This window comes from Mastigoproctus giganteus, chromosome 6, assembly GCF_048544385.1.
Source record: "Mastigoproctus giganteus isolate SK-2022 chromosome 6, ASM4854438v1, whole genome shotgun sequence".
In the NCBI taxonomy this organism is placed as follows: domain Eukaryota; kingdom Metazoa; phylum Arthropoda; class Arachnida; order Uropygi; family Thelyphonidae; genus Mastigoproctus; species Mastigoproctus giganteus.
In genome coordinates this window covers 221,488,660-221,610,555 of record NC_143580.1, presented here as the reverse complement: position 1 = coordinate 221,610,555, position 121,896 = coordinate 221,488,660, and the positions used below count along the sequence as shown (strand labels likewise).

Here is a 121,896-nt window from a genome sequence, read left to right as displayed (position 1 = left end):
ATTCCAGGGAAAATAATTCCATTATTTTCATGGGAATACAAATGAACTAAACGTCTATAATTACTCAATGTACAGTTTGATCTCCCTTTGTAAAGTAGGGAAATATTTTAACATTTCTAGTACATAGGGGCTTTTCTTGAATCCAAGGGGTGTCGTCATAATTATGGCTAAAAGCTGCCATGATTGGATCGGGGTCGATGTACACCAATTGCACAGCGTGTATATTACATTTATTGCATTAAAATATAAATTTAATTCCCCCACCTTAAAAATTAGTATTTTCCGTACTAGAATTTTTTTGAGACATTTATTTTTTTTCTATAAAATAGGATACAAGACACAGAATGAACAAACTTATAATTGCAGGAGCATATATAACTGTCCAATCGGGAGGAAGTTGTTTCTAGGGGATTCTTCCAATCAGATTTGCGAGTAGTGCTGTTTTATTGGTTTTTTGTTTCGTTGCTAGGCAACAGATTCTTGCCCGATCATGGCTTTTGTAACGTTAGGTTTAGAGATTACTTAGGTAATCTAAAATTAATATTTGTGTGATGTAGATGTTTGAAATGGCTACTTTTCCCTGGTCACCTGGGTAGTACTCCCTTCTTTTGAGTTAGTATGAAACCTTATAAAAAATATTTTAATGGACGCATGATTTGTAACTTGAATCACGTGCACATAAAGTAATTCATCTTTCGCCCACATGAAAAAAAGAAAATAGGTAAGAGAAAAATTTTCTCGCGTGTATTATTATTATTAGCCATAAGGTGCAAGGAAGCCTGAGGCTTATGCCGCACTGACAAAAAAAAAAAAAAAAAAAAATTCTGAGTTACCCAGAGAGAGAAGTAGAAAGGAATCACCAAGAAAGAGAAGAATGATGATATCCAGCTCAGGACCCTGGGTGTGCCAAGCCCATACTCACCAAATGTGAGCCCCTGGTGCTAATATGCCGTCCTTCCATCTATATCATTCTTGAATTAACAACTTAGTCGATTAGTCTGCTTTTTTTTTGTATTTAGAAATTTTCATTTATGCTTTTTTTTTAAATTTTTATCGTTATTATTTTTTTTAACAGGGTTATACAAATTCTTTCTTGTTGCAAAAAATGCATTAAAGGATGCAGTAGTCCGTTTAAAAATAAAACAAAAAAAGAATTAATATAAGATGTGATGATCAAGATCGAATCCAAATAAACTTAGCAGTTTATTTTCTTATCATCATCATCACCCATTTTCAATCCGCTGCAGGATGAAGGCCTCTCCAGCAACTTTCCAGTTCATTCTGTTTTGTGCAGTGGCCATCCATTTACTACCCACAAACTCAAGAATTTCATCTGACCATCCCTCTCGTTGTCTTCCAGGTTTTCTTCTAGCTCCTCTTTGGTACCATTCTGTTATTTTCTTAGTCCATCTGTCAATATTTCTTCGAGCTATGTGTCCCACCCAAGACCATTTTAGTTCTTTAGTTTTGATAAGAATGTCCTTTACTTGAGTTTGCTGCCTACTCCATGTGTTTGTCTTCTTATCTAACAGTCTGATTCCTAATATAATTCGCTCCATTCTTCACTGTGTCGTTCTCAGCTTCTCTTCCATTCTTTTTGGAGTGCTCAGGTTTCACTTCCATAAGTCATGGTGGGGAGTATACATTGGTTCATTATTTTACGTTTCAGACAAATTGGGATATTACTCCTCAGTATGCGACTATATTTCCTGAATGCTATCCATCCAAAATTTATTCTTCTCTTGACTTCCAGCCATTTATCATTAATACAGCCAATGACTTGTCCTAGATAAGTATATGACTCCACCTTTTCAATTACTGCTCCTGCAATCATTATATTCCTTTCTGTGGCATACTTGTTCATCATTACTTTTGTTTTAGCCAAATTCATCTTTAGTCCAAAATCCTTACTAACTCTGCATAACTGACTAAGGTTTTCCTCTAATTCTCTGGGATTGTGACTTATGACCAAAATGTCATCTGCAAATTGTAAATGGTTTAGGTACTCTCCATTCACATTGACTCCTTTCTGTGATCAGTCTAATCTTCTGAAAGCTTCAAGGGCAGCAGTAAACAATTTTGGAAATATTTTCTCCTAGCCGAACTCCTTTCTCAATTTTAAATTTCCTACTGTTTTTCTAGTCTAATAAAGGAGGTAGTGTTCTCATATATTTTCTTCAAAATCATAATATATGTGCCTTGTCTTTTCATAATCCAAAATGCCAAGCATAATGGTGTTTTATATTAATTTGCTTTCTCCGTTAGCTGTGATATTACGTGGAAGTGATCCACAGTTGAGAATCCTGTCCTAAAGCCAGTTTGCTCTTTCAGTTGATTCTCATCAAGTATTCTTTCTAATCTGTTAGTAATGACCCTTGTGAACAACTTGTAAATGTGGGATAACAAGCTAATTGGTCTATAATTTCCAATTTCTGATTATCTCCTTATTTATGCAGCAAAGTTGTTCTACCTCATTAGGAAGGATATCAGGTATGTCATATGTGTTACTAATTTGTGATCCATCTTCCCCATTGCTGGCATCATTCCCTCGCTCCTTGTATAATTCTCTGTAGTAGTCTTCTGCTATTTGAATTATGCTTTCTCTGCTATTTATAAGTACACCATCGCTATTCTTCAGTTTCAGTATCATTCATCTTTCTGTATTACTGCTCATGGCTTTTGATTTAAGTCCTTTGTTTTCCCTTAATGCTTGTTCTACTTCTCTTGTGTTAAATCTTCTTATGTCCTCTCTGATTCTCTTTCTAATGGCTTTACATAACTCAGTATACTCAATTTTCTCCCTGTCAGTGTTTATCTTGCTCTTCATTTGTCGTCTTCGGTTAATCGTGACAAGTGTTTCTTGACTAATTTTTTCTTCTTTGGATTTCTTTTTACCTATAGGTTTCTTGGGCTTTATCACTTTCAGAAAGTTGTAATATTCCTCGTTGATATCTTGGTCCTGAGCAGTCTGGAGAAGCTCGAACTTGTTCTTAAGTTCCAGTACATACTGCTTTTTCTCTTCTTCTGTTATCTCAAAGACCTTCATTTTATTTACTTGAGTCAGTTTTTTCTTTCTTTTCTTATATCTATATCAAGTGTGCAACTTACCATTCTGTGATCACTTCCAGTATTTACCTTGTTCAGGACGGTAACATCATTCACGATATATCTTCTGTTAGTGAGGATGAAGTCAATTTCATTAGTTATTAATCCATTTGGCTCTTCCATGTCCAATTTCTGTTCACCCTTTTCTTGAAAAATATGTTCATTACTAACAATCGTCGAGATTCTGCAAATTCCACAAGTCTTTCACCTCTTTCATTTAGCATTAGCATTAGTAGAGGCATTTGATGGAAAAAAGCAAGCTTATGCAGCATCAGCCAAAAAAAATAAATAAATAAAAATAAAAAAAAATAAATAAAAAATAACCACTTCCACTTCACCCCACTGTTGGTTCGAAATACCTGTCCAGCTGAGCCTTAAACTTATTTAGGCTATCAACTTCCACGACAAGGGATAGAAGTCTATTCCACCAACCAACCACCCGCTGGCTAAAGGCAAATTTCCTTCACCAATTCCAAAATTTCCTATAGTTCCCCTTTCTGCACTGTTTTGTCTCTTTCCAACCTTAGCATTGAAGTCCCCCATAATGATAGTGTAGTGGCACTAGCGTAGCTATCTTTTTTGGGCCCAGAGGCAAATAACATGTTCTGGCATGTTATTTCATTAACATGTTAATGAAAGTTGCAAAAACAGGAGACAGCCAAACAGGCCGGGGCCCCCCAAAGGGCTCGGGCCTGGAGGCAATTGCCTTGCCTGCCTGTAGTGGGCTTTCTGCTTGTCTAGAAGACTCAATTTTTGTGAACATTTCTTCAACCTCTTCATCATTGTGGCTTGATGTTGGTGCATAAACCGTTATAACCTTTAGTTTTAATTTTTTAGTTTGTACTTTTAGAAATCCTGAGCAGTAGTCTTGACACACTTGGTGATGTACTTTTGAATTCCAAAATGTGGAGTTGGCTTTCTGGTCCATACAGTTATAAAAAACACCAAAATGTGTTTTTCATAACTGTATGGACCAGAAAGCCAACTCCACCTTCACTCCTTTCACTGTTTCCATTGGTGTACAACAGATTTCCACTTGATAAACTTATAAGTGATTCATTTCTTTTTCTTGTTTCAGCCAAACTGATGATATTCCAATTCACATTTTCTAATTCCTTTTCTAGCTCTAATATCCTATCTTTACCGATGAGCGATCTTACGTTGTAACAGGCCAAGTTCAGTTTCCTTGCATGGCAGCCTGGTCATATCCAGAGATTCTTAGCACCCTCTGCTTCCACTCTGATCATCTTGCTGCCATAAGAGGGGGAGTGAAAGCCGCTGGGGACTGAGGGCCATTTGTTTCATCATTTTGTCATGTGCTGGAGGGTTTGGTCTTTTGCTCTTTGCGCTGACCAGGCATCTTGAAGAGAACCACTCTACACGTTTGTTGCCACCTAAGTGATGTAACAAGGTTTACCATCGAGAAGGTGTGCATGAGTGGATTTTAGGGAGGCAGGCCAACTGGACTTCTCCTCAATCCTCTGAAATAGAAAGATATTGGCTCCATCAGTGTTTTAGACTGAGTGTCTGATAACACCAGAATGCCTGTTCCCTTCTTAGTCCTTTCATTTCCTCACGTCTTGGCAAATAGGAAACGTTGGTATGTTTAAGTGATCATTAAATTCTCCCCTTCCACACCGATTTTAACACGCGGTTCCTAGGAAAATATGTGGCTATAAAGCATTATTATTGAACACTACAATATGGCTAGTCTAGTTATAAAAATTAATAAAATCTTGTAATACGAGTGGGTCAGTAAATCAGATTGTTTTATAATGTGGGATTTTAATTTCTCAGATATAGACTGGAACTTGCGGTTGGTCACTTGCACATTAGCAAGACTTTTGTGGATTTATTGGAGGATTGTTTTCTACAGCAGCATGTTTGAGGGACAACAAGTGAAGTGGGAGTAATACTCTTGATTTGATTATCAGCAATAATTATTCGTACATTAAGAATCTGCAGATAAAGGAACCACTAGGTGGTAGTGATCACAGCTTACTGATGTGGGATTTACTTAAAGACGTAACTACCATCAGGGATACAGGGAAGGGTGTTTCTTTTGTAGAGGTGACTATAATGGTCTCAGACAGTTTTTAAATTCTATACAGCGGAACCAAGTGATCATGATACCAACAGCAAATTCTAAATGGGAAGCATTCGAAGAAGTAATCTTGGAAGCTGCTAGACTTTTTTGTTCTAACCAAGAAATACTGTTCAAGGTTTAGGCCTAAAGGGATATCGGATGAAGTAATGAGACTTGTGGCAGAGAAGAAAAATCCGTAGGATTTTTGTTCTCTGCCACAGGAGACACAGAAGCCTATGGTAGATATTAGCTAGTCTGTAATCAAGTCACAAAGGAGGTTAGGCAAGTGAAGGCAGATTATGGGAAATCTTTGGCAATGGATGCAAAGAAAAACAGCAAAGAGTTCTTTACTTATGTAGAAGTAAGGGGGGTGAATCAGATTGGTCCACTTGATATTGATGGTAGGATTATTGATGACTCTGATCAGATAGCTGACAAACTGAATGAGTATTTTGCATCTACATTCACACATGAGGAATTCTGTAGGGAAGCGGAGGCCAGAAGCTTATTAAACTCTAAGAGGGTGCTAAATGATTTTTAAAACTGAGAACAAAGTGGAGGAGAAATTGTTAAAATTAAACATAAGAAAGGCACCCGGGGTGGATGGGATCTATCCAGTTATATTAAAGGAGGCAGCAAAGGAAGTAAGCAAACCCTAATTGCACATCTCCAATCTGTGGGGGGGGGGGATCCCCACGGATTGGAGATGTGCAAATGTATCCCCAATTCACAAAGGGTGATACGAGTAATTACAGGCTTGTTAGTTTAACTTCTGTTCCGGGAAAAATAATGGAGTTAGTGGTTAAAGAAGCACTGAAGGATCATCAAGACAAGACTGCAGTTTAGTTCAGACACAAAATGGGTTTGTTAAGTGGAAGTCTTGTCTGACCAATTTGATTGGATACTACAATGTCATCACAAAGGAACTGAATGCAAAAAATAATTTTTATATCATATACTTGGATTTCAGGAAAGCTTTTGATACTGTTGCTCATGGATGACTACTGTACAAATTGGAGCAGTACGCATTAAGGGCAAGTCGCTGCTATGGATAAAGGGATAGTTGAGTGGGAGAAGACAGAGAGTTGTAATCAATGGACACTGCTCTTTGTGGACTAATGTTATTAGTGGAGTCCTCCAGGGTTTGGTGTTGGGCCTTTTTTGTTTTGTATATTTATTAATGATATTGATAAAGGTCTATCAGGCTTAATGTAAAAGTTTGCAGATAATACAAAGGTTGGCAGGGTTTTTAACGACAGTATGCTACTGCAACAAGATCTAGAAAAGTTTGGTGGGCTGAAAAGTGGCACTGAAGTTTAACATTGACAAATACAAAGTACTGTATATGGGTAGAAATAAACCCAGAATCACATACCAACTGTTCAGTACGACACTCAGGATAGTGGAGAATGAAAAAGACCTGGTGTTAATTGTGCAGTCAGATATGAAGTTTTCTGAGCACTGGAGACAGGCTGAAGAGTAGCTCATGGGGGTCTTGTCAATCATATAAAGGAATTTTGTTAGCAGGGATAAGGAGTTGATCATCCCCTTGCATATAGCAGTGGTCAGGCCACACCTGGAGTACTGCATACAGGTTTGGAGGCCTCATATTAGGAAGGATGTAGACTGCTAGAATGAGGACAAACAAGGGCAATGAGATTGGTGAGTGTAACAAAGTGTTGCTCTTACTGAAAAGGCTTAAGTTCTGCAAATTGCAGCATCTGGAGATAAGGCACCTGCGAGGTGATCTGATTGAGGTATAAAATGAGTGATATTACTGAGCAGAAAATTTTTATCAAATTTTGTTTCAAATTAGGGAAAAAAGTCAACAGGATCCATGAAATGTTAAAAGCAGCTTTCAGAGAAGACTCTGTTGTTCAAACTCCTTTCAGTGGTTTGCAAAGTTTAAAGAGGACCTCTTGTCTATCAAAGATGATCCCTGCTCCGGCTACCCTTTACCTTCAAAAACTAATGATTTAATCACTTGTGTTTGTAATATTTATTATCAGGAGTGATTGGCATTTAATTATCCATGAATTTGGTAGTAAAATATTATTTCTTACGGGACATGTCAATTAATTTTAACAGGTTTTGGAATGTGATGTGGTGTCAGAAAATGTTTTGCCTTGCATCCTCACTGATGATTGCAGAGAGCAGCGAGTCCTTGCATGTTAGAATCTTCATCAGTGTGATGCTACTACTGCCTATATTACTTCCATAATTTTTGGTGATGAATCATGGGTGTATGGCTGTGAATGAAAAAAAGCATAGTCCCCTCAGTGGAAGACGCCATCTTCTCCAAGGCCCACAGAAGCAAGACATAATCATGCTTCTGTGGGCAAGATTACATCTTGCCTACAGAAGGCCCTAAAAACTTATTTAACCAAATCCCATCCTGTCTTATTTCGCACGCAAAAATGGTGCTGCTGCGATTCTCTTCTTCAGCAACATGTGGGTTTCTAGATGTTATGATATATTGTTACTGACTGATTTCTAAACTTTCATGGCATAAGCATGTTACAAATATTGCTTCCACTGTATCAAAAACACTAGATTTTAGGTTTTTTCCTTTACTTTTAGCATTACTCTTCTGCTAAATAGCTATTGTCTCTGTATAAATTACAAATTTGCCCTGCTATGGAATATTATACTCACATGAGGGGTATCATCGCAGATGTGAGTGGCACATTATAACGTTCAACATTTTTGCACCAATAAAATCAAATGAAAAAAATGAACCAGATGTGAGACTATTACTCTCTTAAATCTAGATACTGTCTAAAGGGGTGGTCAGGTTAATTAATGACTCATCACATACCAACTCACTCCACTCCCAATCAAACAGAACTGTTCATTGTTTCTGCTGCATACAGAAATTTGCCTTTAGTCAGCAGGTGGTTGATTGCTGGAACAAACTTCCATCAATCATTGTGGAAGTTGATAGCTTAAATAAATTCAAGGCAGAACTGGACAAACTCGTGGAATGAATGGATGGGTGAAATGGGAAAGTTTTTTTTTTTTTTTTTGGCAGATTCTGTATAAGCTTGCTTTCTTGCGTCATATCCCTCTACTAATGCTAATGCCTTTTCTACAGATATTTCCATGATCACTGTTTTTTCTGAATTACAGCAGTAATTCTACATCATTACACTCACAGTTTGACTCTACGCTCACTTTCCTCCTTTTCCTCATTGATTCGTCTTCCTACTTTTCTTTGGAACTACCTTTCATTATATTCATTTCCTGAAAATTGCAAGCTTCAGAAATTGAATTCCACCATCAATTATCTTCTGAACCTTGAACCCACTACACATTGTACTAGAATACTACAGGTTCCATACCTTTCCTGTGTGGGATCACCATAAATAATTAAAAAAAAAAAAAAACTGCAAAGAGACCATTCTTAAATTGTTCTTAATCAATTTCATATGATTACTTGACATTCCACTTAAGCCAAAAAGGCTATTATGGCTAATGTTCACGAAGTTATTCAGTCTGTTTATGAACATCAGGTTCCAAATATATGAGTTGCTTGCTTAGATGGTGTTGTGAATGGAAGTTTAATTTTTAATTTTCTTCAAAATATTAAGTTAACTCATCATATGTTGCAGAAACTGTATATCGACTCACAGTCAGCTACTACTTTGATCTATAGCAGAAGTGGAAAACTTATGGCCTTCAAATGTTTGCTTGAAGTTAATATGTGGTTAATTTTAACACTATTGGACTAAGTTCCATATCTGATGTCATGCATGTATTTGTTCATTGGGTTCAAAACACCAGGCTGGGCAATAGCTGAAGTGCCCAAAAAATGTTCATTGCCGATTTTTAATTATACAGTTTTTGAGGTGGATTTCTTAAAAATTATTTTATATTAAGACTGTGCAATAGCAGATTCCTCAGCTGGTATTGCAGTGAGATAATTTCACAAATCAGTATATGAAGAATAATGCATTTTACCACTTTCAAGAAATTTAGGATGAGAGATTGGGTAAGTTATCCAGGCTGTGTACCAAAACATCATCACTGCAAAACAAACATCAAAAGTGTTTGGAACTGTTCTAGAACTTAGTTAAGCTCAATTCTAAAACCACTTGATCTAGGCAACCCCAACCACAAGATCAGAATCTGTTGTTTTGCATTTTCTAATTGCTTTGCTATCACCCTTTACTACACACAATCCTTCATACCACTGAAGGAATTATTTCAGCTGATGATGAATAATGAATGAACATTTGATTCCAACTGAATCTTGGAATCAAAGACAAACTTTAGTCTTTAAAACTAAACAGTGCAGATAACATCCCATTAACTGTTTTGAAGAAAAACTACTACCTGAGTCCAACATGCCTTTCTGTTAATATTCAACCTACCATTATTATCTGTCAATGCATCTTCAAAATGGGAAGGAAACATTTAATTTTAGCAGTTTGGTTTGTTTTGGATTTTATTGGTGCATTGGCAACTATGGCTATAATGCACCATTTAATTAGCAGTATAGTCAATTATTCTTCTGAAAGTATTGATGAAATAGATTCACAGTAGCTTCTCTCAGAAAAACCATTTTATCTTTTTTCATAATTCACTCACTGCCTCCTAGCAGCACTGTTCCCTGGCTCCTCTGTTGGACCCCTCCTCTTGAATATATTCACAAATGACCTTCCCCTTATTAACACTGTGAAGAGGGCTGGACTAAAGTATTGATCTAGGCAACCCCAACCACAAGATCAGAATCTGTTGTTTTGCATTTTCTAATTGCTTTGCTATCACCCTTTACTACACACAATCCTTCATACCACTGAAGGAATTATTTCAGCTGATGATGAATAATGAATGAACATTTGATTCCAACTGAATCTTGGAATCAAAGACAAACTTTAGTCTTTAAAACTAAACAGTGCAGATAACATCCCATTAACTGTTTTGAAGAAAAACTACTACCTGAGTCCAACATGCCTTTCTGTTAATATTCAACCTACCATTATTATCTGTCAATGCATCTTCAAAATGGGAAGGAAACATTTAATTTTAGCAGTTTGGTTTGTTTTGGATTTTATTGGTGCATTGGCAACTATGGCTATAATGCACCATTTAATTAGCAGTATAGTCAATTATTCTTCTGAAAGTATTGATGAAATAGATTCACAGTAGCTTCTCTCAGAAAAACCATTTTATCTTTTTTCATAATTCACTCACTGCCTCCTAGCAGCACTGTTCCCTGGCTCCTCTGTTGGACCCCTCCTCTTGAATATATTCACAAATGACCTTCCCCTTATTAACACTGTGAAGAGGGCTGGACTAAAGTATTCTCAGTCCCCGGGCAGAACGGTTATTCTGGTGCCCCTTTGCATATCCTAGAAATCTGCATAAGGATTTGTAAAAAAATTTTTCCCTTGCTCTTCATCTTCTGGCATGCCAGTAAGAATGGTGCTCCAGGTGGCTGCTCTGTTAGCCTGTGCCTTAATCCAGCACTGACTCTGAAAGCATTTAAGATTACTGTTTGTTGATGATCTCAAACTGTTCTCTATCATCTGTAATCATGTTGCTCATTCAGGTATCTCTAAATAATTTCTTACATAGAATTATATTAATGAAAAGCAAAAGTAAATTTTTGATACTTGGCTGTAGATAAAGTTACATCACTGAATTTAATTCTAATTGATTTGGTTCGGAGAAATGCCAAGCATGTGCTAAAGAGTATTAACATCGGTCTCTATTAGATATGAGTAACGAAAGTCAGACACGAGGATATGTTAAAATGCTTAGTATTAAAAATTCTAACTATTCAAAATGCCAACAGCTTTTATTACCAAACAATTAGATTATGTAAATTTTTTATGTAAAATGTGTCTGTTGTTAATAATATAAATAAAATTTATGATGGTAAGTTTTTTGATGAATTTCAGATTTTACCACCTTATTGTAGATCAAGGTTTTTGTGATGAAAACTTGGCTGTATTTCCAACTGATTATTATCATATGGGTCCCAAGAAAATTTTGTAACCTATTTTTTTTTATGGAATCAACCGGTTTTGGTTGTACATCCATCTTCATCATGATTCCCAGTCACAGGGTGCCTCCGTAGCCAGGAGCAGCAGTGTGTAGCACACGCTTCTTGATTAGACCGGGGTTCGAGCCCATGACCACCAAATACAGAGGATGCGGAAAGGTCAGGGAATGACCACCACATATCCCCGGAGCAATATGGCCTTAGTTGCTAATGCTCCTAAAAATCAAATAACAAACAAACCCAGTCACAGTGTGCCTTTCTGCTGCAGCTGCTGTGGGGGGGGGGTTTCTGGACTTCTGGAAAGGATTTATCAAGTGGCTGTCATAATGAGCTTGGATCCTGATGCAAGCAAATTTTTTTTTAATGTAATTTTCTCAGTTTTCTATTTTTCATTTTGCATCCCTCCAAACTCATGGCTGTGGTACAACATGGCTATAGGATAATATGCCACTAGATTTATCCAAAATTTGAGAGTACCTAAAAGATTTCTTTTGACCAATTGGTTGACATTTTAACCTGTGGCATTCCAACTAATTGGTGTTTTGATCAGTTGGAATTTGTACTAGCCAGCAATTTTGAGTTTGTTGAATGGGATAAATTGGCAATTTGAAGTGTCCTCATATTGCTACTTTCAGTTTTTTGACGGTGTTAGCAGTTTAAAGTTAGCATTTTGAATGTTTTGAGGTGTCGATGTTTTGACTTGTTCAGCATTTGTAGTGGTGGCATTCTAATGTATTGGTATTTTGACTTATTTGGTGTTGGGCATTATGACCTTCGGCAGATTAAAATATTAATGCATATGAGTTAGCACAAGCCTCATTTCTGTACATGGCTAAGAGTAAACTAAGTTTATTGTAAGATACATTAAAGTACTGTATTTTATAAACCTTGTAAAATGTTTTGGCCATGCAGAGTTTAAACTTAAATTTATTTATTTATTAAATATTTTGTCCCTTTTGTATGTTTGATGCTTCTATTTGAAATTTACTCATGTGGAATATTTCATCCATAGGTTGTCTGCTCCTGTAAGGGTGTTACTTTCCTGCCCACTGTTGAAGAGACAAACTCTGAAACAGTCTAAATAATGGCATGTAAAATAATTTCACACCTAGAGAAATAAGACAATTGTTTAGGGCTTATGATTAATCCTGTGCCCAGGTTATTCAGTTGCATTAATTAGATTATCTTTTGAAATTAAATTCATGTAAATGGTTGCTTTACACCTCAGTGAGACATGATATTTCAAGTATCATTGTTTCAAATAATGGTACTTGTTGTTTCAAGTATCATTATTTGAAAATTTTTTCCTCAGATCCCCTCTGTCAAGGCAGTTTATATGAATAGTTTGTCTAGGTTTGAAAAGTTGTGTGTTCATAGTGGGATACATCATAAATAAATAACAGACCACTCCTAAGGGATTAGTGTTGTTTGTTTGAATACCAGTTCAGGACCAAGGCAATTTGTCATTTTTTATTTTCATGAAAACGAAAAATGATATCAAATGAAAAAACAATTCCTGATCACAGATGCATGAATGGTCTGCAGTGTGTCTGTTTACCTTAGCATTCTCAGTAGCTTATAGAAAAGTTCAAGTACATTGCATGCACACCAGTGGCCTTACTGCAGTGTACCGTAGTGTATTGCTCACCTACACTTCAATGTGGATGAGCTCCTTTTAGCCGTTGATATTTCTCATGAGCCATTCTGAGTTTGGCACTCTCCGGTTTATAGTCTCTAATCATTCAACTGACTGTGATAGGCTCTTTCTATTTCTAGAGCTTTTTTTTTTTTTTTTTTTTAGGTGTATCTCTCAGAAATGCAGTATTGCCTATTAGCTTTGCCACATTTATCTGTCCATCTCCTTACATACATATAATAGCACTGCTCTGGCAGAATGAATTTTGATTAAACTTGATATTGGATGCTCAATAAAATTCATGTATTCATTTGTGACATTGGAGTTCACATTTACATTCTTGTTTATGATATAAGTAGATTATAGTATAATTTTTTTTGAGAAACTAAATTCTGTGTAATTTAATTTGCTACCTTTCCTTTTTCATCACTTTAAGTTTAAAAATTTTGCTTTACTTTTTCGTTTGTTATTAATTATAATTTTTGAAAATCAAAGTTTCTACTATATTTATATTACTATTTCTTTTTACCAATTCCTGTATTAAAATCATAATAAGCTCTATATGTAAGTAGGATGCCAGGTGATCTCATCATAAAATTGTACAACTTCCAGTTTAATTTATTTGTGATTTCCAGTTTTGCTTATTCTTGTCAATTACTTCAAAGTAAATTTTCAAAGCATAAAGTAATATCAGTTTTAATAAAGTGCTAATTTTTTTAACTTCTATTGCTAACAAGTGTCTGATAGGTGTCATATTTTAAAATTTTTCTGTTATTTTTTAAAATTTGTAAATGATATGATATGAAATTCTCTCATGTACCTTTGCTCACCAATAATTTGTAACTGGTTATACAGTATTTTCTGTTTTCGTTTGGATATACTCTGAACTTTGAGACATTAAATTGTTTGGCATTTAACATGCCAGGTGAACAAAAGCTACTTCTAGGCAACTTCCATTTCTGCATGGTGTGTGAGATGCCAGCAAAAAATGTCTAGCCTTGCCATAAAGCTTTGATTTCACTGACTAAACATAAACAGCTAACAAAAGCACAGACAATACCACACAAGTCTGTCTTGGGTTTTGAGCTGTGGGATCAGTTACTTTGAAAATTCTAAAAAATATGATGAAAACTTTCTTATTATTATTGGTTTCTCTTGTTTATTTTAATTTAGTTTAGCAAATCATAATTAATTGATCAATATTTTTATTTCAGTAAAAAATCTAAAAATTAATTTTTTTATAATCAAAACAAAAAAGAAGATTACACAGATACCACATAAGTGTCCTTGTTAAAATTGAGGGTGTGAATAATAGAAGGTTAATAGGGTTGAATTGTTTGGTGTTTTGCACTGAGTGTACACGTTTATTCTTATAGTTTTATTCTGATAAAAATGCTGATGTTAAAAGTTTGCCAATAGTAATGAAATAATTTTTTGCCAAGTACATTGTACTGTATTTTCTATTTGTTATGCTCACATTCACTTATTTGTGAAACTCAATGTTGTTGAATATATTGAAGATGGGACTACATCCAGGCTTCAAGTCTCAAGGACAGCAAAATGAGCACTGAAACCATTCCATGTTTGGAAAGAGGTGCAGTATTTTCTTATTTCCATCCATTTCCTAAAAAAAGTAATGTGGCCTTAGACTTCGGATAGTAACAACAGAAGAATTAACTCACTTGTAAGTTTATTAGTATGCTGTAAGTCAGTTAGAGCACTGCAATGGATGTGTTTGATCTGATATTTTTATCTTATATAATGGCAAGGTTAAGTGTGGAAGTCAGAGGGTCAGCATAACTCCAAACAAAGTAAAAGAGGAGAGAAAGGATATGCCTTCAAAAAACTAAGAATGGACAATTGAAAACCAGACCCTTGGAAGCTCAAAGTGTAGCTATTTCTCATATTTTTTTACTTATATGGTTGTTAATTTTTTTCACTTATATGGTTGTTAATTTTTTTCAGAGGAAATCCCTTTGTTAATTTAACTTATCTCCTGCTTAAGAGTTATCTGAAGAGCATTTCAAATAGACAATATCTTTTATTTTTTTACTAGTACTGACCTTGAACATGGATAAATAATTCATGTTAAGAATACAAAGATTAATCCAGGTTTAGAGAATTTCTTATTTATTGAAACAATAATAATGAGGAACTGAAAATGTTCCTCATTCTATTGTTTTCCATTCTTAGACATTCAAACTTCATAGCCATTTTTTAAAATTGAAAAAGCCTAAGCTCTGTAACTGTCCAGAATTGAACACATTTCTTTGCTTGATGTTTTCTTATTTTGAATTCCAGATTACATACCAAAATTTACTTAAAGGGATTGACTTAAAGATGTAACTACCATCAAGGTAAAGGGAGGGGTTTTTTCTTTTGTAAAGGTGACTACAGTGGTCCCAGATAGTTTTTAAATTCTATTCAGTGGGACCAGCTGATTATGTTAAAACCAGCAAATTCTAAACGGGAAGCATTCAAGGAATTAATCATAGAAGATACCAGGCTTTTCATACCAACCAAGAAATACTCTTCGAGGTATAGGCCTAAATGGATGTCTGATGAAACTTGTGGCAGAGAAGAAAAGTGAATGGAATGTATATAAATTTTTGGGCCACACAGAAGCCTCGTAATATAAACTAGTCTGTAATAAGTCACAAGGGGCTAAGGCAGATTACAAGAAATCTTTGGCAAGGGATGCAAAGAAAAACAGCAAAGACTTCTTTACTTATGTAAACTCTAGAAGGAAGGAAATTAATCAGATTTGTCTAATTCATATTGATGTTCAACTGTTGATGATCCTGATCAGAATGCTGACAAACTGAATGAGGATTCTGCACCTACATTCACACATGAGGAATTATTTAGGGAAGGGTATGTCAGAAGTTTATAAAGCTCTAACAGGGAGCTAAATGATTTTGTAATAACTGAGAGGAAAGTGGAAGAGAAATTATTGAAATTAAACATAAGAAAGGCACTTGGAATAGATGGGATCTATCCATAATTATGAACGTATCCTTGGAGTCAAGGGAGATCCCTGTAGACTGGAGATGTGCAAATGTGTCCCCAATGCACAAAGGGGATCAAAGGTTGACACGAGTAATCGCAAACCTATTAGTTTAACTTCTGTTCCAGGGAAAATAATTGACTATTATTAAAAGAAGTAATGCAGGATCATCTAGACAAAGCTGCAATTATATTTCAAACATGGATTTTTTAAGGGGAAATCTTGTTTGCCCAATTTGATTGGTTACTATGATGTGGTCACAAAGGAACTGGATGTAAAAAATAATTTTAATGTCATACTCGGATTTCAGGAAAGCTTTTGATACTGTTGCACTTAAAAGACTACTGTACAAATTGGAGCAGTGCAGCATTAAGGGCAAGTTGCTGCTATGTATAAAGGAATGGTTGAGTGGGAGAAGACAAGAGTGGCAATCAATGGGCATGGCTCTTGATGGACTAATGTTATTAGTGGAATCCCCCGGGGTTTGGTGTTCTATATTTATCAGTGATATTGATGAAGGCATATCAGGCTTAATGTCCAAGTTTGCAGATGATACAAAGGCTGGCAGGGTGGTTAATGGCAGGAATGATGGTATGTGCTATTGCAACAAGACCTACAAAAGTTAAGCAGGTGGAATGAGAAATTTCAACTGAAGTTTAATACAGACAAATGCAAAGTACTGCATATGGGTATCTAACAGTAACCCCAAAGTAATGTGCCAACTGTGTGGTACTACCTTCAGGGTAGTGGACAATGAAAAAGATCTGGGGATAATTGTTCAGTTGGATATGACATTCTCTGAGCAATGCAGACAGGCTCAGGACAGCTCATGGGGTTTTTGTCGATGATATACAGGAATTTTGCTAGCAGGGATATGAAGGCAGTGGTCAGGCCACATCTTGAGTTCTGCATATAGGTCTGGAGGCTTCATTTTAGGATGTGAAGCTACTGGAATGAGTACAGAGAAGGGCAATGAGATTGCTGATTGGAACAAATGGGTGCTCTTATGAAGAAAGGCTTCAGTTCTGAAAATTGCAGTGTCTGGAGACTAGGCACCTGCGAGGTGATGTGATTGAGGTATTTAAGGCATTGAATGGATTGAGCAGGCTCTGTGCTGATGGTGTTCTTACTCTTGCTCAGATCACACACGAGGGGACACTAATTCAAATCGAGGAAGGATGGATGCAGAATAGATGCAGAAGTTTGTCTTTAGCCAATGGGCAGTTGATTGTTGTAACAAATTTCCATCTGTTGTTGTGGAAACCGAAAACTTAAATAAATTCAAGGAAAAACTAGGCAAACTATCCGATGGAATGAATTTGTGAAATGGGGGGGGGTTTTTTTTTTTGCTTGTCCTATGTATAAGCTTGCTTTCTTGCACCATTTGCCACTCCTAATGCTAATTCTAATTTCTGTGACACAATTTTCACATACTTATTACATAATTTTGGTGATTATTTTCTCATATTATGATGCAGAACTAATTAATTTTCTTAATATTAAATTTAATAATAATGGAACTGAATTTTTTTTTTTTTGTTTTTTCACAGAATTGTCATGTGTGCTTCTCATTCAGGAGGATTACATCCGTCTTCTTCTTCATTATCACCCTTTACAAGTTTTATTTTGCAGACTTTAGCTACCCAACAAGATTTTGTTAGTTGCTATGGGAAGAACTGGAATGCCTTTACATATCTTACATCCTGTGATACACAGCAGGTTAGTTTAACAAAGTAATTTAATTATTACGTATATTTAATTCTTATTAATAAAATTTTTTTTTACCATTTTTGAATTATAGCAAATATCTAATTAAAAAAAAAAAAGTGTGAAGGATTGTTAATTATTCTGCCATGATAACAATGACAGTTTAGCAAATTTTGTTGCCTAAAGAGGAAAACCAGTGAGAAGAGGAACTTTTCCTTACCCCACGAACATATGTATTGTAAGTTATTAATCTTATAGATTTTTTTTATGTATTGGATGGGTTTGGTAGGAATTTGAAACAGTAGGATTGGGTAAATGGCTTGTTTATTGGGAATCTTTTGCGGGATCTTTGTTTGATGTAAAGCTGTTAATAAGAGTGTAAGGGAACAGAGGGTAGGCATTTTAGAAGTAAGCAAACTAATTATGGAATGATCATCGGATAGCTAGTTGCACTGCCAGATGAAGTTTGAGCCTTCTAGAGAAATGATAAAGGTCGGTAGTATAGGGTTGGAGAGGAAGAAAGAGACCAATCTTTTATGAATCATAAAATATAGATGCAAAAACTTCTACTCCACTGTTAGATGGTGAGAAACAAGAAGATATCAGTGGACATTAGAATTGAACCTTTGTTTCAGTGAATGTGAAGAAACAGACGTGGTGCGTCAAAATGATTGCTAAAGTTGGGGTTGCCAACCAGATCAGCTCAGCAGGCAGTAGTATAGTGGAAAACACCTGATACTTCCTTTTTTTGGTGGGAAATACTTGATTAGACAGAGTAAGACCTGTAACAAAAGAAAGATTATGAGTAAATGAAGGGAAAGAGTGAGAAATAAAAATGTACCATTGGTTGAAAGGCAGTGATGAGGGAGGAGTTTTGGGAATATTAGTGAAAAAAAAATGAACAGAGCAGCAGGAGAGAGAGAGAGAGAGAGAGAGGGAGAATGAAGTGGGTGTTGATGTCAGAGTGGTGGTTTTCTTTGGGGTGGGGAATAGTAATGAAAAATAGAGATAAATAGTGAGTGAGTACTCAGTACAGATGTCATGAAGAAGCAGGGCTTACAGTTAAGGAAGAGGTAAAAATTAGTGAAGAACTTGAATTTGGCAAATGTATAGAGAATACTGTGCGACATTGTGCAACATCTGAATAGGAAGGAAGTTTGGATGCTACCAGAAGACTACATGGTACTCCCAGGGAAGGAGAGAAATGTGTTTGATAATAATAACCACTAGGGATGTAATGATATTGGAGGAATCAACAGTGTGTGGAGAAACAGATGCCAGGCCGATTCTGACACAAGGCGTGTTTGAGGGTAAGAAGGACAACAACACTAAACCAAATTTGCCTCTACAGCCAGAGACATTTCAAAGAAGGGTGAAGGAGGAAGTATGATAACAGGCAGGGGCCATGAAGCCCCTCTGCAACACGAAAGTAAGTCCCAAGGATAATTATTATTCAGATTGTTATAGTTAATGTTAAATAGGACTGGTAGAATAAGACTGTGTAACTATAGGAAGGATTAAGAATGAGAGTTAGGGTCAGTGAAAATAGCACATAAGAAATGTAAGGGTGTTAAAACTGTAAAAGAATGAATGAGAAAAATACACTGTCTAGTTAACAGGGGCAATAATAGGGATAGGTGAATGAGAGTGGATAACAAAACAGAATAAAAACAAAGAGAGAGATATTTCTGTGATGCATATGTAAAAGTAATGATTTATAATGTCGAAGGTACTAGTTATAAACCTATTATGTACCAGGAAGTGCTAAGTAAAAAAAAAATAATAATAAGTGAGCATTTGTAACGTTATGTGATAGTAGCCATAAGGCAATATTCAAGGAAAGCTAAGAATTGTAAATTTCTGGTAATTATTGATGGGTAAGCTCAATTGTTATTTGTATATGGGGGAAGGGCTTAGGCTGAGAAAGGGTTTAATATTAAGTTGCACTTAAAGAGTAATTTTGGAAGTTTTTTTTTTTTTACTTATGTAAACCCCAAACACGAGAGGTATTACAACCTATAGTACTTATTACCATGCTTGGGGTGGAGGTTGAGAAGACAAAAGAAGATATTTGTTGACATTAGACTTGAACTTCTGTAGACTGTAATTTTCAGGAAATATGTACAATGGAAGGTTGTTCCAGAAAACGGCAGTTGAATGAATAAACTAGGAAGATGAAAAGTTGGTTCTGTGAGTTTGAAGTTGGACAGTGAATGGATGTTGGCTGGTGGCGGCACATGTTCGGACTGTTTTGAAAGAGAGAACGGGAATTATAGAAGCCAATTCAGAAGAACAGTGCCCATGGAAGTATCTGTAGAAGAGGCATACAGCAGAAACAGTACGTCTATGAGACTGCGAGTGGAGACACTCTGTTAGAGATGAATCATTAATCAACCTAACTGCCCTCTTCTGAACAGAATCAAGAAGCCTGAGAGAGGTTTTGGGGGCACCACCCCAGATGTGGGAACAATATTCCATGGTATGGCGGATTTGCGATTTGTAAAGAGTGAACAGCTGTTTGGAAGAAAAGTAACACTGAGAACGAAACAGAAAACCAAGTTTTTTTAGATGCAGAGGAAGCAATATTTTTAATGTGCTTGTTCCAAGAGAGATTAGAAGTCAGAGTAATCCCCAAAAGAGATATATCATTTTGCCTAGAAATCGGAGTGTCACCAAAGATAAGCATAGGAGCAGAAGAATCCTTTTTGCGAGATATAAGATAAGACTGAGTTTTAGAAGGATTAAAATCAACTAAGTTGTCTTTGCCCCACTGGAGAATTACCTGGAGATCGGCATTTAAGGAATTGGTAGCAGATTTTCGAGAAGTTGAAGCTGATTGAGCAGGGCAAGGTTTCTCAAAATGGAAAGTGGAATGCAATATGCTATCATCGGCAAAACTATGAATAGGAATTCCAGTCAATCGAAGAATGTCATTAATATACAAGAGGAAAAGAGTGGGGGAAAGAACTGAACCTTGGGGAACACCGGCATTAGTGGAGAAGTTAGAAGACAGAGAGCCATCTACCATCATCCTCAGTGAGCGATCAGAGAGAAAACTGGATAACCAATTACTAAAAACAGTAATTGGTTATCCAGTAAGATGGAAGCTTGTTTAAAAGACCTTTATGCCAAACACGATCAAAAGCCTTTGAGATGTCAAGAGCAGCTGCTGGTGTTTCACCGAACTTTTCCATTGAATTAGTCTGTAAATGAGTAACAGAAGCCAGAATATCGCCAGTGGATCGACACAGACGGAATCCATACTGGTGATCGTTGATCAGACAGAAGGTTTCTAGATAGTTTAAGAGTTGGTGGGTAATTTAGAAAGAGTAGAAGTAATTGCAATGGGATAATAATTGGATGGGAAGGATTTGTCACCCTTTTTAGGAACTGCCTGGATATGAGCAAATTTCCAAGCAGAAGGAAAAACACATTTGGAATAAGAAAGTGAAAAAAGGTGGCAAAGAACAGGAGTAAGTTCAGGAGCACAGGTTTTGAGAACAAGTGAAGAAATGCCATCAGGACCTGGAGCTTTCTTCGCATCAAGATTCGTCAAAATCCTTCTGACATCCTTTTGATGGAAGACCACAGGAGGCATTGAATGGAGCGTGTTGGGAATGGTGGCATGTGTTTTACCAATATCATTAATAAAGGAGTTGGAAGAAAACTGGGATGCCAGAGGGTCAGCTTAATTCTTGGCTGAAGTGACAACAAAACCATCTGGTTTGGACAGAGGTGGGAGCAGAGATGGGCAAAAGTTGTGGCCAATAGCTTTGGCAAGAGACCAGAAAGCAAGTTTTCTACTCTTAGCCCGTTCAAACTCTAGTTTGGACTGATTAATAACTGCTTTACAATTGTTGCGAGCTTTGGTGTAGGCAGAAATTGAAATTGAAGAATTAGAAACAAGTCAATTATGATATGCAACATTCTTCTCTTGAGCAGCCTTAGCACATTTATTGGAAAAAATGAGGTTTAGATAAAGGACGAGATTTTAAAGTGGAGTGTGGGATAAAGGATTCCATTCCTGCAAGAATGGAATCCGAGCAAACGTTGACATCAGAAGTTTTGAAACAGTAATCCAACCAAGGAAAAGAAGAAAAGAAATCTCACAGGTCATCCCATTTTGCATTCTTGTAATGCCAAACAATACGAGGTTGGGAATATCCATGAGATAAAGGCTCCACTGGAGAAGAGACAGTCATCAAGTTGTGATCTGAGGTGCCTAACGGACCTCTCAGTTCGACCGTGTACTTAGAAGGATTGCTTGTAAGAAAACGATCAAGTGGGTTGGCTGTATGGTTAGGATTGTCTGGCATTCTTGTAGGTAAATGAACAGTCTGTGCAAGGTCATTAGTAATTGCAAAAGCCTCAGCATCTCGACCAGCTGGGTTGGTGTGACTAGAAAACGGAAGCCAGCTGGAGTTGTGAACGTTAAAATCCCCAAGGAAAATTACCTCACTGTTAGGAAAGTTGGGCTGGAGAAAGTCAAGTTGCAAAGAGAGGAAGTCAATGAGCTCCAAGTGATTAGTGGAGTTGGGAGAACGGTAGAGACAACAGATGAATTTGACACAATGAGGTAGAGAGATTTTAAGCCAGAGAAGATTGAAAAGGTGATTCCAAATTACCAAGTCTCTGACAGGGAATATAGGAATGGACATATGCACAAGTACCACATTTGAGGCGAAAGGAATCATACAGCAATTAATTTGGGCAACTGAGATGAGCAGTAGTTGAATCAAACGATAACTGAGATTCTGTCGGAAAAGTACATGGGGTTTGGCAGACTGCAAGTGGAAATGGACATCATTGAGATTAGAATTGAGACCACGTATATTTGGGAAATGAATTAGGAAGTGTTTAGGAGGTTTAGATCTTTTCTCAGATAAGCTTACTATTGAATTCATGGTGTATTCAATAGTAAGAAAAAGTGGATGGGGCATGCTATATGAAATAATGAAATTTTTGGATATGGCGTATACATGGTAAGAATATACCCAGATCCTTGACATAACGTGGCTTCGACAATGCCCCCGCATACACACTACTCGGACTCCCACCAGTCACTATCTGGCAGAGTAGAGGTAGCAAGATCTCCGGAAGCCTCCTAGAGAGTTACCAATAGGTTCGGTCCGGTGTACTAACTAGATGCCGACCTGCGAATACCGTTTTAGAGCTGTGCCCTCGAAATATAAGGAATATTGGATCTCGCCACGTTGTTCATCATAACCTCAAAAGTCATCAATCATACTGCATGATGGAAGAGATGGGGAGGGTAGAGTTGAAGTTAATTAAGAGTGAGACCATGAGCATATATATTTTGTGTAGGACAAGGAAGAGATTAATTGTATAACTCATAAATAATCTGTGTGTATTAAATGTTGTGTTATATAAAATTGTGTCATTATTCATTCACTTCCACTCTAGAACGTCATACTATTTAATCCTGGTGGAAAATAATCATCCTTACTTGAGGAAGTCTAAAATTATTATTTTATTGTTATTATTATTAGCCGTATGGTGCAAGGAAGCCTGAGAGTTATGCTGCATCAGCCAAAAAAAATTCCCAAGTTACCCTGAGAGAGAGAGAGAGAGAGAGAGAGAAAAAGGAAACACCAAAAAAAAAAAGAGAAGAATGATGATATCCAGCTCAGGCCCCTGTGTTTCCCAAGCCCATACTCACTAGATGTGAGCCCCTGGGGTTATAGTTAGCATTAGTAAAGGCACATGATGCAAGAAAGCAAGCTTATGTAGCATCAGCCAAAAAAAAAAAAAAAAAAAATCAAATTTCACCCATCCACTTACTCCAAATATTTGTCTAGCTCTGCCTTGAATCTATTTAAGCTATCAACTTCTACAACGACAGATGAAAGTTTGTTCCAGCAATCAACCACGCATTGGCTAAAGGCAAACTTCCACACATCTATCCTACAACTGTCTTTCCTCAATTTGAATTTATGCCCTCTCAGGCGATTATTCTGAGAAAGAGGAAGAGTCCCATTAGCATTGAGCATGCTCAAACCATTCAAGGCTTTATACAGCTCCATCAGATCACCTCGCAGATGCCTAGTCTCCAGACACTGTAATTTGCAAAACTTAAGCCTTTCTTCGTAAGAGCAACCCATTGTTCCATTCATTAATCTTGTTGCCCTTCTCTGCACTTGCTCCAGCAGCTCTACATCCTTCCTAAAATGGGGCCTCCAGACCTGTATACAGTACTCAAGGTGTGGCCTCACCATTGCCTTATACAAGAGTATAATCACCTCCTTATCCTTGCTAGAAAAATTCCTATATATCATTGACAAGACACCATGAGCTACTCTTGCAGACCATCTGCACTGCTTAGAAAACTTCATATCTGCCTGCACAATTACCCCCAGGTCCTTTTCACTGTCAGTGTAGTACTACACAGTTTGTCAATGTTAAACTTCAGTTGCCACCTCTCAGCCCATCTGCTCAACTTTTCTAGATCCTGTTGCAGAAGTGTCCTGTTATTAATGTCATTAAAAACCCTGCCAACCTTCGTATCGTCTGCAAACTTAGACATGAAGTCTGATATACCATCATCAATATCGTTAATAAATACAGAAAAAACAACAGTGGACTTAACACTGAACCCTGAGGGACTTCACTAATAACATTAGTCCACGATGGGCAGTGTCCATTGATTACCACTCTGTCTTCTCCCACTCAACCATCCCTTTGTCCATAGCAGCAATTTGCTTTCAATTCCACACTGCTCCAATTTGTGCAGCAGTCTTCCATGTGCAACAGTATCAAAATTCTTTCTAAGATCCAAATATATGATATCAAAGTCATTCCCTGCATCCAGTTCTTTTGAGACAACATCATAGTATCCAATCAAATTGGTCAGACAAGACTTCCACTTAACAAAACCATGTATAGGCCCATAACAACGCTGAGTTGTCGCCTGATTTCCTCACACTCCTTACATCATGCACACACAAAGAAATTCCCCTTGGCAATATTATTGCAGCCTCAGATGATGTAGTGAAACCTTGGAAGAATGAGGAACCTGTTATTTTGCAATTTTACAACTGCTGTATAGTGGTTCCATAGTGATTCCAAAAACATTATAAATAAAATAATATAAATAAAAAACATACCCGCAGTAACAAAATTTGGCAAAGGTCCACTGTATTTGACAGTCCGGAATTAGAATCTCTCAGTATATTTGCCTCGACCGGTGGTGGTGTGCACAGAACTCCAGTTGGTTATCCTCATGCCCAACTGTTATTTACTGAATAGTTGACAAGTGAGCACTATTGCGATAATGATAATTTTTTGTGTTCCTGTCAAGAAAATGAATTTGTTTGATATGATATTTGTTACTACAAGTAGTGGGTTTTGAATTATTTATAAGAAACTCAAGATCTATAATCAGAAAAGATTTAGAATGCATGCGTTGTAGTTGGGGGAGGAAAAAAAAAATTGAAATTCCTTGTATTGTTATAAAAAATGTAAGTTGCTTCTTGTACATAGCTGCTTTAGTATGTGTGTGGGGGGGGGCGAAGAGGAATAACTGGTTAGAGTTCTGTGTACACTGTCACTAGTCAAGAAGAGTGCACTTCTAGATGCCCATCCCAGCTATTATATCAATTAAAATGATAGTAATAGATTACTATCATTTTAATTAAACTGAATAGTTTATTTCAGATAACTTAGTGTACTGATACATGAATTATGTTACTTGAACATGGTGTAATTTCATAATTAAAGTAATTGTATTTAATAATTAACCTAAATATGCTTAAAATTTAGCTATTTAAAATTGGTTAGAGTAACTTTTATGGAAAGTAACATTAGACACTTGGAAAAATAAATACAAGGACTACTTTAGACTAAGAATAAGCATAAATAGTATGAGATCATTTTTACCAGTGGAGAGCTCTCAGTTTTTTAATAGGGAAACCAAGGGAAACACTTTCTTGAAGGAAACTGTGAGTTGCAATTGGATTGATGAACAGGACAGTTGAAGAGAATAATAAAAAAAAAAGACTCTGGAGGATCAAAACGATCCCACATTACATTATGAAATAGTACTGAGAATTATTCACTAAACATGTTTACGTGTTTAGCGAATCATTACCTCATTCTAATGCTTCATTTATCAATTGTGAAAATCAGAAACTCTTAAGTAATCCATTACCTAATTATCAGTAAGATGATAATCTTGTTTACAAATAGAAATTAGGCAATTTGCCTATAAGAAATTTCACAATATTCTTAGAGTGCAGTAAAACCTTTTTTTGAGGTGAAATCTTAATCTTGCAATATCAGCTGTAATGCCTTCTTACCAAATGATCAGTCCAAGAATTATATTTGCCTATTCTTGGGTGGTTGTTCCAGATTCACCTTAGCTTATGAAAATCATAGCACAGATGTTCCTAAAGTGTGGGGCATGCCCCCCCCCATGCACTTGGTGGTTTTTTGGGAGGGGCTTGTTGTTTTGATAAAGGTTTTTTAATGAAATATGGACAAACTATCCCAATAATCCAGGTATGAAGTTTTTTATGTATATATTATTTTTATTTATTTGTATTTTATTTCTTCGAGATTAAATGTATTGAAGTATATGTTAATTTATAAAAGTATGTACTGTATACAGTGTTCATAGCTAAATTTTATGTCATGTCACATCTGTTTATTTACACTTGTTCTGGAACTTTGGGGAAATTTATGAAACATTTTAAGGGGACTCGAGGTATAAAAGTTTGGGAACCTTGGCCATAGCTGGATGATAGTGGTGCCAGATAATGGATTATTATGTATGTTCGGGGTCTGACGGCACCTGGGATTTCTCCCATCTCTGCGTATGTTCTCTGTATCGGACAAGCCAGAGATTTAAAAGCCAGATAATGGATTGTGGGATTTGGGAGGTTATACTATATCATCCTTCAGTTTACACGCTTTCTTACATTCTGTGTTCTTACTAATTATTATATGGATGGCCAAAAGATTCCGATGGATGGCCAAACAGCATTTGCATTATATTAATGAAGTAATGACCACCAGAAGATATATAAAAAACACAGTATACTCTTCGCTTCTATATACTGCAGAAGTATGGGCATCTGCCGCCCCCAGCACAATTCGACCACTCTTTTCTACTGAGTTTTGGCTCTTAAAATGGGCCATAAACAAACATAAACTTCCTCCACAGTTAAGGACAACTGAAATGGCCAGTTTGATAAAAATTCACAAGCTTCCCATGCTGATTAGGGTGAAATGCCTTACCACAACTGTAAAAATGATCACTAGCAAGATTTTGGCACCATCATTCTGAGACCTGTGCTCTTGGAGAGTCCCTCAGCCTTCCCTCAGAGCGACCCCAACTCTGTGCCCACATCTCAGCCATCTCCACCTATTCGATAGGTTTCTGCCATTTCAACTACTTTCATGTGCCCAGTCTTTGGATGCTGACCTTAATAAGTTTTCTTGTGATAGGGAGTACAGATGCCGCATCCTTAAATTGTACTTCCCTGTTCCTGATCCTTCTCCTTGAAGCTCACCTTAATGCCGCAAGCCGGCAATATGACATGAAGATGGCTTACCAACCAACCTTGCAGTTTTCCACCTATATATTCTTTGTACACTGTGATGTTTATAATTGTATTATACTTTGAATGTTGAGCTGTATTTACTTTTATCTGTTCACATATGCATTTTTTATATTTAATTTATTAATTTATTTTTCTTACATATTGTACTATTACTGTTAACCCCTGGCCTTGTGGCCATGAAGGGATACATTGCAATGTATCCATTGTATTATTATTGTAATAAAGATTTCTATATACTGAGCTAATATCTGTTATTTCACCACTAACATTTATAGATTTCTTTTTTTTTTGGTACTCTAATACAGTCAGTCCTCGTATAACACGTGTTTACACTACACGAATTCGATCATACACGATTTATAAATAGGGGAACAATATCTTATATAACACGAACCGAATTCGCTTATGCACGATTCGCCTTTGTGTTTACAAGAAATGGCAGTCGAACGCAGAATCACCCCCAACCGAACGCAACACGATAGGAATGAAGAGAAGATTCTGAAAATGTATTTGTTTTTTATATCAGTGAAGGGGAAACACATTTCACCATAATAACGTAAAATTCCAGCTATCGGTATTATCGCAAATGCAATTAGATCGAGTTTCCTACCAGTTTATAACAGATTCCACTAGCAGAAATGCAACTGGAAATTGTTTTTATTGTTTTATGGTAGTAACCCCTAGAAATGTGCTTTAATAAAATGTGAGGTGTTAATAGTGTATCTCTGCCTTTACGGTGTTGTTTATTCAGTTTCTACACGCGCGCAGCTTTGTTTATGTGTATCAAGCGTGCCTCCTCGTTTTGTAATTGTGCTTTATTCCCTAAAAATGAGTAAAATACTTAAAAGGTGTAAAAAGAAAGCGTCCTGGTGAAGACACTGCAGATTCACAGAGAAAAAGAAAAGCAATATCGATAAACAGAGGCGGACTGGATCAAAAATTCCTACCCGGGAAAATTTATAGTGGCCTCATACTATGGCTTATGGCCAAAATCACACCGGCCTCCGGCCCACCGGGGTTTCCCCGGTAAGGCTTATGGCCAGTCCGCCTCTGTTGATAGAGAAAAAATATGAAATTGTGAAACGCTTTGAGAGAAATGAAAGACCATGTGATATTGCACGTGCTACAGACCTAAATGAGGCAACGCCGAGAATTACAAAGAATGCAGAGAAAATAAAAACAACTTTCATAGCAGGAACAACTCAAAGTGTAATTAAAATCCATTAGATTAAGACACAAGGAATTGGAAGAGATGGAACGGCTGTCATCTGTTTGGATCGAAAATCAAATAAACAAGTTTGCTTACGATAGAAGCAAAAGCATTAGCAATATTTTATTACGTAATAGTCGTAATAAAACATGTAAGTATTTTATTACGATTATTTATTGTGTTTGGTAATGTTTTGGTTACAAATGTGTTGACACCTAACCCCATTTTTCCCATAGGGCCTGTTGTTTATATTGCACGATTTTGCATTGCACTAGGGTTTCTCGGAACGCAACTATCGTGCTATACGAGGACTGACTGTATTTGTATATTTGACAATTTTTGTGAAATGTAGTAGGAATAAATTTTATATGATTCAGGTTTTAAGTTTAACTTTCAACAATAAAAATTTGCTACCGTGATGAAAACTGTACTACCTGCAGTATGTGACTGCTAACTGGATGTATAGATTTGCCAATGTGTAATGCAATTTGGGTTAAGAACTTTCACTCTGCCCAAACTTGATGAGTCACAATTACATGCCAAAAACAGGCCCAACATAAATTATTATAGAAAATTTGCTGAAACTGCTTTCATGTTGGACATTCTGTATGTGTGTATATATTAAAATTGACAAGAGTTGCCCATAAAAGTCATATCCAACATTAAAAAAAAAAAAAAAAAAAAAACAGGTGAAAGGTTAAGGTGTTGCAAACATTAATTTTCCTACTTCCTGTAGTTTCCAAACATTTATTGCAGATCTTGCAAGAGCAGCCATCAAATTTCTTTTGGAAAAATGAAGGTGGCACTTTAACCCACTTTTTAAAATTTATTTTCTCTTATTTTTTCAAATTTGGAAATAAAATCATATCCATCTGTGTATTTTTTCCCACCAGTATTCTCTAAATGATTATACAGTATTTTCTGTTTTCATTTTGATATGCTATGAATTATGAGAAATCATTTTTTTTGTTTGGCATTTAACAGATGCCAGGCAAGTGATAGCATTTTTGTTTCGTGTACTCAACTCCATAATCACTTGGCACCTGTGAGGCACAGGTGAGAGCTGTCTAATCTTACCATAAGAGCTTTGGTTTAACCACCTTTGCAAAAACAAACTTCAAACAGCTGACAAAAACACAGGTATTCATATGATGTCTGCCAGATGCCATGTGAGCATCTATGTTTTTGTGTCTGAAATTTTATTAAATATACTTTAAAAACTTTTTTGTTTGTTTTCTTGAACTTTTTTTAAAGGTGAACATTGTGTTGTAATCATATGAATTAAAGTTTAAATAAATGGTTCTTTACAGTGAAATTTTATTGATAGTTTTTATTTGTATAATTTTATACTGACTCACAGTCAACAAAAGGTTGGGAATTGCACTAAGGAGTGCTTTTTCCTGAAACTGGTATTTTTTCCATGAATTTTCTTTAATTTAATTAATAAAAGTTGTTGAGACAGGCACTGTTCCTGTTAAAGAAGAACAAGGCTTAATCTATTATATGTACACTAACATACAGAACTATTCTTTGAAATATACATGTTTGTGGCATATTCATAAAAAAAGGGTGTCACTTAAATTACTTTGCCAACAGTGAATCATTAAGAGCTTTTACTAGACAGCCAGCTTCCAATATAAAAGACATATTTTTACAGCAATATTCCAAGCATTCTTCAACAAGTGGTTTTACCTGAAGGAATTCTACTGAAACATGTATAACATATTTTTAATCTAAAATGGAGAAATAAAGTTACAGTTTCTGTGTAGTTGATTTTTAAAAAAAAATATAAGCTGTCCATAAATAACTGTACCTTACATAACAAAATAGTGAATAATTTTATAAATATTATATTTCACTATATGAGGTGTGATCAAAAAATAAGCCACAATTTCCAGATACTTAGTATCTTGAAATTGTAACATTACAGTGAATTGTGACTTGTTGCAACATGTTTGGTGACTCAAGTGGACAGGGCTGTGCAAAGGTACTTGAGGCTCAGATGCAAAGGGGGTTAAGGGGCCTTGCTTATTTATGTTGAGACTTTGATGGCTCCCTTGATTGAGCCGTCTAGATCGGGGGCCCTGGTGCGGCACATCCAATGCACCTGCCCATTTGCATGGCCCTGCAAGTAGACAAAGTAACACATGAATCACCCATTTATCTGCATCCAGTCTGAATTACTGTGTGTTGAATATGAGGTGTTTTATATGTTTTATCAATTTTAAAATGAATTTGCATCAATTTTGTTTCAAATTAGAGAAAATTCAAAAAAAAATATTAAATGCACAGGGGTTAAAAGTGGCCTTGTTTATTTATGTTTAACTTGAAATGTTTAACACGCAGTTTTTGTAGAAGGCACTTGTCAAAATCAACATTTAACTATCCACGAACTTGCTAGTGAAATTGATATTTATGGGAACATCAATCAATTTTAATGCAAGATTTGAGAATATAATGCATTTCAGCTAGTTTGTGCCTCACATCTTCACTGATAGTTGCAGATAGTGGCAAGTTCCCACTGTGTTCTTTGTTATTAATTGCTTATCATTTTTACTGTTTTAAATAATACAACCAAAAAAAAAAAAAAAAATCAGTGACCAGAAATATCAATTAGTATGTACATATTACAGTATGTATTAATTAAGCTATGTATGTAAGTGTAAATTTATTTTTATTTTGCTAACTGAAAAATATTCTTCCAATTTTCATGTATCATTTAAAGCAGGGGTCCACTGTATTTTGTTGGGAGATCCCTGGGCTAGATTCTGTTTGCTATTGAACTTGTGCTTGTTTGAGACCATTAAAAATTGTGACTTCGAAGAGTGCAATTCATGACTTTTAAAGAGAGCAGAAGATACACGAAATCTAGATGCTGCAGAAGAGATTGTGCTTAGCAGTGATGAAGAGGAGGAAAATTAAATGAAAGTACATTATCTGACATATAAGTATCACAGTTTGAAAGGTAAGATGTTTATTCAGTTATTACTATTTAAGTTACATGTAATACTATTATAAAAATTAAGTTTCCCGATAGTTAAATGGTGTATTCTTGTTAGCTTTTGGAATGTAACTCCCCTTTTTGTACTGGTTCTTAGTCCAGTATAACACGCTTTCGCATTATATGAGATTTTGTAGGAACCGAAGTACTGTGTTATATGAGGGTTACCTGTACTATAAAACAGTTTTGTGCAATGCTGTTTGAAAATAGTGGCCAGAAAAGTGGGCTTTAGGGAATTATGCTTGCATTACGACAGTGCCTCTGCACATTCAGTGCTTTCCATTCAAGAATTTCTTGCAAAGCACTCCATCACTGTGGTCTCTTCCACCCTCTACCACCATCCTCACTGGAGTCTCTCTCAAATTTCTCCCCTCCTCCCCCAAGCTTAAAGCCTTCTTGAAAAATCACAGATATGCAGTGACCAAGGAAATTATTCAGAACAGAATATGACACAGGAACTATTAGCAATTCCAAAAGGAAGACTGGCCTTTCAGAAATGCTTCTAGAAGTTCAGAAGCATGGTAATCAGGGTATACAGTGTCAGGAAAACTACTTTGAAGATCCATCTGGATGCTACTAAAAATATAAGGATAAAAGGAAGATTCTTCTTTAATTATATATTTTAGTAGTTTTGGCAATTTATGCAGTTTGTGCAATTTTCATGTGTGGACTTTGTGGAATATGCACTTATATATACACATATATCATGTGGGAAATATATATATCTATATGCCATTTTATTATGGTATGTATTTACTGTGGTATGTACTTGTTTTGAAGGCTGTTTCAAATAATATATCTGTTTGAAATGGACACATTAATTTTTTTGGGTAACCCTCATATATATATATATATATATATATATATATTGACAGCAGTAAAAATATGGATAACAATTGCATTTTTATTCTTTTAATGTTTCAGTGTAAAGATGAATTTGAATGGATAAAAGTAACATCTGTCCAAGCAAGTTTTGCTGTCCAGTCTGCAAATAATGCCTCAAATATAGCTTCTGGGATTTCCAAACAAAATAAGGCTTTAATCACATCATTAAAGGATAAACAATCAAAGAAAAAATCTAGTAGCAAAGTTAGTCATGCCTCACAGAAAGGTATGTAGTATCCAGTGAGAAAAATCCATTGGATTAGTTTAAAGAATTTTTTTTTTTTTTTTTTTTAGATAAAGGGATTTCAGCTTGGTTTAAGTTTTCAAGCCTTTCATATTTCACTAGGCTCCATAAGCAACAGTAGCAAACTATTATCAAGGGTCTTCTTTAGGGCCAGGGGGCTGATTCCACTCTAAAGAAACATTTTCAGCCTGTGCTTTATGAGATGTTGTTGCATAATTGCATACAGGAGCTGAAAAGTTTACAAGCTTGAGCCAAGTTACATCCCTTAGCACAGAGAGCTGAATTTTTTTTTTTTTTTTCAGCATTACAGTAAAAATATTTTGAAAATTTTGTAGAACATCTAAGAAAAATTAATTTGTAATTTGTGTTAGCTTATTAAAAATTTTCACATTTAATCAAATAATTTATTTGTATCAAGCATATATAATTCATTACAACTTTCTTACAATAATAAATAAATATTAAATTAATTAATTCACTAATCGATAATAATGATTAATATTAATCATTTATTCCAGAGACATCAGGTGATTCTTCTGGAAATATTATTACCATATCTCTTATTTTTTGCCTAATATTCTGCACTGTACAGCATAGCTGGTCTCACTGCTCATCAATTGTGTTTAAGTGCACTGGTATCCTTTTATCACAAGCTATTAGTCTCTATCTATTTCATCCATCCAAATCCAATTCTGTTATATCTTTCTAAACTTTGTCAATATTGGTAGCTTTTATGAGCATCAGCATGTGACAGTACAGTTACATTATATTAAAAAAAAAAAAAAAAAAAAAAAACATTCATAATTGGCATTCATAATTTATATTCATAGAGATTTAGTCCCCTGCATTTTACAGCAACAGAAATATTCTTATCTGAAGTTTATAAACTTCTTTACCTTCTGCTTTATTTTCTAGATGCAACCTGTATTTACCTTCCTAACCTTTTAGGGTATTAACCAGCCAACTCAGAACTCATGTTTCAAGTTGGCCTCTTGGAAGTTTCTGGAGTTTCTCCTTTTCCTCTCCTTTGTGTACTATGGAAAGGGATCTCTTGTGTGCTTCTCACATTGACTGGTTGCTTGCATTGCCTCCAAGGAGCACTCCTTGGAGGCAGTACAATCAATAACATTCCCAAAAACAAAAGATATTGGCACATACAATATTTAGTACCAGGTGTGCATTGAAGGGTGAGAAGAGAGAAGATTCTTGTTGATATTAGACTTGAATTTCTGTAGATTTTAATTTTCAGGAAATAAGGAAGGTCGTTCCAGAAAAGAGAAGTTGAAGGGATAAATGAGGAAGAAGAAAAGTTGATTCCGCGAGCTTGCAGTTGGACAGTAAAAGGATGCTGACTGGTTATGGCACATGTTCAGCTTGGTTTGGAAGAGAGAGGGAGATTATAGAATCCAATTCAGAAGAACAGTGCCCATGGAAGTATCTATAGAAAAGGTATGCAGCAGAAACAGAACATCTGTGAGACAGGTCATTAATTGCCGACCGGGCTAGCCAGGTGGGTAAAGTGCCTGCCTGGCAGCCCAAGGGTCATGGGTTCGAATCACGCCTTGGGCTTGGATCAGAGTAAAATGCAAAAACTTTGGGGGGTGTGCATTATGCCCACAGAAGCTGATGCACCAACAACTAACAAAAAAAAATAATAAAAAAAGTCATTAATTAACCTAATTGTCCTCTTTTGAATGGAGTGTAGAATGGGTGCACCACCCACCCCAGATGTGGGAACAATATTCCATGGTAGGGTGAGTTTCAGATTTGTACAGAATGAGTAGCTGTTTAGAAGAAAAGTAACATCATGAGCAAAAAGATGCAGAGGAAGCAATATTTGCGATATACTTATGCTGAGAGAGATTAGAAGTCAGTGTAATCCTTAATAGAGATATGTGATCTTGTCTAGAAATCTGAGTGTCATCGAAGATGAGTATAGGAGCAGAAGAATTCTTTTTGCAAGATCAGGCAACTACAGATTGGGCCACGCCCCTAGCCATCTCAACAGCACTGCCCGTACCCTATTCTCCCTTGCTTGGAGCCATTCCAGCTCAGATGAAGCTAGGCACACCAAGATTTCCATTGTGAGAAGGGACTTGGTCAATTGTGACTATCCAACCCACGTATTAGACAAGTGCTTATTGCAAGAGCTCAAAATCCACCCGAGACTGTCATCGACGCATGACAATATGCCTACCACCTACTTTCTGGGCATGTCAGGCAAGATTTCAAAAATCCTCTGGGAATACTGCATAAAATGCGCGAAACTATCCAGTAGGAGCTTGCTTTCTCTAGTTTCTAACGTGAAGACTCCGGTCGCCCCTCTTTTGCGTAGTGGTGTGGTATACCACATAACTTGCAAAGATTGTGGCAGCTGCTAAATAGGAGAGAGCTCGAGATGCCTTCAAGACCGCCTTGCAGAGCATGACATATCAATTCGCCTTGGTGAGACTGACCAATCCGCAATCGCAGAACACTTCTAGATGACCCACCATGACCTTAACCCCAGGCGCCTCCGTGGCCAGGTGGGAAGGAGCAGCAGTGCGTCGCACACGCTTCTTGATTAAACCAGGGTTCGAGCCCATGACCACCAAATATGGAGGATGCGGAGAGGTCCAGGAATGACCACCGCATACCCCTGAGCAATATGGCCTTAGTTGCTAATGCTCCTAAAAAAAAAAAAACCAAAAAAAAAAAACCTTAACCTCAAGCGTGAATACAAAGTGATTTACCAATCCCGATACTTTCGCCATTACCTCTGGCTAGAGTCGCTTAACATTTTGTGCAGTTCAAGAACTATGAATTGCTGCAAGGGCATGACGCTACACCCTATATTGGAGGCAACTATCTTGAAACTGGATAAACGTTGGCAGCAAAAATCCACACATGTCCATGCAACAACAATGATCAGCAGTAGTTAAATGTTTAATCACATGTCCATGCAAGCATCACTGCGGGCACAATTCTGTATCTGTTAAAATTTTGTCTCTAATGTCTTTATCCTGTTAGAATTTAGAATTTGCCGAAGAAGGGGCCCCCATTTAACCCTGAAAGCTTCATGTCATTTATTATTAAAACTTTTCTGGATTGTACAGAATTCATCACTATCGTTAAATGAGTTTTAGATGGATTGAAATTAAGTTATCTTTGTCCTATTGGAGAATTACCTGGAGATCAGTATTTAAGGAATAGGTGGTGGATATTGGAGAAGAAGCTGTTCTTGCAAGATGCAGGCTTTCTTTAACTGGAAAGTGGAATGCAATGTGCAATCATCTGAAAAACTATGGATGGGATTTCTAGTCAGTGAAAGAAAATCATTAATATACAAGAGGAAAAGAGTGAGAGAAAGAACCATCATCAGCATTAGTGGAAAAGTTAGAAGACATAAATCCATTTACCATCACCCACCGTGAGCAGTCAGAGAGAAGACTAGATGACCAATTGCAAAAAGCAGTTGGCAGTCCACAAATGAGAAGCTTCTTAAGAAGACTTTTATGCCAAACATGATCTAAAGCCTTAGAAATGTCAAGAGCAACTTAAGTTTCACTAAACTTTTCCATTGAATTTTTCCATTGATGGATAATGTAAGCCAGCATATCACCAGTGGATTGAAGCTGACGGAATCCATACTGGTGATCATTGATCATTTGGAAGATTATGAGATACTTTATTAGTTGGCAGTTAACAGATTTCTCCATTACTTTAGAAAGAGTAGAGGGAGGGAGGGAGGGAAAAACTATGATGGGAGGCCATCATAAAATCTGACTTTAAATTTGCATGTTATGTTGAAAATAATTCTGATGTATATATATATACTAGACACAGTAGTTTCAATTACATTTATGTCTTAATGTTTATTTGATTATATCAAAGGTATATAATTACAGATTAATACTTATTCCAGAAAGTCAGTTGCAGGAGGATAGTGTCATTATTAACTGTACTAAATCTCAGGAGAGGAAAGAAAGTTCAGGTGCATCAGAAAGGTAAGATAAATTACATAGTTTTAGCTGTATTTAATTGAAATCATTGTATATAACAGTCCTGGACAAATTTATTAAAATTTTAGGAGTCAGGCATTAAATTGTTAAAAATTCACTTTACTTTCTCATTGCAGTCCAATTCACTTTATTGATTTTGCATAATATTTTGAATTTCTATTTATGTGAGTCACTGCACTGCTGCATTTTATATTCATAATTGATTTCAGATATTGCTATTGGCATTAGTAGTGGCATATGATGTAAGAAAGCAAGCTCATACGGCATCAGACAAGGGGGGGGGGATTCCCATTTCACTCATCCATTCACTCCAGATGTTTGTCCAGTTATTCCTTGAATTTATTTAAGCTATCAATTTCAACAATGACTGATGGAAGTTTGTTCCAGCAATCAACCACCCGCTGGCTAAAGGCAAATTTCTGCACATCTATTTTACAACCGTCTTACCTCAATTTGAATTTATGCCCCCTCAGGCACATAATCTGAGCAAGAGGAAGAATCCCATCATCATTGAGCCTGGTCAAACCATTCAAGACCTTATGCACCTCAATCAGATCACCTCGCAGTTGCCTAGCCTGTAGATGCTAAAATTTTCAGAACTTAAGCCTTTTTTGGTGAGAAGTAACCCTTTGTTCATCTTACCAATCTCACCGCCTTCTCTGTATTCGTTCCAGCATCTCTACATCCTTCCTAAAATGAGGCCTCCAGACCTGTATAGAGTACTCAAGGTGTGGCCTGATCATTGCCTTATGCAAGGGATAATCACCTCTTTATCTCTGCTAGTAAAATTCCTGTGTATCATTGACAAGGCCCCGTGAACTGCTCTGGTAACATGTTCTTTTTCGTTCTCCACATTGGCACCTCTGTAGCCAGATGGGAAGGAGCAGCAGTGCGTAGCACACGCTTCTTGATTAGACCGGAGTTTGAGCCCGTCACCACCAAATACGGAGAATGCGAAAAGGTCAGGGAATGACCACCGCATATCCTGGAGAAATATGGCCTTAGTTGCTAATGCTCCTAAAAAAACCAAATAACAACAATAACAATAACGTTCTCCACTAGTTCAGAGTTAATACTACCCATATGCAGTACTTTGACAAATGCAATGTTAAACTTCAGTTGCCACCTCTCAGCCAAACTGCACAACTTTTCTAGATTCTGTTGCAGTAGCATATTGTCATTAACAACCCTGCCAACCTTTGTATCATCTGCAACCTTCAACATTAAGCCTGATATGCAATAAGCCCAACACCGAACCCTGGGAGACTCCACTAATAACATTAGTCCACAAAGAGCAGTGTCCATTGATTACCACTCTCTGTCTTCTCCCACTCAACCATCCTTTTATCCATGGCAGCAACTTGCCTCCAATGCCACACTGCTCCAATTTGTGCAGCAGTATATACCACTCCTGTAGGATCAGTCTCTTCTGTTAATAAGCACAGATCATGCTGTGAAAAATTATATTCCACGAGCCTCGAACAATCTCTCTAGCATTTCTCTTTCACAATATTTCCATAGCCAGGTGGGCTTGAGCAGTAGTTCGTAGCACACGCTTCTTGATTAGACCGGGATTCTAGCCCGTGACCACCAAATATGGAGGATGCGGAAAGGTCAGGGAATGACCACCACATATCCCCGGATCAATATGGTCCTAGTTGCTAATGCTCCAAAAACCAAATAACAACAACAACAACAACAACAACACAATATTTCACATCATTTGGAAATTCCAATGTTTTTCAAATCGCACCAGATTTAAATCTGACATACTGTTTTCTTGCAACATTACTCTTTATTTTGAGGCTTAAGCCCTAATGCATTAGAGTCATTACTGTTCCCAAATTTTAATTTCTTTATTATACTTTCAACCTTGTCTTCAACATAGAAAATGGTTGTATTTGAATCTTTTAATGATTAAGTTCATTTAATCTTGTAATGATTAAGTTCATTTATTTTTGAAAAGGTATCTGCTAAATATACTAATTCTTGTAGCCATGTGTTATCTGTTGTACATCCACTAAGGCAAAAAAGATGATCAGTGAAGAAAACTAACTCTTGCCTCAACTTGAGTATACAAGTAATTACTTTGCCACGGGATAGCCATCTAACATTTGTGTGTGTTAAAAGTGTAACATGCTTTCTGCCTATTTCTTTACATAAAGTAGTAAATTGTCAGGAGTTAATTGGTCTTGATTTTATAAAATTTACTCTTTTTGACAAAACTATTAACTATAAAATTAACTATTTTGAGCATTATCTAACACACTTTTCAGTTGTAGTTGAATTTGCAGGAAGATTTTTTTGCTTCTTATTAAAGTGTGTTTCACTATCGTTTTTCCTTGTAGTAGTAGTAGTAGTAGTAGTAGTGGCATGTGATGCAAGAAAGCAAATGTATGAGCTTATGCAGCATCAGCCAAAAAAAAAAAATAATAAAAAATAAAAAAATAATAATAATCACACCATTCCCTCCAAATGCCTGTCCAGTTCCTCCTTAAATTTATTCAACCTATCAACTTCCACAACGACAGATGGAAGTTTGTTCCAGCAATTAACCACCCGCTGGCTAAAGGCAAATTTCCGCACATCTATTCTACATCTGTCCTTTCTTAATTCGAATTTATGTCCCCTTAGGTTCGTAATCTGAACAAGTGGAAGGATCCCATCAGAATTCAGCGTGCTGAACCCATTCAAGGCCTTATACACCTCACTCAGATCACCGCGCAGGTGCCTAGTCTCCAGCCACTGCAATTTGCAGAACTTAAGCCTCTCTTGATAAGAGGATCCCGTCATTCCCCTCACCAATCTTATTGCCCTTCTCTGTACATGCTCAAGTAAATCTACATCCTTCCTAAAATGAGGCCTCCAGACCTGTACGCAGTACTCAAGGTGTGGCCTGACCATTGCCTTATACAGAGGGATAATATCCTCCTTTTCCCTGCTAGCAAAATTCCTATATATCATTGACAAAACCCCATGACCTGCTCTGGCAGCCTGTCTGCATTGCTCAGAAAACTTCATATCTGCCTGCACAATTACTCCCAGGTCTTTTTCATTTTCTACGACCTTAAGTGTAGTACCACACAGTTGGTACGTTTCTCTGGAGTTACTTCTACCCATATGCAGTACTTTGCATTTGTCAAGGTTAAAAGAAAGGATAAGAAAGCATAAGAAAGGATAAGAATGCATAAGAAAGGAGATAAATCAGAAATTGGAAATTATAGACCAATTAGCTTGTTATCCCATATCTACAAGTTGTTCACAAGGGTCATTACTAACAGATTAGAAAGAATACTTGATGAGAAAATCGAAAACCGAAAGAGCAAGCTGGCTTTAGGACAGGATTCTCAACTATGGATCACCTTCACATAATATCACAGCTAATGGAGAAAACAAATGAATATAAAACACCATTATGCCTGGCATTTGTGGATTATGAAAAGGCATTTGACTCCATACAGCATAAGGCAATGTTTCAGGCACTGGAAAGACAAGGCATAGATACTCCATATATTATGATTTTGAAGAAAATATAAGAGAGTGCTACATCCTTTATTAGACTAGACAAAGACAGTAGCAAATTTAAAATCAAGAAAGGAGTTCGACAAGGAGACACAATATCTCCGAAGCTGTTTACTGCTGCCCTTGAGGAAGCTTTCAGAAGATTAGACTGGTCGCAGAAAGGAGTCAATGTGAACGGAGAGTACCTAAACCATTTACGATTTGCAGATGACATTGTGGTCATAAGCCACGATCCCAAAGAATTAGAGGAAAATCTTAATCAGTTATGCACAGTTAGTAAGGATTTTGGACTAAAGATGAATATGGCTAAAACAAAAGTAATGATGAACAAGTATGCCACGGAAAGGGAAATAATGATTGAAGGAGCAGTAATTGAAAAGGTGGAGTCATATACTTATCTGGGACAAGTTATTAGCTGTAATAATGATAAATGGCTGGAAGTCAAGAGAAGAAGAAATTTTGGATGGATAGCATTCAGGAAATAGTCACATACTGAAGAGCAATATCCCAGTTTGTCTGAAACGTAAAATAATGAACCAATGTATACTCCCCACCATGACTTATGGAAGTGAAACTTGGGCACTCACCAAAAGAATGGAAGAGAAGCTAAGAACTACACAGCGAAGAATGGATGACAGATGGACTAAGAAAATAGCAGAATGGTACCCAAGAGGAGCTAGAAGAAAACCTGGAAGACAAAGGCGGAGATGGATAGATGAAATTCATGAGTCTTTGAGTAGTAAATGGATGGCCAGTGCTCAAAACAGAAGGAACTGGAAAGTTGCTGGAGAGGCCTTCATCCTGCAGTGGATTGAAAATGGCTGATGATGATGATGCCACTTCTTAGCCCATATGCCCAAATTATCTAGATCCTGTTGCAGTAGCACACTGCCATTACTGTCATTAACAACCCTGCCAACCTTTGTATCATCTGCAAACTTCGACACTAAGCCTGATATACCTTCATCAGTATCATTGATAAATATACAAAACAACAGTGGACCCAACACCGAACCCTGTGGGACTCCACTAATAACATTAGTCCAAGAAGAGCAGCACCCAAGAAGAGCAGCACCCAGTCTTCCATGCGTAACAGTGTCAAAAGCTTTCCTGAAATCCAAATATATGATATAAAAATTATTTTTTGCATCCAGTTCTTTTGTAACCACATCATAATATCCTATCAAATTTGTCAGACAAGACTTTCCCTTAACAAACCCATGCTGTGTCTGAATTATTGCTGCAGTCTTGTCTAGATGATCCTGCAATGCATCTTTAACCAGCGACTCCATTATTTTACCCGGAACAGAAGTTAAACTAACTGGTCTGTAATTACTCCTATCACCCTTCGATCCCCCTTTGTGAATTGGGGATACATTTGCACATCTCCAGTCGGTGGGAACCTCCCCTGAGTCCAAGGATGCTCTCATAATTATGGCTAAGGGTTTGCTTAGTTGCTTTGCCACCTCCTTTAATATAACTGGATAGATCCCATCCACCCCAGGTGCCATTCTTATGTTTAACTTCAACAATTTCTCCTCCACTTTGCTCTCAGTTATTACAAAATCATTAAGTATCTTGCTACAATTTGATAACCTTCTGCCATTTTCAAACCTTAATAATTCCTCATGTGTGAATGTAGATGCAAAATACTCATTCAGTTTGTTTGCTATCTGAGCAGGATCATCAACAGTCGAACCATCGATGTCAAGTGGACCAATCAGATTCATCCCCTTCCTTTTAGAGCTTATATAAGTAAAGAAATCCTTGCTGTTTTTCTTAGCATCTTTTGCCAAGGATTTTTCATAATCTGCCTTCGCCTGCCGAACTTCCTTTGTGACCTGATTACAGATTAACTTATATCTGCCATAGGCTTCTGAGTCACTTGATAATTTATATACATCCCATGCATTTTTCTTCTCTGTTACGAGTCTCATTAGTTCATTTGATAACCATTTAGGCCTAAACTTTGAACAATATTTCTTAATAGGTATGAAACTTTTAGTAGCATCCGCGATTAATTCCTTGAATGCTTCCCATTTAGAATTTACTGTTGGTAACATCGTCAGTTGATCCCACTGTACAGAATTTAAAAACTGTCAGAGACCACTGTACTCGCCTTTACGGAAGCAAAAACCCTTTTCTTTACCCCTGATGGTAATTAAATCTTTAAGTAAATCCCACGTCAGTACACTGTGATCACTGCCACCTAGTGGTTCTTTTATCTGCAAATTCCTAATACATAAATGATCACTGCTGATAACCAGATCAAGAGTATTACTTTCTCTGGTTGCCTCTCGAACATGCTGCTGCAGAAAACAATCATCCAGTAAATCCACAAAAGTCTGACTAGTGTGTGAGTGCCCAACTCACAAGTTCCAGTCAATATCTGGGAAGTTAAAATCCCCCATTATAAGACATTCCAATTTACTAGCCCACTCTATTTCTCTGTACAATTGTTCATTGTACTCATTCGAGTCATTAGGCCTATAATACACTCCTACTCTTATTTTTACTTTCGCAGTGCTTATGTCACACCAAACTGACTCAACAGTGCACTGTTCATCTATATCAACTGGATGCACTTCTTTTGATTTTATGTTTTTCTTAATTAACAGCATAACACCTCCTCCCTTCCTATCCTGTCTATCCTTTCTGTACACATTGTACTCCCCAAATTCCAGTTCTGCATTCCTTATATCAGTGTGACACCATGTCTCTGATATCCCAACAATATCCGCCTTTGATGTCTTGACCAACACTTCAAATTCATCAAATTTATTTACTATACTTCTAGCATTGGTATACATGCAAGTATACATGCTCCTATTCCTAGTTACTCTAACACATCCCATATACCCACCTGTTTCACGATGACTGCCACCCGTCCCTGAAACCCCCAACACCCCTTGCTCCAGGTCGCTACTTATTCTAATAGAAGTTGTGCAAGAATCACCTTCACCTCTGCCTACGGCTACTGTTAAACTATTAGTCCTTGTATCCCCCCAAGCTATCAGTTTTCCGACCCACCCAACACTGCCTCGATAGCATCAGCAAATATTCTTGCACCCTTTCTATTTAAGTGTATCCCATCCCTGTAGAAGCAGTCTCTCCTGTTAACAAGTACAGTCCAGGCTGAAAAAAATGCTGAAAAAAATCCAGGCTGAAAAAAATTCCGTTTCCCTGACAATAGAGTCACCACCAACTACTAGTTCCTGTGGGACCAGCGCATTCTGCCCTGGGGGCTGCCTCTGTGTTGCAAGATGACCAAGTGCAAGCTCTGGCATTGATGTGGGCAGCTGAGAGCCTGATGGGCCCCTCAATTTAGATCTTTCGAGGGCATCCATGTCCTTCAAACTCTCATATAGGCCCATAACAATGCTGAGTTGTCGCCTGATTTCCTTACGCTCCTTACATCGCGCACACACAAAGACATCCCCCATGGCAATATCATGTTCCGTTCCAGATAGTTCGGCAAACATTTCACAAGTTGCACATTTTTTTAGGCTGTGATGCGTTGGAGAATCGCCCCCCTCAGTTCTCCCCCGAGTCACAGCACTCCTGCCACTTTGTGCCCGTTGTTTTGCTGCTCTAGTTTGGGGCATGATACTTTAAATTAATAAAATCAATAAATTAAATGTCAATACTATGCTATCTAATAGAAACAGTGAAGCGTATTACTGTTTCTATAATTATATTACTGTTTCTATAATTATACGTTAGAGCTACCTAGCTACCTCAATTAAAAATTTGAATTCCCTATCACTATATACAAAAACAATGTCTGCAATATTTGAATGAAATAACAGTTTTATAAAGTATTACGTATATCTACGAAAACTGTTTATATAAATTAAAATAAAAATAACCAGCGTAATTAGAACTATAAGACTACGTATTAAGTACAATATAAAATAACAATTACGTAAATAAAAAGCAAACACTTATCGTTTTTTTCGGAGCCTGTAACTCGCAGCTGTATTTTCTAAAGAGAGTCAGTGCCCCCTACCAGTCTTCAATCAACGATCCATTATAGTTATTATAATTTGAAAATATTTATGTTATATAAAATTTATTTCTATAAAACTTGTGATTAGAGTTAGCAAAAGCTTAAAATGCTGAAGTTCACGACAGGGAATATGTACTTAGTCAAAGCTTAATAAAAAATACGGCACTCACCTCAATAATCCGTTATGGTTACATGAATTATGAAACAGTGGTGTGGGAAATCTTTGATTGAAACTAAAATCGGAAGTTAAGCATTGTGATTAAGAAAGCATAATTTAAAAAACTTAGTCCAGAGGGGGAGGTGCACCACATCATCCTCTTTGTCATTTACAATACTGTATAAATAAACACAGTACCATATGTGCAGTAAAACATTTCGGGAACTTAAGATCCACAATAACCTTGTGCTATTCATTTTAACGCCAACTGAAGATGAATCTATTGAAAGTCCGTCGTTGACGACTATTGGCCTTATTCCTTTTTTAATTTTAGGATATTTTATTTATACAGTATTGTAATTGACAACTAGAGGATGATGTGGTGCACCTCTCCCTCCTCTGGGCTAAGTTTTTAAAATTATGCTTTCTTAATCACGATTCTTAACTTAATTGACAACTAGAGGATGATGTGGTGCACCTCTCCCTCCTCTGGGCTAAGTTTTTAAAATTATGCTTTCTTAATCACGATTCTTAACTTCTGATTTTAGTTTTGATCAAAGATTTCTCACACTACTGTTTCATAATTCATGTAACCATAACGGATTATTGGGATGAGTGCTGTCTTTTTTTTTATTAAGCTTTAACTAAGTACATATTTTCTATAAAACTTTTATTTGTAAAAAATACAGAGCTACTAGGCTCAATAACTTTTACGTTGTAACAATATATTTAAAAGAGTAAAGAGATTACCTCAGTCTTTTGCATAGAATGCTTCCAGTCGATGCTCTCCATATATAAATGAATAAAATAAAATTATTTTATTTTATTCGTTTATATTTGGAGAACATCGAGTGGAAGCATTCTACACAAAAGATTGAGGTAATCTCTTACTCTTTTAAATATAAAACTTTTATATATTTATTTTATATTTTACCGAACTCACTGAATACATCTGATTTCTTACTAAACATTGTACTATTGACATACTTCATTTTAAAAAAAAGTGAGGAAAACCCATATTATTGATAAAGTAAGCATTATAAAATTTTGCAGGTTATGTAAGTAGAGTTTCTGCACACAGTGCTATCTCTAAATTTATGTAAATTTTGAGATACATCCGATTCAAGATTCACCGACATGCATTACATTATTGTCTTTAATAATGCTGACTCTAGATTTATCTGGATTCATGCAAAGTATACATTTTCAATAAATTTTTTAAATAAAAATTAAAGATGACATCATAGAATTTTTAGTGCAAACCCATGAAACATTGTTGTTAACTCCTGGGGGTTTGCAACCATCAAATGGAAACTGCTGATATATAGTATTCATGTATTTAATATCTTTAGAAGTTTGTGACCTTTTTTTGTTGCATGTTTTAATTATAAACCTGGGGCCCCCCGGTAGCCATGTTAGCAAGAGTGCAAGGCTGTACTGAGTGGAGTGTGTGGGGGTTCTCGAGACCAGCTGATAGTAGTCGTGGATTTCCTCTTCAGTATCTTGAGTTAGTCAGTCTCAAGGCCGGGGGCTATTAGCAAGTCAAATCCAAGGATCCTGAATAGAAATGCATTTGAAATAAATAAATTATAAACCTATAAGTTAAAATTAATAAAATTCCACTTTATGATATTCATTTTTAACATGTATAGCTGTGCACAGGTTGAATGTAATGTATCCATTCCTGTGTAATGTATAGCAGTTATAATCCTATATTTTTGGATACTTTTGTAAGCAAACAGATGTATAATTTGCATACTCAAGAAATAAACTTTCTTTTTGAGTAGTTAGTAATAATCAATTTTGAATTATAGACTGTTATATCTTATGCTAAAACTTAAACTTATAAACAATATAGGAAAGAAGTTAGTATTTGTGTTTTGGATGATGCCAGAGGTACTCAGGAAACATTTTCATGCTCTTGGGAACTTTTGACAAGAGAGATGCCATATTTTGATCAGTGCGTAAACTCAGAGCAGCCTGAAGGAGAGGTACAAATTTCCGTTCATTGTGATTTATCAGTTTTCAAGAAACTTATGGCTTATATTACAAGAGGAAGTGGACCACAGGAGGCCTTCACATTTGGTAAATAATAAGAATATTTATTAATCTAGTTAATCATCTTTTGAGCTGTTTTCAAAAACTACTGAATTTTTTCATTACATGTGGCATAATTAGTTTTTATGAAATTAAAACTCTTATTACTTGAAGAGGTGGTTTCAACTACAACCATTAATGAAGATGAAGTGCCAAATGCCACCAGCATACAAGAAAAAATTTAAGAATTAGAAGCATGCGATTGCTCATTGGGGTATCTGTGGTTCTTTTGCTGTTAGCAAGCTATGAGAGAAATGTGAATATTTAGGAATTTTCACACAGGGCTTGATGCCTCTTGAAATAGTACTTGCTATGGTTTCCATAAACTTTCTTTTTAGGTTTTTTCTTCTGGTGGGTCTATATTTGCCCATGGGTTAGGCAGAGTGGGGGGTTTTCTGGTTTGTTTCTTGTAGCAATTATACCAGCTTTAAGTAGGAAACCTTACTACTTTACTTTCTTGAGTAGATCCAGGTCTTTGATTATTTATTTATTTCTGAAAATTTTCTAATTCTTATTTTATTTTTTGTTTGTATGCTGGGGATACTTGCAACTATCTCTTCCATATGGTATAACAAAGGCTTAGACCTAAATATATGTCAAATGAACTATTGAGATGCTTGGCAGAAAAGAAAAATGCATGGGATGCATATATATCAGGTGATACAGAAGCCTGTGGTAGATATAAACTAGTCTATAATCAAGTCACAAATGAGGTTAGGCAAGGCAGATTACTAGAAGTCTCTGGCAAAGAATGCCAAGAAAAGTAGCAAAGGCATCTTTACTTACATTAACAGTAGAAGCAAGGGGTTGAATCACATTGGTCCACTTGATGTTGATGGTTTTGATGAACCATTGATGAACCTGCCCAGGTTGCTGACAGGCTGAATAGGTATTTTGCATCTATGTTCACACAAGAAGAATTCTTTAGAGATGGCAACTCTAACAAGGAGCTGAATGATTTTCTGATAACTGAGAGGAAAGCAGAAGAGGAATTGTTGAAGTTGAACATAAAAAAGGCACCCAAGATGGAGGAGATCGATCCAATTATATTAAGGGAGGCAGGAATAAAAAAAGGAGGCAATCAAACCCTTAGCCATAATTATGATAGTATCCGTGGATTCACGGGGTGATCCCTGTGGACTGGAGATGTGCATTTGTATCCATAATTCACAAAGGAGGATCAAAGGGTATGAGTAATTACAGACCCTGTTAGGAATTCAGGAAGGATGGTTGCAGAGTACAGAGACAAAATAGTATAGACAATATTTTGCAGAATCAACCAACAGGTGGTTGATTGCTGGAACAAGCTTCCATCCATTGTTCTGGAAGTGGATAGTTTGAATAAATTCAAAGAACTAGACAAACTATTGGAAGGGAATCGCATCTCACCTATCATGGATAGGTGAAATGGGATTTTTTTTTTTTTTTTGGTTGATGCTATATATGCTTGTTTTCTTGCATCATTTGCCACTATTAATACTAATACTAATATTTTAATTTCACAAAATCATTGAATTTTTCTTCTTTATTTGGATTAATATGTGTGACTGATAAATCAGTTATCTTAGCAAATTGCAAGCAGTTGTTAGAAACTGAATTATATTTCTCAAATATAATTCAGTTCTGTAATTCAAAGTAATGCTTTTAAGAAGAAATATCAAATTTAGCAATATAAGGATGAAAATTACTCCAAGTTTGATTAAGAGTGAATTAATTTGGGCATGGTAGAAAATGATGATAATCTGAATATTCTTTATATTATTGGCACACAAATTAATAAACTTACAAATTCATTTAATTTTTACTGTCAGCCCTGAGATTAGTACTTCATCCATATTATCAAACCCTATTAATGTCATGAATATGAAATTTTTCACTGTGCTGCTTGCATGTTTACGTCATTTCAGAACCTTATATCACCTGTCATTTCAATAATTTAATGTAATAATAAGGCCCTCTATGAATATACTTATTAGTAGTGTAGTTGCAAATGATGCAAGAATGCAAGCTATATAGCATCACCCAAAAAAAAAAAAAAAAAAATGCACTACACACTTCACCCATCCATACTCTTCAAGAATATTCTAGTTCTCTGAATTTATTCAGACCATTCACTTCCACAACAACAGATGGAAGCCTGTTCCAAAAATCACCCAATCACTGACTGAAGTCAGACTTCTGCACATCTCTTCTGCAACCATCCTTCCTAAACTTAAATTTATGCCTCTCATATGTGTAGTTTCAGCAAGAGGAAAAATGCCATTAACATTCAGCTTACTCGATCCATTCAAGGCCTTAAACACCTCAGTCAGATCACCTTGCAGGTGCCACTCTTGATATGCTGTAGTTTGCAGGACTGAAGCCTTTCTAGGTAAGAGCACACTTTTGTTCCCTTCACCAATCTGGATGCCCTTCTCTGTGCCCCCACCCATTCCAGCAGATCCACATCCTTAATGTGAGGCTTTCAGACCTGTACACAATACACTGAAAGGACAGAATTCATGGGATACCTGGTTCCTGGGCAATGCAACACTGTCACCCCCCTCTTGCTAGTGAATGAACCCACTGCTTTGCAGGTATATAGGTACACTGCATTCACATAGATGGTAATTCGATGTCAATATGGATAAACATCGTGAGTTAACTGACTTTGAAAGAGGGATTATAGTGGATGTCTGACGCATGGGTCACTCTATCGTGGAGGTGGTACAGAAATTTCACTATTCTCATTCAACAGTATCAAGAGTGTATCGGGAATACGCCATTTCCGGAATAATGTCTCATCGTGGACAGCACTGTGGGTGGAGAAAGGTGGTGAATGAACGTGGCTGTCGACATCTGTCTCGAATTGTTTCAGCCAATCAGAGAACGACAGTGGCACAAATCACCACCAACTTCAATGAGGGAGGTACCAGAAATGTCACCACCAAGACCATTAGGCGATCATTAGCTGCTAACCACCAAAGTCCTATTGCTAACACCACAATACAGGACTCTATGCCCCAACTGGGCGAAAGAACATGGGCACTGGACCTTGGACGATTGGAGACGGGTATCCTGGTCCAATGAGTCCCGTTTCCAGTTATTTCAAGCAGACGGGAGGATACATATCTGGCAGAAACTGAATGAAGCTATGCACCTGTCACGTCAACAAGGAATTGTTCAGGCAGGTAGATGGTCAGTAATGGTCTGGGGTGTGTTCAACTGTCACATGTTGGAACCTCTGGTACGTCTAGATGCATCTCTGAATGGTCCATCTTACGTGGGCATCTGCATCCCTTCATGGTCATCGTGCACCCACAGGGCAATGGACTCTTCCAGTAGGACAATGAGCCTCCCCACCGAGCAGTGATGACTAGTACATGGTTCAAAGAGCATTCTGCAGATTTTACCACCATGGAATGGTCTCCCCATTCACAGGGCATGAACCCTGTGGAGCATCTTTGGGAGCTGTGGAAAGGTCCTTTCAAGTTTTGGATCCTCCACCGAGGAATGCAATGAAATTATGGACAGCTGTACAGCAAGCATGGATGGAAATACTTGTGGAATGCCTTTGCAAACTAGCAGACTCAATGCCTCGCCATGTGACAACCCTTATCTGGGCGAAAGGTGGGTCTACCTGTTACCAGGTAGGTATCCCATGTTTTTGTCGCGCCTCTGTAGCCAGGTGGGCAGAGCAGCAGCAGTGCGTAGCACACGCTTCTTGATTAGACCGGGGTTTGAGCCCGTGACCACCAAATGCGGAAAGGTCAGGGAATGACCACTGTATATCCCCGTAGCAATATGGACTTAGTTGCTAATGCTCCTAAAAACCAAATAACAACATAACAACCATGTTTTTGTCAACTCAGTGTATTGGTAGTTCCCGACTTGACAAGTTAATTTGTTCCTAGCGTGCACTCATAAAGCGGGAATTTATTTCCCATAGACATAATGTTAATAATGGAGGTTACGTTTTCAGCAATGAAATTAGTTAGTTAATTAGTTTGTGTTTAAACAATGGTTGATTTATCCAAAGAAATGAAAACGTAGCCTGTAAAATCAAGCAAATTATAATAATAAAGAAAGAAAATATATGCTTTATTCAAGACTTAATAGCGGTCATTATTAATAATAAAGCCATTATTATTAATCAATAATAATACGGTCATTATTAATAATAAAGAAATTATTTATGACTTACACATGTTAAAGTTTATTCTTCATCATCATCAACTAAATGTACACTTGTTGATCACTCATTATTGGCGCAGCACTTGTTGTTTTGTTGCACAAGGAGTCTTCTTCAGAAATGCTTCAAGAGGCATTTGTTTCCAAGATAATCTTCTCTTTTCTTTATGAATTTCTATAGCATGCATAAGCATTTTTTAACAGAACGCACAAATTGTAACTAACACGATTTGCACGGAATAAAAAGTGATGCAGTATTGGGGTGTTGCATTACTAGGTAAATTCTGCTACCTATAAAACACATAAAAGGACAAGATAGTCCACCTAACAACATATAACTGGATGAAAGTTTCTGAATCATTGTGTATGAGCACTTCAGTCAATTATGAAAGCTGTAAAAAATTTTTGGTGTCCAGGAAATGCCTTACGTCCACCCAATGGTAAGAATCAGTGAGAGAGGGAGATTCTTGAGTTCTTCGTCACTGATTATCAGCTAGTAATTGATTTTCAGTCATTTCTAGTAATAAGAGATACCGTATTTCCCCATGTATAAGACACACCCTTTTTCGAAAAATTTTGGGGTCTAAAAACTGGGTGCATCTTATACATTAGTTGTAGATTTTTTTACTTGCATTTCCCGCTTTTTCGCACTTGTTGTCTTTGCGCTCATTTTTTCGCGCTCGTTACCGGTATATTAGGTTACGTTTTGCCACATTCTGCCCAGAAATGGCTCAGAAAAGATTTTCGTACAGTGCTGAATTCAAGTTAAAAGTGATCCAGTTTGCAAAAGTGAATGGAAATTGTGCTGCTGAACGTAAGTTTGGTCCTCCTCCAAATGAGAAAACAATCCGAGACTGGCTACGGGAAGAAGAAACACTACTGAAAACGCCACGGCAGAAGAAGGCCATGAGAAGCAAGTCAGCAAAATGGCCTGATTTAGAGAGGGAATTGAAGATATGGATTGAAGAGCAATTGGAATTCCTGTGTCCACAAAGATGGTTCAGCATGAGGCAAGAAGAATTGCTGATGAAAAAGAAGTTACTGATTTCAAAGGAGGACACAATTGGTGCTTCAGGTTCATGAAACGGAATGGACTAAGCATGCATACATGCACCAGACTTGCCCAAAAGATGCCTGAAAGCTATGAGCAGAAGGTCCTTGAATTTCATCGTTTTGTCATTCAGTGTCAGAAGACACATCAGTTTGAGTTGGGACAGATTGCAAATATGGACGAAGTCCCCCTTCAATTTGATGTCCCAAGTAACAGAACTGTTGATAAGAAGGGGGTGAAAACTGTAACTGTGAAGACAAGTGGACATGAAAAGAGCCATTATACAGTTGTTCTGGCTTGTTGTGTCAAAGGAACCAAGCTGCCTCTTCCTATGCTGATTTTCAAATGCAAAACAATGCCAGAAGAAGACATTCCTCGAGGAGTGATTGTCCACGTTCATGACAAGGGTTGGATGGATCAGGATGGGATGAAGATCTGGTTTGAGAAAGTTTGGAGCAGGAGACCAGGTGGGCTCTTACGCAAACCTGCCCTATTGGTGCTTGATCAGTTCAGGGCACACATAACAAAAAACACAAAGAAGATTGCTGCAGAGCAAAAAACAATACTTGCCGTCATACCTGGAGGCTTGACATCCCAGCTCCAACCACTTGATGTCAGCATTAACAAACCCTTCAAAGCTGCCATGAGAGACGAATGGAACCAATGGATGAAGTCTTCTGGGGATAATTTGACACCAGCAGGAAGAGTGAAGAAACCAACTATAGGAGAAGTTTGTACCTGGGTGAAAAGATCCTGGGATAATATCAAGATTGAGATCATTGTCAAGTCACTTAAGAAGTGTGGCATTTCAAATGCCATAGATGGAACTGAGGACGAGACAATATATGAAGACAGTGATTTGTCACTGTCTTCACACAGATGAGGACAAGCTAATGGATGGGAGTTTTGATAGTGATGAGGAGTTGTATGAATTTTATGATGAATAAAACTTGAGTTCAATAACTTTATGTAATACATTTTTTTTCAAATTTTGGGCCCCAAAATTAAGGTGCGTCTTATACATGGGAGCATCTTATACATGGGGAAATACGGTAATCTCATAATGTAACAATTTACACCATGCCATAAAATGCAGTTACATGTAGTAAACGTTACTGTATTTTCATTTTAAAGCATTTGGTGCTGTAAGAATTTTTATGACCTGGAATGAAATCTTCATCTAACCAGTGCATTAAAACAGAGAAGAGATAAATAAAAACACCAAAAGGCCCAAACATGCATATTCCAGTGTATAAGTCACCCTTTGAGTCAATTTTAGTTTTGGAGCATTAGATAATCTGGCAACTAAATAATCTGTTCCTTCGATGCATATTCTGATAGTAATATTGTATACAAAATTACTATTCTATGCTCATGCACCTTATGCTCAAAAATTCACGAACCAGTTGAGAATGTAAAATGGATGTCTCCCCCCCCCTACATTTCTGCAGTTTGGGGGAGTAGGGTTTAAACTTATAGTAGTTGAATTTGATCACAACTCAAATACTAGCATTTTGATATATAAAAGGTTTAGCTATTAATGGACAGCTTATATTTAAAAAAAAAAAAAAAAAAAAAAAAAAAGAAAAGGTGTTCAACTGTAGAGAAATTAAAACTTTATTTTTCCATTGTAGATTCAAAATATGCCATCCATCTTTTAGTATCAGCAGAATTCCTTCAGATGAAACCACTTGTTGAAGAATGCTTGGAATATTGCCATGAGAATATGTCGTCTATATTGGAAACCAGCTGTCCTATAACTGCTCTTAATGATTCACTGCTGGCAAGGTAACTTATGTGGCACACTTAACAGTATGCCACAGACCTGTTTATATTTCAAAGGATAGTTATTAGTTCTGTATATCATTTTATATTAAATAGATTAAACTTTGCTCTTTATTAATAGGTAAAGGAGCCTGCTTTTATTAATTGAATTAAAGAAAATTCTTGTTAAAAATGATGTAGTTCTAGAAAAAAAAATTATTCTTCAGTTCCCGTCCTTTTGTTAACTATGAGGCACTAGAAAATATAATTAAATTATAAAAATAAAATTTACCATCAAAAATTCACTGTAAGAAATATTTGATTTAAACTTTAATTCATATGATCATAACATTCTATATCTTTATATTTTATTACCTTTAGACTTGCCACACAATAGCCTTAGATGCTGATGCCCCATAAAATTGCTAATAACAAACCAACCACCAATCATAACATTCTTTAAAAAGTTTTGGTTTTTTAAAAAATCAATAAAACAAAGAAAAACATTTGTTTTAATAAAATTTCAGTGTGATGTTTGACAGTATGTAGTGGCTACTAATTTTTCATATTCAAGAGCATAGTAGGATAGACAAAGTCTCTTTAAGTTGATCAGTTTTATCTGCCCCTTCATTTTAGGATTTTTAATATGGAAACTCTACTTTTGCACAAATAGACCCAAACATGCATATTCCAGTGTATAAGTAAACCATCGAGCCAATTTTAGTTTTGGAGCATTAAAAAATTGTCTAAAATTGTATGATAAACTTGTACACGAGTGTACAAGTTCAGATGCCTTCAATTCAGAATGAACTGAATTAATGCCAGCATATTTACAATTTATTACATATACATTTTTACATACATATACATTGTTATTCACCATTTCAAGCCCAAGACTTTTTTTTGTCTTCTTCATTAGACAAAAACAGTTTATAAATTATTATATACAGGTTGTTGTGATTTGGTTTTTAGGAGCATTAGCAACTAAAGCCCGGGCATACCCGAGCCACAACTTTTATTTTGTAATGTCTTTAAACTGTCCTACACTCTTTATTTTTATTTCTCCGAAATTATTAGGGCAATCTGAGGACGTAGGAGAAACTATTTCTTATCTATACCACTATTTTTCGCCTTTGTGGAGTTCACGTTCTATTATTCCTACTCCTTTAGTTTTTCTTCTTACTATCTGCATGTTTCTCTATGCATTAATTTAATTATTTATTTATTTTTACCGTATCCATCACATAGGGGGCACCACATATTATTTTGACGACTATTACATTATGTCCTAGATACGGTCAATATGTAGTTTTTCTTCTTACTATCTGCATGTTTCTCTATGCGTTAATTTAATTATTTATTTATTTTTACTGTATCCATCACATAGGGGGCACCACATATTATTTTGACGACTATTATATTATGTCCTAGATACGGTCAATATGTAGTATGTATTATATATTTAATCTTATTTTAATCATTAAATTACGGTCTGTCGGGTCAACGATGATTAATATATGCTTACATTTATATTTTACTTATATTTCTTACCTTTGATTCCAGTATTTCTAAATTTTCTTAACTTTTATCATCATTCGATTTATATTTGGCCTATACTGGTTTATATTTGGTTTAGATTTAAATTACTTAGCATATATTGATCATCACAGAAACAGAGAACATCTTGTCGTTTTTTGCCTTCATTCTGGGTGGTTGGCCCCAGTTGAAGTCATCTAGATTGTCGGTAAAAAGTGATAATTTTTTTTTTTTTTTTTTTTTTTGCGTTTCTTAGGTCCCTGATGGTATTATTATTGGATTGATTTACTTTTTCTAAAAATTTTTTATATTATCCTTAATATTCTATAGACCCATAAATATTAGTTACAGTTATTGTCGTTTTAACTTTCTTTCTTTCCTTTTTTTATCAATAATTATATATATATGTATATATACCTACAACTTTCTTTACAGTTTACTGTGTAGTGTAATAAAATGCTACAATATAAACTTTTAAGGCAGAACATAAATAATTTTTAAAAGCAGACAGTGTTACTTAATGAAGATTTTACTGTAATACACCAACATGTGAAATGCAAAAGATAACTGTGAAAAACTGTGATTGACTTGTACAGTTAATATGCGATTAAGCAAAAATTTTCAAATGTAAATAAGCCTGTATATTGGGTAGACTTGTATGTCACGATATATGGTATTTGTCATTTTGTAAAATAAACACATCATTGGTTGTTGGACATAATAATAATTTAGAAACTTAATTAACAATTACATAAAAAATAAATAAAATGTTTTGCAACTCTTTGGCTTCCTTTTCATACGTGTTAAATAATGTAAAAATAATAAGGTAAGGATCACAAGGTACACAACTTACATGTTGACAATCTGAAGAACATAAAGTAAAGGTAAGAAGAGCATAGCAAATGTGAGTGCTTTGTGATCCTTATTTTAATATTTTTGTTATGTTATTTTTGTTAATTTAATTTTCAATTTTCTAGATTTATTATGTTCATTGAACATAGTGTAGGTTGTTTATTTTACAAATTATTCATCCTTGCATTCTTAATGATGTGTGTCAGCTCTTTCATATCGAATATTTACCATTTTCAATCAGGTCCAGAAGTTATTTTGTGATGACCTAACCTTCAAATTCAGAATGGAGAGTGATAATTTTTATTTTTATATCAGTTAAATTTTTCTGTATTGTATTTCTGCTGATGTTACACTAATGACAGTTTCAATGAATGGGTTTAAAATGAATGTGGCCATTGGTTTGCCATGCAAAAATAGATATATGCTATTATGTAGAACATCACAATAGCATATGTTATTATTAGATATGACTGAACACTTTACTGTACTTGAACCCTCACTTGAAATGACTCTACAAGAAAAAATAGCTATGAGAGACATGCAACTCACCAGCTATGCATTTGAAACCTCCCCTTATTGCTTCATCACTGATTAGCTGTCTTCAGTACTACAGTTAATGTTATCTTCATAGCATTTCTTGAGAACAAGATTCAAATTTCATTTATATCTTCGTGAAGGAATGGAATCCTTAAGTGGAATGAAATTATCCATCTGTATAAATTTATGAAAAGCCATTCTTTGATAGCTTTCTGTTTTTAATTATACCAGTGTTGACCTGTTTTATTTTCCGAAAATCATTCTGTTTTACATGCTTTTATGTTTTACAAAATTTGCTCTGTTAAACTTATCCCTGTGTTAGTAGTACAGAGTCAATTTGACCCTGGCAATATTTCAGCAATTTGTGCTTCATCTACTCCATCCACACAGTTGAAACTCCTAAAAATGTTGTTAAAAATGTTTTTTTTTGAATTATCTGCAGAAAATTCCAGAAATGTCTGCTAATTACCATGCAGTTAGGAAAATTCAAGATTAAGTTAAACCTGATTATATGCATGTGTTGATTTACATGTCATTGATTTACATGTGTTATTGATAGTAGTTCATTTTACTGCTGCATGCTTTCCTCCAGTTGGATGCCCTCTAGTTTCATAACATTGATGCATTATCTGGAATCAGTTTATGCATGCACACTTCACATTTCATGCAGCGAGCACTCCAGTTACTTACAAGCATTCATCTAATCACAGTGTTTGGTGAAGAGTGGAGTTTTAAATTTGCATTCGCTTGCCAACAGGTCTAAAGGGAGTTTAAATTTTCAAAAATTAATTAAAAATATATTTTTAATATAGAATGTGGATTTTTCACAGTTTTTTTCAGAAAAATGTAAAATACAGGTGGCATAAAAAAATGAACAATTTTGAATTATTTTTTGCTGACTTTTCAAATTTTTGCACACACAGAGGGATTTCAACTTGAGTGACTGCTGATGGATTAATATAGGATATTTAAAAAAATAAACATTTTTTAACATATTGAAATACAATTACTATGGCAGTTTACAGTATAAAGGATTACTGAATATGAAAATTATACATTATATACCTGTTCTTTTATTTTCTTGAAATTAATTTGGTCTCATTAAAATAATTAGCTAACAAATTAAAATCTCTAACCTGTTTTAAGCAAGTAGAAATTCTCTAAATTTTTTAAAAAATTATTCACTTGACTGCACGTTATTTCTGTAGTTTTAAATGGCTTATTGAATCTCTGAAGTAGAAATTAGACAAAAAATTTAAACCTATTTCCTATCAAAAAGCAAGTCCAATATATTAATATTGGACTTGCTCTTTGCATTCTTGTCAACATTTTGGATCTAACTTTGGGTATCAGTTAACAAGACAAAGTCGAACAAGTAACATGTCTCCTCTGAGGTGACAGATTTCCTCCAAGTTCACTTGGAGTAGACCTGTTACCTGCCGAACTTTGTCGATAATGGATACCAAATCTAGATCTGAAACAAGAATGCAATATTATTCATTGGACTCTTTGTATATTGGGCTTATTGTTTGGTAAGCAATAAGTTTAAGTTGTTTTGTCTAATTTTTACTTGAAGAACTCAATAAACCATTTAAAACTGCATCAGTATTGTGGAATCAAGGGTACAGTTTTTGAGTATTTCTTCTACATGATGACTTTCAAACAGTATATTTGTAACAAGTAGAAATGTTTTTAACTTTGAAACTGCTCTTCACTTTAGGATAACAGCTTTGTTTACTCATAATGAAGTGGAGGCTCTTGACGATCCTTTGGATAAAATAAAGTCGTAAGTTTGTCTTGTTTATTAAATGTCATTTTGTACAGGATTGTCATAAAAGAACTTTACAACTTTTGAAATTTATTGCGAGGCAACTATATGCTGCAGAACATATTTTATGGACCAGAATGAAGAAAATTCTTCAAAGTTTTTTTCGTAAACAGTGCTTCATCTTATTGTATTCCAATATTGTAAACGTAAGATCAAGTGTTGCTTATTAAAATGTATGAGGAAAGTTAATTCCCAAAAGAATATTGAACAGTTGTAAGGTCAGTGTGTTTTGTGTTATTTTGATGTGGAAAGTAATCTGTAGTGTTTTGGTTTTGAAAAATGCACATTATGAAGCTATCTAATAACTGGATGTCCATGCAGTTTCTTTGCCTTCCTCCCCATTCAAGGTTGCTGTGTTTTTTTTGTTAGATTTAGTTATTTGGTTTTTTGTTGGATTAGGTTATTTTCCTCCTCCCTCTGCCCTTCTCTCTTCTCTCTCTATTAGTAATCTGAAGGAGAGCATTTGTGATGCAGTATTATGGTTGATTGAAGAAACATACTCAGTAAAGTATTGCAGAAGATTTGTACTTCTGCAGAGTTTCAAATCAAAGTACATATTAAATATTGTAGGAAGTAAGTAAAAGGTTGGTAGATTTTCCTTACTTGATGAACAAAAGAACATTCTTTTGTATGTTGTCTTGCAATAAATTTTTGTATTTGTAAATAGGGTTAATATTGTGTTAACATGTGTAAATAGGGGTAATTAATACGCACAGCATGTGTGTGTATTAATTTATTTATATATAGTAGAGTGTTGAAAATCCGAATGAGCTAGCATTTATTTTTTTTTTTATGTTGGTGCCATAAAATAATTAGTAAGTGCCCAGTTATTGTGATTGCATTTGCGAATTGAATAGTGACTTTCCCAACACCCTGTATCTGTCAGTGCTAAACAATATAAATCATGATTTTTCCATCCAAATTACATTTTTTTATAGTATTCCAGTGACCATTGTTTCTATTCTACTCTAAATGGGTCTGTACTGCTTATACATGAGCTGTTTGCAAATTGTTATAGAGCTGCATGTAGCTCTATAACATTGTTCTGAGGAATGCTGTGCTGGTGGAAATGGGTTCCTAACATCCAACATTGAAGGTTTTCGTGTTATTTGCAATGTTGCCTTTTGATTTTTTTTGTACATGGCAGGCCAGAAATCCACGGTCCAGTCACAAAGTATCTTCTTCTGTAGAACTTGTTCTTTTTATTGCTGATTTTACCGCAGTAACTATTGATTGAAAACCTTAGGCACTGTCTTTGTCAGTACATGAATGAAGTTCACCACTCCTCATGATGATACCACTGTTACATGGGCACTTATGTCTGTGCCTCTTGTGAGGTCACTGATGATGCATGCCTTTCCCATAGTTCACCTTTAATAATGCCACTATGACAGGGTAGCTCTTCTTGCACTGTGTGACCATTTTATTTGCATAAAAGGGAAGTCATCCTGATATCAGAAAGCCAGCTTCTCAGATCAATTAGTATGGTGGTGTAGATATACAGGATATAATTTTAGTTTTGGTACTTATTGAAAAAACATTTTCTGTGATATTATTTTAAACTGAAATTAATTTGTTTCAGACAGGTATTAACCTGTCTGAAACAAATCATTTAATTTCAGTATTCAGTACATACAAGACTGGTATTACACAGTCTTGTGTGTTTGCCCATATTTCTAATTCTGTAATAGAATTCTATAATCGTAAAAATTTTTCTATATATATATGATACTCATTTTATATTTGATTTTAAACTCTTTATATTCAATTTTGTTTTCCATATAAACATTATCTTAAAATTTCTAGTATTATATTCTGTATTTGAACTTTTCACTAATTCAGACTAACCCCCCTCCCCCGGTTATTCCAAATTACTGACGTTTTATTGTATAAATTGAAAAAATTCCATTTCTATGGTGTCATTATGACAATGCTCCATACATGAAGTTGTATGGATCCTACCTACTTAGGATCAAAACTTTTAGCTGATTGATTCTGTTCCTACTAGCTTTGGTCTGACGATAGGATTTCAGCATGGATCCGAAAACAAAACCAGTCGAGTAATAGTTTAGGAACTTAATTATATGAGTAGTTAGGCATACAACTTCTTCTACTTTAAAGGCACTTACCTTTGTTTTTTTTTTCAAGGTACTGTTTGTGCCTTGTTAAGAAAACAAAAGAAAAAAAAAAAACAAAGCTAAGTACCTTCTTATATGTAAAGCTATCTGCTTCAAATACATTGTATCCTGTAGTCCTTTTATTAGATAACTTTGTCTACTAATATACTGTATCATGAACTAAACTTTTAATTTCATGTGGAAAAGCATTTTTTTATCATGTAGTTTAGCCTTAATATATATATTTTTTATTATTTATAGTTCATTATCATTATTAATACTTTCACTGCCAGGTGTATTATGTAGCATACCTAAAATGCTCATATGTTTGTGGAACATGTATAAACATTGTACAGCCTGTTGTAATGCACTGTCTTATACTTAAGGCCACTATTTTTGGAGGTGTCAATGGATTAGTAGTAGGATTGGGCTGAGAGAAAAAAAAAAAAGTCCTTTCCCTCAGTCTGTTTCTATAGGTAGTAATAAATTTGAGGTTGCTGTTTGATGAGTTTGGAAGCATTCCAAAATGAAATACAAGAAAGTGTATTATTACTGATATTTTTATATAGAAGTCTTTCAGATCTATATTACAGAGCTGTTTTTTGCATGCATCACTTGAGAAATTAATGAAATGAAACACTTTTTTTTACACATGTAATTTTTGATAATTTAATTTTAGTTTGCTGCAAAATGAAAGTGTATATATCATTTAGGCACCTTACCAAATCTAAAATCAATAGACATATTCAATTAGCTGGTGTTTCTAAATATCTTTGTGTTTCATTTTCAAGGTAACAAATTAAATACTTGATAACATATTGACTGCTGTTTCATTTGTCTTAGAAATGAAAGACAGATGTTTTGAAATGTCCAACTGAAATTAAGTCTGTTGATTTTAGATTTGGTACGGTGCCAAAGAAGTGATATATAAACTCATGTTTCAGTAAACTAAAATTAATTTATCAAAAGTTTTATCACCTAGTTAAAAAAAAATCAGTTTTGTTAATTTCTGATTTTATATCATTATGTCATTTACTCAACATTTGAGAAACAATCAATAAATTTTAACAAAAAACTTCAGTGATAAATCACATTTCTCTATCTTTAACTAGTAGTTGACAATAACTGCACACAACCACAGTAGAATTTATATTGCCACAAATGATTATACAGAAAGCACTGCTTTGTTTAGAGGGCTTTAGCAGCGAAAGTTAATAATATTAGATTTGCTAAGATAGTCTAGATTGTTTTGTTCATATTCTGTTTCTAATTTCAGAAGGATGTATAAAAAGTTAACTGATAACTTACTGAGACCAGAAAGTACCTGTGGAAAGGGGTATTCAGGAACTTCTAGAATATTTAAATGTTCTATTTGCAATAAAGTTTTTGCAATGAGACTGAAATCACAATTCATCTGCAAATCAAAAAGGTATTACAATCGATTATTTTTATGGATATTTCTATTAACATTAGCAGTTGTAAAATGTGAGCTTGGCAAAATAATTGGTTGTGATTATATAAATAACTAAATGCTATTTATTTAAATTTCAAAATTCTAGTAAAGCATTATAGTAATACTAGAATTTCCATGGCGAAATTTTGCTGTTTCTGAGATGAAGTAAAAATTAATATCGAAATAACCTTTCCTTCAGCTCCCTTCACTGCTAGCTAAGGTGTCAGTGGGACAGACTTGGGTAATAAAATGACTAAAAATGCAGTTTGGTAATTTTTTACATGTATACCTATATTGTCCTTTAAAAAAAATTGCAGTTATTGCACAAAAATTTTCAGGACCTGGAAACTGCTATGTAAAGTTGTCCACGAGCAAAAATGTCAACTTTATTTGAAAGTCTTACCCTGAGATTTGTTGATTGTGATGACAAAAGTTAAGAAATTGTCTTCTCTACAAAGTAAATGGTAAGTTAATTTCACTGGGAGCTAAACCATTTCTTAGGATTTGAAAATTGGTCGGAAACGTTTTTTGGATTTTTTTTTTTTTTTTTTTATTTTAGTTCCGCTGATAAATAAAGCTTGTTGCAAAAGGAATCAGGTCAAAAGAAAATCTGTCCAAAAATCGTTTGGTTTTTTTTTTTTTTTTTTTTTTAAATTTCAGTTTTACTAAATAAAATCTATTGCAAAAGGAATTTGGTCAAAAGCTTGTTTAGTCTTTGAGTTTTTCAAGTTCAAAGAGTGTCATAGACAGAGGGACACAAGCAAATTATATATATAATAATCAGTATATAATCAATAATAATCATTATGATAATATGTTGTATCTAAGGCATATAAGCCCATGTAAAAGTAATTTGTGTATATTAGGCTTACAAATCAGTTTTGCAAGTTCCTCTAGAGGATCCAAATTAATTTCATAAGATTGTCCATCTCTATGTATGTATATGATTTTATTAGAAGCAAGTCAGCTGACTATTTAAGTCAACTGACCATTTAAGTGGGTTTCCAAGAATTATTAATCTGATAAAAATGTAGATTTTTGTAATTTTCTTCCTCTTAACATTAGCACTAGCATTAGTAGAGGCATATGATGCAAGAAAGCAAGCTTATGCAGCATCAGCCAAAAAAAAAAAAAAAAACTTCCACTTCACCCCTCTGTTCGTTCGAAATACCTGTCCAGCTGAGCCTTAAATTTATTTAGGCTATCAACTTCCACAACAAGGGATGGAAGTCTGTTCCACCAATCAACTACCCGCTGGCTAAAGGCAAATTTCCGCACATCTATCCTACATCTGTCTTTCCTCAATTTGAATTTATGCCCTCTCAGGTAATTATTCTGAGCAAGAGGAAGAATCCCATCAGCATTGAGCATGCTCAAACCATTCAAGGCTTTATACACCTCTATACAGTTGAACCATTGATATCAAGTGGACCAATCTGATTCATCCCCTTCCTTCTAGAGTTTACACAAGTAAAGAACTCTTTGCTGTTTTCTTTGCATCCCTTGCCAAAGATTTCTCGTAATCTGCCTTCACCTGCCTAACCTCCTTTGTAACTTGGTTACAGATCAACTTATATCTATCATTGGCTTCTGTGTCACGTGTTAATTTATATGTATCCCATGCATTTTCTTCTCTGCCATATGTCTCATCAGCTCATCTGATATCCATTTAGGCCTAAACCTTGAATAACGTTTCTTAGTTGGTATGTAAAGCCTAGTAGCTTCCAAGATAAGTTCTTTGAATGCTTCCCATTTTGAATTTGCTGTTGATAACATCATCAGTTGGTCCCACTGTATAGAATTTAAATACTGTCTCAGACCATTGAAGTCGCCTTTACGAAAGCAATAAACCTTCCCTTTACCCCTGATGGTAGTTACCTCTTTGAGTAAATCCCACTTCAGCACACTGTGATCACTGCCACCTAGTGGTTCCTTTATCTTCAGATTCTTAATGCATGAAGAATCACTACTGATAATCAAATCAAGAGTATTACTCTCTCTAGTTGCCTCCCGAACATGCTGATGTAGAAAACAATCATCCAACAAATCCAAAAAAGCCTTGCTAGTGCGTGAGTGACCAACCCACAAATTCCAGTCAATATCTGGGGAATTAAAATCCCCCATTATAAGACTCTCTGATTTACTGGTCCACTCTTTCCCTGTACAGTTTCTTATTATACTCATCAGAGTCATTAGGCCTATAGCACACTCCTACTCTCAATTTTGATCTCCCTATGCTTATGTCACACCAAACTGACTCGACACTGCACTGTCCAGCAATGTCGACTGGCTTCGCTTCCTTGGATTTTGTGTTTCTTAACTAATAGCATAACCCCTCCTCCCTTCCTATCCTGTCTATCCTTTCTGTAATATAAATAAATAAATAAATTCTTTATTGCTGATAAGTACAGGACATGTACTAGAGACAATAATACTCATCATGGCGACGTGGCCAGGAGTTTTACATTATAATATTGAGATTAATTGGCAAAACATTTTTTACCATTACATGGAAATTATTAGTTACACAAATTAAACATGTAAAAATGAAATTATAATAATGAAAATATGAGGACTGAACGTCATATGGAGGAAGTTATCCCAGTTCCACCGATGTAATCCACTCGAGGAGCATGTGACGGTATTTGTAGTCGGTAGCCATTTTTTGTAGGTCGACTCCAAGACGGAGCAGTGCCTGAATTTTGGGGAGTGCCTGGGCAGGTAAGAACCGACTACACAGTTTCAGCCGGTTGTATTTGAGGGTTAGTGTGGGCTCTGACCTCAAGGATGGCGGAGGATTGTGCCACTGACAGAAATCCCAGATGTTTGGGGCGTTTATCACTCCTGTGTGCATTTTTACTGAGGTCATTAAACGCCTGCTGTCAATTAACCTCGGAAGCCTGGGTACATTTAGCTGCTCAGCCATGTCAGTTGTTCTCAATTGAGGGGGTCGGCGATGCTTATTTGTGGCCCATTTCAGGGTCCAGTATTCACACGAGAACACCGGTTTTTGAAGAGAGGGCGACGTAGATGCCCAGATCTCAGCTGCATGTAAAATAGCCGGATAAACAGTGGCTTGAAGATATCTGGTAGTGGTTGCGGCATCATTGGAATGAAGTAGGTGTTGTTTGGCTCTCCAGCGTAGGGTGTTAAATCGCTTCCGGAGGTATTCCGTGTGAACATTAAATTTCAGCTTCGGATCAAAATAGATACCGAGATCCTTATGGCAGGTAACTACTGGGATGAGAGTACCTAAAACTGAAGGTTGAATTATTGTTGGTTGGTGTTTCAATGAATATATCATTATTGCAGATTTTGAAGGGTTAAGGTTTAATCCAAACATCTTCAAGTAAGTTGAAAGGTCGGTCAAATTCTCTGTGATGGAAGACGTAATTGCCATTGGGTCTGCAGACGGTGGGATTAAGGTCAGAAACTTTATATCGTCGGCATATATTATAGCATCATCACGAAGACGCATAAAAGGAATCAGAATGGCTGAGAAGAGAAGGCCAGACAGGACACCACCTTGTGGGACTCCTGCATTGATTTTTCTTGTAAAGTGGGTCTTCTTCAAAGTGAGGTGGACACTTCTAATCTTCAATAAGGCGGTGAGGAAAGCTAGAAGGTCTCCATTAATCCTGAAGAAGAATTGTAGAAGACTGAGAAAGGCTGTGACGTCTAGACTGTCAAAAGCAGCTTCAATATCGGCGTACACTATAGCTAATTCAGATTTATTTTCGAAGGCTTGAAGAATTGATATCTGTGCGGCCATGAGGTTTGTTATGGTGGATCTATTTTCGACTGCGAAATGGAACTGTTTCAGCTTCTGTGGCATCAGCTGTTTGTTTAATGCTGGAAGGAGTGCCTTTTCTAGAAGTTTCAGGAGGGTGGAAGAAGTTGAGATTGGTCTGAAATCTTTTAGGCTTGTTGGTGCTTTAACCTTAGGTAGTGGCCTCACAGAGTATTCATTCCACTGAGCAGGGAAAACTCGTGTGGAAAGAACTGAGTTGTAGATTGAGAGTAATGCATCTAGGATATAGGGGCTAAGGCATTTAATTATGAAATGAGGTATCTTATCACAGCCTGCGGTACTAGATGGACGCAGGGAGTTAATTGCATATATCAGTTGCTGTCTTGTGATGGAAATTATGGACAGGTCATCAGTAGCAGCAAATTGAGAGTTTTGGAGAGGGATTTCGGCAGAAACGGACTTGGTTTTGAATATTGAAATGTAGTTCATCCAGTTATCTAGATCAAGATTTGAATTAATGCAACTGTGTCTTGATGAGTATGGCGCTTTTCCTTTAGACAAGGTAGTATCGGTGTATCTCTTTATTGCTGATGCCTTGAGTCTGTTGAACATAGCTCTTGCTCTGGAGTATAGGATTCGATCTTGGGTTGTGCCAGAGATTTTCCACTGCCTGTGAAGGTACTGCTTGTTGTGGAAACTGCACGCTAGATCTTTGGTCCACCAAGCTCTAGTTCTTGGGGAAATGTGTACGGTTTTGGCTGATGCATAGAGGGTGACTGTATTTATCCATCTGGTGATTAGGTCAACTGCGAGGATTGGGTCACATCCATCAAGCACATGCCATGGAATAGACTGCGCTGCCTCGAGGCACTTTTTTGGATCCAGAAAATTCGGAGAAAATATGATTTTCTTTTCAACAGTATTACGGCAATTGAAGCTGGGCATAGGCAGAACAAGAAGTAATGCAATTGGGTCGTGATCTGAATTGAAGGACGTTTCTGGTGGAATGTCGACTCTGCAAATTCCAGAACATAGAATCAAGTCAAGGCAATTGGCGCCTCTCGTTGGCTCCTCATTGATAATCGTGAACTTTGATGGAGAGAGATTGTTCATTAGTCGTTGAAGGAGAGGGCTCAGGTGAGGTGGAAGGTTAAAGTCGCCGCAGAGAATGTGCGTAGCAGGAGGGTGTAACTTACTCATTATCCAGCTAGTAGCATCGTCAATTGTTGCAGTATCTGGAGCTGGAGGAATGTAGATTGCCACTAAATCAATTAAACAGGCATTCAACTTCACAGTCACGAGTATTGCTTCATAAAATAAGGAGTTGCTAGATGTGACGTGCACCAATCTCAGGTTGGAATCCTTGACGAAGATGGCAACACCGCCGCCTCTAGACTGAGATCTTGATGTGAAGAACGATGAAAAACCAGCAGCCGCAGCATAGGCTATTGACTCCTGGTCAGGTTCAAGCCATGTTTCTGATAGACAAATTACATCCATGCTATTGGACAACAAGAGTTGTTCGAGAGTTTCAAGCTTATTTCGGAGGCTCCGGACATTTTGGTAGAAAACTCTAAGGGTGAGTTGAAAGGGAATTTTCATAAGTGCTGATCTCTTTGTAGATGCTTTTGAACACCTCAACAGATTAGGCCTGGTGGAAATTATACTGTTAATTGAAAGTGATTGAAAAGCAGGGTTATGTGGTATTACATCGGTATGTTTATTAGCAGTAGCTGGGGCAAGAAAGTGATTGGAGCTGGATGTGTGGTCCGGTGGTTTTCGACAGTCGAGAGACACTAGTGTTGTTTCACAATTAGTTAGTCATGCAGGGGAGAGTTGTGTCATCTTTCGGTTTTGGTCATAAGATGAAGTTGCATTGGATGGTTTTGGGTCTTTCGATTCATAAAAAGGCCTGATTAGAGTGCCAACTGGCCATACAGATGTGGATGCAACTGATCTGAATGCCCGACTTTCGCAAACTACTCTAAAGGACGAATAATTTTGCGTTTTCTTGAGTAAATTTGCAGATACTTTGGTATGAAGTTCTTTACTTATTGCAGTCTCAATTTCCTCAGCAGTTGTCAGTGGCCCCAGTCGGGAAATAAAAAGACTTCTGTGCTGGGAGGTGGAAGGCTTGCTCGTCGATCTCAGAACAGAGGACGTGGAGGTACCAATCCTAATCTTTTCCTTGATATTGGCAGGGTGACTCTTAATTTGAAAGGGTGACCTGGGGAAATGAGGGTTCTGATTAGCTGCTAATTGAGATGAAACAGAACGGGTAGCAGCGATTTTTGCCCAAGATTGTTTGTTCATGACTGGTGAGCAATGGCTGCTTTCAGACAGCAGCACAGATGGTAAAACTGAGGTCAATTTTGAAGGTGGGATGCTAATTTGGTGGGCTGCCACTTGTGGATCGCACCTCTGTTCAGCTTCTTGACACGAATTCATGACCGGGACTTCGCTGCTTGCTACATTAGGGAATTGAGATTCCTCTGAAAGGTGATTGGCTACCTGAGTATTTAGGCAACATTCCAATTCAGCGGGATCGTGTGAGGTCAAAATATCTAACTCTGCGGATTTGGTGGTGGACTGAGTGTTGATTCTGTTAACTGGTTCATTTTGTTTGGAAAACTTATGAATTTTGAAGCATCCGGTTTTGATTTGCATGTTAGTATACAGATCGTTAAGAGCAGACATCAGTTTATCTATAAACACAGGTATGAAATTTCTTTGCAACTCATCTGCTACAGACTTGCTTATTGACTCATTCTGGGTTTCAGGCCTTGGATTTTCCTGTATGGACAGTGCGGCCGTTGACACTATTCCTGGCAAAGAGATATCAGTTTGGATCGTTGCATTATTAGTGCTCCGTGCCTGAGAAACAGTTAATTTGTCTTTGGTACACGACGGTTGCAACAAGCTTTGCGACGAAAAACTTATCTCACCCCTGATACACCCTGGTGTTTTGCAACTGATTAACTTGGGTGTTTCGTTATGACAGTTATTGAGAGTATCCGTAGGGAGGATCGACTTAGCGGTATTACGATTCTTTGAAATTACATCAGATGGCACATCTCGCGACAAAAGTTGTATACTAGCCATGTTATTCATATCAGAATTTTCGTTCATGTTGCTATGTTCAGATTGCCTGCTATTGACTGCGTCTATCCCTTTTGAGTTAAGTTTCATTTCGTGCAGGTTGCAAATTGAAGCGTGTTTGTTCCTTGACGTACGCATCAAATTATAAATTGTGGTAACTTGTTCGCTAAGTTTTTCGTTCCGTTGTTTTTCTTTTTCAGAGCTCATTATGAGTTCTTGCTGAATTGTTAATATCGTCCGGATTTGCTGTTTTAAAAGGTCCTGGTTGGTAATGACCGTATCTAGTCTGTTTTGTAACCTAACTATATGGGATTCCAAGTCGTAATGCTTTGTGTTGCTTTGACTTGTTGACGAGCTTTGCTCTGAACAAATTTTTTTAATTAACTGTAGAGTGTCTGTACAGTTGTTGTCGTGTAAAGTGAGTTTGGGTCCAAGGGTTTCTATCTCTGAATCCTCAAAAGAGACTTCGTTATCTGATAATTCATCAATAATCTTAGAGAGCGCTTCTTTTCGTTTCTTTTCAGATATTTTCGCGGTTCGGTTTGTCTCTGTTGCAGTACAGCCTGCACAAATCCATTCATTTTTTTTTTCTTGCTTCATTTTCTTAAATGTACTATGCGCCACTGAGGCACATTTGAGACAATATTCCATTTTGCAGCTTATACAGAAAAGCGTATTTTTTACCTGATTCTTGCAGATCAGGCATGTCTCTGTTCTCTTCATCTTCAGTTATTGAAAAAGCTTGCTTATTCCCCGAGAAAACTTCAAACACTGAGTTCAGTTTTCGTTGCTCTTCTAAGCCGATTTCTGCGTGACAATCACACAGGGGCTGGTCTCCGAGTTTCTATAGCTTTAACGGTGTTATTTGTGGCCGTCAAATTTGTTGGGGCAGGAAAATAATTGTCTGCTTACAGTAATGTTTATGGTTAAAGTCTCTGTTGGAGTTCCTTTGTCAAAACGACCTTGGAGTAAGTACCAAAAACAACTCTCCCGTTCAAGGTCTTAGTGACTGCTTAGTATAAGCTTATGAGCAAGTATACATCACATGCGTTGAAACTTGGCGTGGCCAGCATTAAAATTATAAAATACAATTAAAAAGTTACCTTTTGACTTCATTGCGGAAACGACATGTTCATCCAAGAGCTCACTACATTCCGAGAACGGATGTACAAAAAATTATCATACTTTGACAACTAAACACACAAATTTTTTGATTAAACACAGAGCACTAAAAATACACGGCAGCGTGGTTACACACCGTCCAATACTATGCAGACGTTGTACTCCCCAAATTCCAGTTCTGCATTCCTTATATCTGTGTGACACCACGTCTCTGATATCCCAACAATATCCGCTTTTGATACTTTGAGCAATACCTCAAATTCATCAAATTTATTTACCAAACTCCTAGCTTTGGTATACACGCAAATATACATGCACCTGTTCCTATTCTTAGCTACCCTAACACAACCCATGTGTTTACTTGTACCGCAATGACTCCCAGCAGTCACTGAAATATCCTGCATCTTGTTTTCCAGGCTTCTGCTCATTCCAATAGAAGCAGTGCAAGAATCACTTTCACCTCTGCCAGTGGCTACTGTTAATCTCCTAAGTAATATTATGTCACCTTCACAATTCTTGTGATTACCATAGCTGACAGATATATGTGTATAACTGTGCATATTTTGTGCAGTACGAACAGGATATAGGCAGTGCACATACAGGATGTACATTTATGGCAAAATCTGTTGTCTGATAACCACATTATGAATTAATATCAGCATAATTCTGTATTATAAATTGTAAATGTTTTGGAGTTAGTATTAAAGTTTTAAAATTTTACAGATATGATATGAATCAAAGAGGGCAACTCATATTTTGTCATAAAAGGTAAGACACTTTAATGCATAATATTTCTGTTGCATTGCAAGAATATTCCTTTCTCTATAGTATTTTAATGTATTATTTATATTTTTGATATTCAATTCAGTTTCATGTTCACTTTTTTAATATTTGTTATTCTTATTTAAGATTGAAATAAAATATGGTACTTGTATCATAAAAGGTTGATTACTATCACTTTAACTTATATATGTAGGTCTTCACGACAGTTCTGGAAAACTCATTTTAAATAGTTATATTCTTAGTTGGAAGTTAATAATAAATAGTGGAAATGGCCACTTTCAGCCTCTTAAAGGCTATCCTAGTAAGGAGGCATGCACATAATCCAAAAACATGTCATGGAGCTGTTGCTAATCAAAACAGAATCATTCCTGTTAACATTGTATATATACGACCTGGATTTCGCGCATTATAGCCTTAGTTGCTGATGCGCCAATAAAACCCAAACCAAACATTGTATATGACACTACTGAATCAAGATATCAAGAAATGCTTGATGGAATTGTCAAATCTTTTGTTTTATTACATGATCCAGTTACATTGAGTTTCAAAAGAAATGTGATTCAATTTTTGCAAATTATAATTGTAAATCAGGTGTTTACAACTCTCATAATGAGTTTTCATGCTGTTTACAAAGTTGATAAGGATTTGTGAAAATAAATTCCTGTCCTACCCAAGAGCAGACCTTTTTACATGGAGGAAGTTTATTTGCTCCAGTTCAGTTTCCCAAAGCATCACTGACACACTCAGTCATATTCAGGTCCAAAGTTTTCACTCTATCCAAAGAATATCCTCAAAAGAAATTGTTAACCAGCTGAGCTGAACTCTCAAAACAGCATTATTATCCATGAAAATTAATTCAGAGTGTATGACACTTCTAAGTAGACTCACATAAGGCTCAAGTATCTTGTCCTTATACTTTTGACAGTCAAGATGCTTCCTTCAAAGATGTTAGGATCGGAGCAGCCATTCATCATGACCATCAGACCACCAACCTCACAGTGGATTCTTTTCCTGATGTTAGAGAGATAAAAGCACATTCCATATCTATTCCAATAAGAACACATTGAGAATCAGTTTCAAAACTGAAGTTTGATCCACCTGTTAAATGAACTATGGTGGTAGTCAGTTGAGATTTCTAGTGGAAGATGTGGGGGGATGCAAATCATAGGCTGTCTCATAAATTCCTCTTTTACAGAGTATACAGGTTGTCTTGAAACTATATAACAGAACTACTCATTTCTAACTCTATGTTGAGTTATAACCACCTGATTTGTATAATCTGGAACTTAAAATCATATTCTGGCATCATATTGAGATTTTTATATTAAATTATATCAGAATGTCAAATTGCATAAAATTTTATGCAATAAAAATGCATTTGTAATTGTATATTCCAATTAAGTTGTTAGGCGACTGGCTGAGGCCTCAAAGAAAGGGTTCAATCTAGGACTCCTGCAGTATGTTGAATATAGAATATGGTTCTGCAGATATGTTGCCTCCATCTCTCATCCACCTTGGGCTCCCCCTCTTCAAATGAATTTTGATACTTATTTTCTTCAATGCAGTAAGAATCTCTACCGACTCCCCCACCTGAAACAACTCCATGCAAGTCATATTCAGAGCTATGTTGATTTCCTTCCAATATATACCAATGGGTCCAAATCTCATCAGCCGTTGGAGCAGCAGCAGCAGTATTTCCCTCTGCTATCATTTCAGCTTCCCTCCCACCTGAGTATAGCAACTTTTCTGCAGAACTACATGGAATAAAATTAGCTCTAGAAAATTTGAATCTTTACCCATCTCCAAAATATTTAATTTACACAGACTCTCTCAGCTTAATTAGAGCAATGGAAAATCCCTGCTTTATGAATCACCCTGTTTTAAACCAAATCAGGAGGTTGCTCTTGAAAATTGAACATCATCAACAATTAGTGAACTTTTGTTGGATTCCAGCACATTCAGGGATAAAGGGGAATGAACTGGCAGATATGTCTGCAAAAAATCCGTCAACTTTAAATTTAACATCTATCCATATTCCAGCCTCAGACTATAATGTCATCATAGCAGCAGTATGCCTTGCATAGTGGAAAGAACTATGGCACACCCAGACTAATAATAAACTTTTTCAGTTGAAATAGGAACCAAAATTTTGGCACTCAAGCATCAGACAACAAGAAGGGAAGAAGTGGTACTTGCATGGGCAAGAACCATCTGACCGTGCAGTGGTACTTGCACAGGCATACTCATCTGACCCTATTCCATCTACTCACAGGTGATGATCCTCCTCAGTGTTGACATTGCTCAGCACAACTAACAGTCAAACATATTCTTATTGACTGACCTCACTATCAACAGGACAGAACATTAGTCCTGCTTTCTTTAACAAATATTCAACAACTGAGATCATTAGAGCATATTATTGGCGATCAGGCAAATATTAATGAACTTTTCAGCTTTCTGAAAAAAATTGGAATATATCATCAATTCTGAATAGTTTTCTAAAATGAAATGCCTTCAATTCTGAATTATTTTCTAACACATCTCTATGGACAGGCACACTATAGCCAGTGTGCCTATCTATAGCCAGTATACACTGGCTACAGGTCCACAGTATACAGGTCTATAGCCAGCTACACACACGGGCACACTATAGCCAGTGTGTGTTTAATGTGCCATGAAACACACACACACACTGTGTTTAGCCAAGCCTTGATCCTTGCTGAGTGTAAATTACTTTGGAAAGTGAGACTCTTAGTAGTGACAAATAATGGAAGGAAGCTTACATAGCAAAAAAAAAAAAACAAACAAACAAAGGTAATGACCTTACCTGTCTTGTAATTATTAAATAACTCTAATAATTTGTCTAATTCTTCCTTTAATTTATTCAAAGTACCCATCTCCATATACACATTGATGAAATGTGATTCAGACTATTTCCTATAATAGAAGCAAGTGGCTGTTCCAATTATTTGTACTTTTGAGGGATTGATATTATGGCTAAAGTTTCTTACATGGGCAACTTCATCCAACTTTTTTAATGGCAGTGATTCAGTCTTGTTATCCAGTTTACCATTCTCTGAATTTTTGCCTGTGTAAATGTTATTTTAATTTTGACAGTGTACTCCATAATATGCACTGTGTACTTGGAATATTCTGGCCATATATTTCAGAACTTTCAGTTAGAACAAGTAATTATGATTGTGGTAGTGTTTATTGCTTCTTTCAAGCTATACTGGTTATAATCTGTGTATACTGTATGTTGTATCTTAGAACATCAACAGGGAAGTGCAACTGTAAATTGAATTCTACATTTCTTAACTTAGAAATGGCTTTGAGAATTTTTCTATCAATGGTTATTACAAACTAAAAAGGAAAATATCATTTTCTAAGCTAAACCTTTAAAGAATGAAATTTATTTTGCATTTATCAACCAATTTGAGTGCATTATCTCTGATGAGTGCTGAATCTGACTTTGAAATATGAAATTTGATGACATATGAGGTGGCCCATAACAGTAAGGAAACATGCTTGATAAACAACGCACACTATTTTAAATATATATTTTAAATAATGCTAGCACTATAGCAAGGGCATTCATAGTTAAAAAAACAAAAAAAAAATTACATCTGTTCAATATGGCTGCCGTTTTGGTTTTTACAAAATTGCAGCCTTTTGGCTACAGAGTAACACACATTAAGGCACAGTTACTTGGACATGCTCTCAAATTCTCTCTAACTGTTGACTGATGAAGCTCCAGCAGAGACCTGTGCTATTACTAAATACTTTATCCATTAAGAATCCCAAAAAAACTTAATCAAGCTGTTAAATCAGGAGCACACTGGCCATTCAGTGGAACCACACTGTCCAATCCATTGACCTAGGGCCTTTTCATCTAAGAAATTGCAGATAATTTTTGCATGGTGAGCTGGTGGTCCAGCTTTTAAAATTGATTTTCGACTGCATTAATGGAATGATTTTGTTTTTCATCAGCTTCAGGTGGTGTTCTTCTGTCACCTTACCTCAAAGAAAAAAGGTTCAAGAACATCTGTCCAAATTCCAGCCAAGACTGTTAAGCCAGGAGAATTTAAATCCTTGTTAAAGAATAAGTGGGGTTGTTAAGAGAGTAATAAACACAGTTATGGTGATTAACAGTTCCACAAAAACATTGTTATGGAGATATCTGGGTTTGTAACACTCATGGCCAAAAACCATTTGGCAAATTTCAGTCTTCTATCCAAGTTGTCTCATTCAAACTTTGTAGCAACATGGGATGATAGATAAGCCTTGTATTTAAGTTCCTTGATGATTCTGTTTAAGCTTGTTTTAGGTATTTTAAGTTCCAGAATTTGCTTTCTTTTAGATTTTTTTTCAGAATTATTTCAATAGACTTCTTCCTCTCTTACAAGTTCCAATTTGGCAGATCTTTGAGATACAAGATCTACCAGGTTTTGGTATGTTGTGTACTATTCCCACTTCGTCAGACTTCTTCATAATTTACTTTGTAGTCTTTATGTGGGTGGTTTATTTACAAAAAAACTTCTTGAACTGGCATGCAACTTCTGCACTATTTTCATATTTTGCATGTCACTTAACAACTTCAGTTCTCTCCTTCATTGTTAACTTTTCCAGTTCAGGTTATTCCAAAAAAAAAAAAAATAAATAAATAAATAAATTACTTTTAAAATATCTTATAAACATTTATATCAGCAGTTATTCAAAATAACTTATTTATTTGTAGACCATCTTGTAATTACCGATTTTTCAGAAATATGTGGCAGTTCTTTTTTGTTTTTTTTTTTTTTAATTTTCAATTGTAATCTTAATAATGTATCATATTATTTGATTTTTTCATTATTGGAGTTTTTAATATAAATTAATTATTACAAACTCTATATTAATAAGTAATATAAAGTTTGTAATTAATAAATTAATTAATTACAAATTTCTGAAGTGTATAAGTGTACTTCAGAAGTTTTTAATTCCCTGGCGTAGCGGCTATAATGAGTATATGAATTTTTAAGTATCTAAGGAAGAATTTATAAATTTATGGGCCTTAGACAAAATATCTTCATGGGCTGTAGCAGATATCTCATAGAAAAATGCACTGGTGTATCATCATATAGTGATAATGATATTTTTACTTTGAATTAAGAATATTATTAATAATGTTATAACAATAATCTTAATAATATTAATATCAGTCATATTAATGGTAGAATATTATTAATAATGTTATAACAATAATATTAATAATATTAATATCAATAATGTCATTAATACAGAGTAATATAGGTCTAACTTAGTGTAATTAATATTGTGTGCCATTTTTTCACAACCAATTGGGCTATCTTAATATTACTAATTCATTATTTTTTTTGCACTGCTCTAAATAGAAAGCATTTCTTCAATAGAGAGGTATAATGCTACTTATATAAAGTGTATGCTACTACCCAGGGCACTGTTTCAGACATTTTTGGGGTCTCATCAGTGGTTATGCTTCTCCATTGAAGTGCTTTTTATTTAGTATAATGTAGTGATGCTATCTACCCACTAATGAGATCACAAAAAGGGTTGAAGCCAGTGGTGTGTTATGCCTTCATGGGGCCCAAGGCGGAATGGAACTTGGTGACCTCATCTATACCTTCATGGGGCCCAAGGCAAAATGGAATTTGGGGGCCCCATCTAAAGAAAAAACTAATAAAGAACATTTTCAATTCCATTTTATTGTGAAAACAAAAACAAACAAATTATTATATGGCATAAAAACTAAATACAAAATTCCATCAAATCGGAGGCGCCTCCGTAGCCAGGTGGGAAGGAGCAGCAGTGCGTAGCACACGCTTCTTGATTAAACCGGGGTTCGAGCCCGTCACCACCAAATACGGAGGATGCGGAAAAGGTCTGGGAATGACCCCCGCATATCCCGGAGCAATATGGCCTTAGTTGCTAATGCTCCTAAAAACCAAATCACAAACAACAAACACAAACCATCAAATCGGTAAAACCATTTTTGAATAAAATGTAATTTTCGAACTGACCTTCAAGTAAAGTTCATTGACTTTGACAGGTAAAAAGTTCAATTTTGGATAAAAATCACTTAAAAATATTAGTAAAAAACAGCAATGAGCTTTTAAAACAATGATTTTGGGGCCTCCTCTGATTGGGGCCCTAGTCTAATGTCTTTTTTGCCTATAGGATAATGTGCCATTGGTGTAAATAAAAACCGCTTTCCTATGGGAGTGTTATAATGCTGTTTATTTAAAGTGGCATACACTTTAAATAAATAGTGTTATACTTTTCCACTGGAAAAAATGTTTTTTAATTAGAACAGTGCAATACTTAGGTAGCTTGTGGCAAAGGGCTTCCACAATGGTTAATGACAGTCATCAGAGAGAACTACTGCAACAAGATCTAGGAAAATTGAGTCGATGGGCTGAGAAATGGCAGTTGAAGTTTAGCATTGACAAATGAAAGTTACTGCATATGGGTATTAGTAACCCCAGAGTAACTTATCAACTGTGTGATGCTACCCTCAGGGTATTGGAGAATGAAAAAGACCTGGGGATGAATTGTGCAGTCAGACATGAAATTCTCTGAATAGTGAAGACATGCTGCAGGGATAGCTCATGGGGTTTTGTCAATTATATACAGAAACTTTGATTGTAGGGATAAGGAGACGATTGTCCCTTTGTATAAGGCCATGGTTAGGCCACATTTTGAATACTGTATACAGGTCTGGTGGCCTCACTTTAGGAAGGATGTAAATCGTGGAGAAGGGCAACCAGACTGGTGAAGGGAACAGAAGGGTGCTCTTACCTAAAAAGGTTTCTGTTCTGCAAATTGCAGCATCTTGAGACTAGGCACCTGCGGGAAGATCTGCTTGAGGTGTAAACACCTCAAAAAAGCCTTGAATGGATTGAGTAAGCTGAATGTTAATGCATTATTTCACTTGCTGAGACTATACACACATACGAGGGGGCATAAATTCAAGTTGAGGAAGGATGGTTGCAGGACAGATGTGTGGAAATTTGCCTTCAGCCAGTGGGTGGTTGATTGTTGGAACAGACTTCCATTTGTTTTTATGGAAATGGATGAGCTGAATAAATTCAAGGAAGAGCTAGACAAATTCTTGGAGGGTACAGATGAGTGAACTGTGTAGTTTTTTTTTTTTTGACTAATGCTATATAATGAGTGGCCAATAAGTCGATCGCGGCTTTAATTTCGGTCGATCACAATGAATTTTAAATATACATAAAAAATATTAGTCAAAATCTAAATATTATTATTATTATGTGCCCCACTACATACGCTTATTACAAATCCATTGAACCACGTGACTACTCTTGTTGCCGCGCAGCCAGCTAGGGCCTCTTGTGAAAATTCACGCAGTTATGTTGGGGAGGGCATAATGTTGAATTCTTATTTCACTTACTTAATATTAATAATGGACAGTACTAATACTTTAATTTAATACCCTTTGATATAAAATGAATACTACAAAAAAGAGTAAAATGTATCATTTTCATCAAGAGTGGGAACTAGAATACTTTTTTGTATTGATAAAAGAAAAATGTTATTGTTTCATTTGCAATGCTTCCGTGGCTATACCCAAAATAGGAAATTTAGAAAGGCACATCAACTTCAACACTACATGGTAAATAGAAATCAGATTTTCTGCCTAATAGTGACCTTAAAAAAAATAATAAATTAAAACAACTTAAATTCAGATTCGCACAACAAAATTTCTTCATGACATCTAAGTTACAACCTACAGCAGTAACTGCAGCAACATTTAAAGTGAATAATCTTCTTGAAAAAAAATGCAAACCATTTTCTGATGGTCAATTCATCAAAGATGCATTTTTAGGAATAACTGATTCTCTTTTCGAAAATGTTTAAGAACAAAAATGAAATTAAAAGTGCTCTTCAAGATCTGCAATTATCTTGAGATACTCTGATGCGATGCATCGAAAAAATTATTAAAAATGTGAGCGAACAATTGCGTGCTCATATTGCTAATTGTGTCTCCTTTTCTTTACAACTGGATGAATCTACAGATGTCGGTGATACAGCTCAATTGCTCATTTTTCTTCGTATGGTTTTCAATGATTCTGCCACTAGAGAAGAACTGCTGGGTATGGTTTCATTAAAAGAAAGAACTAGAAGTCTTGATATATTTAATGCATTCAAAAATTTTATTGAAAAAAAATAAATAAATTACCACCATTTAAGCTCCTATCAGTAACAACAGATGGAGCTAAAACAATGACAGGGCATCTTAATGGATTCATCACATTGTGCCAAGATGATGAATTCTCAGATTTTTTTGAGTTACCACTGTATCATCCACCAACAAGTGTTAGCCAGCAAAAGATTAAATACTAAAAGTGTTACTGACATAGCTTTCAAAATCGTGAATTCCATCAGAGGACAATCTCTTCAAAAAAGGAGACTTTTCAAAATGCACCTCGATGAAAATGAATCAGATCTGATATTACACACAGATGTGAGGTGGCTGAGTCAGAGTAAGTTTCTACAGAGATTTCTAAATTTGCTGAATGAAATTTTAAAAAAAATTGTTGATCAAAGGGGGAGGAGATGATTATCAGCAGTTACAATATACAGAGTGGTTGTGTGATCTGGGTTTTTTGGCAGATTTTACCAGTAAATTAAGTGATCTGAATTTGGAATTAGTGACATGATTAGTAGTATTTCTGCATATAAATATCAATTTTTGGCAATGGCTAAGGATCTCAAAGAAAAAAAATTCAATCATTTTGCAAATATGCAAGGTCATTATCAACAGCTACATTGTTCAATATATTTCTTATTCATTTAATGTCGACTTAGATACAAAACAAATTGCAGAAAAAATCGTTGAGATTTTTTACATGGAGAAAATATTACATGAAAATAAAATTATTACATCATGAAACAATATCTTCCTAATAGCCAGATCATCAGAAAAGGATCTTTTGGAAATATGTTTGCCGAGAAAAGTATTCAAATGTAAAATAATGCAGTAAAATTTTAAATTTCTGTTTTGGTTCCACATATCTATGTGGATTGGCCTTTTTCGTATTTGAAACAAACAAAGACGAAGACCCACTCTACTCTTACGGACTTGTATACAGAAGATTCTTTACGGTTGGCCTCATCATAGTATGTCCCCAATTTTGAAAGCTTGGCAGATGACATGAAGACACAAACTTCACATAAATTTAAAATTTAAATATGTATAAATTTAAAATAAGAATTCTGAATCGTATTTAATTTTAAAATTTATAAACAAAATTTTTCAATATGCGTTGATTAACTTTTTTAACCATGTGCAATGATTTTTGAGATGGTAGATCACAGCACATTTTGGAAAAAAAAAAGTAGATCGCATCACAAATTCAGTTGGTCACCCCTGCTGTATAAGTTTGCCTTCTTGCATCATTTGCCATTACTACTACTACAATAGGAGATCGGTGCACTAACTAGCAAACTTAGTTTGTTCATTACTGAGCCTCTCATAGTATGAGGCTTTATGTCCAAAATTTACTTGAATTTTTAATTTTCCATACCATCTCTTATTTTAAATATTAGAAATCTATCTCAACACTGGGGCATTTGGGTCTTCACAGTTCCCAACCTACCACTGAAACTTCAATCAGGGTTGAAACCACATCACTCCTGAGACAAACCAAAATTGATACAGTTTGGCCAAATTTTCTAGTCTTATATCTATCCTCTTCTCTGTTTTCAAAAACTGCTTGCTTTTTTCCTATTCTCAGAGATCTTTTTTTTTTGAGATTTGAGTTCTCTTTTGTTACAATATTTAAACTGCAGTGTGGGTAGTGGTTTATACTTTAAATAAGCAGTATTATATCCCTCCATTGAAGAAGTCTTTTATTTAGAATAGTGAAACACAGACAACTTGTGGCTAAGGGCTTCCACAATGAGATTGATGCAGTATAATAATGTTTTATAGCTCTCATAGCATGCTTTATACTCTAAATTTATATGCATGCCAATTAATATTACATTAATATCGGCCAAATAAATGTAATTGTAAGATTTACCTAGAGAGAGGAGTAATCATATTGTTTAACTTAGTTTATTTATTAAATGAGGATAAATATTGATGTGCATTTAACTGATGTACATGTCTTTTAATTACAGTTATTTATAGCTTTATTCATTTCACTAGGGATCCTAATTTTAATGTACAGCACTACATTGATAATCTCTTCAGAGAACTGGGTTCTTGGAGAAATGTATACTGGAAAATTTGGGGTTTGGTTACTTGTATATATTGCAGTGCCTGTGAAAAGCTGTTTTGCTGTTCTGATTATGCTAAGTGCCGTTTCCATCCAGAACCTGTTGCATTTTGTCACTCAGTTGATCAGCTGAAGGTGTCATCATCTACTGGTAAATTTCCATGTTGTGGTAGGAAAAACTGGAAATTTGATCCCCTTGATCCATTGGGCATTGCAATGGTGAGTATTGCATTTTATTTTATAGTTGTCAAGTTTCTGAAAACTATCTGTCTTTTATGATTTTATGAAACATAGTGAAACCAATGCTCAATGCAGACCTACTGAATACTGATACATGATCAGTGTAATTATGTTTATAAATAATGTAAAATAAATCCACAGATTAGCTGCATATATTGATATCTTTACAACTTATTTTTCAATAGCAAAATGTTTTGAATTATCAAAATTACTGTAACTCAGAGCAAAAACGGATCACAAAAATAGATTGTGAAAAGTTTAATAATAGGAAATATACATATATTAGATTAGATACATACAAACAAAAAGCTTTCGGTTGTTTTGTCAACCTTCCTCAGTTAAACTGGCAGTTAAGAATGGAACATGAGGGTGTGTACTGCCAATCTTGTACGTGAAGTGCGTGATTAATTGTTGGATGTTGAAGCCTGTGGCTGTGATGCATTCAGACGTTGCCAGCGTTTGTCAATAGTCAGGATTGCTGTTTCGATGATAGGGTGGACTCGACATCCACTGCTCCTGTTGACTGAGGTATTGGAGCATTTGACGTTCAACAACTCCAACCAGGCGTGTCGCCGATAGTGGCGGGACTTATCCATAATCACGACATCGCAGTGTGAGTCTGTCGTGGTTGGTTGTCCAAACGTATTTGGCAATAGCTGAGTGCTCCACATCCGGAAAGGCGTTTTTTGCGCCGTCTCCCAGTTTCCCCAATGTAGCAGCTAGTGCAGTCACGGCAAGAGATGCAGTAGATCAATCTGCTTTGTAGTAAGGTGGGGACCGGTGTTTTTACTTTAGAGATGAGGGATCGTAACTTTCCGCCTGGGAGTTGTACACATTTTATCCCATGTGATTTTAAGACTCTACAAACCTGTTGTGATAGGTTTGGGTAGTATGGGATAAAGGTGCTCACGGTTGAGTCATTACCTTGGATGTTTCTGTTGGTTGCTATGTGGCCATGTGTCTGTAGGTCACACCCATCAAGGGTATTGATGGGATAGTCACACTTCATAAGATCCGCCTTGACTTTAGCAATTTCGGTGTGCCTCTCATTTACAGAGCTAGAGTGTGTCCAGGCACGAGTTAGCAAGGTTCGTGCAGTGGCAAGAAGATGGCTACGCGCAGTGTTCTGACCGGAAGTTGGTAAATTGGCCAGTACACATTGGTTTACGATGGACAGTTGTCTTCAAGCGCGTGCCCTCGCACCGGACAAGGGTGTCTGAGTATGGTTATGGTGTTGTCCAATTCTAGCTCGATGGTGAATTTTATGAAAGGCGACAGAGAATTGAGGTGGTCTAAGATTCGGTCATCTGAATTTCTAGGGATAACCACGAACACATCGTCCACGTAGCGACACCAAAAGGTAATGGGATCTGGTATATTTGTAAATACATGACCCTCTAATTCCTCCATCGCGATGTTTACCATAACCGAACTAACTGGGGAACCCATGGCTGTGCCATGTACTTGTTGTTAAATGGAGTCGTCGAACATGATCGCACCGCCTGTTAAGCACAGTCTGAGGGCGGTGGAGATATTGTCTGGTGTTAATTTGGTTCTGCTGCCAAGGGTTTGGCAACGTCTGCATGCATGCATCACAGCCACAGGCTTCAACATCCAACAATTAATCACACACTTCACGTACAAGATTGGCAGTACACGCCCTTAACTGTCAGTTTAACTGAGGAAGGTTGAAAAAAACAACTGAAAGCTTTTTGTTTGTATGTATCTAATCTAATATATGTATATTTCCTATTATTAAACTTGTCACAATCTATTTTTGTATCCGTTTTCGCTCTGAGTTACAGTAATTTTGATGATAATGAATCCGGAGGGCACAGGCCTCTTTAATCATAAAATGTTTTGAAGGCAAATTAAAAAAATATCATGAAATAGGTTATTTAACCTGAGTGAAAAATGAAGAGAACACATTTTGAGAAAAGCATGCTACTCTATGTTATGTTTTCTTGTCTTTACCATCGGAGGATGCTATTGTCACTCCATTGAGAATGACAGGGCTTAGGCTTATGCTCACTTTAGAAATGTCTTTTGCGCAAAATTTTTAGGAGAAACACCATTTTACTGAACTGTGATTAAGAATTTGGTGTGGTTTGATGTCGACCGGTATGGTGCCTCTTCAAGAATGTTTCCTTTGAATGATTAAGCAAAACTTAGAATTAAAAATACAGGAAATGCTACTAACATAGCATTTCCTAAGTTTTTAATTCTATTTTATTATAGGATTTGATATATATCATTTGTTTATTGTTAGTAATTGTTACTTTATTAGATCATCATGCCCACATGTAAATTAGATATTTCTCTAATAGGGATGCCGTTTTCGATATCATACAGTTGAACCAAACAAAAAAAATACTCAAGTATTCCAAGATTTACTGACCTACCAAGACCTTTTTCTAAACAAAGCAGACACTCCTTCACACAGTGAGAGCTTTGAGAGAGCATCACCGTGTTTTGGAGATAACAGAGCAACTCGATGGACAAAAATAATATCTTCATCATCATCAGTACCAGCAAAAGTAAGTCATTAGTTATAGAACTAATCTGCATCTATACTGATTGTGCTATGATTGGGTAGCAGTGAATTTCAGTCCAATGTTTTTATAACTGTTTTTTAAGCTGTTTGAAGGTATCAGTTAAAATCTGTTTATAATCTGCAATAAAGGAGCATGTGTGTCAATTCCATAGCTTGAATACTATAAAATCGGAAGGCCTGAATCTTTGCATGTTTATCAAGGGAACTCCAGAGGTGTACCATTGTTTTTTTCCTTTAAATATGTTAATGTTTTTTTCAATGAGTTATTAAAAGCATTGGTAGAAATGTGCCCTCATGTCTTGATCAGAGTTAAAACAAATTTCTGTTGCCAGCTTAAAAACTTAGCAATTGAAGTCTCTCGGTATAGTAATATATGATAGTAGATGTTTCTCTCAATAAATGAAAACACTGTTTTGCATTTCATTTCTTAGGTCTATAAATATTTCATATCTGTAATATTGTATGAGGTGTTGCAATAAAATTCTCAGACTGGTGCAATAAAAGGAACACAAAGTAAAAGAGTTCAAAAGTGACTTTATTTTTATTCAAAGTAATCACCACTTGATTGAATGCACTTATTACTCCATTCTAAAAGTTTCTGAAAAGAGTGAGTGAAGGCATCTGAAGAGATGACATTCAGTTTGGCGATTATGTTTTCTTTTATATCCTCAACATCCTGAAAGTTCGCTCCTTTGAGGGCATTTTCACTTGGGAAAGAGGAAGGGCGAAGGTAAAGAAAGCCTGCACGAGAAGCATGCAAAAGTTCGATGAAATTTACCGGTAAAAGTACTTTGATGTAACGGCATTTGTATTGTTGCTTGCTCAATAAACATACAGTGGGTGTTATCGGTCAGGAGTAGAAATTGAATCCCATGGGAGCAAACCCTCTCGAAGTGGAGGGGGTAACCTAATCTTTTTTTTCTTTAGAATTACTGGTGGACTAGTGGATAAATTGTTTATTAAAAAAAAAAAAAAAAAAAAAAAGGCAAAGGAAGCCCACATGAGAAGCAAGGCAAACTTCGAAAAATTTTTTACCAGTGAAACTCTGTTATGAACATTTTTTACGAAGCCAAAACTTCCAATATGACTCTGTTCATGATTCAATTAGTGATTCTAAAGAAAAAAGGTCAGGTTAGCCCCTCCACTTCAGGAGGGTTTCAAGCTCCCATGCGATTCAACTTCTACTCCAGACCGATAACACCCACCATCTGTTTACTGAGCAAGCAACAATACAAATGCCGTTACGGCAAAGTACTTTTACCAGTAAAATTCATCAAACTTTTCTATGCTTCTCGTGCAGGCTTTCTTTACCTTAGCCAGAGGAAGAAGTCTGCTGGTGCCAAACCGGGAAAGTAGGGTGGATGGTTGATCTGTACAACGCCATGTTCTGTCAGAAATATCTTCACAAGTGTGGAAGGCGCCTCCGTAGCCAGGTGGGCAGGAGCAGCAGTTATTTTGGTTTTTTTAGGAGCATTAGCAGCTAAGGCCATATTGCTCTGGGGATATGCGGTGGTCCGGAGCAGCAGTGCGTAACACACGCTTCTTGATTAGACCGGGGTTCGAACACGTGACCACCAAATACGGAAGATGCGGAAAGGTCAGGGAATAACCACCGCATATCCCCGGAGCAATATGGCCTTAGTTGCTAATGCTCCTAAAAAAAATCAAACAAACAAACAAACACAAGTGTGGAATGGGTGGGGCATTGTTGTGCAATGAAAACGGCTGCTTTTCTCTCAAAATTGTGGCCTCACTCAGGAAAGGTACTTCAGTAGTCTTTGAGGCACCTGTGTGTAAAATGCAGCATTGACTCTTTTCCCTTCAGGTAAAAATTCCTTGTGAATTACACACTGTTGAGAAAACATGTTCAGCATCGTCTTGATCTTGGACTTGTATAAACAACTTTTTGGACCTTGGTGACGATTTTGAAGTCCGCTGTATATTCTGATGCTTCATCTCTTGGTTTTACTGAAACACCCAACAGTTATCTCCACTGACAATATAGTCAAATAAATTAGGATTGTCTTGACAAGTCTGGATGACATCTTTGCATGGTGACATTCTTCATTGCTTCTGCTCATCTGTGAGGCTGTGAAGCACAAATTTTGTACACACCGTCCTTTTTCCTAAATCGTCATGTAGAATTTATTGACTTGGCTCCTTATTCATATCAAACTCAATAGTCATTGTTCTGAGGGTCATACAACAATTTTTTGCTACAATTTCCAGAACTTCTGCAAATCTGTCCATTTCGAGAGATTGATGGATGCCCACTTCTTTGGTCATCACAAACATCTTCATGTCTGTCTTTGAACTGCTTATACTGCTCAGACATGCTGGTATGACTTAAACTTTTTTCACCATAAACAGTTTTTAACATCTCATATGTTTCTGTTGCTGATTTTCCCAGTTTAAAGCCAAATTTAGTATTTGTTTGTTGCTCCATCACAAAATCATAACACGAAATGTTAGCACTTCTAATGAAACTGGTTGTTACTTGCAACCTCTCAGCCTAATCTCTGTATACTACCATCTGTTTGACAAAGTTTTAACTACGACTTACCACTTCTGTTTATTTTCAAACTCATGGAACATGACCGTAACATCACCAATCCAGAAACTTTATTGCCATACCTTGTATGTCATTAAATTAGGTGGAACTTTTAAATCAATGAAAGTTTTGCTAAAATAGCTATTCATCAATTTTCTCTATTTTTTAAAATTTGCAGTGTTAAGTTGATCATATTAATTATCTTTAGTCTTATAAATGAAGAGGACCATTACGATTAATGTACAAAGACTTAGTAATGGACTCTATACCCCCCTCACAAACTACAAATTGCAACAAAATAATGGCAATTTATCAATCAATTTCTCTAGTGATTTTAACTCCTCAGTATTCTTACTGTGTGTGTGTGTGTGTGTGTGTGTGTGTGTGTTCTCTATTTAACATGCAGTGTAATTTAACCTTAAACATACACAGTATGTTGTGCCAAATACTTCTAATTAAATAACTTGAAAAAATGATTACTCACAAACAAAAAACAAAAAGTAATAAAATTTTTAGGCTTCTCCAGGGAGACTTACACGGGCAGACACCACCTCATCCTCAAGCAGTGGTACCACCTCAGGTTAGTTTTTTAAAGTTTTGTTTTGTTATTTATACAGTTTGGATTTTATTTTGTCTTATTATTTGTATTCAGAACTAGAACTATGTAAGCATTTTGAATAATGAAATTAAAAATTTATAAAATATTTTGCAGTTGTCAGTAAAAATCATTGTTACATTATTATATGAAATAATTTGATTTAAAAGATTATTTTGATGAAATCAACACTTACAATTTTTTTAATGAATTGAGTTTTCTTATGTAACAAGAATGTAGTTTTGATCTTCTTATCAAAATGATTGCAGAGGTACTTAACCCAAGAAATTATTGAAAATTAACCTTTTTTTCCTCCCTTGTATTTAAGGCTTAGTTTATTATATTTTAGGCACTAAACTTTTATAATATATACCTCAATTTTATGTTGATGGGGTAATTGTTTTTAGGTGTGTTCACACATATATATATTAGCATAATGAAGTAGTTAAAAAAAAAATAATGTGGTTTAAAAAATAAAAAATGGCACAAAATATAATACGAAAATTAAGAAAATAAATATAAAGCTATCATTGGAGGCAGCAAAATGCACATTCCTCCACATGATGCTCAATGTATAACTGATATTAATGATTTTTAAATATAAATGTAAATTAATATTTAAAAATCATTAATATTGTTATATATACAGTAATACCCCGACTTACGCGAACTCGGAGTTACGCGGTTCTTGATTTTTTCGTTTGGCAACGCTGCCACTATCTTCAAGGTCGTTTTTCATATGTTATCGATATACGGTGCGACGGCGGAGAATGAGAGCGAAAGATGAACAAAATTCAAATTTGCTGCTTTTATGTTTTTTATATCAGTGAAGGGGAAACACATTTCACCATAATAACGTAAAAACCAACACAATTCCAGCTATCGGTATAATTGCAAATGCAATTAGATCGAGTTTACTACCAGTTTATAACAGATTTCACTAGCAGAAACGCAACTGGATTTTTATTGTTTTATGATAGTAACCCCTAGAAATGTGAGGTGTTAATAGTGTATCTCTGCCTTTATGGTGTTGTTTATTCAGTTGTTACATGCGTGCAGCTTTTTGTTTATGCGTATCAAGCGTGCCTCCTCGTTTTGTAATTGTGCTTTATTCCCTAAAAATGAGTAAAATACTTAATTAAAAGGTGAAAAGGAAGCGTCCTGGTGAAGACACTGCAGATTCAGAGAGAAAAAGAAAAGCAATTATCGATAAACAGAGGCGGACTGGGTCAAAAATTCTTACCCGGGAAAATTTATAGTGGCCTCATACTATGGTTTATGGCCAAAATCACACCGGCCCACCGGGGTTTCCCCGGTAAGGCTTATGGTCAGTCCGCCTCTGTCGATAGAGAAAAAATATGAAATTGTGAAACGCTTTGAGCGAAATGAAAGACCATGTGATATTGCACGTGCTACAGGCCTAAATGAAGCAACGGCGAAAAGCACATGACAATTGCAAACTTGACAGTTTGAAAATTGAAAAGGGCTCAATTGTAAAGGGCTTAAAAATTTTAGAAAACATAGACTCCAACGAAGAACGCGTTATAGCTACAAAGCAAAGAATAAAAAAATTATTAGCTTGCTACGAAGAAATTCTGCGTGAAAAAAAGAAGGCGCTGTGTCGTCAGACGAATTTGTTAGATTTTATGAAGCCATCGACATCGAAATAACTTTTTAACGTAAGTCATTTGTTTTTTTAATACATATTTTGTATTAATATGTATAAAGAACTGCAATTTTATTAATATTTTTCTTCTAAACTAGTGTTTTTGTTAGTCCTTGGTCCCAATTAAGTAAAATTTATATGTATTTATATGCAAAGTTGTACCCCGACTTACGCGAATTCGACTTACGCGATTTTCGTCGGACCCACCTATCGCGTAACTTCGGGGTATTACTGTATATATATACACATATATATATATATATCTGATAATTAAAATAAATATAATATTTAAAATAAAAACATCAGCCAGTAGTACGGCAATAATACAGAGCGAAACGAAACACAAAATAATATAAAATAAACAAACAGGGAAGGGAAAGTAGAGATAATAGGACCAAAAGGTAGTCGATAATCCCCTATATAATTTAGTCAGTTAAGTCATTAAACCTAATTAATAAAAAATGATATAAATTTAAAATAATGCCAATTATAAATAATTTAGCGGTACCCCCCTCGAAGGTACCAGTTCCAAAAGACGTGAAATATCACCAAAAGAGGTTAAAGAAACTACCAAAAACTAAAATATCAAAATAATAGATCAAAATGATAGACTGACCATCATGCCCCATATTATTTTGTGTTTTGTTTCGCTCTGTATTATTGCCGTACTACTGGCTGATGTTTTTATTTTAAATATTATATTTATTTTAATTATCAGATATAATTAGGCATCATGTGGAGGATGTGCATTTGCTGCCTCTAATGATAGCTACATAGCCATATCTATTTATTTTTATTACTTTTGCCTAACTTTTACCTCACATAATATACATATATATATATATATATATATATATATATATATATATAAAATCATTGGATGTGGTGAAGAGAATAAGCACTTAGTGTGTGCGTATATATATTCACACACACTAAGTGCTTATTCTCTTCACCATGTCCATCCGTCTGCATATAACTCGACTTCCAGTTGATTCATTTTCATGAAATTTTATATTTAGTTCTTTTAGAAAGATAAAGATTTGTTTAGCCATCCAAAATTTCATTAAAATTGGACAAACTAATCAAACGATTATTATTTCTCTTTTCCCACAAAATTTGTATGCAAAAAAGAAATTCATAGAGTAATTGTAGTTTTGATACAGTATTGTTAGACAGTCACTTGTTATGGAATACTCTCGAACATGGTGTCACTTGTGAATATCAAGTATATATAGAGAAAAAAAGACTTAAAATAGTTTATGGGCGAAGATTAATAAATATACAGTTGTGGCTAAATTTAAAGATCATAAAATTAGTTTTATTAATTATTTTATAAAGGTATAATTTTAGTAATTAAGGAGATAACTACTGTATATTGACTTTTCACTTCTGTTAATCAAAAAAAGAAAAAAGAATTCAATTTAAGAAAAAAATTGATTGTGCCTGAAATATAATGTGTTGCATACATTGATTGTTATTATTTTTTTAAAATTTGTTCTCTCATTATCATAGAATTTATGCTATCCTTATAGCAGAAGAGTGATGTGTAGATACCTCTGATTATTTCTTAGGAGATAGACATTTATTTTATCCTTTGAAAGCTAAGTATTTTCCTACTTTGCTTTCAGAGCAAGTGAAGGTCATGAAAAGGTGTTCCATACAGATTTCACTATATTTTACATTCATTACAAGGAAACAGTGTTTAATATGCTTCTTAATTAAGAGCGTAACTCCTTCCCCACCTCCTATGCCGTCTCTCCTTTCTGTACACATTGTACTTTCCATATTGACACTTTGCTTTCCAGGCTGCTGCGTGTACCAATACAAGCAGTGCAAGAATTGTTTTAAACTCTGCTTGTGGCTTTTGTTAATGTATTAGTCTGTGTATCCCCTGAAGCTAGCAGTTTCTTGATCCACCTAACCCTGTCTTGATGGAAACAGCAAATATTCTTGCACCCTTCCTATATAAGTGTGTCCTATTTATTTACAAATAGTCCTTTCTATTAACAAACACACACTATGCTGAGAAAGTTCGACCCCATGATGCTTGGATAATCTCTCCAGGGCTGAATTGGTTGACAAGACTTTTATCATGTATTCCCTCCTATTGCACTTGGGCAGAATTGCAGATGCTTTCAAATTTAATCCTTAAAACCATAGCTTTTTCTCAAAATTGCCCTGTACTTATCATTAGCATTAGTAGTAGCAAATGATGCAAGAAACCAAGCTTATGCAGCATCCACTAAGAAATAACATTTCACCTATTCATTCCCTCCTATAGTTTGTCTATTCTTTCTTGAATTTATTTAAACTATCAACTTCCACAGCAACAGATGGAAGTTTGTTCCAACAATCAATCACCTGCTGCTAAAGGCAAACTTCCACACATCTATTCTGCAATCATCCTTCCTCAATTTGAATATGTGCTCCTCATGTGTAGTTTGAGCAAGAAGAAGAATCCCATCAGCACTTAGCTTGCTCGATCCATTCAAAGTCTTAAACATCTCGGTCAGATCACCTCGCAGGCACCTAGTCTCCAGATGCTGCAATTTGTTGAACTGAAGCTGCTTTTCTTGGTAAGGGCCTTTCTTTGTTCCCCTCACCAATCTTGTTGCCCACCTTTACTCATTCCAGCAGCTCTACATCCTTCTTAAAATAAGGCCTCCAGACCTGTATGTAGTACTCACGATGTGGCCTGAACATTTCCTTATACAATGGGATAATCACCTCCTTATCCCTGCTGGAAAAATTCCTATCAGATGGGGTTTTGTCAATGACAAAACCCTTGCAGACTGTCTCCATTTCTCAGAGAACATCATATCTGACTGCACAATTACCCCCAAAACTTGTTCATTTTCCAATACCTATCCTCAGTGTAGTACAACACAGTTGGTACTTGACTCTGGGATTACTGCCATCTGTATGCAGTATTTGCAATTAGTAGTAGTAGTAGTAGTGGCATGTGATGCAAGAAAGCAAGTGTATGAGCTTATGCTCATACACTTGCTTTCTTGTCAATGTTAAATTTCATTTGCCATTTCTCAGCGCATTGCCTAATTTTTCTAGATCCTGTTGTAGTAGCATACCATCATTCTTGTCATTAACTACCCTGCCAACCCTTGTATCTTCTGTAAACTTGGACATTAAGCCTGATATGCCCCCATCAATATCATTAATAAATATAGAAAAGAACAATGGGCTCAACACCAAACCTTTGGTGACTTCACTAATAACTTTAGTCCACAAAGATCTGTGTCCATTGATTACCACTCTCTGTCTTCTCTCACTCAAACTTCCCTTTATCTATAGCAACTTGCCATTAATGACACACTGCTCCAATTTGCACAGCAAGCCTTTATGTGCAACAGTATCAAAAGCTTTCCTGAAATCCACATACATTATATCAAAATTATTTTTTGATTCCAGTTCCTTTGTGACTACATCATAGTATACAATCAAATTGGTCAGACAGGATTTCCCCTTAACAACCCATGCTGTATCTGAAGTATAATTGCAGCCTTATCTAGATGATCCTGCATTACTTCTTTTACCAGTGATTCCATTATTTTCCCTGGAACATAAGTTCCAGGGAACTACCAGATCTGTAATTACTTGTGTCACCCTTTGATTCCCCCCCCCTTTGTGAATTGGGGATGCTTTTGCACATCTTCAGTCTGTGGGAACCTCCCCTGATTCCAAGATGCTCTCATAATTATGGCTAATGGTTTGCTTACTTTCTTCACAGGCTTCATTAATATAATTGGATAGATACCATCCTCTCTAGATGCCTTTCTTATGTTTAACTTCAACAATTTCTCTTCCACTTTCCTCTCAGTTATTATAAAATTATTTAGCTCTCTGTTAGAGTTTGATATGCTTCTGACATCCCCTTCCCTACAGAATTCCTCATGTGTGAATGTAGATGCAGAATACTCATTGTTTGTCAGCAACCTGAGCAGGATAATCAACAGTTGAACTATCAATATCAAGTGTACCAATTTCATTCATCCCCTTCCTTCTATTGTTTACAGCAGAAGTAAAGATGTCTTTGCTGTTTTTCTTTGCATCCTACACCAATGATTTTTTGTAATCTGCCTTCAATTGCCTAATCTCCTTTGTCACTTGATTACAGACTAGTTTATATCTACCATAGGCCTCTGTGTTACCTAATTATTTATATGCATCCCATGCATTTTTCTTCTCTGCCACAAGTCTCATGAGTTCATCTGACATCCATTTAAGCCTGTACCTTGAAGTGTATTTATTTACTTGTAGTGTTTAATTAATCCTAGATGTCTAGTAGCTTCTATGATTAATTGCTTGAATGCTTCCCATTTAGAATTTGCTGATGGTAGCATCATCAGTTGGTCCTACTGCAGTTACTTTTATGAAAGCAAAAACCCTTCCCTTTACCCTTCATGGTAGTTACATCTTTAAGTATATCCCAAATCAGTAGATTGTGATGTACTGCCACATAGTGATTCTTTTACTGAAGATTCTTAATGCATGAATAAACACTGCTAATAATCAGATCAAGAGTATTACTCTGTCTTGTTGCCTCTCTAACATTCTCAGCTCAATTATGTAAACTATCAGATCTTTTACTCTTAATATCATTAGTGCCAACATGTACAACAATATCACCTTTCGTGCCCTTATGAGGAGTAAAATGTTGTTGCATGCTGGCTTACATAAACATTTCAAGTGCCTCTGCCAAAGAATGTGGAAATTTAATTTTCATAAATAAAAATGAGTGCCAGTAACAAATGTGTAATAGTTTTGTGTACACAAGTACCACCCTCCACTATTCTTAGCAGTTATTCTTACTCTTAGCAACATGTTTTTCTTCCCATAGCAACAAATTACTCCATGGCCAAAGAGAGGAGACAAGTTCGAACAAGAACAAAAGTGGATGCTCTAAGGGTTCTATTTTAAAAAAATATTAAAATATATGTTTTAATATAGAGAAACGAATTGTTCACAATTGTGTTCATAACAAGCTTGAAAATGTAGCATCAAAAAGTAAACTATTCCTTGCCAATAAAAAGTTTTAAAAATGTAGCACTTGGGAGGAGACACATTCCTTAGTGCAGGGGTCGGCAATCTGTGGCTCATGAGCCGCATGCCACTGCGGCTTTTTAACTTTTAGCCCACATGAAGCCCAATTTGAAATGGAGTTATAGGACTTAAAAATCAAGAACATGTGGAGCACAAGACTAAATGCCTTAAAACTGAAATTGAGGAATTGTAGAGGCAAAGACTGTCCTTGCGATTCTACACAATTGGATGGCGATAGCCGAGTTGAAAAAGCAGACCAAATTGTGTTCGAGGAGTAGCTTACTGGACATATATATAAATTTGAAAATATTTGCTTTTGGACTTCTCTCAAAAAATATATATGTTTCAAAAAATATATATTTTTTTAATAAAACACCTTCCCACTCTATTCCATATTTTAAAAACTCCCCCTCTCAGCTCAAGCTGCACCTCAGCTTGAGCTGAGGTGCAGCTCTTTGGATTCTATTTTTTTTAATTAGATCAAAAATGGCTCTTCACTCAAAAAAGGTTGCCGACCCCTGCCCTAGTGTAATGGCAATCGCATGCCCATTACAAGTTAAAAGTCTCTTTAATTGTGACTGTAGTTTCTCAATACTTTCCACGACCTTCTGAACGTGGAAAGTATTGAGACAATTTTCCCTGTGCTGCGAGATAAAAAAAAAAAACATTGTTATGCACATACTGGACTTGCAGTTTGGTGTGTGTTTGGGGGAGAGGAGGAAGGGTTGGGAAAGAGTGGAAGATTTGAGATTGCTCATAAATACTTCAATAAAAATGTGTGTTGGGGGGTTGTTCCCTATACTTATGCTCTTTTAATTTTTGATAGAATATCAGTGGGGGTTTGGAGATAGGGGAAAGTAGAGAGAACAGAAGGAAACAGAAATGGCTTGTCCTTGGTGGTATTTACATCTGATAATCAGGTGGAGAGGAAAACCATCTTTGTGTGCATCTTCTCTGTTTATCTTTAGGTCAGGAGTGATTTGAAGCTATTTTTTTTACATTTTTTCTCTAATGCACAGCAGGGTCGCTGTCAAATTTCATATATATGTGTTAGTATTGGAAAGTAATTTTTCAGTTTTGCTTTCATATCCTTTAATATTCAAAACAACTCATCATCATCATCAGCCATTTTCAATCCACTCCAGGATGGAGGCCTCTCCAGCAACTTTCCAGTTCCTTCTGTTTTGTGCAATAGCCATCCATTTACTACCCACAAACTTATGAATTTCATCTGTGCATCTCCGTTGTTGTCTTCCAGGTTTAGCTCATCTTGGGTACCATTCTGTTATTTTCTTTGTCCATCTGTCATCATGTCTTCGAGTTATGTATCCTGCCCAAGACCATTTTAGTTCTTTAGTTTAGTTTTGATAAGAATGTCCTTTACTTCAGTTTGCTGCCTAATCCATGTGTTTCTCTTCTTATCTAACAGTCTGATTCCCAATATAGTTTGTTCATTCTTCGCTGTGTAGTTCTCGGCTTCTCTTCCATTTTTTTGGTGAGTGCCCAAGTTTCAGTTCCATAAGTCATGGTGGGGAGTATACATTGGTTCATTATTTTACGTTTCAGACAAACGGGGATATTGCTCCTCAGTATGTTACTATATTTCCTGAATGCTATCCATCCAAAATTTATTCTTCTCTTGACTTCAGCCATTTATCATTATTAGAGCTAATGACTTGTCCCTGATAAGTATATGACTCCACCTCTTCAATTACTGCTCCTTCAATCATTATATCCCTTTTTGTGGCATACTTGTTCATCATTACTTTTGTTTTAGCCATATTCATCTTTAGTCCAAAATCCTTACTAACTCTGCATAACTGATTAAGATTTTCCTCTAATTCTTTGGGATCGTGGCTTATGACCACAATGTCATCTGCAGATCGTAAGTGGTTTAGGTACTCTCCATTCACATTGACTCCTTTCTGCAGCCAGTCTAATCTTTTGAAAGCTTCCTCAAAGGCAGCAGTAAACAACTTTGGAGATATTGTGTCTCCTTGTCGAAATCCTTTCTCAATTTTAAATTTATTACTGTCTTTGTCTAGTCTAATAAAGGAGCTAGCATTCTCATATATTTTCTTCAAAATCATAATATATGGGATATCTATGCCTTGTCTTTACAGTGTCTGAAACATTGCCTTATGCTGTATGGAGTCAAATGCCAGGAATAATGGTGTTTTATAATCATTTGCCTTCTCCATTAGCTGTGACATTACGTGAAGGCGATCCATAGTTGAGAATCCTGTCCTAAAGCCAGCTTGCTCTTTCGGTTGATTCTCATCAAGTATTCTTTCTAATCTGTTAGTAATGACCTTTGTGAACAACTTGGAGATGTGGGATAACAAGCTAATTGGTCTATAATTTCCAATTTCTGATTTCTCCTTTCTTATGTAGCAAAACTATGATTGCATTATTCCACTCCTTAGGTGCCACACCTTTTCTAATGTATTTTGTGAAGAGTCTTGCCAGTTTTTGTGTCATGGCTCTTCCTCCCAATTTTAACAACTCTACAGTAACTTCATCTTCCCCCAGAGCTTTCTGATTCTTCATTTTTTTCAACTCATGTTCTACCTCATCAGGAAGGATATCAGGTATGTTATGTTGTATTACTAATTTGCGATTTATCTTCCCCACTGCTGGCATCATTCCCTCACTCCTTGTATAACTCTTTATAGTAGTCTTCTGCTATTTGAATTATGCCTTCTCTGCTATTCATAAGTACACCATCACTATTTTTCAGTTTCAGTATCATTTGTCTTTCTGTATTACTGCTCATGATTGCTGATTTAAATCATCTGTTTTCCCTTAAAGCTTGTTCTACTTTTCTTGTGTTAAATTTTCTTACGTCCTCTCTGAGTCTCTTTCTAATGGCTTTGCATAACTCAGTATACTCAATTTTTTCCCTGTCAGTGTTTTTCTTGCTCTTCATTTGTCGTCTTCGGTTCATCATGACAAGTGTTTCTTGACTGATTTTTTCTGCTTTGGATTTCTTTTTACCTATAGGTTTCTTGGGCTTTATCACTTTCAGAAAGTTGTAATATTCCTCGTCTATTCAAAACAACTATTTTAAGATAATTTTTATATTGTGTTTTAATTTTTTCCTATCTTTTTTGCTTTTATTAATATAAATAAATTTTGTACTGCTGTTAGCTTGTAGGATCTTTCTTTTTAAAAGAAAAGAAGGGAGGGCAACAGGGCAGTCATACTTTTCTAAGGGTCATCACTGCCTTAAAGTAGGTGTGTGTCTGTATGTAGATGTGTAAAGTAAAATTAGATGGCACTGCTTATTTATTTATTTTCAGATGAATCCACAGAGTTCCATTTTTTTCTCTATTTTGTTAAGAATAACAGTAGCAGTTTACATTTTTCCTAATTAGAGTATTTTCAGAATATTTATGTTAATGGGAAATCTCTCTTAAATGAATATTTTTTTGAATAAAAACTTTGCATAAATGGCACTTTAGTTTAATATATCATGCTTTCATAGGCACACATCCAAAGTCTGAAGGTAGTACTGAGACCAAGTCCAAAAGGACAGCAGTACTTACAAGACAACATTCAGTTCCATCATCACTTCTTTCCTCTGTCCATCAGTGCAGTGGGTATGTTTGCATTATTTGTATTACAGCTTTTTAAAATGTGATTATTTACTTGTTTTGACATCATATTTTTCAATTAATCAGTTTCATTTTAAAATATATTTCATTTGGTAATTGTGGATAGTTTTCTAACAATGATGACCAACAAAGCATTGTAGTGTCAGACTAAAATCCCTCACTTGAAAAAAAAAATATAATAAAAAAAATATTGAAGGAAGCAATATTCAGCTTTTTACAACATGATTATTTTCTTGTCTTGACAAATTTTCAATTAATCAGTTTCATTTGAAAATATATTTGATTCTTGAGGATAGTCATGGATATTTTTCTGACAATAATGACCAATAAAGCACTGTTATACCACATTAACTCCCTCACTCAGAAGAAAGAAATACTGAAGGAGCTAATGTTCGGGTTACATCTATGAGTAATATGTACAGAATTTTGCTATTGATTTGCAATAACTCTCTAGTTTGTACTTTCAAATATGCAATTTGGAAGATAGTGGGATGGGCATAGTCACAGAAAGAACTTTGAAGATTTGTACTAGAAAGAGGTCTTTGGAATCCCTGAAATCCACTCTGTACTAAGTATTGCTCTAAAGATCCCATCATCTGTTCATTTTCAGATATGTTCAGCACTATTTAAATGATATATACTACATATGATATATCTGCTTTGGTCAGGATACCTAACCGTTAATGGCTCAAAGAGTACTTATACGAGGTGTGAAAGTAAAGTTCCCAAACTGGTGAAATAAAAAGAAGTGGTGTAGGAGCTCACAAATGGTTTTATTTTTATTCAAAGTAATCATCACCTGATTAAATGCACTTATTACACCATTCTGAAAGTTTCTAAAAAGATTCAGTGAAGGTATCCAAAGAGAGACGATGTTCGGTTTGGCAGTTATGTTTTTCTTTATGCCCATAGCATCCTGAAATTTCTTTTCTCTGAGGGCAGTTTTCACCTTGGGAAAGAGGAAGAAGCACACTGGTGCTAGATTGAGAGCATAGGGTGGATGGCTGAACTGCACAATGTCATGTTTTGTCAGAAATGTCTTCACAACAAGTACGGAACAGGCAGGGGCATTGTTGTGCAACAAGAATCAGCTGCCTTTCTCTGGAAATTGTAGGTTCACTCAGGAAATGCACTTCAATAGTCTTTGATGTATCTGTATATAGAATGCAGCATTGACTTGCCCCCTTCAGGTACATCTACCCCCGGGGACTCACATCTGGTGAGTATGGGCTTGGCACACCCAGGGTCCTGAGCTGGATATCATCAATCTTCTCTTTCTTGGTGATTCCCTTCTACTTTTGACTCTTTCTCTCTCTCAGGGTTACTCGGGAACTTTTATTTTTTTTCCTGGTGCAGCATAAGCCTCAGGCTTCCTTGCATCATATGGATATTAATAATAATAATAATAATAATAATAATAATAATAATAAATTCTTTGTAAATCACATTTTGTTTATTGAAAAACATGATCAGCAGCATCTTGATCCTGGACTTCTGTAAACAGAACTTTTTTGAGCCTTGGTGATGATTTTGAAGTCCACTGCATGCTCTGACTCTTCATCTCTGGGTTGTACTGAAACCCAACACTCAGTTCTAATGACAATACAATTGAAGAAATTAGGATTGTCTCGATGACATCTTCCCATGATGATGCTCTTTGTTGCTTCTGCTCATTCGTGAAGCTATGTGGCACAAATTTTGCACGGACCGTCCTTTTCCCTAAATCTTCATATCTTCATGCAGAATTTGATGAATCACCTTGTTATTCATATCCAGCTCATCAGTAATTCTGAGGGTCAAACAACGATCTCTTTGCACAATTTCCCAAACTTTTGCAACTCTGTCCTCATGTCCAGTTTTGAAACGCTTATACCATTCAAACACACTGGTACAACTTAGCTTAACATTAGAATATATTTATTAGAATCTAATGGATGTTTCATGTTTCACAGTGTTTTCTCCTCTGCTTCTTCGGTGACTGTAATCTGGCAGTTGTACCATCACAAAACACCAAAGTAAGAAACTGAAAAACTGTTTGTCAGTTTGGTATTTTGGCAAATTACAATCACTTAAGAAATGGAGGGGAAAACATCTGTGAAACATATGATTGTTAGATTATATTAGTAATAAATAAATTCTAAACTCTATGCAGGTGAAGTGCTTTTATTAAGTAATTTGATCAAGATAACCTGTGTAATATTGAAGTTTAAACATTATAAAATCATCTCTCCCCACCCATCAGTGGGAGATTTAGTTGAAATATGGCCAGTGCTTTTTTTTTTTCTATGAATTGTGAATGATGTGACTAGTTTATGGGATCATTCATGATGAAGGGTGAAAAGTCTTGTTTTGGAATAGCCTAAAAGAATTCATTTCTAGAATAGTTATAAATATTTCATGAAACTTTAGATTATATGCATTCTGTAATTATCTTTTATTCCTTATTCATTTTAACTCTTCTAATTAATTACTGCTTAAAACCATTTAATTGTTATTTGACCACATGTTTCAGATCATTGTTAAGTAACAATTATATGCCAAATTTTTCACATGGCATGACATATACTTTATTATATTTCAGAAAATCACCAGAAGTTAAAAAATTGTGGAACCCTAATGCTTCCCTATGGCACAACCAGGATATTGTTCGAGATTGCGGTAAAATATTTGACATATTTGTATGGCTATGCTTTATATATTATTTTTACGTTGAAATTTAATTTTAAATCAGTTAAACTGTGGACAAAATTGTGTGCCTCCGCTTGATAATATGATGCAACTTCAAAACTTTCTATAACAGGAGCAAATATAGACATTGCTGCATGTAAATCAAAGCCTTCTCATGCATGGTTAGACATACATGTGCCTACAGAATTAGTGGAATTATTTGGTTGCTGTTAGAATAGCAAACATGATGTCTCAGTGCAGTGCATGCATTCAAGGTTGATAAGTGGAAAACTGAATTACCTCACAAGATAAATGTTTCAGATGCTTTATACTGTGTTTTGCAAATGAATAATACCCTGGTTAAAGATTTTTGAGTGACATCACAGGATGCCACTCAAAAATTATTGTGAGACATCCTAAGCAGTATACAGCACACCCTGCAACATTGCATGAGAACAATGTCTACTTTCACATCGTCATCAGATATTAGAGATGAATTCCGAGAAATTTGGAATTTTGGTTGGTAGTTAGCATTAGTAGAGGCAGAGAAAGCAAGCTTATACAGCATCAGCCAAAAAAAAAAAACACACGATACCTCCCATTTCACCTATTCACTCCAATAGTTTGTGTAGTTCTTCCTTGAATTCATTTCAGTTATCAACTTCCACAACAGATGGAAGTTTGTTCCAGCAATCAACCACCGGCTGGCTAAAAGAAAACTTCCGCACATCTGTTCTGCAACCGTCCTTCCTCAGTTTGAATTTATGTCCCCTTCTTCAGGCCTTATACAATGAGATAATCACCTCCTCATCTCTGCTGGCAAAATTCCTGTATATCATTGACAAAAACCCCATGAGCCGTCTTGACAATTACCCCAGCTCTTTTTCATTCTCCACTAACCTGAGTGTGGTGCAATACAGCTGGTATGTTAATCTGGGATTACTGCTTTCCATACAAAGTACTGCTTTCCTTGCATTTGTCAATATTAAACTTCAGTGGCCACTTCTCAGCTTATCTGTGTAATTTGTTCAGATCTTGTTTTAGTATAATACCATGATTACTGTGATTAACTATCCCGATAACCTTCATATCATCTGCATACTTAGACATTAAGCCTGATGTGCCTTCATCAATATTATTAATGAATATAGAAAACGACAATGGGCTCAGTACAGAAGCCTGAAGAATTACACTAATAATATTAGTCCAAAAAGAGCAGTGCCCATTAATAACCACTTTCTGTCTTCTCCCACTCAACCAATTCTCTATCCAGAGCAGCAGCTTGTCCGTAATACCACACTGCTCCAATTTGTATGGCAGTCTTTTACAGTATGAACTAGAGCTGTAATGCTCAATGTTTTATGTTGATATCAATATTTGTAAAATAATACGAAAAGTTTACCTCAGTATAATACGTAGAACACTTCCATATGATACTTTCCAGCAATTAAAACGAAAAAATCGCAAATCTTACATTACAGTAAAAATTAAAAAACAATTGAACAATTAGAAATCAAATGAACACAATTAGAAATCAATCTAACTCAATTAAAAATTAAATTAATTAAAAGAAATTTAACGAAAAAAAATTGCAAAAAACGATTTTCCTTCCTCAATATCAATTATGCACTGTTTTTTAGGTAGTTTTCAAGGTGGTAAAATATAATTTAATCCTTTGGATAAAAGTGAAATCTGGTCCTTCGATAGCATATATGAGGAAAGATTTGTAACCTGTTGATATGTCGGATCAATGTAAGACGAGGGAGCGTTCGCGAACTAGCTGACATATTCTGTGGTAGCACATTGTGTGTGTGTATGCAGGGGGTCGTCACCCAACTCGTATGTACTTGGTTGCAAGCCCGCGACAATGTTAGAATTCGCATGAATGTGTTTTGACCCTCCGGATAATGTATTCAATTTGTTAACATGTCTGTTTTTTATTTCTGAGGCCTGTGCTTCACGTCACAAATCTACGGAGGTCTTCAATACAGACCAATCGTTAGGATGCAGATAATTTTTTAATTTGTTGTGAAGTTTCCTAACCTGGGAAAGGTATTTTTGTTTATTAGAATACCAAGATCTTAAGGCAAGTTTAACTATATTGCACGATGGGGGGCGCCTCCATAGCCAGGTGGGCAGGAGTGGCAGTGTGTAGTACACACTTCTTGATTAGACCGAGGTTCGAGCCCGTGACCACCAAATATGGAGGATGCAGAAAGGTCAGGGAATGACCATCGCATATCCCAGGAGAAATATGGCCTTAGTTGCTAATGCTCCTAAAAACCAAATAACAACAACAACAACGCGATGTGGCAAGCGCTAGCTGCTTTATGCCCAAAATTTTATGAATTTTAAATTGACCCTGGCAAACTTCGGAATGATGTTGTTTTGAAAGCAATATTTTAGAAAAGAATGGTAACTTTGGGCCAAGTATCTTAGCATATCTTAGCGTTAATCTAATGTAATTTTGCGCCAAGCTGTTCAAAAAATCATCCCCCATAATTGTGTGTATCGATAGGTTATCGAAAATTGTTTTTTGCAATTTTTTCGTGAAATTTCTTTTAATTTAATTTTTAATTGCGTTAGATTGATTTCTAATTGTGTTCAATTGTTTTTTTGATTTTTTTAATTGTGTTCAATTGAGTTTTCATTATTTTTTTATTTTTTACTGTAATGTAAGATTTGTGATTTTTTTCGTTTTAATTGCTGGAGAGTATCATATGGAAGTGTTCTACGTATTATATTGAGGTAAACTTCTCTTATTATTTTACAAGCAGTCTTTTATGTGCAACAGTATCAAAATTTTTTCTGAAATCTAAGTATATGGCGTCAAAATTATTTTTTACATCCAGTTCCTTTGTTACTGTCATAATATTCAATCAGATTGGTCTGATAAGATTGCCCCCTTAACAAATCAATACTGTGACTGCAGTATAACTGCGCTGCTTCTTTAATCAGTGACTCTATTTTCCTTGGAGCAGAAGTCAGGTTAACAGGTCTGTAATTACTCATTTTTCTTTGATCCCCCATTGTGACTTGGAGATACACTTGTACATCTCTAGTGTTTATAGGGAACCTCTCTGAATCCAGAGATGCTCTCACACTCATAGCTAAAGGTTTGTTTTGGGTTTTAGGTGCATCAGTGACTCAGACCATATTATGTCATTATGTATTATGTCTGTACAAATGTGGTCCACAGGCTGTTTTGCTTGCTGTGTAGGCTGGAAAACCCAGAATAACTCACAGGTTAAAACTCTGCTTCCTTCTCCTAAGATTGGCTATTTACAGCTGTCTTAATTGAGGAGGGCTTTAGAAATTCCTCCAGTTGTTGACAGGAATTGAATGCAGACCCCTTCAAACAAGTGAAAAGTAGCAAATTCATAATACTGTCATGGGGGATTCATAAGAAAGGTATGGCTGGGTGCAATAGCAGTAGTCAGAAAAAGTCAGACTATTGTAGTGCTAGATAACACACATTTTGTCAGTTAACAAAAGAAAGCTGTGTTATGTTTCCTGATGCCCAAAGCCTTTTCTCTAAGATTTCTTTTCCATATTATATTTTGTTGTTATTTGGATAAACGTGTTCAGAGTTTATTTTCACATAACTTCAAAATTCCATACATAAATCATCCTCACTCCACAGAACCAGGATTTCAGAAAACTTGCCTAATAAGTGTACTTGCATTTGGAAAACTTGTCTCCGAAAGGATTAATAATGTTAAATATGAAGGACATTAATTGGCTACTTTGTGGAGACCTGAAGGATCTATGTATTTTTATATCAGCAGTTAGGTTACACTATAATGCTATATTTCATGTGTGAAGCAGCGTAGCAAGCCAGTATATCAAAAAGGAAATCTGACTACTCAGGAACAGCCTTCTGATGAGTTTCAAAAAGTGTCAAATGCAAAGGTCTGGCAGATCTAGTAAAAGATACTTCATATCAAATTACAGCTAATGAGTTAATTAAGTTAATATAAAAAGGCTTTAGAAAAGGATAGTAATTTCTTTAAAAGTGTTCACAACTTCTTGGGGACAAAGAAAGATGCCAATTGAACATCTTTTCAACAATAGCAAGAAAGGTAATTGAAAATATGCTCCAAAAATTAGGATGTGAGGAGTTTGAAAGTTTTATTTATTTATTTTTTTTTTTTTTGCACTCGCATGTAGACTTTATTTTAGAAAATCATTTCTGTTAATGAAGAACATGTGAAAAGTTCCCCAATTGTAAAAGAAATGGAAAGAAGATACCAGGAAATGCAGAATGCAAACTTGATGACAGATTACTGATCTTTGAGAAGGGACATATCTGTTATAATGCGTAAAAAAAATCATCACTGAATATTCATTTGACACCAAAAAACAGAATTTATTAATTTATAAAAAAAAAAAAAAAAAAAAGTAAAACAGCAAAAGGTGAATTTGCATAGGTATTTTCATTCACCCATATTTACATTCATATTTGCTTCTCTTTAATTGAGTTTTGTTTATTTTTTCATAAAAGGTGCCTGTTATTTGGATAAATAAAAAAAATTTTCTTTTATCAAAATAACATTTTATTTTTTATACAAAATAAGGGAAAATGTGTTTATAAGAACCCATCACAGTTTTCTTTCAAATTTCAGATGGTCGTCAAATGGAGCTTTTATTAAATCAGTTACAAAAAATGAGGGTTGTTGATCGACACTAAAGAACCAAAGCATCCAGGTATCGTGAAAATAATTTTGTTATGAATGTAAAAGAAATGTAAAGAAGACACCAGGAAATGCAGAATGCAAACTTGATGACAGATTACTGATGATCTTTGAGAAGGAACATATCTGTTATAATGCATAAAAAAAAACCTCACAGAATATTCATTTCACACCAAGAAACAGAATTTATTAACTTATTATTTAAAAAAAAAAAAAAAAAAAACCAGCAAAAGGTGAATTTGCATAGATATTTGTTTTGTTAAAGGAATTTAATTATATCTCGAAACAAATACAATTGACCTGTATATTGTGTGGTAGAACTATGTTCAAAAACACCAGGAAGTTGCTTCTTAAGGTTAATTGATTAGCTACTCCACTGCCCTTAATATCCACCAGCTGTAAATAAATGTATTTATAATTGTAAAGATGTGTAATTTTTGTTTTCTCTTGTGTGACATTTCTGTTTTCTATTTTAAAATTATTTGTGTTATGATTAATATCCATTATATTTGCATTAAAAAATCCATTGTTCTTTAACTGGAAAAACGTTAGATTACAGGGCAAGTACTTAGGTCGATTTGGGTAGATTAAGTCGATAAATGGGCCTCCTGCAGAGTAGATTAGCGTAATAGGTGGGAGTTCAGTTCCCTCAGTGATTGATACTGAGACTTCTTATTTCTAATCTCAATGACAATGGAATAAGTTACGTCCCAGTTGACTGGGGCGACAAGTTTGATACAGTTTTAAGGTGGAGCCAAACTACCATTTTTTGGCAATGTAAGTGTATAAGCAATTTTTTTGTTTTTTTTGATAGGTACAGGAAACTCTCCTTCCTTGCACATCATTTGACTATTCTAATACTATTTGCAAAATTTATCCAGTCATGTAGATTATATTAGGTTTATTATTTATTTAAATATTGACTGCTTCTATAAATTGTAAAGCTTATCTGGAAGGGGGTTGGTTGTTTAATGCCATCCACGTGCACAGCTAGATTCAAATCCCAAAGCCTTTTATTGGCTACTTTTATACTATCTGCTATGCCACCATTGATAGCTACTTGTATTAATAATTTATTTATTTATCTATACAAGTAGTATTGATAATTTATAAATTTATTATTTATAAATAAATTTTTCTATTTTATAACTAAATTTTTTGTTTATACTCCGGGAAAGCCATATAGGATGAGAGAAATTAATATTTTTTTGTTTCAAGAATGTGTCTTTATTTTTAAAATTAGAAATTAAAATTGCATTGCATTTTAATTTTTGATTTCTTGTGTTACAAGGTGATTATATGACTAATAAGTATGATTATGGTTTTAAACATATTTTAAAATTTAGAATACTAATACAGAAGAACCAATGATACATAAATAACTAATAATATGAAATTGGTTAAGAAAGAAAGTTTCAAATTTAGATTTGAAAATTTTCAAACTTTAGTACCAATAAAAAAGTCAAACATTTATGAAGAGACATTTTCTATACAGTTGATTCTGGTTATATGGGATACCGGTCAATCGGGGCAGCCGTTTATTTGGAGCAAATCTTAAAAAACAGAACCCAATCGAGAAAATAGTCAGGGTTTACTTCGCTTAATCGGGACAACATGCCGTTTAATCGGGGCAGGAGGCCGCAGCACTGGAGATTACCCTATGATTGTCTCTGACCATACCATGTGATTCAGTCAGATTTCTGAAGGTCACAACCATAAAACAATTAGCAGTCACCTGTTTATTGGGCTTTTCTGTTAGTGCAATCTATCATAAACGGATAGTAAACTTGATCTTATTGAATAATTTGCAATACTGCTGACAGCTGGAATTCTGTGGGTTATTATGTGAAATGTGTTTCACATAATAACCCACAGAATTCCAATGTTTACACTTCCATGGAATCTTCAATCATATAAAAAAAATTAATTTTCAGAATCTTCTCTTCATTCCTATTTTTAAAGCTTCGTAACTTGTTACTCCGTTCTCACTTGCGCGTATCGTGTTACTTGCAATTTGTGTGTGCTGTATTCTTTGTTATTGATTGCTTATCTTTTTACTGTTTTAAATTTTAACCCCTACCCACAAATGTCAGTGAACAGAAATGTCAATTATTTAGTATGTGCATATTACAGTACGTATTAATTATTCCGATTATCACGTATATTCTTCCGATTTTCACGTATCATTTAATTTTTTAATTGGTAAGGTAATAAAGGGTAAATTTGTGCTTAATATAGCTTTACTTTTATAGCTTGTGGATAATATTCCTCCTATTTTCGCTAATTAGAATCGCTGTTTAATAGAATTAAAATTCAATTCACTAACGTGATCACAATGATTGGCACTTACTACACATCATATAGTGAATGGTACTTCACTATGGTGACTCCATCGTAATGTAATGTGATTTGATTGTACAGCGAACCAATTGTAAAGTGGGGGATCCGTTGTATTTTTAACTTTTTTTTTTTATGTGAAACTTCGGATAATTGGGCCGAAATGCACTAGTTCCGATGTGTCCCAAATAACCGGAATCTGTCCGGAAATAACCTGTATATAGTTTAAAAATTGCTTAGAAAATGCCAACATCAGTCATAATGAGGTTATTATGTAGCATTTTATGTAAGAGTTTTTTTATGTAATTTCTGTGTCCTCTGTTAACATTTCATATAATGAAATATTATTCTGTGAGAAATATGATTGAAATTATTTTTCCAGCAGATTAAAGTCTGTTTTGACATATTTAATTAATTTATTAATTACATATCTCAAAATTAATGATTTTAATCAGTCATTAATTTAATTTTTTTCCAACAATTGCCTGTACAATGGATGCAGGGGTGGATCCAGGCACAGCTAATAGGGCTTGAGCCCTTGGCCCCCTTGAGTTCAGGGGCCCCAAAAACCTTTTTTTTTTTTTTTTTTTTGTGTTAGGGTATTATTATTAATTTGTAAAACATTTTTTATTTATTATTTACAGTACGTACAGACACTCTTGATGTTTGAATTTTTAAATGATTAATGGTTATTAGCTTTGGCCTTGAAGCAGGTTTTTGATTAAAATCCTCTGAAAATCTTGAGATTTTCATGATTAGAATGTTAGTGGTAGTGAATACTGCACTTGCTCTGACTTGACCCTAGTAGAGCCAAGTTCCTACTTTTCATATCTAATAATGTTTGAACAACATTCTAAAATATGCTCCTAAAGTATTATGTATCGACACTGATTGTTATCTTTACTAATGCTAACAAATAGAATATTATTGAGAGCAGGGCTAATAGTCCTCATAATTGACTCGTTATATTATTCAGGAAGTGACCACATTGATTTTTTTTTTTTTTTTTTTTTGTTAGTTGTTGCCGCATCGGCTTCTGTGGCCATAATGCACCTCCCAAAGTTTTTGCATTTACTCTGATCCAAGCCTGAGGTGGGATTCGAACCAGTGACCTTTGGGTTGCTAGGCAAGCACTTTACCCACCCGGCTAGCCCGGTCGGCCCACATTAATTTAACTGATTGTGCCATGCACATTATACTAATACCTAAGAGGGGTCCACTAAGAATATCAGCTCTGGAACCCCAAAAAACCTAGCTTTGCCCCTGAGTGGATGCCACTTATTGGGATCACTTCGGGGACACAGCTTAATTGATAACAATAAACGCCGAAACAAGAATGCAGCTGTTTAGCATTGTTTATTGATGCAGAGTGTTAATTTGTATATAAAAATGTGCAAGTGTAAGAAAACATTAAAATCAAGCAATATAAAATACATTAATTTGATTGTCTACTAATTCGAGAAAGCCATCAATAAAAATGAAGTTGTCATAATGTTTCTAGAAATCCATACAAACCATTAAAAACAAATAAAAATATTAAAATCAAGAATTAGGAAAAAAGGGTTAATGCTCTACTGTAAAACAGTCAGATTGATTGGTAGGAGTACAGATACATTACTTTCTTTCATAGAGTAATGACACCAACAACCATCAAACAAACCTGTATGAAACAATAGCAATAACTAGACATGCAACATATCAGAGTTCTACAGAATTCTACAAATTTTATTACTTATATATTGATCTAATTGCAGGAAGTTCTGTAATGTTTCACAAATTTTGTGAGTGCATCATCTTCTACCCTCTTTTTCAGCTAGCCATGATATTAACTGTTGTATCATTTTGCTTTTTGAGGGTTACTTTAAGCAAAAAGTTCAATTATCTGATCCCTAACTGAAGCAAGCAATAATGACTGCACCTATGGAATCAATGGAAAAATAACTAATGAGGCATAATGAATATCATCGTTGCATGACCATTTTAGAAAAAAAAAAAAACACATTAATTCACCAAACTAGTATAGCGTATTAATATGGTAATTAACCTTTTCAGGGATATATATCTAGATCTGTTTTTCATGCGTAGGCTCTACATATGTGGAGAGTACATATGTTAATCTGTGTTTTGAAGATTGCTTCCAACAATATCTTCCTTTAATGTACAAATTGTCTTGAAATTTTTCTGGTATGTAGTACCTTATCTACATTCCCGATTAATTGTAGATGCATTTATAATAGCAACATAAAAGTGGCTTTGAAAATCAGACAAAAAATTACACCTATTGTCTGATTTGGACTTACAAAAGCTGAAACTGAGGAATTTCTGGCGAATTCAGATTTAGAATTAATTTGATAAAATCAAATAAAGAAATACAGAAATGGATGTAAAGGATACTGTTGCATCAGAAAAGTAACAATAGGTTTTATTTCATTTACATGAATTTTTTTATGATTTTTTGCAATATTTGTGATTTTTTTTTTCTTTTTACAGTTTTCTTATAGTTCCTTTTAGAAATTTTTTTACAATTTCTCTGATTTTTTTATAGGTTTTTTTTTTTTTTTTTGAAATTAACTCAAGTACTGGCCACTGAAATCAAAATAATAACATATCAGTATTAAGCCTTTATGTACAAATAGAGCCTGTATGTACAAATTTATGTAAATTAAGAGCCTTTATGTACAAATTTACTTAGAGCCTTTATGTGGTGGGCTCTTTTTTGTAAAAATTTAATTTTTACAAAGAGAGTCCACTACTGTAAAAAATTCACTGCAAGGGACCGTCCATGTATGGCAAACTCACCACTGGAGGGGTTAAAGTTAAAATTAGTGAGGTGCCATTCTGCTGCGTGAGTACCAAAATGCTTCATAAAACTGAAAAGAGATTTTAATTAAAATCAAATTAAAGAATTTCTGTGGCTTCAAAAGTTTAAGCCACAGAAAGATTTTGACACGAGAGTTTGATTTTGTAAAAATCAAACTGATGTCTGCTCTGCAGTATTGTTCTTATATTGAAAATGTGACACTCAACTTGTATTTGTAGAATTTGTTTACTGATAAACACTGCAGCTGCAGAGTCTTTTGTACATAATTTTCTCTGAAGTAAATTTATATAAAACGTCAGTTGTGTAAATTTCAGCTACATGTTTACAGAACCTTCGAACAAAAAGCTGCAACGATCTCCAGCTGCTTTATGATAAATTCGTTTTTGTAATTTTATGCAGTAATTGTTAATAAACATAATTTTATGTAGTAACGTTGGTCCCTTAAATCATTGAATATTAGCCAATTAAAAGCAAGGCTTTTAATATAATATAATAATATAAAGATTGTTATATTTTAAATTAATATCTGTTTCTTTGTTATATTTGATTGTTTTTATTGTAGAAGACCTGCTTTGTATGCTGCATGATGGAAGTTTCCATAATTAAAAAAAGCTTTAAAATATGTTCAATTTAAAAAATATATATATATTTAATTATTCTAATTCTGTTTAATTATGTATGGCTAAATGGTGTTAAAAGAGAGAGAATGCTGTCAGCCGCATCAGTCATTTTTTGTGATGTTGCTGATTGAGAGTGGCGAGTTATCTAACAATATTTTTTAGAAATGGCATCCATCCATACATGCATATATACACACAGAGAAATTATTATACACAGGAAAGCTCCACTAATTAAAAACTGAAGAGTCCAAAATAATTGTTTTGAATTAAATTGATTTAAATAAGCTAGTATTTTCTTTTGTTGCCAGAATTTCGAAATTTATATTCATTTAATGTATTTGTCAGATTTTTCATTAAGAAACTAAAGATCTTTTTTCTTGAAAGGTATTTTTAGTTTCTGTTGGTAGGTAATTGTAACCACACAACAGAAAAGTAAGACTTTCCTTTTGTTCGTATACATGGGAATGTTAACCTGGCACCTGACGTGTTTCCGACTTTGTGTTTTATTTCTGAAAAAAGGATTTTTTTTTTTTTTTTTTTGAATTCTGCCTTGATGTATAACAATGCTCGAGTTTTTACTAATGCTTATTAAATGTGATTTTTTTTAATGAAACATTTGAAAATTTTTTTTTTTTTTCCCTACACTTGCTAATTTAAGAAAAAGAAACCTTTAATTAGTTCTGCCAAAATTGGGGAAGGGGACAAAAAAAAAAAAAAAAGAAAAATTTACAATAATAAAAATGTAGTCATGAAACTAATAGTTACTTCCATTTTCCAGTTCAGAAAACATTTATTATTATTAAACAATAATAATCAAAACAAAAACACACTTTGTATAATGCATAAAACAAAGTATCTAATTTCTGTAGCAGACACGTTAGCCATTGGGCAAACAGTTTATTGTTTATGTTGTACTAAAACCAAAACTAGCATATTGCAGTAGAAGGCAAAAATATTAAATACTTTTTGAGACAAGTCCTTTGCATGTAGAATTCAAAGTAAACAATAATTGTTCACTTCCAAAACTGCGCAAATAAAAATGTGACTACAGTTATATAAGGGACTAAATGTTTCAGCCACTAGCATTGAACCGACAGTTATCTTGGAGAGGGATCTGTCACGTCCTGTGCCCCCACTACCTGGATTAAGCAAGTGCAGTACATATTATATGTCCACAAAATCCTCAAAAATGCTTGAAAACAAAGCACCCCTTTAAGATATATATATATATATATATATATATAGTTGGTTATCATAACTGGCAACATCGAGATGGCCAGGAATCATCTGCCAGCATATGGATGATATCAAATACAGCATCAATTGTCTGCCAGCTTACTGATATCATACACGACATTGATATAATTCCCCCAATTTGGAGAGCATATCAGTTCACATATCAGTGAAACAGCTTTTTTGCACTAAAGCTGATCATGAGTCTGCTGGGTTTTATTAAGATAAGTCTTTCTCATGTGGAAATATTTAACTGTTTCACCTCACCACAGAAAGTTTGCATTCACTACATAAAATCACAATGGATAAGTCAAGAACTTCCCAACCACAACAATATATGCAGCCAATATAACCATCACATTGCAATGTTGAGGCCATTATCAAGAATAGAACTGCTCAGGAAATGGAACACAATTCAGTGATGTGCAATTTGCAGCCTGCTAGCCTTGGGCAACCCACCCTAGGCTTTCGTGCAGATGTGGCTGGTTTTGAATATTTGAAGGCCACTGAATTTTAAATAGAGCAGTCATTATTTCGATTGTTTTTGAAATATGATGAAAAATTTCTGCTATAATCTTGCATTATAAATTATAAATTTCTTGCAAATTCTATACATACCATGGCATGCACAGTTATACAAATGTTGATCATCTCAGATGTGGTAATGTGCAGTTCAGTTATTACACATATATCTGTTAAACTGTTTAAATATTCCAGTGCAGTTACAAAAGCATAAAAAATGCATGCATCCTCTATGACAATATACTAATTGTCACTTGTTTGAAGAGGTCTGGGTTTGAATCCCATAAGAGACTGGAGAAATGCCAATGTTTATATTATGTTACACATTGTTTACTACACTGATATCAACCCATCTCTGAAGAGAGATGGGTTGATATCAGTATATATACTTTATATACTGATATCAACCCATTATATACTTTGCCACTGACTGTACATATGTATATATGAAACATACTTAGTTCCCTACTTTCATGTAATCCTTGTGTGATCATTCCTGTCAGAGAATGCACACGATACATTTTCCTGTTGACATCTTCATGCCAGCTGCTTTTTATCAGTTTTAGTCTGACATGTCTTACATGGAGATGGATGAATTTTGTTTAAATGGGAAAAAGTGCTATAGAGTCACATAACCTGTTATGGCAATAAAGCTTTATCATGTTCTGATTTTTTGAGTGATGTGGTGTGGTCTTTTCTGTGATGGAAAGGAAAGTGTTCAAGATCTCAGATCTTGTCACTGTTCCACTGAACCTTCGGATGAAAACACTGACAGTTCGAGAATTTTTTCAACATGATCACTGACATTTGAACACATGATCAGTTTGAACACTAGCAAACAAGTTGAACATGAGCAAAAACAGTTTTGACTAAATTTTGACTGAGGATTTTGGAAAAATAAAATTGTGAGAGATTGGATTCACACAGCCAGAACAAAAGGAAACTTGGTCTGCAATTTGTGTGCTAACTTTCTGCAAACTGTCACACCTTCATTGCTTCCATATTGCCAGAGATGAAAGTTGGTACTACCATTGGTAGCTGAGTGGTCAGAAGCGGGAGTGCAGTAGCACACCAAATACGGAGGATGCGGAAAGGTCAGGGAATGACCACCGCATATTCCCGGAGCAATATGGCCTTAGTTGCTAATGCTCCTAAAATCCAAATAACAATAACAATAGCAGGCACACGTTCCTTGAGTAGACTGGGGTTCAAGCCCTTGACTGCTAAATATGGTTGATCTGCCAACCAGTACTGGACCAGCATGTCAGATTATGGTCCATTTCCCTCAACATGAATTGTTGAGGAGGCTTCCATCCTGCAGTGGGTTGATAATGGCTGCAGTTTACCTTTTTTTTTTTTTTTTTTTTTTAACTACCAGGCTAATTTTGACAAAAACAAGCTGGTGACGACCTTTGAGGGAAAGCATTCTGTGTATGCCACGACAGGAATAAACATGCAAGGCTTTTTTCATGAAAGTGGGAACTAAGTCTACTTTAAATATACATAAGAGAAATTACATGAAAATCTGTTCTGAAACTTTTTGATGTGTCTTAAACGTTAAAAATCTATTTTAAAATTTATTATGCTTTAAAAGTTATCACTGCCTTTTAAGGATATATTATGGTGTGTGCTAATAGGCCAAACAACGATTTAGAGAATTTTTTTTTGTTGCAGTGATTTGTTTCTAACATGATGAAATACAAGTTCTTCAAAATGCAGTTCTCCTAAGGACTGATAATGCAAGGTTGCTGTTAGTGGCAGTATGCTGACATTCCAAAGCAGTTAACCTATAAATATTTGCTGACTGAACTACATGGCCTTGGGGGGGGGGGGGGGCTTTCTCTTATTTTCAAGAAGTAAAAAACTTTAAAAACATTTAAAAAATCAAAAAACTTTTTCTGTCAATTAAATTCTCAGCTTCTGACTCTTCACTGCTTCAATATAATATTTGGCATACTTGCATTATATGGGGTATATCAATGCAACTGACATCATTCTTGCAAATCTAGGTTAAATGTATTGTGTCACTTATACATAGATTGAGAATACACTTCGGCAGTGAATCACAGTTTGGATTTAAAACCATTGTATTATGCTCGGTAACATAAATTTATCAAATAAAAAAATAATAAAAAAAAAACATTGTATTAAGCTAGTAAATGTAAAATTATGAAAATTAAAAAAAAGTATCTGATACCCCCTTCTGACTGATCATTGTGAGTAGCAGTGATTGACATGCTAGCCCGCTATGGTTAGTGTTAGTTAGGGTGTTTATCCCCTACTTGCTGCTATTTAAAACAACGGCAGGTGGGGGATAAACACCAAAGACTAATGAATTCATGTGTAAAATGGTTTTCGTAATGTATTGTATACAAGATAATGGACACACTGTTTTTCGCTTGAATCCGTCCCGATTTAAAACCATTGTATTATGCTTAAACTAACGTAACGTGGCATAAAAAATTTAAATAGGTGGTAGATGACTTTCATCAACCGGTGAAATACCACCACTTTGCTTATTGGAGGCTTGAAGTGGTGAAACCCATGTTTAGTCTCTAGAGCAAAGTTTCCGGCATCCCCCTCCCCCCATACTTCTCCTTCAACCCATTCACGGTACTAAGTACTATAGGTTTTGATACCTTTCATGTTTGGGGGTTTCATAAAAAAAAAAAAAAAAAAAAAACTAACGTAACCTTCTTTAAGTAGTTCAAAATGAAAATCTATTAAAAAAACTATATTTCTTTTGCTTGAATAATCCAGCACCAAGAAGGAGAAAAGCATGTTTTCTCAATCTATGTATAAGTGACACGATACGCTAAACTTAGATTTGCAAGAATGATGTCAGGTGCATTGATATACCCCATATAATGCAAGTATGCCTAATATTCATTCAAACAGTGAACATTTTGTTCTAGTGTCCTCCATCTGTTGCTCCAGTAGTATCAGGAGGTCCAGTGTATCCCATGAAAAACTCCTGACACTATTACATCGCCTCTGCTGCTTGCATTTTTGACACTAAACAGGATGGGCCCATGGACTCGTGCTGTTTTCCTCATTCTAAGCCTCTATCAGGGTGAAGCAGCAGGAAGAGGGATTCATCAGTTCAGGCAACATTTTTCCAATCCTCCAGTGTTGGTGTTCTTGAGCCCATAACCATTCTTTATTTTTTTGATAACAGGAATGAAACCAGACACCTAATCCATGGCAGGGTATGATGAGTTGTGCATTCTGAAAAGCTTCTTGGGTTACCAGTGTACTGGGTTGTTATTTGACTGACTAGCCTCTGTTATCCTGACAAGTCTTGTCAGCCTCTGTTTGCTTCTCACATCAACAAGCTGCTTCCAACCACGATTGTCGCTGGTTTGTTTATGCATGCCAACAGAGGTGGACAAGAGTTACCTTGTGCAGTTTTCAAGTACGACTGTCTCGGATGTATCAAGATACTCCCACCAGGGTGCAGGTTCCAAGATGATACCAACTACGATGCCATGTTGAAAGTCACTTAAATATTTTGTCTTTTTCATTCTTGTACTGAATTGCACACATACAGTATTCCTATATATCAATCACACTTGCTTTATATCACCTGGTAAGAACAGGTGATGCTGTGACTGAAAGAGTGACCATTTCATTAAAATGGTAGGTTTACCTGATAAAGTGGCTACTTAGGTTCTTATGCCATGATTAGACCCTCACAGACATTTAAGCAGTTTTGTCTGATTCCATTGAAGTCTTCTGCAAAGTCAAGGAAACAAAGTCTTGTTTTCTCTAATTGCACTCTATCCCGAGATTCTTACTTGTATTATTGCTTCTTTTGTTCTCCAGCTGGAATGGAAGCCCAATTTTTTTCACTTAGATTTTAGCAAACCGTACCTTCATTTTCATTCTTCTCAAGATAAAATCAATCAGTATTTTTTAAGCATGACGCCTTATTGAACTTATAGTTCTAAATTTGAAGTGCTTAGTAACATTGCCTATATTGGTGAATATTATCATTACTTTCTCTAGAAGTCTTAAGGAATTTCATCTGTTGCATAGATTTCTTCTATTATTTTTTACAAGACTGTCAAGAGCTCACCAATCAAAATATTTTAATAGTTCTCCTGTTGTCTATTGAAGTATTGCTCATACTGACAACCTAAGGATCTACCAATACCTGGCAGAATGACTTTACCCCAGGTAAAGTTGAGCTCAACAATTAGAGTTTCACGAAGATTATGAATTGTGCAACAGCTTCATAAGAGTTGAGTTCACCATCAGAAATCATTTAGTAGAGTCAAATGTAGTCAAGCAGCATCAGCAAAAACATCCTCAGCTGTTGTCCTTTTCTGACATCCCAGATAACATGATGGAAATTTCTGAACCATCAGAGAAGTATCAAACAGAAGAAACTCATTTGTCTCATGTTTCTGAGGATTCATTTCAGAACAGTTATGAAGAAATTAGCCCTGCTCTTTACCAAACAAGAATCTGATGTTATTGTTCCTGTGACAAGAATTTTTCTGTTTGTGCAGTGCTCCAACTGGTCTGTTCTTAAGAGTTATATGAGGGCAAGTCCATTCACCGAAGGAATCTCTGTCTCTAAATATACCTTGCATGATCAAACACAGAGTCATCACCTTGTAAACTCTGTGACGACGGACAATTTTTATGTTACACCAATGCACTGATTTTGGATATAAACTGGATTATAAAAAAACAAAGGAAATTATATTTATGTTCTAAACATGGCTTGTATATTTAGTTATCTAAAAAAAATTTTAATATTTGGGTGGGATGGGATTTATGTAGTAAGAAATAATCTCTTAAGAACTTACTGTATGTTAAAGTAAATAACTTATATCACGTTTTGCCTCAATGCCGGCTGTAAAGATATCAGAAAATGATATTGAAGCATATAAGCTCTGATGACTACATCTATACGAAGACATAACGTAATACAATACTTGTTTGTTGTTACTGTATTTATAAATATATGTTACCTACCTTGATTTCATTAAGACAATGAGAAGATGCATTTAGCACTATTGAAAAATATACATAAAATAGCAGGGGAATGTTAACGAAGATTACTATTTCATTTCTGATACACCTAATGGAAATACACTCGCTGGCCAAAAAATTAGATAGCTTTTGCAATTGACATCAAGTAATTAAACATATGTAATGCAAATGTAAGTTCTTACATGGTATGAGTTGCGGCTTGTATCCTTGTAATATGAACTGTATTAGGAAGCAACTTTTCTTGTTATTGCTGCTTCATTGTAGCAGTGTGGCCAGAAACAACAAAACAGAAAATACATATACACACCCTCATAGATAGTACAGTACATATAATGCTGGTGCAGCAAAAGCCTGTAGCTTCCTTGCACTATATGGCTAATAATAATGAGTGGTAAGAAAGTAATGGCTCCTGTTTTTTTTCCTCAGAAATTTTAATTCCTACAATTACGCCAAAAGTCGGAGTACCTGCATAACCAAGCGACACGGGCAATCGAGAGACTCCCGTGTCCGCCCACAGTGAGACCATGTTTGGCAGTTTGTCATGTGGTGGTGGCACTTGACAATGGGTGCTGCTAGGTTCAAAGAGACTCCGATCAGTGCCACCCCCTCATTCACCAAGGAAACCCCAGGGGCTCACATCTGGTGAGTATGGGCTTGGCACACCCAGGATCCTGAGCTGGATATCATCATTCTTTCTTCCTTGGTGATTCCCTTCTACTTCTGACTCCTGTTCTCTCTCTCTCTAGGTAACTCAATTTTTTTTTTGGTTTGTGCAGCATAAGCCTCCGGCTTCCTTGTGCTATATGGCTAATAATAATAATTGCTCTTCAATCATTAACAAACTTATTTTTCTGTGCACTTTCGGTGTCTTAAGGCACTGTATTCCACTCCTTACTCTTGCTCCGGAGGGCTTTGTTCCACAGATAGGTTCCACAGAGTGCATCCTACAGCAGGCTGAAGAGGTGATAGTTGGAAAGTGCAAGCTCGGGGCTATGCGATGGGTGAGGAAGAACAGTGCACCCCCCAGTTTTACAATGGCCTCCATCATGTGCAGACTGATGTGGAGTTGTGTGTTGTCATGGAGAAAAACTTCATTAAGGTTTTTTGTCCAGTTGAACTCTATGGATTCGGGCTTTCAACTTTTTCAATGTTTCGACATATCCAAGGAGTCCACAACCAAAACCTATCTGTACAAAAACTGTCATGATTTACTGACAGAAAGCTGTCTTTTGAACTTGTGTGGTGAATTTTGATGATGCCACTCCATCGACTGTCTCTTTGTTTCAAGGTGATAACGGTGGAGCTAAGTTTCGTCACCTGTGACTAACTATGCATGAAAGAAAAACCTCTCCTTCACTTGTAGCGCTGGAGAAGTTCCGTACAGATGACTTTTCAGGCTTCTTTGTGCTCATATCAGCATTTTCAGGACCCACTGGGCGTAAACCTTGTTGCAGCCTAGTTCCTTTATGATGATTATCACAGCAGGTTTCCCTAATACCTACTACATCGTACAATTTGCATGTGATGCGGCCATCCTCTGATTATTGCATCAATCCGGCTCATGACTGACGTTTGGGGGTATTGCGTCATAAAAGTTACATTAAATTGCCTTGGTTATAAGACATGTAGACATACACAGTAATAATAAGTTAAAAATACTACAAAACATTAACTAGACATTTACCATTAACAGACTTGAACTTCGTAAGCCTCAGGCTTCCTTGCACCCTATAGCTAATAATAATAATTTAGCCTTTCCTGATTCGTAGTGCTCCTTAAAAATGTTTTTAATGTCGAATCGCAGCATTCGGGCTCTGAAGTAGTCATCAGAATGGTCAAAAGAACTTTTACAAGTTTTGTACGTTCACCAAGAACTTCAGCTAGATTATTTTCTGAGAAAAATTTCAGCAAGTCAGTTAATTTGCAATAATTGTGTAGATCATGTCTGCTATAGAAAACTTGTAATTCCATAAGAAGTTTTTCTCTTTCAATCATAAGATATGCCTCAGTAGTCTCCCGTACCTTTTCCATGGGCATTTTCGTATGAAAAATAAAGTTCTCCTTGTTAAACAATTTAGCAGCAATTAATTGCTTCGTAAAAGAATATCTCTCACCTATGTCAACACTTACACAGTCGCATACTTCCTTCATTTCAATTCATGAGTGTTTTTGAAGGATTTTCACAGTACATTGAATTCCTGATTTTTAGAAGCATTCTTAAAGTTTCCTATATATTCATGCATTTTAACTACCTCAATTTCTTGAGATTGCATTTGATTATAAATAACTTCCACGTGAGGCATTATCTGATGGAAAAGTTCTAACCAGAACTCGAATTTTTCATTACTCAAGATGTGCAAATTTCCAGATGCTTTTGAAATCGTCTTATCTGCATTTGCTGTCGCTTGTAATTCCTGCATGCACTTTTTTAAGGATTCAAAATTTTCATAAACGTTGTTCACGGTGCGTATAATACAGTTCCATCTTGCAGGGGAAAGTCGGGCAACACGGCTGTCCGTATGCTTTCTGAGAACAGATGCTGTGGTGATCTCGAGAAAAATGTTGGTATCGACATGAGGTTCGAAAAGAATATTCTTGAATCTCGGGTACTATTTGCTACATTTCTCATCGTCAGATTCAGTTGGTGTGCATAGCAGTGAATAAAATGTGCATTTTTGTACACTTCTTTTATATTAGCCCGAACTCCCCCTTTCTTGCCTTTCATCACACTTGTGCCATCAAATAAATGTCTGAGCAACCAGTTTTTGAGTATTTCCTTCGAGGGTTATGTCTAACTGATCTAGAATGCACTTCGATATTCCATCTGCCGTTTGGGCTTTCCGGAGTGAAAAAAACCCGAAAAACTCTCAAAAATGTCTCTATTCAGTTCATATTTCAGAATAATTACCATTTTTATATGTTCTGAAACATCTGTTGTGTCATCAGCCATGACAGCTACCAGTGAAGCTGCTTTAATTTCTCTTTTTATTTCATCCCGGCATATTTGCAGCAAACAGTCAAGAATATCATTCTGAATAGTTTTTGAAATGCCTTTAAATGCTGCATTACTTTCTAAATGGTTCTTTAAATTGGAATCTAATGTACAGGCGAAATTTATTAATCCTCTGAATACTCCTGGATTTTTAGAATCGTCTTTTTCGTCATGTCCACGTAAAGGAATTCCGAACTGTCCACAAAATTTAATGCAGTCTATTATTTTAGATATTACTTCGCGATTTTTGGTAACTTTTCTGTTATATTTGCAGATCGAAAGTCTGTATGCCTCACTAAGCTGTTCTTTAATATTTACGCTTCCTAAGAGCGATAATGAAATCGCATTATCAATATTTCTTCGAACTCTCATGTTTTAGAGTTTTTTTTCTTTCATTCTATGTTAAGTCACCTCCGAACAGTAAACATGGAAAACAATAATGTATTTTTAACTTCACAACCACAACGCCAACTTTTCCTTTGGTATCATTCAGTTTTAAAACTGCGAATATATTTCTTATTATTACTTATTCCCCACTGAGAAATTTGAATCTTTGGTGTGGAGCCGCTTTCTTTTTTAATCGCATTTTTTTCTTGGAGAGATAATTATGAAAAACTAAGTTGCTGAAGTTTATTCACTGTCACGCGATTTACTGCATGGGGGCCACGATCGAATTAAATTACACAAAATCGTGTCTTAGAAATAATATTTTACTTACTTCGAGTTGCCAAGCTCAATTCAATTCGCAGTTAAACTGTAATCACACAATCACTGTTGAGTACTGACTTAACGCTGATATTCAGTCAATGGGAATTCGGGCGAATAACAAAAAGACACCCGACATTGTGGCTACACACCGATCATGGTCAACGAAATCTGCACTGCGCGCTTTACAGTGACTGATTCGTTTTACCTATAAAAAATGTATAGCAAGTTGCCACTGGCAACCATCTACCAGATATTCATTGGAATGCAAAATGTGTCACTGCCTAGTGCACAGTGAGGCCTACGGTTAATTAAACTTCAAAGTTGGAAACGATTTCGTGTTTTTATTCGTTTATTATTGAAAATGATTACTGGAAATGGAGGATGCGCATACTATATGCGAGTCCTGTTAATAAAAATATTCATTGCGTTGCATTGTTCTTCACAAAATTTTTCATAACTCCATTCACTGTATATCTAGATTTAAATATCTGGGGGTGCCGCAGTGCCTATGGACCAGCTTCCCCTGGTCTGATGTTACTGGCTGGCCAATTCGAGGATTGTCAACAATGTCACTTTCCCTACTCTTAAAGCGTCTTACCTAATGTCCAACTGTACTCTATCTACAATATTGTTACCAAAAATATTTTTGAGATGTGTACGGATTTCGATAGGCATCACTTCTTCCTCTGTAACAAATTCGATCACCACTCTTTGCTTGATACATATATTTGTAGCATCCACCACTTTGAATTATCCATATGCTGCACTCAAGAGACCAATCTCAGTGCCACTCAGTATGGTGAATGTAGAGCTTTCTAGTGGCAAGTGAGTGACACACAAAATGATCTACGGTGGCACATTTGAAAACAGAATTAGGATACTAAGAAATTTTATGGGCCTTTTCCACAAAGTGGCTGAATCGGTCCCTGAAAGGGTAACATGGTTGCCCACCCGGAAACGGTTTTTTTTTTTTCATGGAACGAACGGCAAATCGACCACAGAACATGTTTACAGACATATTAGAAAGTGCATTATGGTCTAAGTTGCTGATTTGCATAAAATCTAATAGTACAACATATACACTACACACCCGCTCATTTCTAGCCATTTTACAAACTTTGATATTCATCACAGTACTAAGGTGGAGATGAGCTAGCATTCAGGAACTGTGCTACAAACAAGACATGGTATGATTACAAGTTTCTTTGTATCAGATTATGCTTTCATGGAGTTTCTTAATAGATCTGGTCATGGGGAAGAGTGGTCATCTCTCCAATTTTTAAAAAAAGTCATTACTGTTGGAGCATGTACAGCAGAAGCCACAATTGAAAAACAAAAGGAAATGGAACAAGTTATCCTCCTAGGTAGTTGTGGCTGACAGTTTGAATAACTTCAAAGGTCAACCTGTGTGAGTATGGAAGAATATAATTT

At 35.6% G+C, this 121,896-nt stretch overlaps 1 protein-coding gene across 2 annotated transcripts; it reads left to right on the top strand.

Moving 5' to 3' along the window:
• Positions 1-674: 674 nt before the first annotated feature.
• LOC150085009 (SANT and BTB domain regulator of class switch recombination) lies at positions 675-104,411 on the top strand. 2 transcript variants are annotated; one of them, XM_090375712.1, is made up of 15 exons: positions 675-721; positions 17,395-17,563; positions 32,268-32,454; positions 36,377-36,458; positions 46,020-46,246; positions 53,114-53,267; positions 57,889-57,954; positions 61,390-61,542; positions 70,262-70,306; positions 80,628-80,805; positions 83,154-83,363; positions 86,448-86,511; positions 96,738-96,852; positions 99,449-99,525; positions 104,160-104,411. In XM_090375712.1, exons 2-15 carry the CDS (start codon positions 17,402-17,404, stop codon positions 104,222-104,224), a joined length of 1,785 nt encoding a protein of 594 aa, XP_090231838.1. In that variant the 5' UTR covers positions 675-721; positions 17,395-17,401; the 3' UTR covers positions 104,225-104,411. The 2 variants fall into 2 exon arrangements, with proteins under 2 accessions (XP_090231838.1, XP_090231836.1); XM_090375710.1 differs by having other exon boundaries at positions 80,517-80,805.
• The last annotated feature ends 17,485 nt before the right edge of the window (positions 104,412-121,896 follow it).

What these genes read in the sequence shown, in the direction of transcription:
- LOC150085009 (XM_090375710.1), top strand. Translation starts at nt 17,402, where the DNA reads ATGTGTGCTTCTCATTCAGGAGGATTACATCCGTCTTCTTCTTCATTA. An exon ending in TAGTCATGCCTCACAGAAAG is followed by an intron (nt 32,455 to 36,376) that starts GTATGTAGTATC and finishes TACTTATTCCAG; the next exon opens with AAAGTCAGTTGCAGGAGGAT. An exon ending in GGATATTGTTCGAGATTGCG is followed by an intron (nt 99,526 to 104,159) that starts GTAAAATATTTG and finishes TTCAAATTTCAG; the next exon opens with ATGGTCGTCAAATGGAGCTT.